We start from the raw sequence: 144,179 nt of genomic DNA on the forward strand, positions 1-144,179 counted from the left end.
AGAAAATAAGGAAAGCTTTCACTCATTATGTTTACATTCCAATGTGCAGAAAGCTAATTCCACTGTTGGGAAGAAGAGTTATTGGCATAAAATCTCAAAACTTATTAAATTCTGACATAGAATTGATGGAAGGATGTTCCCTTTAGTGGGGAAGACTAGGACCAGGTGGCACACAGCTTCAGAACATCCATTTAGAACAGAGATGAGGAGGAATTTCTTTAGCCAGAGGGTAGTGAATCTGTAAAATTCATTGCCACAGACAGCCAAGTCACTAGATATACTAAAAATAGAGGTTGATAAGAGTTGACTCGATGGGCTGAATGGCCTAATTCTGTTCTTGTGTCTTATAGTATGTCTTATGATTATCCATATGTTAACTGTTGTATACTAAATAAGGTAGAGGAGGTTGAGTATGTTTTATGATTAACTCTTCATGGTGCACATATTTAACAGTTCTCCACCATCACCTTATAGCAGGGCATGTTCCAACTCAGGCCAATATCAGGAAGGCAATAAAGCTCCGTAATCAACAGGCACAAAACCCTGATGCCTTCCCTTTTGTTGTGGGGGATTTCAACCAGGCCAGCTTGAAGAAGTCTCTGAACGACTACAGTCGACCACTGTTACATCACCATCAAGAGTGATTACTGTGCTGTCTGATCACCTGGCTGTACTTCTACTCCCAGTAAATAGGCAGAGACTAAAGACTGCAGCACCATGGTGAGGATCAAGAAGGTATGACCAAGGGAGGAGGAGAAGTGCTTATAACACTACTTTGTGTCAGTGGACTGGACAATATTCAGATTCAAGGATGAATCCCTGAATGAATAGGCTACAGCTGTCACCGACTTCATCAAGACCTGGGTGGATAAATGTGCGCTTCAAGAACATACCCAAACCAAAAGCCATGGATGAACCAGGAGATTCATAGCCTGAGGACTGTATCAGTGCCATTCGTGACTGGTGATCTAGAACTGTACAAGAAATCCAGGGACAACCCAAGTAAGGCTTTTTTTTAAAAAGTTGGAAAAAAAACAATTCCTATTACAGTTAGAGTGGAATTCGGCGCATGTCACCTCTGGCAGAGTTTGCAGGCCATTACTTCCTACAAGGTGAAACTCAATATTATATGAATGGCTGTGATGCTTCATTCCCAGATCAACTCAAAGCTTTCTATGCAGGCTTTGAAAGGGAGAATAAAACCACACCTGTCTGAACCCCTGCAATGTTTGGTGAACTTGAGATCTGTCTCAGAGGCCAACATCGGAACAACTTTCAAGAGGACACACACTTGGAAGGTGTCAGCTCCTGATTGCGTACCTGATGGGGGTCTGTAAATCTGTGCCAACCATCTGGCAGAGTTGTTGGACATCTTCAATCTCTCACTGCTGCAGTCAGAGGTTACCATCTGCTTCGAAAGGGTGACAATACCAGTGCCAAGAGCACGGTGAACTGCCTCAACAACTATCACACAGTTGCACTCACATCTACTGTGATCAAGTGTTTTGCAAGTTGGTCATGGCGAGAATCAACAACTGCCTAAGGACCTACACCTATTGCAATTCTATCACGAGGTCTACAGTAGGTACTATCTCACTGGCTCTCCACTCAGCCTTGGAACACCTGGACAATAGTAATTCCTATGTCAGGCTACTATTTATTGATTGCATTCAACACAATCATACATTCAGTTCTAATCAACAAGCTCCAAAACCTGAGCCTCTGTACCTCGCTCTGCAAATGGATCCCCGACTTCCTCACTAGATCAGAATTGACATCTACTCTTCACTGATAATCACACCTCAAAGGTGTGTGCTTAGCCCACTGCTCTATTATCTACACCCACATCTAGGGTGATAGCCTCCCCAGCATCTAGAACACCTTCAAAATATGATGCCTCAAAAAGGCAGCATCCATAAGGATCCCCATCACCCAGGACATGCCCTCTTCTCATTGCTAACATTGAGGTGGTACAGGAGCCTAAAGGTACATATGCAATGTTTCAGGAACAGCTTCTACCTCACCACCATCAGACTTCTTAACGGGCAATGAACACCACCTCACTTTTTTCTGCCTTTTTGCACCAATATATATTTATTGTAGTTTATTAATTTTTATTACGTATGGCAATGAACTGCTACCACAAATTTCACGATATATGCCAAAGATATTAAACCCGATTCTGATTATTAGGGCATTTTGGGGGTTAGCACATATAGCAAATAATTTCAGCCAGAGATCAGAAGTTAAATACTTACCATGTCCAAAAACTAGAGGAAACTGGATATTTAATTACAGGGACATTCAGAATCAATAATTTGAAATCGGTTTCAACAGCCAAGCTTGATAAAAGTTTAAAAAAAACTTCTGCAATGGAATGAATGCAAAGGTTTACCAGACTGATTCTTGGATTAACAGGTTGTTGCACAAATACCAAGCAAACTAAGTTTCACTTAAGAATTAGAGCAATCTTATTCAAATTTACATAATTCTTACAGGGCAGTTGCAGAGTTAATGCTTCCCCGGTAGCTGTGTTTAGAATCATAATCCTCTCTTAAAACAAGGGGCCAGCATTCCTACAATTGCTAGGACCGCTTTGAAGATCAGCATGTTTCTCTTCCATCAGAGATATTTATCAGCACAGGTCCCTTAACATCCACAAATATCTCTTCTCCCACCCCCCCCCCCCAACCTTCTGTTCAACAATCTTTTTAACCACTTAGCCACCCTCAGGCTGGAGATAGAACAAGGATTGCTAGGATGGGGAACAGCTGTTTCTCTTAGGCCGTAAGAATGAAACCCCTGCCACCACCCAGCACTCCTACATATGAAACACCAGTAGCCTTATACAGTACTGTTTACTTTTTGTAAATATACCATATTGTTACTGTAATTTGTGGTTATATTACTTGGTTACTATTGTGTATTTAGTCCAGAGGAACATTGTATTGTTTAGTGGCATACATGTGTGCAGTTGAAAAACAAACTGAAATTGACTAGAACTTTTAAAAAGCCTCCCATCAGATAACAAATCTTTGGAAGTAGACCAGACAGCAGAGACTGAACTTGGAAGTCCATTCAAGGGAAATAACAGTTTTAAAGATACAATGGAATTGAAGGTTCAGGGTCAGTGCGCCGCAGGAATTTCAATCAAGAGTCACCATGCTGGATCTTGTGACAGTATCCATCATTAAGAATCCTCACTATCCAGGACATACCCCCTTAATATTAACAGGAACCTGAAGTCCCATATTCAATGCTTTAGGAACAGCTTCTTCCCCTCTACCATCAGATTTCTGAACAACCCATGAACCCACGAACACTACTCTTCTGCACTATTTGTTCTTTTTGGTCTTGCACAACTGTCACAGAAGAAATTTCATCTTGAGTGATAATAAACCAGATTCAGATCCTACGCAGCAAAACTACCTGTGCTTATTTTTTGGCATTTCGTAATGAAATGCCATCAAATTTGTTATAAGGGCTATTTTGACATAATTAACTGTTGTTTCTTTTTGAATAAATTGATAGCATTAACAGGCAACATCCAAAGATCTTCTCTATCAGATATGCCACCTTCTCACAGCTATCATCAGGCAAGAGTTACAGAAGGCACACATCTCACATTACTGGATTAAGACAGCTACTTCCCTTCCACCACCTTGAAGCAACCAGCACAAAGTCCATTTATGCAATGGACTCTTGTTTACTTGTAAAATGTGTTTTCCTTGTTAATTATATGCCTGTGAATATAACAATCTTAATGTTAGCCATCATGTGTATTAGCCACCTTTTCAGACATTTAGTCACACCAGTGTCCATGAATGTCACTGGAGGCAATACAGAATTTTAATCCACTGAAAACAAGCAATATTCATATTAGCGATGAAAGCTGCCAGGAACAAGGTGATACTTATCCAGAGCCACACTGCTGAGCAACCCACTTATTTAACCCCAGCCTATTCACAGGACAATTTACAGTGACTGACTAATCTACTAATCAGCAAGTCTTTGGAGGAAATGCACATGGGTCAAAGAAAGAACATACAAACTTTAGGACATCAGGATACATTCTAATTGCTCTGCCACCATATCTGTCAAACTGTTTCAGTGTATGATCAACACAAACCTATTTCCATAAATTTAGCAACCTATTTAAATTGAAAAATGGCATTGGAGTAGTATTTTCAATTAGACCTGAATGGGGCAAATTGAATTTGCAACTTGTATATTCAAATTTGTTTTCTGGGGACAATACAAATGTCACTGACATGTTAATTGCACACTGCCGCAGACACACCCTTCTAAAAATAATTCTGGAACACAAGTGAAACAGATTAAATTCCTACTATTGCAATTTTAAAATACTGTATTGAGGCACAGTATAAATTGAATAATAACCAGAAACTGAGGGATCCTTTCCAGTTACTGAAAATCCCCCAAATTACGCACCTTATATCTAAAATCTGTTGTTAAAATTCTGGTATTTTTGGGATGTTAAACTCAATGCAAACAAATTTAACTTCGTTATGTTTTAAAACCAGTCTAGTTCTAAAAGACAGTTTGCTTAGGAAGAAAAACAACCTTAAATCAGAGGAAGCCCACTAAAATAGCAAAGAAACAGGATCATGAATAGAAGTGGGTCAAGTAGGTCTGTGGAGCATCATGGGCAATTGCCACCCAAGGATGCCAACTTATTTCTGTGATTTACTTCAAGAATCCAAGGCAAACACAAATGAGTGAATTTACATTCAGTCCAAGATAAACAACTCAACAGTAAAATAAATTTTATTATTGCAACATTAGCTTCAAAACTAAGTATGCAGTTAAATTCATGGCAAGCAATTTATTTGCTATAATCATAACATGCAAATAAAGATACAGTACAGTGAAATTATCTAACCAACCACTGAACCTTAAGATTCTCCCAAGGCTGTAATGCCAGATGGGGGCAGAATTTCACCAATACACCTTCACAGATGAAAGAAAATAAAACCCCAGAACATCAAAGCGCCAAGATAAAAAGCACACATTTATTCTTCATCAGATGAGTCTCTTTCAAATGTATACATCATGAAGAAAGCATCTGGTCTTTTTGGGACAAGGGGATGCCCAGGCCTCACAATCTCAAAGCCAAGAAAGCTAAATGTGCGAAGTAGTGGAGCTGAAATTTAAAAAACATGTCAATGAGAAGAATGCTTAAGTGGATTTGTTACAACACTAAAACAAAACATGAATTCTAATTGCCCAAATTAAACAATGCTTCATTCAATAGCTTAATAGTTAAAACATCCAGAATTTGTATGCACTAAATTCATAAAAGTAAAATTCCTCAGACATAGTAGCTCTGCAACAGCTATTGCCATTAGGTCTGCCTGGACACTGAAGCATCAACTCTAAACACAACATTCAGCATCAGGTTCAGTATCACTAACGTGAAATGTTTTGTGGCAGCAATATAATACGCAACCACAAATTACAAAAATGTTCATGGGTTGATTGTCTATTCAGAAATCTGACGACAAGGAGATGCCCTCCTGAATCGTTGAGTGCGTGTCTTCAGGCTCCAGCACGTTCTTGATGGAAACAAGAGGGCATGCAATGTGATAAGGGTCTTTAATGCTGGATGATGCAGCATCTTTTGAAGGTGTCCTTGATGCTGGGGATGGAGCTGGCTAATTTTTTTTTACAACTTTAAAATCAGTAGACCAGTTAACTGGGCTTGTATCCTCAAGGCATCAATTATTAAGCTTTGATCTCTGCTCTCTGGTATGCTAGACTAAATGCATGATAGAAGTTTGGCAATAAAACAAAACGCTGCTCTCAGGTAGTCTGTTTCTCATTAAAGACCCCCCTCAGAACTCAGGAAAAAAGATATTGTTCTTTTCCTTGTTTTGACAAAGGGTCTTAGACAAATATATTAACTGCTTTTCTCTCTACAGATGCCATCTGACCCATTCAGCAGTTTCTGTTTAGATTTCCAGACTCCGCTTTTACCAGTGGGTCTTCAAGTCATCTGGGTTAATATCTGTGCTCTGAATTAATAGTTTAACACCCAATTCTGTACCCATGCCTCGTGGTGTTAAATACCTGTAATACTAAGTTTTAAAACAGATTACCTATTTTATCCAATGAAAGTTTGTCTCTTCAGTTATACACTTTACCAATCTTATGAGTTGGGAAAGTTTATGTAGCTCCACAGTAAAGACAGATAAGTGTACAATTTGTTTTTAGTTTAAAACAGATTTCCCAGAGCCCCGAAGCAGAACTGAAATATTAACACTGATACTGAAGAATCAGAGTGGGACCACTATCAAATGAAAATTCTTCACTGTTTTCATTTAGAACCTTCAGTTAAAATCTGCAAAACTATGGCAAAACATTGTTTGTTCACTTAGAGCCACAAACACTCATGTTAAATACAAAGATGGAGAAAATGTAATCTCCCTCTTCTTCTCTCTCCCCCCCCCCCCCCCATTAACTACCTCTAATGCTCATTTTATCCACCAAAATTAAAGGCATCTACCCTCAATTATCACTTCAAGATACTGGTAAGAGTGAGGCAGACTACCTACATATTGTACTGGATTCCAAAATAGAATTTCAAATTCTGAAGCTTAGATGTCAACTTCAGCTCCAAGTTCAATCAGGCAGACTTCATTGTTGAAAAGGGAGCAATAGCCAACTGCAAGCTCCATCAGAAAAAGATGCACTTCACACACTGAAGTGTTTAATACACCAATAATTTATTTCTCATTGCCATTCTTGCTTCTCCCACTAAAACAAGCTGTTTCTACACAGACACATTGGCCTCAAGATCAACTGTGAACTCTTGAAGTTCAGCACACTTCAATACTTTATGCAGTTGGCACTGTAAACTCCCAAATTAGTAATTGATCTGTGTACCAAAATATTTAACAAGTCTCTTATTAAACCTAATGCTGCATCAAAATAATTGGGTAGAACAAATTGTCTTTTAAGATTCTTTGTGAAAACTGACAACCTAAAAAGCTCTCTCCACAAGTGGCTGCATCAGCTGAATACCTGTAGTATTATTTTTATTTCACAATTCCATGGACTGCAGTGCTTCGATATTCATTAATCAGGAATTCAATCTGACTACTGATCTCTTAAAACAAATAAAAAACCCCTATCACAAAATCAGAATAATCCACCACTTAAAAGGGTCAGTTACAAAAGGGCAGTACTAACGCTACATTGAATATATTGTAATTTTACCTCGATCATCCCTGTTCTTGTTGAAGCAAATGAAGACATGTTCAACATGAAGATGTTCCTCTGCAAATTCAAGCAGGATGGTAAAGCTGAAAGTAGTAATGGATTAAAGTTAGGAAATATTGCTAGACTTTTTGTACAAAAAGACCTTCGCAAAAGCATTGCAAACACAAGAATATCTGCAGATGCTGAAAATCTAAAGCAACACACACAAAATGCTAGAGGAACTCTGGTCATGCAGCATTTATGGAAAGAGTAAACAGTAAATACTTGTTTATCAGCTGCTCAAGCTGTCAAGTTATAGCAGTAATTGACAAATTCAACATAAACTATCACAATGGCCCTGTTAGACTATAGAGAGAAAGCACAATCCAGTAGCTGTGTTGCGTGTACTACAAAAACTTCAAGCATCAACTGAACCTTATGAATAATCAAATTCACGAACCGTGTTCCAAAACATACCTTTCTTTGCTTCCTTCAGGCAATGCCCCACCTGGGAGTTCAATGTACAGATTGTTGTTGTTTAGTATTGCTCTCCAGTGAACAACTCTTGCATCAGTAAGCTTGGACTGGAAATGGAGAATTTTAGTCCTGCTGCTTGCACTCAAATCTTCTGTTACACTCAGCCGGTTGTCCTGGAGTTAGAAAGTATTCATGATGCAATTTCCAGGCGAACATTTCATTGAATACCATGTTAAATGCCAATTGAGAATGTTACTGAACACTCAATTAGACACCAAATTAGTGATAAAATTTCAATTGTATTTTATTTCCCCTAAAAATCTTAACCTATTGATATGCAAAAGACTGCCCGTGATGTCTGTACTGGACTTCTGAGATCCCAGCTCTGAATCCGGTTGGCTCCTTGCACTTTCCATCCCTGCCAAGTTGAGCACCGAGCTAGCAACTCAGCCTTGTTAAAAACAGAAGAAATGCTGAACAACAAAGTTGCTGCCCGAAGGAACGACAATTGATATGCAAGTATAATGCTATTACAGCTCAGTGCCTGTTCAAAGCTCAATTCCAGCGTCCTCTAAGGAATTTGTATGTCTTCCCAGTAAACCCATGGATTTCTGCCATGTACTCTAGCTTCCTCCCACACTCCAAAGACATACTAGTCAGTTAATTGGTCATTGTAAATTGTCCTGTGATTAGGCAACAGTTAAACTGGTGGCTCACTGGGGGATGGGATTCATTGGGCCTCTAGGGCCTGCTCTACACTATCTTTAAATAAAACTTTTTTTTCAAGAATTGTGCACCTTTACTCTCTTCTGCACTGAACTCTATTTGCCAATATTCTGCCCAGTGCTTAGCTACAAAATTAAAAATGAAGGTCAATCATTATTAAAAAAATAATGAAAACTCCACAGGATTTCCATCATTTTACAAAGTGCACCAGCTCCCTTCCAAATTTAATAAGTTACCTCAATGAAGTTCAATACTTACTGAATACAATACATTAGCTGCAAGATTGTGATCCCTCTGAGCAGTCCCTCGCCCACCTGGGATCTTCAAGGGTGGGTGAGGGACATCAGGAACACCACAGAGGCCCCGGACCAGGGTTACGACAAGAAGTGGAGGACAGCCTGGAACTGGAAAGACAGCATTTAATACCTGATGTCAAATGGACACAAATTAAGTCATCTAAATTCCAAAATGACAATATCCAATACCAATTCAAATTCAAGCTAAAACCAATCCAAGGATTTTGCCACTTCCCCTTTCACTTCCTTGCTATCCCAAGACTAGTTTAATCAAGGGCCAGTTTGGTGTGACACTTAATATTCAGCTGAATTTATGCCAAACACAGGGAATAAATCAACCAAAGTCAATTCATTACATACTTAGTGCAAATTTAAATCCATTTGCCTCTTCAATCACAACAGGGTGTTCTCTAAAATCCTTCCTTCTCTCCAAAATGCAACAGGTATTAACTCAACAGTTTGGGTCCTTTGTTTGCATTCAAATGCTACGTTTGGGGACTGACCTCATCTAGGATTGTGTAGAGAGACCAATGTGCATTTTGGAACAGGTTTGGGAGGATGGTGTAGGCAGAAAGGTCTATTTGGTATTCCCACCCACCCTCTAGCAGTGAGTGGGCAGGCAGGCTGTTATTTCCTACTGTATTCCCAGTCTAACACACCCACACACCACGTCACATCGGTAGATGCAGCCTTGAGGGGCTTTCTAAAGCTCACCCCCTCTATGAATTTGTTTGTGGAATTGGAGGGTGGAGGCAGGAGGACGAGGGGAGAAAGGTGCAAATGGAATGCTGCAAGAAGACAAAGGAAGAATGGAGGAATAATACTCCCCCTACCCCGCTATGCAACGCAAGAGCAGTCGCCATTTTATGACAGCCTCCCGTACTCGGGAGGTTTCAGTTATAATTAATGACAGTCGATTTTATCCTTTCAACACGATGTTTAACCGACACGGGGAATTAACGTGCAGAAAGGCTTTTTAAACCGAAGGCAAACATTTGGGGTGTTTCTAGACAGCGTGAAGCCGAAGCCCCCCCCCCCCCCCACCCGCACGAACCCGAACGCCTACCTTTCGGTAAAAGTATTACTACTACACGTCACGGAGGGCATTTTGTTTCCTTCTTTTTCTCTAGCAAAACAGTGACTATTCAAAATGCGCTGGAGGGAGATCTTGACCATCCGGCCTTAGGTTCCTCCACGAGACACCAGCTGAAAGGCGGGTGCGGGTGTCGGCGACGCTGCTCGGAGAGCGGAGCAGGCCGGACACCTCACACACGGTCGGCAGCGGCCTCTCTGTGACGCAGCCGCCCGCCGGGCGGGCTATTTATAGGCGGCCCCCGCGCCGCCTCCTGGGAGGTTGGCCTCGCGCGCCCCTCCCGCTCCTCGTGCCCCCCCCCCCAGCAACCGCCGCCGCCCCCCCGCCCACATTCGGAGAAAAGCCGATTGTTTAAAATATGATAAACAACCGCGGATCCAACGCAGGAGGCAATGGCCGGCTCGCGAAGCATTCTGGGAAGTGCCGCTTCACGGGTTGTTTTTTTATTTTTAAAAATATTTTTTTTGGGGGAAAAAAAAAGAGGCCCCTAAATTATGTTTTCGGACGGGGCAGGCGGCCTCAGGGGGAGTGGGGAATCTTTCAGCGGGTGTGGGGCGGCCTCCGTTCGCGGAAGAGGAGGACACGCGCCTCCGTGGGGTCTTTAATGGGAGGCGAGCGAGGATTGGCGAGAAGGGCCGATCGGCCGCCGAGGTACGGGGTGGGAAGGACGGTTTTTTTTTTCGCCGCCCTTCAAGGGACCCGCGTTGGCGTAGCGCCGGACTCTTCCCATGGCGGCACAGTGTGCCTTTGGGCCAACGGGAGTGGGCTGCTCAATCACAAACAGCGTTTATTATCACTGGCCCAGCCTGGTTTCTTACACGTGTGCTTCAAAAGATCGAGTGACAGGTGTTTCTGTTTAAGTTCCAAAGTTTCATATGACTATTAAGGAAAGACTATCAACCAGAAAATCTGTATGTGCATCTGAGATGGTTGCTATTATTTTAGCCTTGGACTGGATCTAAGAAGGGCACCCGGACTAGGTACTTCTGTGCTCTAATTCGTTCTCGGTTTTGATGTCTATTAAAACAAGTATTTCAGATTGTAGGGTGGCTACAATTGGTTGCCTCTCTACCAAAGGCTTTCCTTCCCTCCAATAGCCTGCAGGTCACAATGCAATACATAATAGAAAAAACTATGAATTACAATAAGTACACACACATATATTTAATAGTTAAATTAGTAATGTAAAAACAAATAAAAAGTAATGAGGTAATGTTCAAGGGTTCAGTCTGAAGATGGCAGAAGTAGTTAGTTGTTCATGAATCATTGAGTGTGTGCCTTCAAGCTTCTGTATCTCCTTCCTGACAGTAGCAATAAGAGGGCACGTCCTGGGTGATGGGGGTCCTTAATGGTGGATGCCACCTTTTTGAGGCATTACTCCATGAAGATGTCCTGGGTACTATGGAAGCTGGTGCCCATGATGGAACCAAGGTGTAACACCTGCTTAGACCTCCCCCAACCCCGATCAGGATCACGTGAAGCCATGGGAGCAGGTGGTGGATGGTCGTATGAGCAGCTGGTGCACATCACAAGTCCTGGTTATGTGACCATTGATGCCAGGCAGACAATCTCTGAAGAGTATTGGTATTGGCTGAGGTCACCCATCATGTAAAAGACCCTGCCCAGAAGAAGACAATGGCAAACCACTCCTGTAGAAAAATTTGCCAGGAGCAGTCATGGTCACCCATGTCAAACAACATGGCATATGATGAAGACTTCAAATTGTAGGCCAGACATTCTGTTGGACTACCTATGTTGAGGCTGCAGTGTCCATTTTTAATGTGTTCCTGCCCATGTTGGGGTTGAAGAAAACGAGGTGACAGGCCGTTTAGCCAAGCAATCACTAAGAAATAAGGATGTTAATATAGTGGTGCCTTTGCATAATTGGGAAGTGAAAGCCATAATTAAAAGATCTATTCAATCATTGTGGCAACAAAGTTGAGATAAGGAAAAGAAGGTATAGCATTTAAATAAAATTCAGAGGATGGTGGGAACTCAGCTGGGAGATGTGCATAAAAAGAGGGAATGTGTTATGCTTTGACGTTTATGTATTGGACATACTTGGTTGAATAATTCCTTGTTCAGAATTAATATGCATGATACAGCATTTGTAGGGAGTGCATTTGTCAAACAGTGCAGCATATATTGTTTGAAGGTAGATACTATCTGGTAGGGTATCACTGCCATTGTAATGTATATACAGTACTGTACAAGTCTTTGACATATATAGAATTAGGGTGCCTAAGACCTTTGCATAGTACTGTAGTAATTTTATGTATTGCACTGTTCTGCTGCCACAAAAAAAATTTCATAACATGTGAGTGATGATAAATGTGATTCTGATATGGGTCTCTATTGTGGACTGAGAGAGGGAAGGGGTCAGGGAGAGGGGAATCATAGTTGGGAAAAGCAGAAGCGAGAGGGAAAGGAGCAGGAAGCAGCGGAGAGATATTCTGTAATGGTCAATAAACTGATTATTTGGAATCAAATGACCTTGGCTGGTGTATGGGGGCTGGGTGTGGCTGCATACTCGCCATTCCTGGCCCCTGGCACTCTTTCTCTGCCACCCACAGCGCTTCACCCTCACCATTCCCAATATCTTTTGATCCCACTAGACTTACAAACTTGCTGTCCATTCCACATTGACAATACAGTATTGAGCAAAGATCTTAGGCATCCTAGCTATATATATGTGCCTAAGATCTTTGCACAGTACTATAAAAGACATGAAAATGTGTTATTTACTGCAGGAATATACATTACAAACAATAGTTTTTATAAGCCAAGGTAGCGTGACACTATTACAGCTCTGAACATTGGAATTCAGAGTTCAATTCTGGCGCCGTCTTTAGGGAGTTTGTACATTCTCCTCGTGACCGTGTGGGTTTTCTCCGGGTGCTTGGGCTTCCACCTACCGTTCATGGAGGTACTGGTTTGTAGATTAATTGGTCATAGTAAATTGTCCAGTGATTAGGTTAAAGTAGATGGATTACTGGACACTGCGGCTCATTGGGCTGGAAGGGACTGTTCTATACCATACCATGTCTCCAAATAAAAATAAAATAAGCTTAAATTAGCATAAATTAAACATAAATTGTACAACAAAATAAACATAATGGCAAGGCGATAGGAAAAAAAGAAAATACTCTGAGGCAGTGTTAGGGTTTTCAAAGTTGGTTTAAGAAACTGGTGTAAGTGGGCAAAAAGCTGTTCTGAACCTTAAGGTGTAGGTCTTCAGGCTCCCTGACAGCAACATCAAGTAGAGGACATTCAAAAGCACAGCTCAAGTAAATTTCCTGCCCACACCATTTATCAGAAGCATGCCCTTAAAATGTGTGTGCAGTTGGATCCAATTCTTTTTTTCTATTTTAATTCAGACTATTTTCTCAATGATGTTTATATCAATTTCTTCTTGATACCTTTGAAACAGTGGATAAATTAGCACAACATTGTGGGCTAAAGGACCTGAACTGCTCTGTAATGTTCTATGTTCTCTGTTAACGTCAGAGGTCAGGTCTGTAACCAGGTCACTGGAGTTGTGATACAGCTGCACTTCTAGCTGTGCCAATGTTTCTTCATTTGTGTTACACAATGAGTATTAGTCATTTGTCACTTCTGCAAAAGCTGTAATGAGTTAGTTTGATGGAATACTCCCACAAGAGTACAAAATGCTGGATCTTGGTGAGTGTGGAAGTTTAGAGAAGAAAAAAGCATGATTTTGGTACCTCATTAAAATCAATTCTCACTGCTGTCTATAAAGAATTTGTACATTCTCCCTGTGATTGCATGGGTTTAAAAGTTCAAAGTAAATTTATTGTCGAAGTACATTAAGTCACCATATACAACCCAGAGAATAATTTTCTAACAGTTATACTCAGTAAATCCAAGAATCATTACAGAATCAATGAACAACCGCACCCAAGAGCAGACAAGCCACCAGTGTGCAAAAGGTGACAAACTGTGCAAATACAAAACAAAATAATAATAATAAATAAATAAACATCGAGAACATGAGATGAAGAGTTAGAAACAGAAAATTCTTGAAAGTGATTCCATAAATAATGGGAACAGCTCAGTGATGGGGCAAGTGATGTTGAATAAATTATCTCCACTGGTTGGGGGATAATATACTGTACATGTGACAAGTAAAGTTAATCTGATCTGATCTAATGTGTGACCTTGTCAAAAGTCCACTGAGGCTACATGAACTGCTCTCTCCTCATTTTGTTATTTCATCACAACTTGAATCATTGGTCTGGTAGGATCTCCTAATAACACCATGCTGATGATCTTTGATTAAGCATTGTACTTCCAAGTGTAGGTTCCCTCAGGAATTAACCTGCCATTATCATTAGGGTTCACAGGTCTGCAGTTACCAGGATACAGCCCAACCCATCACAGGCAAAATCCTCCTCACCATTGAGCACATTTACACGGATCACTGCCACTAGAAAGCAGCGTCCATCATGGTGGAACACTACCATCCAGGCCATACCCTCTCCTTGCTATTACAATCGAGCAGGAGATACAGGAGCCTTAGGTCCCACACCACCAGGTTCAGGAAAAACTACTACCCTACAACCATCAGGCCTTGAACTGGCATTAATAACTTCACTCACCACAACACTGAGATTCCACAACCTATGGGCTCACTTTCAAGGACTCTACACTTAATCTTACCAATATTACTTAGTTGCTTATTTACTTTTCTCACCTACTCAGTTTGTCTTCTTCAGGACATTGGGTGTTTGAAACAAGAATTGGTCTGAGAGAAAGCAGAAGACCACAGAAACACAGTGAGGAAAGGGATATGAAAAAAAAACAAAAGGAGTTTAAAAATCATCATAGGAGCACAAGGAAGTGATTGGCAAGTTGAGTTCAATGCCAGGAAAGGAGCTGGTTAATAAGTTGCTAGTTGCTAGTGAGTACTTTTAATTTTAAATTCAATTGATTTCTGCTAAATGAGTTAATCTAATAAACTGTAATGTGGCATGGGATGCCAGATATGTGGAATGTGTTTCCTGTGTCCTAGACAGCCACAAGTGTTGTCACCTGGAGGAAATGGTTCTCTGGCTTTAGATGTTCAAGCCTCAGTTGAAATCACTTGGAATACTGTGAGCAGTTTTGGGCCCCATATCTAAAAATGGATGCACTGGTATTAGAGAGGATCCAGAGGACACTCATGAGAATGTAATTGTTAATGTATGAAAAGCATTTGATAGTACTGGGCCTCTACTCAGTAGAGTTTAGAAGAATGAGGGAGATCACAATAAGCCCAGATAGATCAGATGTGGAGAGGATGTTTACAGTAGTGGAAGAATTTTGGATCAGAGGGCAAACCTCAGAATACAAGGGCATCCCTTGAGAACAGAGATGAGAAAGAATTTCTTTAGTCAGAGGGTGGTGAATCAGTGGAATTTATTGCCACAGACATCTGTGGAAATATACTCATTGGGAATACGAGAGGTGATTGATAAGTTCATGGCCTAAGGTAGAAGGAGATGAGTTACTAACTTCAAACTTTCTGCATAATCACTCAAAGATTTGAACTGTATGTGCATGTAACGAGGTATAACTCATCCCCTTCTACCTTAGTCCACAAACTTATCAATCACCCATGCTGTGGATATTTTCTGGAAGTCCAAGATCCATATGCTCCACCACCGCTGGACTATGTGTGTAAATGTAGGAGGTGACTATGTTGAAAAATAAATGTGCTAGGTTTTCTAAAATTGACGCCTTCTACCTTAGGCCACAAACTTATCAATTACCCCTCATAGTTAAAACAGAGATTGATAGATTCTTGATTAGTGAGGGTGTCAAAAGTTATGGGGAGAAGTCAGCTGAATGGGGTTGAAAGGGATAATAAGTAAGCCATGATGGAATAGCAGAGTGGAGTCAAAGGATTAAGTGGCCTAATTAGTCTCCTATGCCTTATGGTCACTGATCAGTCTATGAGCCTGCTGCTTCAGGGTTAGCCCTTCTCAGGGGGCTGACTGAGAGGAGCTGGGTGAAGGCCACACAGATATAAAGTACAGAGAAGTACAATTAAGGAAATCAGCTCAAAAGTTCAGTGGAGCAATGGAAAATGGAATTTAATCCAGGCATGTGCATTCTGGGAGGTTAAATTCTCATGGGACATCTAAAGAAAATGGCAAGGATGTAAGTTCAAAAGATGTGCAGAGAGTTCTTAAGGTGCAAGTGGTGAAAAGGTAGAAAGGGTAGGGTTATGGTGCTTTCTTAATGTACTGCTTCTTGAAGGTGTCCTTAGTTGGTCAAATATTAATGGGGAAACAGTGACTGGAAGTATAACATACCATTTAGTCTATCAAGAAGGTTGGTGACTAGATTTTTTTTTAGATAGTTAAACTCGGCAGTGCAAGGAGTATTAGTGAGGAAGCATTTTTGTCAAAGTGATTGTCATTCAGTTCCTTTAGCATTGGTTAAAGTTAAAGGTAATATAGGTTTCAAAGTGAAGTGAGATAAACTATATTAGACTCAGGCTTGGCATAACAAAAGTGGGTTGGAAATAGTTACCTGAAGCCGAAACAATCTCTAAGCAGAGGAGGGCATACAAGAAAGATTCAAAGGCAACAGACACAAAATACTGGAGGAACTCAGCAGGCCAGGCAGCATCTATGAAAAAGAGTAAACAGACATTTCAAGCTGAGACCCTTCATCAGGAACGTGCAGAGAAAATAAAACAAATCATGCCAACAATAAAAGTAAGCAAATAGCATTCTGAACTAAAGTCCACAAAGGGAATTCATCCCCGGATCCTTAGCTCAGTGGGTTCTGTTGCTTTGATATGCTCCGGAGCCCGGACCACGCTGCGTTGATTCGGCCTGTACCTGACCTTCCCAATTTGGCCCAGCGCATAAATCGATCACCTGAACCAGATAAAATATGTTTATCTGTTAAAAGTGGTAACTCCAAGTGCTCGTTTTCCAATTCTCTCTACCAATGGGATGTGTGCAAGAGGATTGGAAGGTGACCGGTGTTTTATCATTGTTAAAAATACCCTTTACACCACTGGTATTTAGGGCACCAATGAAGATCCTTCATCTCTGTCTGTCCTTGGCCATTCAGAAGTAGAATTGCTGTTTCCATAACAGTTTGATTTTGCCAGTCAGGAGTTTTAGCCCTGAGCTGAACCCCTGAACCTAGAGGACCAATGGACCACTCTTAGTCTGCCCTCTACCTTTCGATCTGTTTGGCATAGATGACCCTACAAGGAGCCAAAGCATAAAGCCCTAACTCCAGCCAACATAGCTCTCCAGGTTATTGAGGCACGCAATCCTCCAAACCCATCAATAAGGTTGTAATCCTTTTGGAGGATTGTTTAAAAGGAAGGAATGAATTCAAGTATGTAACTAAAGACCATTTAGCTTAACTGTGATGAGTATATTATTATAGTCCACTGTAAATGATAATGTAAATCTTCATTTAGAAAGTAATGGTTAAATTAAGGAGAGTTAGCATGGATTTGTTAAGGGAATGACATGTCTGAATAATGGTTGAATTTTTGGAAGGAGGAAAGTTGATGATGGCAGTATATTTAATCTAATCCACATAGATTTTAACAAAAATCTCCAATGTTTGTGGCATCTGGGAGAGTAGCAGATTGGATACAAAATTCACACAGTTGGAGAGTGGGCATTTTTTGAGAACCAGCTATTCCTTGGTTTGCAGGACCCAGTTCTTGCTTTTTATAGAAGATATTTATCATTTAGGTTCTAGACTCATCTATCCTGTCTGTGCCCCTCATAATACAAAAACTGTCCTTGTGGTTTACAGTGAGGTGTAACACATTTGGCCACAGGAATATAAATTGTCTGGGTCTGATTGTAAAAGTACAAATGCAGCTTAACTCAGACAAGAATGATGTAATCATCTGGAGAGATAATAGGATGGGGGAGTAGATAATAAGCAAGATACAAGATTCAAGTGTATTTATCACATGTACATCAAGCACTGCATGTAGCTGTGGCCACAGTACAGAAAAGACGTTTGTGCTATGCATTCTGTTTTACACTAGAGAAACAGCTTGGTGACTTTGCCAAATAATACTCTTAATCAATCTGCAGGAGTGGCCCTCAATTTCAGTTGCCCATCACTTTAAATCTCTATTTGACCTCCTACATTGCTCCAATGAAACCCAATGCATGTTTGAAGAACAGCAACTCACCCTTCACATTTCAGCTACACACAGTGCAGGAGCTCAGTATTGAATTCAACAACTTCAGATAACCAGCATTTCCTATTTGTGTCAGAACTAGCCAGTTTGACGTAATCTCATCTAAGTGCACCATTAACTCTCCCACAGGTGTTTTAGTATCAACTCTGATTTCAGATTTCCAGCAAATGTCATGTTCTGCAGTCAGTATGGATTGGCAACATCTCCTCCACAATCACCATCAGCGCAGATGCACCACAAAGCTGTGTACTTAGTCCCCTCTGCTCTGCTGGATTTATACCTATGACTGTGATGCTAAGTACAGCTCCAATGCCATATTCAAGTTTGCTGATGACACCAAGGTTGTTGGCCAAATCAAAGGTGGTGGCAAATCGACACGTAGAAGGGAAAATGAAAATCTGGTTGAGTGATGACACAACAACCTCTCACTCGACATCAGCAAAACAAAAGAGCTAATGATTGATGACTGGAGGAAGAAATCTGGAGTCCATAAGCCAGTGCTCATTAGGGAATCAGAGGTGGAGAGGGTCAGTAACTTCAAATTCCTGGGCATTGTCATATCAGAGGATCTGTCCTGGGACCAACATGTAAATGCCATTTCAAAGAAAGCGCAACAGTATCTTTCTTAGACATTTTCACACATTTGGCATGTTAGCTAAAACTCTGATAAACTTCTATAGATGCACAGTGGAGAATATCCTGACTAGTTGCATCACAGTCTGGTATGGAAACACCAGTACCCAAGAACAGAAAAGCCTATAAAAAGAGGTGCATGTAGCTCAGTCCATCACAGGAAAAGCCCTCCCTACCACTGAGCACTTCTATAAAGAATGCTACCACCAGAAACCAGCATCCATCATCAAAGACCCCCTCCATCCAGGCCATGCTCTCTTCTCACTACTACCATTGGGAAGGAGGTACAGGAGCCCATTGCCCTACAATCATCAGACTCCTGGAACAGTGTGGATAACATCACTCACCACAACTCTGAAATGATTATCGACACAACCAACAGACTCACTTTCAAGGATTCTGTAGTTCATATTCTCAGTTTTATTTGCTTTCTTATTATTTATTATTATTAACACTTGTTTCCTTTTACATGTGTACAATTCATCAGTCTTTGTGTGTAGTTTTTCAATGATTCTACACTCCTTCGTTCTACTGCGTTTGTCTGCAAAAAATGAATCTCAGGATAGTATTTGGTGATAATGAAATTTATTTTGTACTTTGTACATTGGACCTTGCACAGTTCCACAAATATAGTTTTTTTTTAAATCGACCTCTTTTATCTCCCTACCACTCCGGACTGTTTAGCTATGATAAGCTAGATACCACCAAAAGGAAAACAGAAGTGACAGAGCAAAACTTTGTCTCTGCCCTAACACAGAAGTGCCTTTCTTCTCTCCACCATTTGCCCCTTTCTCCAAACTTAAGTGCATTTGTTTTCTCATTTTTCTAGTTCTGATGATGCATAACTGATTTAAGACTTAACTCTGTTTCTCACTCCTCAGGTATTTAGAGATTCAAAGAACATTTATTATCAAAGTATGTATACAGAATACAACTCAGAGATTTGTCTTTCCGCAGCCAGCCACAAAATGAAGAAACACCATGGAACCTGCCTAAGAAAATATCAAACACCAAACACATGGAAAAAAACAAATTGCACAAACAGTAAGAAGCGAGTGAACAACAACACATAGAATATCAAACATCAAAACAGTAGTACAGTATTCTGCTTAGATCAGTTCAACGCCACGCTGCTGGCCAATGCAGACCATACGGCCTTTCTTTGTTGAAGCAGCCCAATCCGCATCAATCACCCCGATCAAACTGCTCAAAAACAGCAAAAGAAAGTAACCAGAATCCAGGAACACATGCAACATGAGCGGCAAAGTGCCCCAAAACGAGCCCAAAGCCTCACTGATCATTCATGACAACATGGATCCCAAAACTCCTGTACTTTCCTCCAACAGCAGCTAGTCAGAGGGAGAGGAAGACCAGTCAACACAGGCAGATGGCACTAAATACCCATCCATCCTCCACTTTCATCCTCAGCAACTTCAACCTTGCTCAGCACCTCAATCAGAGAGAAGCAACGGAGTCAATCGTGACCTGATATGCCAAGCTAATCCACCTTTTCCTGTTTCTTACTTAAGAATTCCAGCTTTTTCTGTTTCTTATTTACTCCAGAACTCATGTTCACAGTATGAAACAGGTTAGTTAGTTAGTTACTGCCTGTTATGCCAGTGGTGTTTAGGACAGCAATGAAGGTCCTCCATCTCTGTCTACCCTTGGCCATCTTCTCTATTGTGCCCCAGGTGTGGTTCAGGGTCCTCATATCTGCCTGTATAGTATGGCGCCAATTTGGCTTTGGTCTCCTGCATTTCCTCCACCTTTCAGAGGTCCAATGAAGTTCTGTCTTGATGGTGGTTGGCCTCTGTTATCATGTGCTCTGTCCATCTCCAAAATTTCCTCATGATGATTGTGGCCATGTCCTCTTGGTGACACTGAAGGGGTAGGGCATGTTTGGAGATCTTTTTTGGTCAGAATATATGGAGGCTCATGATATAGATTGATGACAGCTTGGCAAGGCCGTTCTCTGTCATGTGCCAGCATTCTGACCCGTACAAGAGTGTGGACAGAACCCAGCTCTGGTACAGCTTCACCTTAGTGTGGACGCTGTCATTAGTTGGAACACAGCATTGGATCGCAGTCATGTTCACTTGTCTCCCTTTCAGTCTGGTTCTCATCAGCCTACTGTTGATTGGTTTCAACCCCAGCAAGCACTTCTCAATGCCGTTCTTCAAAGTGATAGCTACACCATCATGATGCTGACCATCTTCCCTTCCTGAGTATAAAACTGTTTCACCAGATGCTGCCTTTAGTCTGCCAGACCCAATCCATCTGCTGTCACTGATCACACATTTCTGCAGTTATTGGTGCTAGCTTACCAGTGTTGTACATGGTTTGTACATTCCAAAAACCAATTTTGGTCTTGATCTTGCTGGTGTTCAGGGCTTTTTCCATCGTACCAGTTGCATCCTTTCAGTTTTCACTACTGTCAGTCATGAACATCCCAGGTGGAGACTCAGGAATACCGTTGCACACAGAGGATTCTTCATTGCTGTTTCCATAACAGTTTTTTTTTTGACCTGTCAGGGTTGTTAGCCCTGAACTGAACCTCCAAACCTGGAGGACAGGTGGATCACTCTTAGTCTGGTCTCTACCCTTTGACCTGTTTGGCACGGGTCAAAGCACCCAAGAGTCAAAGCACAAGACTCTGACTCCAGCCAACATAGCTCTCTAGGTCATTGAGGCATGCAAGCCTCAACAACAAGATTGTTGTTGTGGTCCTCTTGGAGACTGAACCAGGTTCAGCAACAGTTATTGCCCTGTAACCATCAGGCTGCTGAATCAGCGAGGGTCACTTCATTCATCTCGATGTTGCATTGGTCACTGAACATAACCTGTGGACTCATTTTCAAGGACTCTACAGCTCATATTCTCAGTATTAGCCATTCATTCATGTATTTATGTATTTATTATTACTATTTACTCTTTTCTGTTTGCACAGTTTATCTTCCTTTGCACATCAGTTGCTTGTCAGTCGTTGTGTGTAGTTTTCCATTGATTCTATTATATTTCGTTCTATGAATGCCTACAAGAATCTCCAAGTAATATAGACATACTTTGATAATTACTTTAAAGTTTGAACATTATTTTAGAATTCTAGTTCTGCAGTCTCTTATGCTTCAACTGGAATGAAACTTTTATAATGGAGCAGCAACAGAGGAGATTTCTGACTGGAAAATTTTGTGAGAAAAGACAAGTTAAGCTAATTTTTTTTTTGAAGTTTGAACAGAGGAGACTTCATTAAAATGAAATAAATTATGTGGAAGTTAAGTAGAATAAATAAGGATCTATTCCCCAGGGCAGAGAAGGGATGAGTGGGACTAAAATCCACACAGTATAGGGTGATAAATTGGTAAATTAGTTTATTATTATCATGTGTACTGCCATACGTCAACAAATTGTTGTGTACTTCATTCTTAGAGGTATTGCGTTGAGGGAGTGCAAGCAAAATAATAACAGAATGCAGAATTAAGTGTTACAGTTACAGAGAAAATACAAAGCAGGTAGACAAGAAGATGGAAAGTTCAAAGTAAGTTTACTATCAAAGTACTTCTAGAATCAAATAGAACTTTATTGTCATTGTTCAAGACAAGGATTACGGTGCTACTCCAGTCCATACAAAGCAGATATTTACAATGCATGCGGTAAGGCTTAATTTTTTTTAAAATCCCATATTTACATGCAAAATGCGACTTTGATAATCCATAACACTCAAAGGCTGTTGGCCAGCCGGGGTGTAGCATTATTCAGCTGCCCAACAGCTCTGGGGAAGAAGCTGCTTTACGATCTTGTGTATGTTACCATATACAATGCTGAGATGCATTTTCTTGTGGGTATTCATAATAGACACAAAGAATAAAAGAAATAAAGCAATAAATATTGAGAATATGATATGAGGAGTCCATAGGTTGTGGGAACAGTTCAATGTGAGGGTGAGTGAAGTTATACCCTCTGATTGAGGGGTAATAAATGTTCCTGAACCTGGTGGTGTGGTTTCTGAGGCTCCTGTAACACAATTTTCCTTTAGTATTAGGATAAGGTGGTCTTCTTGAAGAAGGTGAGAAACCTCAGGTTACAGCAGAGAGTGGGTTAAAAATACCTGCAAAAACTCCCATCAGCTGATCTGCACGGACAGCCAGGGAACTTTCCAGGCTGGGTGCTTTTTGTGGGTTCGCTCCCAGGAAGACTGATCTTGCATCCACCGTGGTTCAGATGCATTGGAGGCTGTTGGGATGGTGGTAATCCCCCATGTTAAAAACGTGCATAGAATGTATTAAGCTCATCAGGAGGGATGTGCTGTTGCCACTGATGCTGCCTGACTTTGCCTTGTTAGAACATGAAAACCCTGCCACAACCGATGTTTGGTCTGGAACTCGATTTTGGACTGGTACTGTCTCTAAGCATCCTTGACAGCTTTACAGAGGTTGTATCTTGATTTCTTGCTAACGTTGAGGTCACCTGATTTGAACACCGCAGTCCTAGACTTCAGTAAGGACTAGATCTCCCGGTTCAGCCATAGTTTCCAGTGTGGGAAAATCTGCATTGTCCTTTTTGGGACACAGTATCAAATAACTGTTCAATTGTTAGATGGAACATCAAAACATACAGTGAAATGTGTCCTTTTGTGTCAAAAACTAACGCAGTTGAAAGAGGTGCTGGAGCAAGTGTCACAATGCTTCCCATTCCATTCTATCATTTTAACTTACTAACCTTAACCTGTACGTCCTTAGAATGTGGGAGGAAACCGGAGCACCTGGAGGAGACCCACACAGTCAAGGGGAGAATGTACGAACTCCTTACATATGGAATGAACTATAATTGCTGACACTGTAAAGCAGTGAGCCAGCCATTACACTACTGCGCCACCTGATAATCAATTTGAAGCAATAGTCAGTCAGCAATGATCAATAACAAACAATAATCAGTTTGAAATCAAAAGGGCAGCTTATAGCGCTATATATGAGCACAGGCTACTGGTCTGCCGTAGGGCTGTGGTGTACAGTGGTACTGTTTGCAAACTGTCATAACTATGAGACTTTTAATTTTATTTATTTAATTTTTATTTTTAGAGACACAGCATGGAACAGGCTCTTCCAGCCCCATGAGCCGCACCATCTAGCTCCCACCTACTTAACCATGGCCTGATCACAAGACAATTTACAATGACCATTTGGCCTACTAACCAGTACGCCTTTGGATTGTGGGAGGAAAACACAGCACCCAGAGGGAGCACATATGCTTCACAGGAAGGATGTACAAACTTTTTACAGATAGCATCAAAATTTAAATCCGAACTCCGATGCCCTGAGCTGTAATAGTTTCGCACTAATCGCTAGTCTACCATGTTGTCTTCAAATGCATTATATGCATCAAAGTTAAACAAAGGGGTTATGTTAACACTGTCTATATCAAACCAAATGTCAACAGTTTAAACTAAGTTTATTTTGCATCATTGTGATATAGGCCAAGGAAGCTACCACATTTAATACAGTCAGGGGCATATATGCTTCATTTATCAACAACTGGGATGTTTGTGTACTCAGAGAGTCAGTCCTCACAACACTAATCCTGGGTGTCTGAATTCTCTGTCCTCAGAAGCTTTTAGACCATTCACGCCCTAGCAAAAATACCTACATATTCAGAAGTGTCCTGTCAATTATAGTGTGCTCCCATCATAACTATGTAATTCAATGATGCCATTTGTCAGACAATTGTTATAAGCAATTGCCTAATATGCAGAGTTCCTTCTTCATTTGTATGTGTTGCTCTTGAAATAAGCAATGCCATTGTAGCTATTGAATTTATATTGAATCGCCTGCTGTTACCTTTGTTCCTAAGAGTAGAAATACTTGACATAACTTGAATTTAAGAACAGAAAACTTAAGTAATTTGAAACTCCACTGGTATCTACAGGAGGCTCTGCCTCAGTGAGGTAACATGCATCATCAAAGATCCTCACCACCCAAGCTATGCCATCTTTTCACAGCTAGGAGGTAGAGAAGTGCACATCACTAGGTTCAAGAACAGCTAATTTCCTTCAACCATTTGGTTCTTGAATAAATTAGAAGAATACCCTAATTATTGGCGATTGTCCATTGTATCTGATGATAACAGGAAACCTGTGCAGGAGAGTTTTTAAAGTGGAAAAACTATTGTACTGGTGCAGTTTCACTCTCTCAATCTTGGAAGTCCAGGACCAGTGATACAAGTAGTCAACACAATTGGGGTCTTCCTTAGTTGTAGTGGTTGACCATAACTTCTATGCCATGTCATGCCTTTTGCTCTCCACAGAGTGTTGCAGAACTGCCTTTCTGGCTGTGGATCTCACTGTAGGTCTCATCTTCCCGGTTCACCAGAACTGGCTTCACATACTAGGACAGGCATGTCCCTGTCTCTCCAGGTATGCGGCCCTCCAGCTACCCTCACCTAGTTTAGCCCGGAGGCCGAAGCAGTGTACTGGGGTGTGGCCCCTGCCACATGCAAACAGCTACTTGGAGCCATAAGTCTCAGAGCTGAGTGTCTGGTGGGGTCCAAAGCTAGATACGACAAGCCCCTTCACCAGAAGTTCTACCCTCCCTGGAGACCCCATACACCTCTAATTACTACAGTTTAGCAACACTGTAACCATTTTGATCACTTTGCTATAAAATGCACTTCTTGTTCTAATTGTGTACTTTCTTCTACAAATTTTTGTTTTACAAATAAACTCTTCTTGCTGGGTACAGGTATCGATTTTAACTGATATTTCGGTAACAAACTCTGCCATCTTCATCAGGGAAGTTTATTCGTCATGTACACCGGGAAAGCACTAGATCCTTTCTCAACTGTGTTTTTATTTATTATGTAATTCAATATTGCTGCTTATATGATGCTCTGTGCCCGTGATGCTGCTGCAATATGTTTTTCATTGAACCTGTTTATACATGTACTTCTGCATATAACAATAAACACAAATTGGACCATAGTAAACAAAAAAAATTTAATTTTATTGAAAACTTGTAACACTGTATAGTAACAAATTTGTTGTTTAAAACATATCAAAGACGTTATCAAAAATTTGCTGTCAGATTTTTATTTCAAATCACAGATAAAAATTGTAATCTTTTATGATATAACCGTCTTCAAGTACAACCTCTTCTCATGATTCCTTCCATGTAACAAAACCAGGAATCACAACAGTTTTCTTAAAGAATTTTATAATACTTTGCTTCAGCCTAGGGATACGTTTATCACATTAGGCCCAGAAGAGGTGGAAAAAAAACTTGGACCTATAATGAGTAATATCTATTTATAGCACATTAGCATTTAGTCGTCTTTATTGTGAATGGCTTCAAGAGATGATGGAATTAGAGGTCTTGCTGCCAATAATACACACTTCAGTTCCAGGCTAGTTCAATCCCACTGCTCAATCGTAGTGTTGCTTTCATTGGTGTCTGAGCTCTTCATCATTATCACACACGATTGGTTGATATTTTGATTCCACTGGAGCTGACACCTGTTGGCTCCCATCAAGCCTAGACTGAGGCAGAGAAGACGCGAGGGGCAGCCTAAGAGCTCAGCACGGCTTAAAGTCAGGACTTTCCTTCTCCAGACAGAATGTGAGTCTCCTTTGGTAACGTATTTATCTGGTTTTCCTGTATTCATTTAACAATTAATAGGCTTATTACTCATTAAATTTTACCGCCCCTGGAGTCCATTACTACTTCTGGAAGAATTGCTATAAGGAACTGAAACCTGCAGATCCAGCAAATTATTGCTGACTTTAAAACAATATTGTTAAAGCAAGTAAAGAAAATGAATAAATTCTTGTGCCTCGGTGGGTTTCGGTATTTGAGTGTGTGGAGAAATTGAGAACTGTAGGTAACATAACCTTATTCTTTGGCAAGAGCAGTATGATTATCTTACTAAATTTAAATTGTGACTGTTTCTCTATAACCCAGTGACATTGGCTCTAAATATGTTTTTTTCCTCAATACTTGAATGTTACCTTAGTTGAATGTATAATAAAGCAGACAGCCAGTCAGGTTTGTGAGTGAAATCTAAATCACTCAGCTCAAAGCCTCAGGTCATTATAAGTGTAAATGAGTTGGTCTCAATATAGAGATGTATAGATTATATAGGTCAATGTCAGCCACAGTCCGCCAAATGCCCTTTTAAACCTAACTGATTGTATTACAGTAATTTTTGTGGGATCCTTAATATTCTCCTCCCCACACTCTCAGATAAAATAAAACAAAAATGCTTGAAAGAGTCAACAACTCAGACAGCACCTGTGGACAGAAAACCCAAGTGAATGTTTCAGGTCTTTCCTGTTTACTTCCAGAATGTATCATTGCGATGCCAAGATAACCAAAAGACCCCTGTATTTCCCCATTGAGACAAACATTTTTACTGCTGGTCAGACTTGAGCCTATTACTTCTCTTTCCCTTTGACCTCATTTCTTCCTTTCTCCCTGGCTCCGTAGCCCTTTTTCCTATCTATCCAGATGTCTGTTCTTGTCCCCTTTGACTGTGTCTGCACGTGGATACTTGCTCAAACCTAAATCTATACCTACTCTACACCTTTATGATTTCCCAACCGTTCTATAGCCCATTGGTGCTTCAGGCTTCACACACGGTCATCAACATCTCTCGCAGTGTTCCTCTGAAGGCCTGCAAAGTACTCAGCAGAACCTCCTCTCTAACCAAACCCCATCCCATATTTCTACTGGAAGTCTGCCTTTCGGTGGCTGATCTTGGTAAATTTGGTTCTGTCCATGCACCCCACCTACCACTGAATCTGCCACCAAATGGATCTTTGCTCCTTCCATGTAATGTGTTCTCTTATGGAATGCTCTTTCATTTAGCTGTGTACATGAGTATGGTTGAATGATGATTAAACTTATTTAAAAGTGGTTGTTTTAGGAACAGCTTCTATCCCTCCACCATCAGATTTCTGAACAGGCAATGAACCAATCCATGATCACTATCTCACTACTTTTGGTCTCTTTTTGCGGTACTTAGTTAATTAATCTCTGTAAATTGTTGAAATTGTGGACTGATTTTTGGTGCAGTTGGGTGGTTTGAGTATTTCAGAAACTGCTGAACTCCTGGGATTTTCACACACAACAGTCTCTAGAGTTTACAGAGAGTGGTGTAAGAAACAAAAAACATCCAGGGAGTGACAGTCCTGTGGGCAAAAAGGTCTTGTTAATGAGAGAGGTCAGAGGAAAATGGACAGACTGGTTCAAGCTGACAGGAGGGTGCTAGTAACATAAAAAAACACACATTACAACAGCAGTGTGCAGAAGAGCATCTCTGAACGCACAACACATTGAACCTTGAAGTGGATGGGCTACAGCAGCAGAAGACCACGGACATACACTCAATGGCCACTTATTGGGTGCAGGAGGTAGTTAATTGCAGCCACTGAGTGTATGTCAGTGATACTGAACATGATTCTGATTCTGATTATGGGTAACAAAAATCTTGCTGAATTCTCCTCTCCCACCAATAATGTGATGGTGGTGTGAGCTAATCACCAAATCTCACCTTCAGTTGAGTCTATTCTTTAAGTGGCTCGACATCTCCCATCTCTATCTTTGAAGAGGAAATAGAGGCAGTTAATATAGTTGATGTAATTTTTCTAGATTTTCAAAAGGCCTTTGATAGGGCATCACATTATAGATTAGTAAATATGATTAATGAATGTGGACCCATACGAGGATTACCACCTTGTCGTGATGGAGAGGCTTGTGAGTTCCTGAGATCCCAAGAGCACTGCTGCCTGGGGTTTAGCCGTCTGGTGCTAAGCTTCTGGTAGGGCCACCCATGGCACTTAGGTCAAGGGGGGAGGTTCCAGACAAAGAGTGATCCAGCCTAGACCTCAGAAGATGATGACAACATCACACCGGCAGAGAAGGTGGAGGAAGGTTGCAGCACTGAAGAATCCCAAGTCGCCTTGCATTCCATGCCTCTGGACCCTGACCCCGATCCGTCAAAGACCATGTGGTGGCTGCCCGTGCATCAGCCTCCCCATGTTAAATAAAGTTACACACAGGCATTCCCCTTGCTCCCTCAAGCCCTTTGGAGAACATCATACTCGACTCAAGTGATTACAAGAAGAAGAAGGATCCAGTAGAATAGCTTACTAGTGCTGAAGAATTGGAACCTAACTGTAGCAAAAAGTAGGTTTCTACATAGAGGAATAATGGAACCACCGTCATTCACACTTTAACAGGAACATCATTTTGAGTGTTTTGTCTGGCTGTAGTGAAGGAACTGCAAGGGATCAGACCGCAAGACCCTACAGAGAACAGTAAAATCCACTGAGAGGATCACCAGGGTCTCCCTTCTCCTACTTGTGGCATTTATCAGGAGCATTGTATACAAAGGGCCCGAAGCACTGTTGAGGATCCCTAGCACTCATCCCACAATCTCTTTGACCACTACCATCAGGAAGGAGGTACAAGAGCATTAGGACCAGGACTGCCAGACTGGATAACACCTTCTTCCCTCAGGCTGTGAGACTAATGATTACCCTGCCCCCACCGAGGTCTTGTCACTGGGACAGCGAGTTGTTTCCCATTTGCAGGTGCTGCACACTTCACATGCATTTTGAATCATATTGTATTAATTTATTTGCGGTACTGTTTGGTATTCTGTGCTGTGTGTGATACATGTTTTGTGGGTGCACCGTGGTTTGGGTGAGTGTTGTTTTGTTTGGTTGTATGTATGTACAGTCAGATGAGAATAAGCTTGAACTTGAACTTGGTTCAACCACGTACACTTGGAAATAGGGCAACATCTGGATCCTTCAGTAGTTTCCCTGAGGTTTCCCAGCATCTTGGTGGTAAACACTGAGACTTGTGCCAGCTTCATGATTGAAGACTCTGTGGTAATTTCCAAATTGTTAAGGGAAGGGGAAGTAAGGCGGAAGAAGACATTAACAGGGTCGAGGAAATAGATAGATAGATAGATAGATAGATAGATAGATAGATAGATAGATAGATACTTTATTCATCCCCAAGGGGAAATTCAACATTTTTTCAGTGTCCCATACACTTATTGTAGCAAAACTAATTACATACAGTATTTAACTCAGTATAAATATGATATGCATCTAAAATCACCCTCCCAAAAAGCATTAATAAATAGCTTTTAAAAAGTTCTTAAATAGTTTACTAAAGTGCATTGAGTGGTAACTTAAGCTCAGTCCTAACCCCGGCACTTTAACATGTCTTGCCCCTGGTGGTTGAATTGTAGAGCCAAATGGCGTTGAGGAGTAATGATCTCTTCATCCTGTCTGAGGAGTATTGCATTGACAGCAACCTGCCGCTGAAGCTGCTTCTCTGTCTCTGGATGGTGCAGTGCAGAGGATGTTCTGGGTCTGTATAACATCTGCACTCACACCACTCAATGTAAGATATTTCTTCTTATTAGGAAAATAAATGAAATCCAAAGAGCAGAAGTTACTCAGAAAGCAGAACTCAGGGTGGCACAGTAGTCTAATGTTAATGCATCACTTTGCAGCATCAGCAGTCACTGATCTGGGAACATCTCCCAACGTTGTCTGTAAGGAGGTTGTAAGTTCTCCGCTTTCCTCCAGGTGCTCCACATGGTTAGTCAGCAGTGGGCGTGCTATGTTGAGACAGGAATTGTGGCAACACTTGTGGCTGCCCAGCACAGACCTCGCTGATTTGATTTGATGCAAATGATGCTTTTCACAGAATGTTTCAATGTACGTGTGACAATATAGCTAATCTTTAAGCGTTATATTTAAAATTGTAAAGTAACAGGATAAATTATTAATTCTATTTTGTTAAAAACCATAAGCCAAGCTCAATTTTGATGAATGGTCAATGACCTGAAATATTATATTTGATTCCCTTTCCTGGATGCTAAAAGCCATGTAGGCTACATCAAAACCACTTCCCAACCTGATAATTATTTCCAGTATTTTCTGTTTTTACTTCAGATTTCCAGCATATACACTCAGTGGGCTCTCTACCTCATGTACCTAATAAAGCAGCCAATGAGAGTAGGCTCACAGTCTTCTGCTGCTGTCACCCACCCACTTCAAGTTCAACACGTTGTGCATTCGGAGATGCTCTTCTGCACACCACTGTTGTAATGTGTGATTATCTGAGTTGCTGACCTGTCAGCTTGAACCAATCTGCCCACACTCCTCTGACCTCTCTCATTAACAAGGCATTTTTGCTGACATAACTGCTGCTCAAAGGATTTTTTTTTTTGTTTATTGAACCACTCTCTGTAAACTAGAGACTGCGGTGTGTGAAAATCCCGGAAGGTCAGCAGACTTTGAGGTGCTCAAACCAACAATCATTCCAGGGTCAGTCATTTAGATCACATTTCTTCCCCATTCTCCATTCCCTGAGCAGTGTGGCTTGGAGGACTAGAATGAACTGTTCTGCACTGTATCTCTAAATAAATAAATACATGCACAATTGAAATTACAGCAGACTTGAACCTGAGCTTTAATAATTCACTGTGCAGTACAAGTTGTAAAATAAAATTTGCATATGTTTTCCTTTAGATGAATAACTGAGTTTTACTTTAAGAGTTCCTTAAATTCACATTTGAATAGATGGAATATTCAAATTATGCTTCAGGAGATAATAATAACCAGTGACACATTATTTGAACGTTGCTTTTTAAAGCTCCTGAACAATTAGCAGCAATAAAAGCAAGAAAATTAGTTTTAGTCCCTAAATAATTCCTCAATAAATATAAGGCACTGGGAATATTGGCAAGAGTCACAGGGCAGTTGTGTGCAAAATGAGGAAGATTATATTTCAAGATTCTCAGTTATAATTCTTCAGAATTTGAAAGTATAATTTACTGGGGCAGGTTAAAGCTGCCCAACCCATCACTGACACCAGCCTAGCCACCATCAAGGACACATATACAGAATGGCTAGTAACTTCATGGAGGGTCTCTCCCACCCCTCATGGACTGTTTGTCCCACTCCCATAAGGCTTCGTAACATCCACGCCAGGACCACCGGACTCAAAAGCAGTTACTTACCCCAAGCAGTGAGGCTGATCAGCACCTGCACCCACTAACCCACCAACCCACCCCTCCACACCCCCAACCACCACTACTTTATTATTTCCTGTCAGAATCACCTCATGCAGACACTCCTGTGCTTAGAGTCACTTTATGGACATACAATCACAGCATGTATATAAGCTAATCATGTATTTATAATTACTTTGGGTTTTTTTTCTTGTGTTCTTTATGCTCATTGTGTTTCTTATGTGCATTAGATCTGGAGTAACAATCATTTATTTCTCCTTTGCACTTGTGTACTGAAGAAAGATAATAAATAATCTTGAATCTTGGTACAATACTGTGGATCTGCAAGTTTGTGGTTACTTAGATGAGATTTTAAATCATATCTATTTAGTTAGATATTGAGATACAACCATTTTTAAATGATGTTATCCACTGACCCTTTTAGTTTTCAAGTAAAATATCATGTCATTTATATCCCTGCTATGTCAATGAGCCTGGATTACCCTCCTCCATAAAAACAGTGGGTTGTATTTCAGCCATGCAATCTTGAGAGTCATGCTTTGAACCACTTCCCAGAAGTGAGATCATAGACTACGTAAAACAAAGTTACTTTCTTTACAACATAACTTAACTGGAATGATCGTAAATACAAGAGGTTCTGCTGTTGCTGGGAATCCAAAGCCACACACATAAAATGCTGGAGGAACTCAGCAGGTCAGGCAGCACCTACGGAAGGGAATAAAGAGTCGATATTTTAGACCAAGAAACCCTTGCCCTGAGACATCGACTGTTTATTCCTTTCCACAGATGCTGCCTGACCTGCTGAGGTCCTCCAGCACTTTGTGTGTGTTCCAACTGGCATGACTTGCTTTCTCTGACTTCAGGGAGCAATGTTTTACTGCATAAATGGTGAGGTAACAGTCATAGGTCAAAGTACAAAGTTCAAAGAAAATTTATTTTCAAAGTTCATACTGTGTATGTCACCATGTACAGGTTCATTTTCCTGTGGGCATATTCAGCAAATCTATAGAATAGTAACTATAACAGGATCAATGAAAGATCAACTAGAGTGCAGAAAACAACAAACTGCAAATGCACATATAAATAGCAATAAACAACGAGAATAGGAGATAACGCGATAAAGAATTCTTAAGGGGGAGATCAGTGAGGCGGAAACATTTCAACAATGGGGTGAGTGAGTGCAGTTATTCCCATTTATTCAAGAACCTGATGGTTGAGGGGTAGTAACTGTCCTTGAGCCTCGTGGTGCAAATTCTGAGGATCTAGTACCTTCTATCTGGGTACGGCAGAGAGATGACCTGGGTGGTGGGGATCTCTGATGATGGATGCTGCTTTCCTACAACAGTGTTTCATGTAGATGTGCTCAGTGGTGGGGAGGTCTTTACCCCTGATGTACTGGGCTGAATCCATTACTTCTTGTAGGATTTTCCATTCAAGGGTGTTGGTGTTTCCATACCAGGCTGTGATGCAACCAGTCAATACCCACTCCACTACACATCTGTAAAGTTTGTCAGAGTTTTAGATGTTATGCCCAATTTCTGCAGACTCCTAAGGAAGTAGAGGCGCTGCTGTGCTTTCTTCGCAATTGCACTTACATGCTGGGTCCAAGACAGGTCCTCTGAAATAGATAGGAAGATAAAGTGGGGTAAAAAAAAAACAGAAAATAAACAGGATCAATGCTAATGAACTAGTTTGTCAACCTACTTAAATTTCCTCTCCTAAAGCAACAACATGCCTTTAGATATTTAGCTGAAACAGAACTTATCTCCACTGCCTCCTCACCAATCCTAACCTTGCCATCAAACCCACAGATAGGGTGGGGCTGTAGTGGTCTGGCAGACCGACCACTGCCTTGCTGAGGCCCAGGGACAATTGGCAGACACCTCCTCTGACTTACCCCTCGAACAGGTTCCCACTAAGGAGCACCAGGCCATTGTCAACCACACCTTATTAACTCTAGGGATCTCCCATCCACTCCCACAAACCTCACCCCGCAGCTCCCATTTCTACCTCCTACCCAAAATCCACAAACCCGCCTGTCCAGGTAGACCCATTGTTTCTGCTTGTTCCTGCATCACTGAACTCACATCTGCAGACCTCAACTCAGTTTTATCTGCCCCCACCCCCCAGTTCAGTCCCTTCCTACCTACATCCATGATCTTTTCCAATGATTTCAAGTTCCCTTGTCCCAAGCATCTTATTTTCACCATGGATGTCTAGTACCTATGCACCTCCATCACCCACTAGGAAGGCCTCAAAGCTTTCCATTTCTTTCTGAAAATCATAAGACCATAAGACATAGGAGCAGAATAAGGCCATTTGGCCCTTCAAGTCTGTTCTGCCATTTAATCATGGCTGATCCTATTTTCCCTTCTTCAACCGCCCCCCTCCACTCCCCAGCCTTCTCTCCATAACCTTTGATGCCAAGTCCAATCAGGAACCTATCAAACTGCCTCAGGTACACCCAACAACCTGGCCTCCACAGCTGCCTGTGGTCTAAATTCCACAAATTCACCACCAGCTGACAGCTCCGCATTTCTGTGCATTTCTCTGCATCTCTAATGTAAATGGACGCCCCTCTATCCTGAGGCTGCGTCCTCTTGACCATGATTCCCCCACCATGGGAAACATCCTTTCCACATCTACTCTGTCTAGGCCTTTCAAAATTCGAAAGGGTTCAATGAGATGCCTCCTCATCCTTGTAAATTCCAGCGGGTACAGACCCAGGGGTACAAAATGTTCCTCATTTGTGAACTCTTTCATTCCTGGAATCATCCTTGTGAGCACCAGACCCAACCAGTTGCTCTCCACCATCACTCTCCCCCATCTGGTGGAACTTGTCCTCACTCTCAATGATTTCTCCTTTAGTTCCTCCAGCTCCTCCTCCTTCCTTTGAACAAAAGGTGTAGCCAAGGTGTGGTGAACTACATATACCTGTCTGGACACCCCCCCCCCCCCGCCCCCGCTGACTGCTCCTGTGGCTCCTCCTACAGACCCCGGTATAAAGGCGATTGAGGCCACAGACCCTTCCTCAGTCTCCAGGATGTTGTGTGGTGGTCACTTGCTGCTTGTGCTTTCTTCCAGCCAATAAAAGCCTACCTTAACCCACATCTCAGGGGCACTTGCATGGGTCCCAACTATGCCTGCTTTTTTTGTCGGCTATGTGGAACAGTCTATGTTGCAAGCCTACTTTGGTGCCACTCCCCCACTTTTCCTGTGCTACATCGACGACTGCATTGGTGCTGCTTCCTGCACCCATGCGGAGCTTGTCGACTTCAACAGCTTTCCCTCCAACTTTCACCCTGCCCTCATACTTACCTGGTCCATTTCCAACACCTCCCACCCCTTTCTCAATGTCTCTGTCTCCATCTCCGGAGAACCCACTGATTCTCACAGCTACCTGGACTATACCTCTTCCCACCCTGTTACTTGTAAAAATACCATCTCCTTGTCTCAATTCCTCCGTCTGCACAGCATCTGTTCTCAGGATGAGACTTTTCATTCCAGAATGAAAGAGATGTCCTCCGTTTTCAAAGAAAGGGGCTTCCCTCCCTCCACCACCAACACTGCACTCAACCACATCTCTTCCATTTTGTGCATGTCTGCCCTCACCCAATCCTCCTACTAGCCTATCAGGGATAGGGTTCCTCTTGTCCTCACCTACCACCCCACCAGGGATAGGGTTCCTCTGGTCCTTACCTGCCACCCCACCAGGGATAGGGTTCCTCTGGTCCTCACCTACCACTCCACCAGGGATAGGGTTCCTCTTGTCCTCACCTACCACCCCACCAGCCGCTACGTCCAGCAGATAATTCTCCGAAGCTTTCGCCATCTACTGCGGGATTCCACCGCCAAGCACATCTTTCTCTCCACCTCCGCACCCCCCCCCCCAGCTTCTGCCTTCCACAGAGATCGCTCCCTATGTGACTCCTCTGTCCATTCGTCCCCCCCCCCACTTACCCTAACACTTAACATTTATCCTAACACTTATCCTTGCAAGTGGAACAAGTGCTACACCTGCCCCTACACCTCCTCCCTCACGACCGTTCAGGGCCCCAAACAGGTGAGGTGACACTTCACCTGCGAGTCTGTTTGGGTCATCTACTGCATCCAATGCTCCCGGTGTGGCCTCCCATATGTCGGTGAGAACTAGCACGGATTGGGAGACCACTCCACTGAGCACCTCGGCTCCGTCTGCCAGAAAAAAAATGGGATCGCCTAGTGGCCACCCATTTTAATTCTATTTCCCACTCCCATTCTGACATGTCAGTCCATGGCCTCCAGGTTGGAAAAGCAACTCCTTATATTCCATCTGGGTAGCTTCCAACATGATGGCATTGATTTCTCAAACTTCCTCTCACATTCCCCATTCCCTTTTCCCTCTCTCACCTCATCTCCGTACCTCCCCATCACCTCCCTCTGGTGCTCTCGCCTTTTTCTTTCTTACATTAGATACCCGCTTTTCTAGCCCTGTATCTCTTTCACAAGTCAACTTCCCAGCTCTCTACTTCACCCCTTCCCCCCCCCACTTCCAGTTTCACCTATTACCTTGTGTTTCATCTTCCTCACCCCCCACCTTCCAACTCTGACCTCCCACCATTTTTCTCCAGCCCTGGTGAAGGGTCTCAGTCTGAAATGTCAACTGTACTCTTTTCCATAAATGCTGCCCAGTCTGCTGAGCTCCTCCAGCATTTTCTGTGTGTTGCATAAATTTATACAGTATATGTAAAAAGCCAAAATCCTACATTGCATCAGGAATAAGAGAATATCAGTTATTATATGATATATCAGTAATTGAACACACAACTCCCTGATTTACAGTCTAACTATGCTGCTTCTAAGTTAGGCTTTGCTTATTTGCCATCCGTGAATACTTGCATTCCCAAAGTATTTGAAACCAGAATGTGCGCTCACTGCCAAGCACTGGATGTTTTTTTGTTCTTTTTGCACTATTCTCTGCAAATTCTAGAGACTGTTGTGCACAAAAATCCCAGAAAATCAGCAATTTCCGAGAGATTCAAACAACTCCGTCTGGTACCAACAATCATTCTACGGTCAAAGTCACTTAGATCACATTTCTTCCCCAATATGATGTTTGGTCTGAACGACAACTGAACCTCTTGACCATGTCTGCATGCTTTTATGCATTGAGTTGCTGCCACATGATTGGCTGATTAGATATTTGCATTAATGAGCAGGTGTACCAGTGTACCTAATACAGTGGCCACTAAGTGTTATCCTCATAAGTTAGTGTTCTTCATAATAGTCTGTCATGACAGGCCCTTTGGCCCATCTAGTCCATACCAAACTATTATGTTGCCTAGTGCCATCAACCTGCATTTGGACCATAGCCCTCCAAGACCCCTCCTATCCATGTACTTATCCAAATTTCTCTTAAACCTGGAAATCAAACCCACGTCCACCACTTCCACTTGCAGCTCATTCCACACTCTCACCACCCTCTGAGTGAAGAATTTTCCCCTCAGGTTCTCTTTAAACTGTTCAGCTTTAACCTATGACCTGTGGTTCTAGTCTCACCCAATGTCAGTGGAAAATGCCTGCCTGCATTTACTCGGTCTATACCCCTCATAGTGTTGTATCCTTATAATCTTCAGAAACCACTTTCAGCTCAGTCAACGTGAGTTGCACTTGTAAACACTTGAGAAGTTCTAAAGCGAAAAATCCACTTGCTTGGGCTTTTCTCTTTTTTTAAAATCAAGATACTGTGTGGAATAGGCCTTTCCGTCCCTTCGATCCGCACTGCCCAGCAATCCCAGATTTAACCCTAACCTAATTACAGGGCAACTTACAATGACCAGTACATAAAAAGATAGAAACCCTACAGCACAATACAGGCCCTTCAGCCCACAGTGCTGTGCCGAACATGTACTTACTTTAGAAATTACCTAGGGTCACCCATAGCCCTCTATTTTTCTAAGCTCCATATACCTATCCAGGAGTCTCTTAAAAGACCCAATTGTATCCACCTCCACCACTGTTGTCGGCAGCCCATTCCCCACACTCACCACTATCTGTGTAAAAAAAACTTACCCCCGACATCTCCTCTGTACCTACTCCCCAGCACCTTAAAACTGCACCCTCTTGTGTTAGCCATTTCAGCCCTGGGAAAAAGCCTCTGACTACCCACATGAACAATGCCTCTCAACATCTTATACACATCTTTGGACTGTGGGAGGAAACCGGCACACCCAGAGGAAGCCCACACGATCACAGGGACGACATACAAACTCCTGACAGGCAGCGACGGAGATTGAACCCAGGTCGCTGGGACGGTAAAGTGTTGTGCTGACCACAATGTGCTGCCCCTCTCATTCACATTGGAGGACAAACGGTGACTTGATGGAGGTGTATCGGATAAAGAGGCAAAGATAAAGTTAATCGCTAATACCAAATGTCATCATTTTAAGGTGAGCAGGGATAGTTTAGGGGAGATGTCAGAGGTAGGTTTTTTAATATACACAAGTAAGTGCCTGGAACACTGCCAGGGTTGCTTGTAGAAGCTGATGCAATAAGGATATCCAAGGTACTCTGAGATAGACACATAAATGAAAGAAAAATGGTGGCTTATAGGCTGTGTACGGTGAAGTAGTGTTGCCACCTCACCTGGCCCTCAGTGTCAGTAAGACAAAAGAGCTGATTGTGGACGTCAGGAAGGGTAAGACAAAGGAACACATACCAATCCTCATAGAGGGATCAGAAGTGGAGAGAGTGAGCAGCTTCAAGTTCCTGGCTGTCAAGATCTGAGGATCTAGCCTGGTCCCAACATAGCGATGCAACTTTAAAGAAGGCAAAATAGTGAATACACTTCATTAGGAGTTTGAAGAGATTTGGCATGTCAACATATACACACAAAAACTTCTATAAATGTACCGTGGAGAGCATTCTGACAGGCTGCAACACTGTCTGGTATGGGGGGGCTACTGCACAGGACCAAAAGAAGCTGCAGCGGGTTGTAAATTTAGTCGGCTCCATCTTGGGTACTAACCTACAAAGTACCCAGGACATCTTCAGGGAGCAGTGTCTCAGAAAGACAGCATCCATTATTAAGGACCTCCAGCACCCAGGGCATGTCCTTTTCTCACTGTTACCATCAGGGAGGAGGTACAGAAGCCTGAAGGCACACACTCAGCGATTCAGGAGCAGCTTCTTCCCCTCTGCCATCCGATTCTTAAATGGACATTGAACTCTTGAACACTACCTCACTTTTTAAATAGATATTATTTCTGTGTTTTGCAAGATTTTTAATCTATTCTATATACATACACTGTAATTGATTTACTTATTTATCTTTTTTCCCCTCTTCTATATTATGTATTCCATTGAACTGCTGCTGCTGCTGCTGAGTTAACAAATTTCATGATACATGCCGCTGACAATAAACCCGATTCTGATTCTGTAGGAGGAAAGGATCAGATGGATTTCCAAAACCTTGATTCACATCCTTACTGTAATGGGGTGATTGGAATTGAATGCGATGCTCCAGCTTGCTGCATCTTTTATTGCAACTGCAATTTGATCTCTGGTGATGCAGCTGATCTCCTATTGCCATCCTCGCAAGCTGTCAGAAAGCCACTGCAATGCCTTTTGCTTACTTTTATTTTGGACAGTTTGTTTTGTTTCTCTCTCTGCACATCAGGTGTCCATCAATCTATATGGGTTCTTCTAGATTTCTTGTTTTGTAGCTGCCTGTAAGGAAACAAATGTCAAGGTTGTACGTTGTATATATACCTCAGTAATAATTTACTTTAAGCTTTGAACTTCGAAAACTTTGTGGGAGTGCAGCAGATTGGAAAGGTGACAAGGGTGTGAATTGGATCTGCTGCTGCGGATTTTTGGTTTCTTTGTTGAAGTGAGCAATCAGTGAAAGAGCACATGGGTGTAATTGGCAGACGTGGGCTCGTTGGGCGACAGGAGCCTGTTACCCTGATGTATCTCCAAAATGAACTAGAATTATAATAACCGCAACCTCTTCACTTCTCAAATGCATTAAAACAATGGATCACTTCCAGTAAACCCTTTCAGAGCTACCGATACAATCAATCAAGTTATCCAACACGTTCTCTCAGATTCTGCCTTCTATTTATTCTTGGAAATTAAAGAGATAAGCATCATTAGCTTTACTAGCCACGTGAGCATCTAAACATAGAATGAAATGTGTCATTTGTGTTAGTGACCAACACAGTCCGAGGATGTGCTGTCACAGTCTCGCTTCCTACGCCGACATAGCATGCCCACAACGTACTATCCATACGCCTTTGGAATGTGGGAGGAAACCCACGTGGTCACAGCGAGAATGTACAAACTCCTTACAAATGGCGGAGGGAATTGAACCCCAGTGTCCAGCACTGTAAAGCCTTAGGCTAACCACGACTCTGTTATTGACAATTACTTGGTGTAAAAATGAATCTCACAAATCACATCAGGAAATTTGCTGCTGATGATCGCTAGAAATTTTTGATGCATCCCTCTCAGACACACATCTGATCCCTGCACTGATTACCTAGCACTCAACATTTACTGAAAAGCATTCACTGTTGGAAAACACTTCTAATAGCAATGGCTGCCAGGGCTGGTGGTGGAGGTAGATACATCAGGGACATACAAGAGACTCTTAGATAGGAACATGGATGATAGAAAAATGAAGGTTTATGTGGAGGGAATGGTTAGATTAATCTTGGAGTGGGTTAAATGTTAGCTTAACATTGTGGGCCAAAGAACCTGTGCCACTAAACCTTGATTACACTTACTTCAGGGCTCACACTGCGCATTCTTCTTCTGACAGGTAGACCAAAACTACAGAGGATGTCTAATGAGGCTCTAACCCAACACTTGTGTTGCAATACTTTCTTTTTCCAATCCATGCCCTTTGCTATGTAGACAAGCCATTGCTTTCCAAATTACTCACTTCATAAACTTGTTTGACAAGATCCCTCAGAATATCAGTAAACAGCATTCAATAGCCTATCAGAATTTAAGCTTAATTGGTTCCCTTGTGCAGGACCTCACATGTTCATACTCAACTCACCTGTTTCTATGCCATTGTTAAGTCTCATATCTCTGCAACTCACACTTCTCTGCAGAATTCCCACCCTCAGGTCTACACACCTCTTGATATGAAGCAAGGTTTCATAGCATGAGGGGTTGGAAACCTCTGGTATAGGCCAACCAGGGTGAAGAATGAGTTCTAGGTGACAGACATCTCCAAGTCAATTTTATCCAATAGTGAGAGAGAGAGAAAAAAAACAAACATCAATCAATATGGGAACAAAAACACCTCAGTATTATGATGAATACTATCCAAAACATATAGATTTAGTCAATTGGTAAATTGGTTTATTATTGTCACATACATCAAGTTACAGTTTAAAACAGTTATTACATACCTCCTGTACCTAATAAAATAGCCACTGAGTGTATGTTCATGGTCTTCTGCTGCTGTAGCCCATCCACTTCAAGTTTCAACATGTTGTGCATTCAGAGATGTTCTTCTGCACATCACTGTTGTAATGTGTGGTTATTTGAGTTACTGTCATCTTCCCTATCATCTTGAGTTAGCCTGGCCATTCTCCTCAGACCCCTCTCATTAACAAGGCACTTTCACCCATAGAACTACAAATGAACTTCTTGACCATGCTTTTATACATTGAGTTGCTGCCACAGGATTGGCTGATTAGATATTTGCATTAATGAGCAGGTGTGCAGGTGTATCCAATAATGAGGCCACACAGAGAGAGAGAGAGAGAGAGAGAGAGATTGATTGATTATAGGTGAAATATTTAAGAGGAACTTGAAGAGAGCTTCTGCACTCAGAGAGTTGTGAGAATGTGAAAGGAGATCAGGGGAAGTGCTACATGTGGGTTTGAGTTTGACTTTTAAGAAGTTTGGGTGGGAGGGGTATGGAGGGCTATGGTCCAGATGTAAGTTGATGGGATCAAGCAGAATAATAGTTCGGCATGGACTAAGTGGGCTGAAGGGCCTGTTGGCGTGCTATGGTGGGCATACTATGTTGGCGCCAGAAGCTTCACGATATTTGCGGGCTGCCCCCCAGCACAGTCCTTGCTGGTTTGATTCACTGTATTGTTTGATGTGCATGTGGCAAATAAAACTAATCTTAAATCATGCCACTGAGACCCCCTTGCCTATTCTGCCTATGATAGTCCTAAAAACAGTACCACGTTTGTAAATGTGATATCGAGGCAACATTTCAACCCAAAAATTGACAGTTCCTTTGCATTCCCAGATGCCACTCAACCCATTGAGTTCCTCCAGCTGATTGAGTGTTGCATCACATTTGTTAAAATCCATTTTCTTTCATAAAACCACATTGAAATTACCCAAACACATTGAGGTATAATTATGGAGCCCTTAATGATGGATTCCAACAATGTACTAGAAAATATGATGATAAAGGCCATTAGCCACAATACTTCCATTCACTCTTTTCTTATTCAGCAACGTCATAGTTCAGAATCGGGTTTATTATCATTGCCATAGGGAAGATTGGGGGACCACTTGGTCAAACTCCTTCACTCCATCTGCAAAAAAAAAACAGGATTTCCTAGTGACCAACCATTTGAATTCAAATCCACATTTCCATTCTGACCTGTGGGCTATTGCCTCCTCTACTGCCACGATAAAGCCACTCTCAGGTTGGAGGAACAACCATTCATATTCCATTTAGGTAGCCTCCAACTGAATGGCATAAACATCAATTTCTCTAACTCCTGGTAATATATACACCTACCCCTTCCCTCCTCTTCAATTCCACACTCCAGCTTCTTCCCTTCTCCTCCCCTGGTGCCTCTCTTATCCTTTCTTCCATGGTCCACTCTCAGATTCCTTCTTCTCCAGCCCTTTTTCAACCTATCATCTCCCAGCTTCTTACTTCCTCCCCCACCCACCTGGACCACCTATCACCTGCTAAATTGCCCTCCATTTGAAACATCAACCGTTTATTCATTTCCACAGAGGCTGCCCGACCAGCTGAGTTCCTCCAGCATTTTGTGTGTGTTGCTCTGACTTCCAGCATCTGCAGAATCTCTTGTGTCATAAAGTTTTGTGGCAGCAGTACAGTGCGCAACATAAAAACTGCTAGAAGCTACAGCAAATAAATAAACGAATTGTGCAGAAGTGGAGTAGTGAGGGTAGTCTTTATGGACTCGTGGACGGTTCAGAAATTGCCATTTTTAATCAGCTAAGACTAAATTCCGTGAGTTCACCAAAGCTGCCATTATCTCTGCCGTCACGCCTTTTAGAACCGTGCGTTGCAAGCTGTCAGATTAGGCCGCACGGTGGCGCCACGGTTAGTGTAACATTATTACAGCACCAGCGACCCAGGTTTGATTCCCACCGCTGCCCATAAGCAGCCTGTACATTCTCCCCACAAACACATGGGTTTCCTCCAGGTGCTCTGGTCCAAAGACGCGTGGATCTATAGGTTAATGATCACAAGAGTGTAACGGGGGGGGGGGGGGGGAGGGGTTGGGCTTATTGGGCCTGTTACAATGCTGTATCTCCAAATAAAATAATTTTTTTAATTGTCTAGTTTTAGTCCCCCTATTTGTCTGTAATTCCTCTTTAATGATAGTATTTACTTTATGCTCCTCATCATTATTAGTCCCTTCATTCTGAACAGGCTAACCGCTATTGACATCAATGGATCTGGGGTTGAGAGGGTGAACAGCTTTAAGTTCCTTGGCACCCACATCACCGAAGACCTCACGTGGCCTGTACACACCAGCTGTGTGGTGAAAAAGGCACAACAGCACCTCTTTCACCTCAGATGGTTGAAGAAGTTTGGTATGGGTCCCCAAATCCTGAGAACCTTCTACAGGGGCACAATTGAGAGCATCCTGACTAGCTGCATCACTGCCTGGTATGGGAACTGTACTTCCCTCAATTGCAGGACTCTATAGAGAGTGGTGCAGTCAGCCCAGCGCACCTGTAGTTGTGAACTTCCCACGATTCAGGACATTTACAAAGACAGGTGTGTAAAAAGGGCCCGAAAGATCTTTGGAGACCCGAGTCACCCCAACCACAAACTATTCCAGCTGCTACCATCCTGGAAAAGGTAATAGGCATCCGTTAGTCTCATGAGACCATGGATTTGCACCTTGGAAGGTTTCCAGGGCGCAGGCCTGGGCAGGGTTGTATGGGAGACCAGCAGTTGCCCAAGATGCAAGCCTTCCCTCTCCACTTCACTGATGTTGTCCAAGGGAAGGGCACTAGGACCCATGCAGCTTGGCACCAGTGTCGTCGCAGAGCAATGTGTTGTTAAGTGCCTTGCTCAAGGACACAACATGCTGCCTCAGCTGAGGCCTGAACCAGAAACCTTTGATGTATTTCTATGTTATATTGTCTGTCTTGTACATACTATTTATTATAAATCACCATAAACTGCACATTGCACATTTGAACGGAGACATAATGCAAAGGTTTTTACCCCTCATGTATATGAAGGTGTAAGAAATAAAGTCAATTCAATTCATTCAAAGTCACGTTTATTTTTGAATTTATTTGTGTGCATAAGTGTAAGAAAAGCTTGATGGGATGAATATTGATTTCTCCTTCTGGTAACTTTTTTCCCTCCCCATTCCCTCTTCTTCTATTAACCACTCTGGGATCTTACCTCTTCTCCTCATCTGTGTATCTGTTCCCTCGAGTGCCCCTCCTCCTTCCCTTTCTCCATTGGTCCAGTCTCCTGTCCTATCAGACTCCTTCCTCTCCAGCCCTTTATCTTTCCCACCCACCTGGCTTCACTTTTATTGATTGATTGAGATACAGTGTGGAATAGGCCTTTCCAGCCCTTCGAGCCTCACCATCCAGCAACCCCCTGATTTAATCGTAGCCTAAACATGGGACAGTTTACAATAATTAATCAACCTACCACATGGTACATCCTTGGAATGTGGGAGGAAACCGGAGCACCCGGAGGAAACCCATGCGGCGATAGTGAGGACATACAAACTCCTTACAGGCAGCGGCAGGAATTGAACCCTGGTCACCTGTACAGTAAAGCATTGTGCTAACCACTACACTACCATGGCACCCTTCCAACTAACTTCCTTCCCCTCCCCTCACCTTTATATTCCAGTGTCTTCCCCCTTCCTTTCCATTCCTGATGAAGTGTCTCATCCTGGAATGTCGACTGTTTATTCCTCTCCATAGATGCTGCCTGACCTGCTGAGTTCCTCTAGTGTTTTGTGTGTGTTACTCTGGATTTCCAGCATCTGCCAAGTCCCTTGTGTTTATAAATTATACATAATTTTTTTCAAAAAAGATAACAAAATTAGAACAAAAGTCCAAAGTCCACGTTAATGCAAAGTGACCAAGAGGTTCTAGTGTTGCAAAACTGGAGTGATCAGGGTTGTGCGGGCTAGTTCAAGACAGATCTGAATGGTTGAAGGGAAATAGCGGTTCTTGAACCTACTTACATGGGACTTCAGGGTTTTAAGGCTGAGAGAAGATGGCATGGCCTGGATGCTGAGAGTCTTTGATGATAGATGTTGCCTTCTTGAGAAATGTGGATGCTGCTGATGGTCGGGAGTGATGACAATCTACAACTCTCTGCAGTTTATCACTCTCCTGTGCATCTGATCATGATGGACCCCTTACCTTAGAAAGGATGTGGGGAAATTAGAGAGGATTCAAAGGAGGTTCACAGAAGTAATTCCAGGATTGAATGGCTTGTCATATGAAGAACGTTTGATGGTTCTGGACCTGTAGTCACTGGAATTCAGAAGAATAAGGGGGATCTCATTGAAACCTATTGAGTCTAGAAAGGCTATGGTGGGGCAGTCTAAGACCAGAAGACACGGCCTCTGAGCAGAAGGGCATCCTTTTAAAACAGCGATGAGGAGGAATTTCTTCAGCAGGGAGTAGTGAATCAGTGGAATTCATTGCCACAGGCAGCTGTGGAGGTCAAGTCCACATATAATTAAGGCAAAGATTGATGGATTCTTGATTGGTCAGAGCATGAAGGTATATGGGGGAAGGCAGGAGATTGGGGCTGAGAGGGAAAATGGATCAGCCATGATAAAATGGTGGAGCACATGAACCAATTCTACTCCTGTGGTCTTGTGATGCGGCCATTCGGGATATTCTGTATTCTGATAAAGTGTTTCACTTTGTGCTACCTCAATATACTTATATTTGGAATAATCTACACGAATGGCATATGAAACAAAATTTTTTACTGTATCTCGATACATGTCAACTTCAGCCATTACTGTCTGGTTTGGGTACAGCGTCCTCTCACAATGTACAAAAAAATGACAGCAAGCAATGAGGACATCAGAAAAGGTCATTGACTGCAGTCTAGCATTGCTACAGGGCTTATATTGTCCAGGACAAAGAAAAAGGCAGTAAAAATCACTGTGGACACTACCCGATCTGTAAACTGTCATTTCCAAAAGCTCCCTTCTGAAAAGCTCTGTAGAGTTATTAAAACAAAACTACAAGCCATCTTTAAAGTTTCTTACCACAGCCAGTTAACCTGATCAACCATTCTAGTTAACTACAACACCCCCCTCTACTCATTGCCCTCGTCACCACACTGCACTGTAAACACTTTAAACCACAGTTTATAATGCAGCTTACATTGTAAATACATGCTGCTATTTATGTAATCATCCACATTTTATTCCGTATCAAAAATTTAACCTCTAAGTTTAATTCTCTACTGTCTGAAGTTATTGGATTTTTTTTTTGTTGCATGTCATGCCAGCGCACCACAGCAGATTCCTAATACACGTAAATGTACAGGGTGAGTTAAGCTGATGCTTGATTTTTGATGTGACAATAATAAATTGGTTACCAATTACTTCAGAATCAGGTTTATTGTCACTAGCATACCGTACATCATTAAATTTGTTGTTTTGTGGCAACAGTATATTGCAATTCATAACAATAAAATAATCTATAAATTACAAATAAGAAGTATATTACAAAAAGAGCGGGGAAAAAGTAGTGAGATAGTTCATAGGTTCATTGTCCATTCATATATCTGATGGCAGAGGGGAAGAAGCTGTCCCTGGATCATTGAGTGTGTATCTTCAGGCTCCTGGACCTCTTCCTGGTTGGTAGCAGTGAGAAGGGGACATGTCCTGGGTGATGGGGACTCTTTATGACAGATGCAGCCCTTTTTGAGGCTGGCTCAGTCTGCACCTTTCCGATCTGTGCAGTTGTCCCACCGTACCATGCAACCTGCAAAACAAAATCTCAAGCCATAAATACAAAGCAGTCCAAAACCTCCCTAGGTTAAAATAAACTTTGTTAACTATCAGGAGCTGCACCTTTAGCCCTGTACCTTGAAGGTAGATGAATTATAATAATAAAAATTTAGCTTGCTGCGTCACCTTGGCAGTCCGGATGTAGGACTCTTCCTCTGTGGCTTTATCCCGAATTCTCAATGATTCCCATGGAAGAGGAACCCATTATTTGAAATTTAGGACATACATGCTTTGGGATATTGGGAATTAAAGAGCTTTCATTTAAAAGCTACATTTAGCATTAGTATGGTGATGGCATTTATCATTTTGATATATAACCTCCTGCCATATTAAGTATATAATGTCTGGATGGTTGTTACAGCCGGGGGTGGTAATGGGGACAAGCTCCCACTGCCTATTAAATGTTATCAAATATCTGATATCCAAGTCCAGCTCTTGGCCTTCATATGTGGCTTAGCGACTAAGCCCGGCAGAACTGTTTCTACTAGAAGAAGAGGCAAAGGTTACTGGCATCTTAAAACCAGTCACTTTGGGCAAAAGGGGCTCTTCAGCCATGGTTAGCAGCTCATCTGGGAGAAGGCAAACTCTCTCAAATCTCCAGTGCCTTATAGTTATACCCATTCATGGGAAAAATCCAGAGCTGGAGTCTCTAAGGCAGTCCTCCGTTGAGTTCAATACTGACTACAATTTCCGTGACCATGCTGGTACCAAAACGTATTAGCCTCTGCCATTCCTTTTGGTTGCATGGAGAGGGGCTCTTGCCACACAGGCAACAGCTTGCTCTCCATATTGTACTGCCCTGGCTTGTGTATCTAGACAGCTAGGATGCAATATCATGGTCAACTCTGACCAACAGAGACCCTGATCCTCACTAATATCTGGATTTCATTATATAAAGTGCCATATAGTGAATATATTTTCTTGACATACACTCAGTGACCACTTCATTAGGTGCAGCTGCACACCTGCGCATTAATGCAAACATCAAATCAGCCAATCATGCAACCCAATGCATGAAAGCATGCAGACATGGTCAAGAGGTTCCGTCGTTGTTCTGATCAAACATCAGAATGGGGAGAAATGTAACCTAAATGACCCAGTACCATCAGGAAGGAGGTACAGGAGCATCAGGACTAAGAGTGCCAGACTGGGAAACAGATTCTTCCCCCAGACTAATGATACCTAGCCACTACTGAGGTCTCATCACTAGGACAGCAAGCAGTTTGCTGTGCACTTTGAATTATATTTTATTAACTTATTTACGGTGAGATATTGGTTTATGTGCTGTGTATAATATATGTTTGTGGGCGCACTGTGGTCTGGAGGAACTTTGTTTTGTTTGGTTGTACACATATGACGATAAACTTGAACTTGAGTCAATGCTAAAATATAATAGATAGTTCGGTTGAAAAATATGTGTCTGGAAAAAACGCACAGAAGCCAAAGATAAGAATAATAATTACTGAGCACTACAGTTTGTTGGAAGACCAGGGCGCGCAGAGTACATCTCTTTATGAAAGCTATGATCCTCCTAAGGTGTGTACACACACATCTATTGCTACTATTCTGAATGCTAAGTGATTCTGTTGAAAACAAACGGAATGTTCCTCTGTCATTCGCACTCATTCTTGATTTGCATTTTGTTATAAAACTCCAAGAAATAATCCTCACCACTTCAAATGTGAAGCACCACGTGATCTGGCTGTTCAAAGGATTCAAACACTTCAAAGGTAAGTTTAACGTCAGAGAAATGTATACAATGTACATCCTGAAGTGCTTTTTCTTCACAAACATCCACACAAACGGAGGAGTGCCCCAAAGAATGAACGGAATGTTAGAACCCCAAAGAACCCCCAGTTCCCCCCTCCCGCACATAAACAGCAGCAAGCAGCGATCCACCCCATCAGCAAAAAAAAATCAGTACCCCCCCCCCCCCACCATTGAGCTCTCAGGCATGCAGTAAGCATCAATAAAGACAGAGTTGCAGCACCCCAAAGACTACTCGTTCACCCGGTAATATGACATACCACACTCTCTCTCTCAAGAGGGAAAAAGAGGTGTCTCAGTTTCACAGCGAGATGGGAGGCATAACAAACAACTCGCTGATTTACAAACAAGTTAGGAAAGAAACTAAGAAATCTCTTGTCTTTTTTTTTCAAAGATCTGACATGGAACAAGACATCTCTAAATCAGTTGAGGAAGATCTTGCAGAAGCCATTCAAGAAATAACGTCACAAGAAGAAGCACTGCTAAATTCAGGTGTACTAAAGTCAAAACACTGTACAGTCACATGTAACCACTAACTTGTACAGTCACATTTTACAGCCCGTTTTTCTGACCCGGATGTATTTTAGGAAAGTTGGCCATATAATAATTTGTTTGTAACATTGACAGGAAGAGAATGTACTGACCTAGCTTCAGCTGTTTAAGTGATGGTAGCACTACGAGGGGTGATTGACAAGTTTGTGGCCTAAGGTAGAAGGAGTCAATTTTAGAAAACCTAGCACATTTATTTTTCAGCCTCCCCTAGTGTTGCCACCATGTCCTCGTGGACCTCCTTGGGTGATAAGCCCTTGAAACCGAGGTAGCGGATGACTGCACGAAGGCCAATGTTGTCCATTTTCTCAGACAGTGCTTACTTGCAATTTTCAATTATCTGAAACAGAAATGCCACAAAAGTTATTAACTTCAAACTTTCTGCATAATCACTCAAAGAGTTGAACTGAGCGTGCATGTAACGAGAGCTGTATAACTCATCTCTTTCTACCTTAGGCCACGAACTTATCAATCCCCTGCTGTGGAGACTTTCTGGAGGTCCAAGATCTGTATGCTCCACGACAGCTGGACTAAGTGTGTAAATGTAGGAGGGGACTATGTTGAAAATAAATATGCTAGGTTTTCTAAAATTGACTCCTTCTACCCTAGGCTTATCAATTACCCCTCGTATATTCAATGTCAGAGCATTGAGATACAGCACAGAACAGACCCTTACGGCCCTTCAAGCCACGCTGCACAGCAAGCCCTGATTTAATCCGAGCCTAATCACAGGACAATTTACATTGACCAATTAACCTACGAACTGTTACATCTTTGGACCGTAGGAGGAAGTGGGAGCACCATGCAGTCACAGGGAGAACGTATAAACTCCTTAAAGCAGTAATGGGAATTGAACCTGGAACACCTGAACTGCAAATTATTGTGCTAACCACTGCACTACCACTATGTTACTATGCCGCCTGTTTAGACTATAGGCCATAAGACATAAAAGTAAATTTAGGCCTCAGCCTTTGAGTCTGCTCCATTATTTGTCATGGCTGAATGATTTTCTCTCTCATCTCCATTCTCCTGTCTTCCTCCTGTAACCTCTGACACGCTGACTAATCAATAACCTATCAATCTCTGCTTTAAATGTACCCAATGACTTGGCCTCCAGAGTGGCAATGAATTCTACAGATTCACCACCCTCTAACTAAAGAAATTCCTCCTCATCTCCTCATCTCCTCCTCATCTCATCCTTCTGTACTGAGACTGTGCCCTCCAGTCCTAGACTTCCCCCACCATCGGAACCATCTTGTCCACATCCACTCTATTCGGGCCTTTCACTATTCAGCAGGCTTCAATGATCGGGGGGTGGGGGCAAGGGTAAAAGGGTGCCACACCTCACCCATGGGTGACCTGCAAGCTAGCGCAGGGAAGGAGCACCTTACACCTCCTTTGGCAGACATATCTCCACCCTGCCTCCCAATAGTAGTGATACATAGAGTAATTAACAAAGAACATGGAGAGGGCCATTCGGTCCACAATGTTGTGCTGAACTAACAAAACTAGCAATGCCTAATTAAACTAATCGTTTCTGCCTGCACATGGTCCGTACCCTCCATTCCCGCCTTTTCATCTGCCTACCTAGCATCCTCCTAAAGCACTTTGGTTAAAGTTCCTTTAGGCATTTTCAATTCTAAGAATTGGTATTGGAAAATATGACAAAACTATGACAATGGGAAGTATTGGCATTGCTATTAATTGGGATTGGTCGTGGTAGGGCGGCACAATAACATAGTGGTTAGCACAACACTTCACAGTACCAGTGATCAGGGTTCATTTCCCACTGCTGTCTGTAAGGAGTTTGTACGTTCTCCCAGCGAACACGTAGGTTTCCTACAGGTGCTCCAGTTTCCTCCCACAGTCCAAATTCTTGCGGGTTGGTAGGTTAATTGATCACTGTAAATTGTCCCTTGATTAGGCCAGGGTTAAATCAGGGGATTGTTGGCGTGGATTGAAGGGCCAGAGAGCCTATACCCCGCTGTATCTCAGTAAATAAATCATTGTCACGTGTACCGAACAGTGAAAAGCTTGTCTTGCACACTGTTCATACCAATCAGATCATTACTTGGTGCATTGAGGTAGAACAAGGTGAACCAGTAACAGTGCAGAATAAAGTGTAACAGCTGTCGAAAAAAGTGCAGTGCAGATAAGCAATAAAGTGCAAGGTCACAATGAGGTAGATAGTGAGGCTAAGAATTCATCTTATCGTACCAGAGGCCCATCCAGGGGTCTGATAACCGTGGGATAGAAGCTGTCCTTTTTCTGGTGGTAAAAGCTTCAGGGTTATAGACAGGGCGTGTGTGTAGATGGAAGAACTTCAATACACAATAGATCTTTTTTCAGATTCTGCCCATCGAATTATTTCTTCTTTCCATTTTTTCCACAATGTTAGAACATAAAAGAGTAGAGCACAGGACAGGCCCTTCAGCCCCTTCAAGTTAAACTAACCCCATGATCTCTATTCGTCCATTGTCTGCCTGCTCATGTGTATACCTAAATGCCTGTTGAGCATTGCTGTCATACCTGCCAGTTAGCATTTCATTATCTTCTTCTCACATTAGTGTCCCTCCCGTTCCTCTTTTCCACACCCAGACTCATTGTTGTCATTGTACAAAACCAACAAGTGCAGAAAGTTGCAAACTCACCCAGCTCCATCATGGGCAGCAGCCTCCCCAGCATCATACATCTTCAATATGCAATGCATCAAAAAAGGTGCTATCGATTACTAGGACCCCCATTACCCAGGACATGCTCTCTTCTCATCGTGACCATCAAGGAGGAGATATGGAAGTCTAATGACACATTCAACATTTCAGGGACAGCTTCTTCCCCTCCATCGTCAGATTTCTGAACAGACAATGAACCCATGTACACTACCTTACACGTTTTTTGCTTTCTTTTTGAACGACTTAATTAATTTATATGTATTTCTTATTGTAACTTACAGTTTTCAATTATGTATTGCAATCTATCGTTGCCACTAAACAACATATTTCATGATATACTGGATGCCAGTGATATTAATTCTGATTCTGACAAGTGAAGTGATTAGAATGAAGTGTAATTTCACATAGGAAGGTCTCAGTACAGAATTTCCTGAGGTATTTAACAGCTCATTCTTTCATTACAGATGATCCTAGTTTGAAGACAAGTAAAAAGATCAGTGAAAAGTTAGATGTAAGTGACCTTTCATGGATTTTAGAATATTGCTTGGTGTACTGAGATAACACCGCTAGGCATTTGGGTGTAATGGTTATAGGGAACTCCATCATGGGCACTAACCTCCCCAGCATCGAGGACACCTACAAAGGGTGATGCTTCAAAAAAGTGGCAACAGTCATTAATGACCCCCAACAGCTAGGACATGCCCTCTTCTCATTGCTACCATCAAGAAGGAGGTACAGGAGCCTGACGACACACGTTCAATGTTTTAGGAACAGTTTCTTCCCCTCCACCATCAGATTTTCTTGCTCTCTTTTTGTGTATTTATATATATATATCTCAATGCCCTTCCCCTAACTACTCCCCTGCTGATCCCCTATCACTGACCCTCTCTAGTTACCCCTGGCCCCAACACCAATCTGAACAACCCACGACCACATAGCGGTTAGTGCAATAGTATTATAACTTGGAGCATTAAAGTTCTGAGTTCATTTCCAGCGTTCTCTATAAGAAGGTTTGTACATTCTTTCTGTGACTGCATCAGTTTCCTCCCACAGGCCAAAGACATACCAATTGGAAGGTTATTTATTCATTGTAAATTGTTCTATGATTAGGCTAAGATTACATAGGTGGATTGCTGGGCTTGTTGGATCAGAAGGACCTGTTCTGTGCTGTGTCTCTAAACACAATACATGGAACCTCCTCTCAACCCCCCAACACCAATTCTCAGCAACAACACAGAAGGCACTGGAGAAAGCGTTCCCGGTCGGTGACTCACGTACTGCGGACTTTGAGCTGCCTGAAGCCAGTTGTGAAGGCGCCTCTTGTGTTATTATGTGTGTAATGAACTGCAGTTCCCAGTGGGCAGTGCAGGCAGTTCACCCCGGGGCTGGAAGTGACGTCGGTGAGCTGGTCACACATGCTCAGGTCGAGCTGAAACCGTGAGCGGGTCTCATGAGATCGTGTGGAGCTAGAGCCATTGCAAGAGAGTCCTGTAAATAAATATGTGTTCTTGTTTTTATTTACTCTGTTTGCCTTTATTAAGAACAAACCTAACACCTCTTGGTGTCCCAGTGTCAATGCATCTATGGAAATAAATAAACAGTTAGCATTTCAGACCCGGCCCAAAATGTTAATTACTGTATGTACTCCTCTCCATAGTTGCTGCCTGACCTGCTGAGTTCCTCCAGCACTTTGTGTGTGTTGTTCTATATGCCGCTACATTTACAGAGCACTCACCACCACAGATATGGTGTGGAGTTTGGGGATCTAACTTGTGCAGATGTGGGCAGAAAACTGTATATCCAAAAAAACTGGTGTGAACCTGTTGCCAGAGAAATCCTAGGTCTGGCTCATGTGAAGAGTCCTGTCTTGTGAGATCCCACACAGTCTGATCTGCCCTGGGTTAAACTGGAACTGCATTACAAATATGTATGAAAGTACCAGCACAGTGCAATTCAACTTCCGTGTCCTTGTGATATTGTGCGTTCATTGTCATTGAGACTCGCGAAGTTGCAGATGCCAGAATCTGGAGCAACAAACAATCCACTTGAGGAACACAGTGGATTGGGCAGCATAAGTAGGAGCAGAATCAGGCCATTCGGCCCATCGAGTCTGATCTACTATTCCATCGGCTGATCTATTATCCCTCTCCATCCCAAATGTACAAACTGGAAGATTAGCTTTTCTACCATCAGGACCATATATCGAGAAAGATGTCAGAAAAGTCCCAGTAATATCATAAAGGATTCTTACCACCCTGCTCATGGACTGTTTGTCCCACTCCCATCAGGAAGGAGGCTATGTACCTTCCTCAGCAGGTCCACCAGACTCAAAGGCAGTTACTTTCACCCTGCTTTGAGGCTGATCAATACCTCCACCCCTTCACACCCCAACCACCACTGCTTTCCCATTCCCTGTCAGTCACCTTATGTGCAGACACTCTCGTGCCTAGCATCACTTTATGGACATAAAATCAATCTACGTATATAAGCTATCATATGTATTAATATTTATTGTTATTGTGTTCTTTATCTTATCATCTTTTTTTCTGTGTTGTATCAGATCTGGAGTAACAATTATTTTGTTCTCCTCTACATTTGTGTACTGGAAATGACATTAAACAATCTTAAAAATTCAGAATGTGAAGCCAAATCATATGGCTCCACTTCTCTGTAACAAATTGAATACATCAGAGGAAACCTGCCCACCTGTTTTAGAATGCAAAACAGTACAGGCCCTTCATCCCACAATGTGCCAACCTTTTAACCTACTCCACGATCAATCTAACCCTTTCCTCCCACATGGCCCTCCATTTCTCCATCATCCGTGCGCCAATCTAAGAGCCTTTTAAATGTCTCTAATGTATCTGCCTCCGCCGCCACCCAGCAGTGCATTCCAGGCACTTACCATTCTCTGTGCAAAAAAAAAACCTACCACGCACAGCTCCCCTAAAGTTAATAAACAGTGCCACCCTGGGAAAAAAGGAACTGGCTGTCTATCTATGTCTCTCATACTTTCATGGAACTCTATCAAGTCACCTCTCGTTCTCCTTGATCTGCTCTCCTGCGTGTGAAGTAGGAGGGAAACAATTCGGTTTTAAGCCAAACTCCACTCAGCGGAACACAGGAGTCTGGATGTAGCATCCGAGCTCCAGCAGCTTTATCAGGCAGCGTTTATATATACAATTGAATCTGAGACAGAAACAGCAAAGTTCCTTAAGTACTTCATAGAGCAACTTATGATGATTAAGTCACAAATTCATAAGATATTAGGAATATATGAAGCTAGACTTACATGTAAAATTATACATGACATGAATGAAAGAAGTTTTAAAGTATACAAGAAGATTAATATCATATAAGCATTCTTTTAATTACAAAGGACAGTCAAATACCATACTGATATTCTAGAATAAACATTTACATAATCATCTTCATGATTATTATTTCATATAGTCATAAAGCAAAACAGCCTGGAAACAAGCCCTTCAGCCCATCTTTTCCATTTTAGCTAGTCCCACACCGACCCTATCCGCATACTTCACTAGATCACTTTTCCACGTTGCCAAAATGCCTGCCACGACCACTCTCTGGCCCTATGGCACTACAATATAGTGAAATTATTATATAAATGATAGAATTATTGCTCGCAGTAAGAATTCTTACCCACATTTATTTTGCCTCTTTAAAAAGATTCTCCTTTATGAAAGATGAGTTGAACACTAATTCAGGTGGTTCTGAGACTTTTGAATTCTTGGCGTGGAATAGGCCCTTTGAGACGTGCCACCCAGCAACCCACTGATTTAACCCTTGCCTCATCACGGGGCAATTTCCTGTGCATGTCCTGATGAAGGGTCTTGGCCCAAAACATTGTCTGTTTACTTTCCTCCGTAGGTGCTGCCTGAATTGCTGAGTTCCTCCAGAGTATTGCATGCGTGTTTCCTCCGCACTCACCCATTCAGAGGTGTTGTGATTGTACATGCCTCTACCACTTCCCCAATAGGTCATTCCACATAACCAACCGACTGTGTGAAAACCTTGCCCCCTCAGAACCCTTTTAAAACTTTCTAAATCGTCTTTTTAAATCAAGATCAATAACTGTAGCTCGGCATCCTGGGATCTGCTTCCTTCATCAGCTCACCAGCCTCACCAGTATAAGAGCAACATGCAACTTTTACTTCCAAAATCACCATACTTGAAATATCACATTACTTTTAGTAACCACTGTGTCTTATGGTTATGGTTCACACCAAGACAGCAGATGGTGTGTTTGCTAATTGCCAGCTGCTGTTGGAGGAAAGCCCTTTGACTCGAGTGATTCCTCTCTCTCTTTCTCTTTCTCTTTCTCTCTCTCTCCCCTCTCCCTCTCTCTCTTTCTCTCTCTCTCTCTCTCCCTCTCTCTCTCTCTCTCTCTCCCCTCTCTCTCTCTCTCTCTCTCTCTCTCTCTCTCGATGGAGAGTGAGAGCCTGGCGGTCTTTGAAATGGTGGGGGGGGGGAGGCTTGGAGAAACGACGTGGAAGATCATAACATCGGAATAGTGAGTTCCTGGGAGAGAGGGGGCTACTGAAGTGCTGGTTAGTGGGATGCAGTTTTGAAGGACCCTGGATCAAGGACTCTTTGCCTACATGGTTGGGTGGAGGGGGTTGGTGCTTCTTGCAGGCCTGGGTGGAGGGCAGGGGGTTGATCTTTTACTGCTGCTTGTACGAGGGAAGGGGGAGCTTCAGGGATTTGATGTTTCCATCATTCATTCTATGGGGTCTCCTGTTTCGTGGTCATCTGTGAAGAGTATGAATTTCAGGTTGCATAGTGTATCCATTCTCTGATATTAAATGGGCCTTTGAAAGCTTTGATAAGAAGTTCTGCTGAGGTGGTGTAATTCACTTTTGTACCTTTTTCAGGACACAGAGAAGGAGAAAGATGAATTACAAATTGAGGAGATAAAGGCAGAAATACCTAAACACTCCAGGGATAGACAAAAAACACGGCAGAAGCCGAGTTCTGAAGCAACAAGGGAGGAACTACCCAGCAGCAAGAAGACTGAGGAAGGTAACATTAGACAGGCCTCACAATTAAATATAGGAGTGAAAAAATACTGAATAAAAATTGTTGTGTTACAATAAATTATAAATTGAAAATACTCGAAACATCCTGAATGGTGCAAATTTATATCAATTTTAACAACTAATAGGAGGAGGGTCCAAGTAGGAGACTGGCACAGTAGCATAGTGATTAGCACGATGCTTTACAGCGCCAACAATCACCATTTGGGATTCAATTCCTGCTGCTGCCTGTAAGGTGATTTTACATTTTCCCCATTACCGTGTGGATTTCCTCCCACAATCCAAGATGTACATGTAACTCTCGGTTCGGCTAGTGGCTCAGTCTAGAGGAAGACAGCCCTCGGCCTGGGCAAACTTAAGAAATCTCCTTTGGGTGGATGCTGCGCGATGCGTCCCCTGTTACAAATCAGCACCACGAAATAACAAACAGTACACAATATGCGATTAAATGATTGAGTTTTATCATTCTTAATTTGACAATATGGTTAGTAAAGAAACAAAAATAAAAGGGCCCATTCCCATGAAACAGTATAATGCACAAATGTTGGAGCTCACGGTTCCGTCCACTTGTTTACCGTCAACCTCCTCCGAGCATAGCCACCCCTCAGACCCTCACTCCAAGTCCACTCCATCCAGCGGTCTACCAACTCTCTCCCCAGCAAAAGACAGCAAAATCCCTGCTCCCAGACCCAAAGGAAGAACAACATGCCTCTCATTGGATAGCTCCACATTCCAAAGCCCCGTTATCTCTGCCCATAACCCAAACATTGCTGCTACAGAGAAACCATTACAGTGAAAACTTACTGCAGCTTACATACAGTTTAGTGAGATATGGGCATTCTATGTGGGTGCCAAAAATGTGGCGACATTTGCCAGCTGTCCCCAACATATGCTCGGAATGTGTATGTCATTGACGCAAAGCAATGCAGTTCACTGTATTTTTGATGTACATGTGACAAATAAAACTAATCTTCATTTTTTAAAAAAAGCAGATCCATGTGATTGTTAAACCCATGGGCCTGCTAATTTGCATACATAAAGTTACCAAGTTTAGGGTCTAGGCACTAATTAGACAACTTTTATTGAAAATTATCCTTGTCAGCTGAGGACAAGTGCCAAAACTTTCAAATGACACAAACAAATGCGACCGGAACTGAGCGAGCTGGGATTGATGGGCAGGGGTGTCCTGGTTTAGTAAGTGGATTCCCAGAAAACAGATTATTGCCGGGTATCATTGCAACTCTGGAATATCTTGTCACCAAGTTCCCAACCCCCCTCACTCAATTCCATTTCAGGGCCCTAACACGTGGGAATGGCAGCACACAGTTCCATCCTCTAAATGCTAAGAAGACAAGATCAGGTACGAGAGGGAAGGAAAATAGTTTAAAAACAAAAGTGGTTGGTTTCTGAAATGGAAGTCACTGGGAAATCTCCTCACTGGTGCTTGTGTATTGTGATGCACATGTCAGTGGAGCGTTCTCCTCCAAAGTTGGAGAAGCTGGACTTGATAAAGAAAGGCTAAAGGAAAGTTATTTCTCAGCAGACAAAGAACTGAGGTGAATTGGAATTGGTTTACTATTGTCACTTGCAGCAGCAAGGTACAGTGAAAAACTAATCTTGTGTACTATTCATTCCTATCAAATCATTGCAGAGCGCATTGAGATCATGATCATAATTATGTTTCATGTTGTGTATAGTAGGTGATCATGATCGATGACTCTGGTTGTGCTTGGCAACTCCTTCTACGAAAGTGGTTTGCCATTGCCTTCTTCTGGGCAGTGTCTACACAGATAAGTGATCCCAGCCATTATCAATACCCTTCAGAGATTGTCTGCAAGAACCTATGATATACACCAGCTGCTCATATGACCGTCCACCACCTGCTCCCATGGATTCATATGACCCTGATCAGGGGGCTAAGCAGGTGATACACCTCGCTCAAGGGTGACCTGCAGGCTCCTGGAGGGAAGGTGCGCCTTACACCTCCTTTGGTAGAGATGTATCTCCACTCCACCACCCAATGTTGAGGTAGAACAACGTAAATCAATAAAAGAGTGCAGAATAAAGTGTAACAGCTGCAGGGAAAGTGTCATGTAGATAGAGGAGAAGGTGCAAGATCATAAAGAGGTAGATTATGAGGTCAAGAGTCCATCTTATCTTACTAGGGAACTATTCAATAGTCCTATAATAGCAGGCTAGAAACTGTCCTTGTGAATGGTGGTATATGCTTTCAAGCTTTTGTATCTCTGCCTAATGGGAGGGGAGAGAAAAGCAAATGTCTGGGGTGGCTGGGATCTCTGATAATGCTGGCTGCTTTACTGAGGGAGGTGAGAACTATGGACAGAGACCATGGAGGTGAGAGTCATTTCTGTGTTGTGCTGAACTGTATCCAAAACTTCTTGAAGTTTCTTGAGGTCACGGTGATGCACCATCAATAACTCTCGGAGACGGGAGACAAAAGATAGGCTTTTATTGGCTGCAAACGTGACCACAACATCTTGGAGACTGAGGGAGGAGCAGTGCCCCTTTATACAGGGGTCTGTGGGAGGAGCCACAGGAGCAGTCAGCAGAGGGGCGTGTCCAGACAGGTATACACATAGTTTACCACACACAGGCAGAGATTCACTCGAAAATGGTGATTATACATCCATCTAGAGCAGGGGTTCCCAACCTGGGGGCCCGTGGACCCCTTGCTTGATGGTATTGGTCCATGGCATAAAAAAAGTTTGGGAGCCCCCGATCTAGAGGTTATCATGCATCCAGACAGAATGTTTTAATAAAATTTGGTGAAGATCTATGGGGAAAAATTTCTTTAGCTTCCTGAGGAAGCAGAGGCGCTGAGTGCTCTGAGTAAGATTGTCTCTATAGGCCAAAAGGTCATGAGAGGCACAGGTAGGGTGAATGCACTCAAGACTATTTTGCCCTAGGGTTGGAGAATCAGGAACTAGTTGGCATTGGTGTATTTCACCCTCAAGCAGCAAAACAAGAACACCCACCTTTCTCAAAAACTAAGGTGTGCATAAATTAGCCACCACACTTCCTGCAGTGCAACATTGAACAGCTGGCAATAGTTTCTCATTGGCTTGTCTGCCCTGTTGTGTGCAGATTTTCACTGATTCTATGGTGTTTCTTTGTATTTACTATGGATACCCACATGAAAATGAACCTCAGGGCCATATATATGGTGACATACACATAATTTGATAATAAACTTACTTTGAACTTCGACATTTTGGAAGGTCATACAAGTCACAATAGAATGCAACTCCTTCCTTTAGTTTCAGAGGTGACGACAACGAGCAGCACTGTTGTTACTTGGGGCAGATAGGAACACAGAGCAGAGAATATTAACGCAGTGTGGAGAGAATTGTGACCGTTTTATCACCACCTGAGGTAGAGGCACCAACGCACAGAATCGTGAAAGCCTTCAAGGGGTTGTAGACATCAGTAGCACTAGCCTCGCCACCATCAAGGCGATGCTTCAAGAAGGTGACATTAAGAACCCTCACCATCCGGGACACACCCTCTTCTCATTCCTACCATCAGAAAGGAAGTACAGGAGCCTGAAGAAACACACAATGTTTTAGGAACAGCCTCTTCCCCTCTGACAACACATTTCTGAACAATGAACCCACGAACACTACCTCACTTTTCCTCTTTGCACTATTTATCTTTCATAATTGTAACATTTCGTATTTTTTCTGTCTCACGCTGCACTGCTGCCAGAAAACAACAGATTTCAGGGCATACAGTATGTCAGTGATAATAAACCTGGTTCTGATTCAGATTCTGACATCAGATAGAACCGACTCGAAAGACTAAGTGGCCAATTCCTGCTGCTGATTTTGTACCCCTACCTGCACGTGAGGTTGTGTCGTGTATAATGCAGCTCAACAGGAAAGAATGCTGCTGTTAAATTAAGTAATTTAATTAATGATCTTTGATTGAAGCTCAGTGTGAAAGTACAACTACTGGATATTACCTGTTTTTTTAAAATTATTGAGTCGTAGGACACCACAACACAGAAACAGGCCCTTTGGCCCATCTAGTCCATACTGAACTATTATGCAGCCTTGTGCCGTCAACTTGCACCCTGACTATAGCTCTCCATCCATGTACCATTTCAAACTTCACCTAAGCATTGAAATTAAACCCACAGTCATTTCATTCCACATCACACTCACACCATCCTCTAAGTGAAGACGTTCCCCTTCAGGTTCCCCTTCAACATTTCAACTTTCACCCTTAACCCATGACCTCTAGCTCTAGTCTTACCCAGCCTGCGGGCTAAGGCCAGCTTGCATTAATCTTATCTATGCCCCTCATAAATCTGAATACCTCTACCAAATCTCCCTTCAATCTTCTACGTTCTAGGGAATAAAGTCCTGACCTATTCAATCTTTCCCTATAACTCAAGTCCTCAAGTCCTGGCAATATCCTTGTTAACTTTCTATGCACTCTTTCAATCTTATTGAAATCTTTCCTGTAGGTAGGTGACCATAGCTGCATACAATTCTCCAAAGTTGGCCTTACCAATATCTTATACAAGTTCAACACTACACTCCAACTCCTGTGCTCAGTACTTTGGTTTATGAAGGGCAATGTGCCAAAAGCTCTCTTTACAATCCTATCTACCGGCATGGCTACTCTCAAGGAATTATGGTGTGCATTCCTTCTGTTAAACTGCCCTCCTCAGCAGCGCCCTCCCATACAAAGTGTAAGTCCTGGTCGGTCCTCCCGAAGTACAACACCTCTCACTTGTCTGCTTTAAATTCCATCCGTCATTTTTATCAAATCAAATTACTTAAATTTTGGTGACAAGCCCAACAATTCTGATGCCTTCTCCATTTTCTGAATATATTATAGATAAAAGCATATCAATTAAGCACTTGTTATAAATTTTGCAGTCAATGAGTGACCAACTACTTCCCTGTCATCTTTTGATATTTGAATTTTATCTCCTTCAATAAGCAAAGCCTCTGACCTTAATGATAATTGATGAACTGCACTAGCAGCCCTAAAGCAAGTTCAAAGTTATAAACTGAACACTCACATGCCACAGTTATTAGCTGAAGCAGAAAACAATCAGACCAGTCTTCACATCACAGAGCTCATCTGGCATTAATAAATGATTGAAATGTCCCTTTTGGCAGTTCTGGCATGATTTGAATTTGTCAGTTATATTCAGTCCTCTAAACACTGCCTGGCCAGAGGCAAAGGAGTGAGATTTAAGGATTTAATTGAGTTTCTCTCATTGACAGTAGTAGCTAAAAATATTCTGGCAATACTCAGTAGTAATTCCCATTCCCTTTCTGACATCTCAATCCATGGCCTTCCATCGACGAGTCAGCTATCAGAGTGGAGGACGAACACCTCATATTCCATCTGGGCAGCCTCCAACCTAATGGCAATTTCTCTCCCCCCCCCACCCTTTTTTCTGTTCTCATTTTAGCCCTCTCCCTTTTTTCACTTTCTCCATTCCCCATTCTTGTTCACCTCTCATCCCTTCTCTTCTCCTCACCTGCCTATCACCTCCCTCTGGTTCCCCTCCTCCTTCTCTTTATCCCATAGTCCACTCTCCTCTCCTATCAGATACTTTCTTACCACCCATCACCTGCCAGCTTTTAACTTCCTTCCCCCACCCACCCATCTTCCCCCTCACCTGCTCTCGCCTATCAGCTGCCAGCTTGTTACCTTTCCCTTCCCCTCCCCTTCTCCCCTGTTCCTTCCCAGTCCTGGGATACACAGGTTCAATCCTGACTTTGGGTGATATCTGTAAGAAGCTGGCATGTTCTCCTTGTGGATTTTCCCTGGGATCTCTGAGTTCTCCCCACATCACAAAGGCATTTGGGTTAGTAGGGTTATTTCGACACTGCAAGAGTGAGAAAAGGCGAGTTAATGGGAATTTTGGATGAATAAAATGGAATGAATTTATACTCAATGGCCACTTTACTAGGTAGACCTGTACACCTGCTCGTTAATGCAAATATCTAATCAGTCAATCATGTGGCAGCAACTCAATGTGTAAAATCATGCAGACATGGTTATTCAGACCAAACATCTGAATAAGGAAGAAATGTGATTTAAGTGCCTTTGACTGTGCTATTGCTGCCAGACGGGGTGGTTTGAGTATCTTAGAAACTGCTGATCTCCTGGGATTTTCATGCACAAAAGTCTCTAGAGTTTACAGGGTGTGGTGCAAAAAAAAACAAAAAACATCCAGTGAATGGCAGTTCTGAGGGTGAAAATGCCTCGTTAATGAGAGAGGTCAGAGGAGAATAGCCAGATGGGTTCAAGCTGACAGGAAGGCGACAGTAACTCAACAATCACGCGTTACAGCAGTGGGGTACAGAAGACAACACATCAAACCCTGAAGTGGATGGGCTACAGCAGCAGAAGATGATAAACGTTCACTCAGTGGCCACTTGATTAGGTAGAAGAGGTAGGTAATAAAGTGGCCACTGAGGACAATTAAGGGTTTGACAATGGGGTTGGGAATTCAGTGGGCGATGGTTCTGCCGCCATGGTGTATGACCATCCACGTGAAAGAAAGTAATAAGAAAAAAGTGGAAAAATAAAACATTATTTTGTAAATAAAATATTTTTCCGTGTTTCCTTTGCCAGTGAAATTGAAAAAAGTGGCTGTTGAAAAAATTCAGGCAAAGTACGTTGGTGAGGAGGACCCTTGGACACAGATCACCTTGAATAGGTGCATCATTGCTGCCGCCGCTATTGTGGTTATCAGCATGGGCATCCAAATGATTGTTGGTAAGTGCCATCGCTGGGTGGTACCTCTGGAATCCAAACAAAGAGTTAAGTAATGGATGGAAAGGGAGTTCAGAAATAATCCTCGTCCCATTCCAGGGAGGATGTGGGGAATTTGGAGAGGGTGCAGAAGAGGTTTACCGAGATGCTGCCTGGATTAGAGAGTGTGAGCTGTAAGGAGCTGTACACAATCCTGAGTTGATTCCTCTGGAGGCTGAGGTAAGATCTGAAAGAAGATGATGAGAGGCAGTGGATAGGGGAAGACTGTTAGTCTTTTACACAGGTTATAAATGTCAAGTACTGGAGGGCGTGCATTCAGGTGAGAGTGGGAAAGTGCCTAGGAGGTGTATAAGGGATCTTTTTACCCAGAGACTGCTGGGTGCCTGGGGATAGTGATAAAAGCAGAAGCAACTGTGTTGTTTAAGAGGCAGTTGAATAGACACATAACTATCTGTGCACGATGGCATAACTCAACTATGGTGCTAGAAACCAGGGTTCAATTCCCGCCACTGTCTGTAAGGAGATTGTATGTTCTCGCCGTGACTGTGTGGGTTTCCTCCGGGTGCTCTGGTTTCCTCCCACATTCCAAAGAGGTAGCAGTTAGAAGGTTAATTGGTCATACGGGTGTAATTGAGTGGTGTGGGCTCATTGGGCCAGAAAGCCTTGCTATCGCACTGAATCTCTAAATAAAAATAAAACAATATGCAAGGAATAGAGGTTTATGTGCAAACAGAAGAGAATTGTGGTTGGGTTGAGTTGTTCTCTGATTTTGGCAATTTATTTGCAAACATTTCATTACCATGCAAGGAGACATCGTCAGTACGCTGTTGATTGCGGTGTGTTCTCTGAATGCTTGGCCTTTATATACTTTTCAATCACCTGATTGGACGTCATTTCTGAATCTCATTTGTGATGTGGGGAGGAAATCTTGTTGCTGATTGGCTGGGTAGCAAACGTCCTATGTTGTGGTCTGGAACTTGGCCCCACATTGGTTCATAATTACTTTTCCACAAACCATTCTGTAAAGACCTCAATCATATTTATCAATGCAAGCAAAATTCCAGGTGACATGAAGTTCACCACACAGCCAATGGGTGACAAGATTTCCTCCCTACATCACAATCGAGTTTCCAAAATAACATCCATCAGCAGATTAAAAAGTATGTAATGGCCAAGCATTTGGAGGACACAGCACCATCAACAGTGCTTTGATGACGTCTTCTCCCATGATGATGAAATATTTATAAATAAATTGCCAAGATTGGAGAACAACTCAACCCAACCGCAATTCTCTTCTAGAAGAGAGTTATTTAAATTTGGTATCATGTTCAGTACAGGCATTGTGGGCCGAAAGGCCCTGTACTGTTCTACGTTCGTAGTAATTTTTAATCTATGTGACGAGTGAGGAAAGGACTAACTCCTGCATGATTGACATCCATTGTTACCAAATGTTTTGTTAGATGAAGTGTAGTCGATGATTGGAATGGGCCAGATATTCTCAGGCAGAGAACGTCACCAGAAAGAATGACACTTGACAATTGTTTTTTGCCCACTGGGCTCTGCATCAGTTGCACTGGTATGTCTGAAGTTATGTATAACCTAGACCAGATCATGGTGGGAATTATTACCAGATGGGTTTTTATGCCAGTCCTGCGCATACATCACTGACACTAACATTCCAGTCCAGTTTTATTTAACTCAATTTGGTACTGGAGCTGTTTTATTATTATCACACAGAACATAGAACACTACAGCACATTACAGGCCCTTCAGCCTGTGATGACATTTTAGCCTACTCTCACATTAATCTACCCCTTCCCTCCTATACAGTCCTCCATTTTTCTATCATCCGTTAAGAGTTTCTTAAATGTCCCTAATGTATCTGCCTCTACCACCACCTCTGGGATGGCATTCCATGCACTCACCACTCTCTGTCTAAAAAAACTTAACTCTCACATCCCCTTATACTTTCCTACAATCGCATTAAAATTAAGCCCCCTTGTATTAGTCATTTCCACCCCGGGATAAAGTGTCTGGCTATCCACAAGATCAATGATTCTTATCATCTTGGAGACTCTATCAAGACTCTGCTCATTTTCCCACTCCAAAGCAAAAAAGCTCCAGTTCGTTCAGCCTCTCCTCATAAGGCACGCTCTCTAATCCAGGCAGTATCCTGCCTAATCTCCTCTACACTCTCTCTAAAGCTTCCACATCCTTCTTATAATGAGGTGACCAGAACCGAACACAATACTCGGTGTGGTCTAACCGGGGTTTTATACAGCTGCAACATTACTTCACGGCTCTCGCACTCGGTCCTCTGACAAATGAAGGCCAACGTGTCATACGTCTTCTTAACCACCCTATCAACTTGCAAAGCCACTGTGAGGGATCTATGGACATGGACCCCAAGGTCCCTCTGTTCCTCCATACTGCCAAGAATCCTGACATTAACCTTGTATTTTGCCTTCAGGTTTGACCTTCACAGGTTTCTGGGTTGAACGCCATCTGCCACATCCCAGCCCAGCTCTGCATACCATGACTGTCCTATTGTAACCTATATATACTATATTATCCACAACACCCACAACCTTCGTGTCATCTGCGAACTTACTAACCCACTTCCTCATCCGAATCATTTAGAAACATCACAAGTGTGGACAGAGCTTGACACAACTAGATGGTGTCTACAGTTTTTGCCTCATGTAGGTGATCTGTTTGCAGGTATTTTTGACGTAGATGAAGCTTCAATATTGGTGTACACTGACAACAGCTTCCTTGATGATGAAGAATTAAAATTGGTAAGAATAACTCTACACTTTTACTAAGAAAATAAAAGTTTATGTCTTAAGTTTTAAAAACTCATTTGCAGATATCAGCAATGAACTGTTAAGATTTTAATTACTTATGGTCATACTATCATAGAACACTACAGCACAGAAGCAGGTCTTTCAGCCTGTCTAGTTTGTGCTGAAATATTATGCTGTTTAGTCACATCGAACTGCACCAGATCATAGCCCTCCGTACCCCTGTCATCCACATGCCTGTCCAAATTTCTCTTAACTATTGCAATCAAGACCGTATTCAGCTACCAGCTCCTTCCACCCTCACACCACCTTCTGAGTAAAAAGGTCATAATGTATTGGCATACGCCGCAAGCTGATTTCTAGCAGAAAATCCTCAACGTGTAATAAACTTTGTTTAAATGTGATTTCTTAGTAAATACCTTTGAGCCTATAACAGACACAGTCCGGATGGGCCAAAAAGCCTATTTCAGTGCTGTGTTGCTCTGTGATTCTCGAAAACAATTCAAGCAATCAGGCTACTAATTAGAATTAAATTTTATTTAATTGATTAAGTAAGGCACAGGAGACTCAGGACTCACACCACCAGATTCAGGAACTGTTATTACCCCTCAGCTATCAGGCTCTTGAACCAAAGGAGGTAACTTCACTTGCCCCATCACTGAACTATTCCCACAACCTATGTGCTCACTTTCAAATACTCTTCATCTCATGTTCTTGGTATTTCAAAGTTCAAAGCCCGAAGTACATTTATTATCAAAGTACGTATACATCATACAACCTTGAGATTCATCTTAATTTATTGTTTGTTTGTTTGTTTGTTTATTTATTTATCTATCCTCTTTTTGTATTTGGACAGTTTGTTGTCTTTTGCACACTGGTTGTTTGTCCGTCCTGTTGGGTGCAGTCTTTCATTGGCTCTATTGTGGACATTGGATTTACTGAGTGTACCCATAAGAAAATGAATCTCAGGGTTGATATGGTGACGTCTATGTACTTTGATAATAAATTTACTTTGAACATTGATTAAGGTTTCATTGAACCACGAACACATTACTTAAATAGAATGTACAGACTGCTGATTCATATTTCTGGACAAAGCGTGACACATGCAACCACCTTTTCCACCTACTCAAAAGCAAAAACACTGGCTTCATCTTGAAAACCCTCGAAAGTAAAAACAAATGTACAATTCCACCTAGAATATAACTTGTTCATTTTTTAGAAGAATGAGGAAGGATCTCATTGAAATCTACTGAATATTGAAAGGCCTTATTCGAATATTGAATACTGGATGTGGAGAGGAGTCCAGGACCAGAGGGCACAGCCTCAGAATAGAGGGACATCCATTTAGAATGGAGATAAGGATGAATTTCTTCAGACTGAGGGTGGAAAATCTGTTGAAATCATTGCCACAGACAGCTGTGAAGGCCAAGTCATTGAGTATATTTAAAGTGCAGCTTGATAGGTTCTTCATCTAGTTTAAAATCTGTATTTGGAAAAATGCTTGAAGCTATCATTAAAGAAGAAATAGTGAGGCAATTGGAAAGAATTGGAACCATCAGGCAGACGCACCATGAGTTCAACAAAGGCAGGTCCTGTTCGACACACTTACTGCACTTCTTTGAGGATACAACCATCGCAGTGGAAAGAGGGGCATAGATGGACATTATTTACTTGGATTTCCAGAAGGCATTCGATAAGGTGCCACATAAAGGATTTATCCATAAGATAAGGATGCATAGAGTTGGGGGTGATGTATTAGCATGGATAGAGGATTGGTTAACTAATAGAAAGCAGAGAGTTGGGATACAAGAGTGTTTCTCTGGTTGGTAATCAGTGGTGAGCGGTATGCCACAGGGATCGGTGCTGGGCCTGTAACTGTTCACGATATACATTAACGATCTGGAAGAGGGGACCGAGTGTAGTGTATCTAAGTTTGCTGATGATACTAAATTGAATGGAAAAGCAAATTGTGCAGAGGATACAGAGAGTTTGCAGAGAGATATAGATAGGTTAAGAGAGTGGGCAAGGGTCTGGCAGAGGGAGCACAATGTTGGTAAATACAAGGTCATCCACTTTGGAAGGAAAAATGTGTGTGTGGCATCCGTCGGTCTCGAGAGACCATGATCTGCGCCTGGAGTTTTCAGGGCGCAGGACTGGGCAGGGTTGTATGTGAGACTGGCAGTTGCCCAAGCTGCAGGCCTTCCCCTCTCCACGCCACCGATGTTGTCCAAGGGAAGGGCAGTAGGACCCATGCAGCTTGGCACCGGTGTCGTCACAGAGCAATGTGCTGTTAAGTGCCTTGCTCAAGGACACAAACACGCTGCCTCAGCTGAGGCTCGAACCAGTGACCTTCAGGTTACTAGTCTGATGCCTTGCCCACTAGGCCACGCGCCAACAGAAGGAAAAATGAAAGAGCAGATTATTATTTAAATGGTAAAAAGCTGCAGCATGCTGCTGTGCAGAGGGATTTGGGAGTGCTTGTGCCTGAATCACAAAAGGTCGGTTTGCAGGTTCAGCCGGCTGTCAAGAAGGCAAATGGGATGTTGGCCTTCATTGCTAGAGGGATTTAATTTAAGAGCAGGGAGGATATGCTGCAACTGTACAGGGTACTGGTGAGGCCGCATCTGGAGTACTGTGTGCAGTCCTGGTCTCCTTACTTGAAAAAGGATAATAGCTTTGGAGGTGGTGCTGAGGAGGTTCACCAGATTGATTCCAGAGATGACGGGGTTAGACTAAGAGGAGAGATTGGGACTATACTCACTGGAATTCAGAAGAATGAGAGGAGATCTTATGGAAACATATACAATTATAAAAGGGGGAGATAAGATAGAGGCAGGAAAGTTGTTTCCACTGATAGGTGAGACTAGAACTAGGGGACATAGCCTCATGATTCAGGGGAGTAGATTTGGGAGGAACTGCTTTTCCCAGAGAGTAGTGAATTTGTGGAATTCTCTGCCCAATGAAGCAGGAGGCTACATCAATAAATATATTTAAGACAAGGTTGGATAGATTTTTGCATAGAAGGGGAATTAAGAGTTATGGGGAAAGGGCAGATAGGTGGAGATGAATCCACGGCCAGATCAGCCATGATCTTATTGAATGGCGGAGCAGGCTTGACCGTCAAGATGGCCAACTCCTGCGCCTCTTTCTTATGTTCTTATGCTCTTGATTAGTCAGGGTGTCAAAGTTTGCGCAGAGAAGGCAAGAGAATGTGGTTGAGAGGGATAATAAATCAGCCATGATAGAACAGCAGAGCAGACTCGATGGTTCGAATGGCCTAATTTTGCTCCTGTGTCTTATGGTCTTTTGGCCTTATTTCCTTCACATTAAGTTTCTGGTTCTAGAATCAAATAAGATGATACTGTAAATTCAGTTGCATAATGGTGATTATTTTCCTTCCATACACTGCATCTTGCTTAAGTTATCTAAAGTGAAGTATGCCAAGGAGCTATGACCATGTTTTTATTTTCATTAGGCAGAAAGGACTGTACTCAAGGATCAGGGACTGACTTCAGACACTGAAGAATCTGTGAGTGAACTCAGGGAGTTTCCTCCTCAGACTCCTGACAGGCCTGAGTTGAAGAAGGCACACGGCACCCAGAAGGGAAAGACAGGAGGCTGCAGAACTGAAATGGACAATAAAAAGCAGATCTCTCCCCACGCTAAAGAGATCAGAAGTGTTAAAAGTGGTTATAAGCCAAGAGAAAAAGACTCAGAAGCCAGGTACAGTAAGGACAGAAAAGATCACAAGATTGAGGCTGTAAAGAAGGAGGAAAAGGAAGACAAACACGGGGCCCACCTTGAGCAGCACTTCAAAGACAGGGACATCAAGAAGCTCTCCAAGGCCAAAGAGGGATGCGATAAAGGGAGTAAGCTTAATCAGCACCACTTTCCAAGACGACACGAGAAAAATGTTAAACAAAAAACATCTAGCAAACACCAAGGCCATTATGTAGACTTTGAAAAGCACAAGTACTTCTTCAAGCAGAATGGCAACAAAAAGCAGGATTACAGAATTCATAAAGAATATAATAAGTACAGGATTGGCAAGCATGGTAAACATTATGGAATTGAAAAACTTTTTAAGAAGAGTGGTATGGGAAAACATTTTGGTAAAAATAAAATAAAGTAGAAAGTATGAATAGTTCAGTTCAGGCCAAGCTATATACAGTACAATCATTTTGTGTAGAAATATTCCCTTCATAGAGTAAAAATTCTAAGCAGAAATATATTAGTGAAGTTTAACATTTCTAAGTGAAGTACATTGCTGCTGCACCAAATAACACTCTCCTTGTAAAGAATAACGCTGGATTGTGAAGTTAAATTGTTTTTAATAAAATACAGTCACAAAGGTGTTTTAGTCATTTAGCGATAGAGCCGTTCGGGAATTAGTAACTGCAGCTGATCTCCACTCTGGAACAAGGACTGAAGAAGGGTGGGAAACAAATGGTTTAAATTCCTGTAGCCGAAACTACATCTATAGTATCATAAATTATTCTACAGGTATGTGTTTTTGTGCTCTCATATTTTAATAGCGGATTAAACAAAGTGTATATTCTGAGTAATGCCCCATTTCTCTTCCTTTTAGTGCACTTCTCTCATAGAATTAAGATTACAGGGTAACATTGTATTGTAGCATTGGACAGCCAATGGATAGGAATAACTGGGTGCTGCGTGGTTCTGATAAGTGCACATTTACATTGCAGGGATACAGGCGATAAATATGTGAATGATTTTATTTAGAGATAGTGTGGAATAGGCTCTTATGGCCCAACAAGCCCAGCAACCTACCTATTTAAACCTAGCCTAATTACAGGACAATTTACAATGTCCTATTATCCTACTAAATGGTACATCTTTGGAAGGTGGGAGGAAACCCATATAGTTCAAGGGGAGGAACGGACTCCTTCCAGACGGCGTCAGACTTGAACTCCAAACTCCGAAGCACCCTGAGCTCCAGTGGTGTTGCACCAACCAGTACACCACCGTGCCAAATAGTCCACTTCCACTGGAGACTGCTGCACTAAGCATGGAGGTGTGCAGGAGCAAGAGAGTGATCTTTCAAGTTGAGAATGATGTTCTGCAAAAGGGTTGTCTATTAATGGCTCCTCATGTGGCTGTAGAGGCCCATCTACGATCCAGATACTCTGGGCCAGTGCAGACAAGACTAAGTGGTGGCTGCGGTCAGTGGCTAAGTCTTTTGCTTGTCTACTGTCTCCTTTCACAGCTGCTGCTTGTTCTCTTTGGTACAGCAGAGGTCACTCTCAAATAATGCAGCTCCCCCTTCAATAGATTTCCTCCAGGTTTATCTATCGAGTGCAATGTCTTCCCAGTTTCTAGAAGTAATATGGAATTTCTTCAGGCTGATTTGAGTGTTATCTTTGAAGCATTTCCTTTGCCCACCAGGGACTCACTGACCTTCCTTCAACTTTATCAGGTTCTTCCTGCACCTGATAAGAGGCCACTGAGTGTACGTTCATGGTCACTGTGGATGTAGCTGACTCGGTTCCAGGTTTGATAGGCCGTGTGTTTAGAGATGTTCTTTTGTACACCGCTCTTGTAGCACATTTGAGTTACCGTCACCTTCCGGTCAGCGTGAATCAGCCTGGCCATTTTGCTCTGACCTCTCTCACGTACAAGGCATTTTCGCCCACAGAACTGATGCTCAGTAGATGTCTTTAGCTTCTCACACCATTCTCTGTAAACTCTAGAGACTGATATGAATGAAAATCCCAGGAGATCAGCAGTTTCTGAGATCCTCAAACCACCCCGTCTGGCACCAACAATCTGTCAAAGCCATTTCGATCACATTTCCTCCCCATTCTGATATTTGGTTTAAGCAACAATTGAACTTCTTGGCCATGTCTGCATGCTTTTATGCATTGAGTTGCTGCCACATGATTAGCTGATTAGATAACTGCATTAACGATCAAGTATACAGCTGTACCTAATAAAGTAGCCATTGAGTGTATGTGGGAATCAAGACATTCACTTCGGTAATGGTGTTCGTGAACGTGAACAAACTAGATTGTTTTAAAAATGTATCTGGTTCAACAAAATTCTCCAAGGGAAGGGAAGGGAAGTTCCCACCCTTACCGGGTCTACCACAATAGACAATAGGTGCCAGAGTAGGCCATTCAGCCCTTCAAGCCAGCACCGCCATTCAATGTGATCATGGCTGATCATCCACAATCAGTACCCCATTCCTGCCTTCTCCCCATATCCCTGTCATTATGTATAGCATACAGCTCTGTATTTGTCCACGTGGAGTGGAGAGTGAGGTTGTAAATCTGGCACTAGCGGAGGATATTGGGGATCATGAGAGTGGCGTGCTGTGGGAGGGGTGTGGGACAGGTGGCAGAGAACGAATGCCTGGAGTGGGGGTGGTGTGAGTGCAGACACATCCAGCCGAGACACCGGACAAGGCCATTTGATTCCAAACAATCGGTTTATTGATCATTACAGAATGTCTCTCTGGTGCTTCCCACTCCCTCCACTCCCCCTTCCCCTTTTCCCAACCATGATTCCCCTCTCCCTGCCCCTTTCCCACTATCAGTCCACAATAGACCCAAATCAGAATCAGGTTTATCATCACTCACATATGTCATGAAATTTGTTTTATTTTGCAGCACATAAAATTGCTAGAGTACTGTGCCAAAGTCTTAGGCACCCTAGCTATAGTATATATATGTGCCTAAGACTTCTGCACAGCATTGTAAATGCAGCTGAAATGTCACCGTTGTCCACACATCCCAGAAACAAGTGAAAAGGTTGTCACTTCGTGCTCTTGAAGGATTATATAATGTTATTTCTCTTTTCATTGCTTTCTGTAGGTTCAGTATGAGACAGAAATTACTGACTGAGAAAAGCTACACTCCAAAACAACACATTTAAAGCAGAGATTGATAGGTTCTTGATTAGTCAAGGTGTTAAAGGTAACAGGCAGAGGGCACGAGAATGGGGTTGAGAGTTTTAATAAATCAGTCATGATGGAATGACTGGGCTGAATGGCCTAATTCTGCTCCTATGTCTTATGGTTTTATTCAAAAACAAAGATATTTATTGGAAGCATCATCATCATCATCATCATCATCATCATCATCACTATCACCATCACCATCAATACCATTATCATCATCACCACCATCATCATCATTATCATGTGCCGTATCATATGACGCGAGCGATCATGGTCTTTCACCATGATTGTTCTTGGCAAATTTTTCTACAGAAGTGGTTTGCCATTGCCTTCACTTAGAGGCAGTGTCTTTACAAGACAAGTGATCCCAGTCATTATCAATACTCTTCGGAGATCGTCTGCCTGGTGTCAGTGGTCGCATAGCCAGGACTTGTGATATGCACTAGTCGCTTATACGACCACCCACCACCTGCTCTCATGGCTCCACATGATCGGGGGAGGGGTGTTAAGCAGGTGCTACACCTTGCCCTGCAGTCTAGCGGAGGGAAGAAGCACCTTACACCACTTTTGGTGGAGGCGCATCTCCACCTGGCCACACGATGGGTTGCATTACATGAGGAGGATCGCAACTGTGCCGTAGAGAATGAGTAGCAGCTGGGAAAGGAGAGACGGAACATCTGCCATGCTTTTTGGAAAAGTATGTTTAAAAAAGGCAAAACAAAAAAGAAAGGAAAAAAATACACATAAAATGGTGAAGAGAACAAGGAAGAAAAGAGAATTATGCTGCTGAGTAAGCTCTCCTGACAAATCTTAAATGCCCTTCAGAGAGAATAACTAAGAAAATACCAAGTTTGTGGGTCATGACATTTACCAACAAAGACTTTACTTAACATCATTGGTGTATATCATGTGGCCTCTCAGTTGCACCTGACCCTCAAGGTATTTTGTCCCAGTTTCCCTTGGAATCACTATTTGGTTATGTGATAAGAGGTCTCATTGGCCAGTCTGACCTCTTCTCCTAAGACACAAAGTCTTTCCAAATAGCAACAGATCTTTCATGAAATACAAGAGAAAAAGATAGATTGCAATTCAGTGTGGAGTTTGAGATCATCGACCCAGGATATTAAGGAGCTGAGGGCAATAAGAGTGCATCAGTACAGCAACACACGAGAAGCTGGTGGAACTCAACAGCACGGTCAGTGTTCTCCACATCAGAGCTCAGCAATGGACATCAGTAATCTGGACTCTGGGTCCAAATGGGTGGTCTCAAACCAAATCATCAACTGTTCATTTCCCTTCTTTTGGGACCGTGGAAGTGTAGCGGTTAGCACAACGCCATTACAACTCGAGGCATTCTGGAGTTCAGAGTTCAATTCCGGCGCCATCTGTAAGGAGTTTGTATGTTCTGCCCGTGAATCACATGGGTTTTGTGCTCCAGTTTCCTCCCACAGTCCGGAGAAATACAGGTTAGTAGATCAATTGGTCATTGTAAATTGTCCTGTGATTAGGCAAGGGTTAAATTGGCGGGTTGCTGGGCGGTACAGTTCATTGGTCTGGAAGGGCCTGTTCTGTGCTGTATCTCTAAATAAATAAAAACATAAATAAATGGTCCTGACCCACTGAGTTCCTCCAGTATTTTTGTGTTGTTGCTCCAGATTCCCAACATGTGCATAACCTCTTATGGGCCCAAAGCAGAAAATAGGTTTCTCTTTCCATAGATCCTCCTCAGTTATTGCCAACTTTTTCTCTTTAATATCTGACTCTGAACATCTGCAGAATTCATCTTTTGGAAACACGGCAGGGCTGGTCAGTACACTCTTTGTCAAAGCATTTCCAGAGTTCCACAGGTGGGAATTTGGGAGCAAAAATTCAGCTCTCTTGCCAAGATAATATTCGAATGTTGTTTATGTCTCAGTGACATTGGCTGGAGCTTCAGAAATAGCTCAGTGAGTGGCGGACAAGTCAAAGAGTGATTAATAAAAGTCAAAAAGTCAAAAGCTGAGTTTATTGTCTTGTGCACAAGTATATGTACACACAGGTGCAATGAAAAACTTACTTGCAGCAGCATTACAGGCACAGAGCATCAAAAGCAGCATTCGCAAGGAAAACAAACAAATTATATGCATTTTTACAAGAAAGAACACAATTAGAACTAAAAATGTGAGGTCAATTTTAGTGCAAAATTATCAAAGTTCAAAGTAAATCTATTATTAAAATACATATATGCCACCATATGTAACCCTGAGAATCATTTTCTTGTGGGCGTACACAGTAAATCCAAGGAACAGAATAGAATATTAATAAATAAGGAATAAATGAAGAGTTCTTGAGAGTGAGTCCATAGGCTGGAGAAACATTTCAGTGATGGGGCAGGTGAAGTTAACCACTTTGGTTCAGGAGTCTGATGGTTGATGGGGGTAATAACTTTTCCTGAACCTGGTCCTGAGGCTCCTGTACCTTCTTTCTGATGGCAGAAGTGAGAAAAGAGGATTTCTCTAGGTTTTGGGGGTCTTTGATGATGGAGGCGACTTTCCTGCGACAATGCTCTGTGTAGATGTGCTCAGTGATGGGGTGGGTAGAAGTGGTCATAGTGTTACTAAGCTGTAGTGATTAGGGCTGCACTGGTTGGTTCAAGAACTGAATGGTTGAAGGGAAGTAGCTGATCTTGAACATGGTAGTGTAGGACCTCATGCTTCTGCACCTCCTGCCCGACAGTAGCTATGAGAAGGTGGCATGGCCTGGACAGTGGGGATGTTTGATGATGGATGTGGCTTCCTTGAGGAAGTACCTCCGATGGATACTACTGACGGCGAGGAGGGATGTGACCATGATGTATTTTAAAACAAGGTTGTAAAAATACATATTTTCTCTAACCTCAATCTAATTTTCCCAAGAATAGACAATGGCTCTGCAGATGTTGGTGAATTGGAAAGAACTTTGTTTTTCTGCTATTCTGGCTTCTGGGATAGACTGTAGAGGTAATTATGGAAATTGGTGGGGAAGTGGGTGGTGGTTGCAACACCCCCCCAGGCAAAAATGATCCTTCCAGTTCACCATGATAGTGTCTGCAGAAAAGCCAACAATGTGTGTTTCCAGGGAAAAGTCAGGAATGAAGTTTCAATATGTTCATTCCCTAATGAACTCAAATCAGTGAACTCAATGGAGCTCTATTAGTTTCCAAAAGTATGCCATAATCTTCCATGTAAAACTATGATTTCAAAGTTCAAAGTTCAAGGTAAAGTTATGATCAAAGTACATATGTCACCATGTACTAAGCTGAAGATTCATTTTCTTGCGGGCATTCACAGTAAATGCAAGAAACACAATAGAATCAATGAACGACCACACCCAACAGGACTGACAAACAACCAGTGTGCAAAAGACAACAAGCCATGGTAGTGTAGCGGTTAGTGCGATGCTATTACGGCTAGGGGCGTTCCAGAGTTCAGAGTTCAATTCCAGCGCCATTGTGTAAGGAATCTCTGTATGCCCTCCCCTTGGAATGTGTGGGTTTTCCCCAAGTATTCTGGTTCCCTCCCACAATCCAAAGAAGTACTAGGTAGGCTAATTAGTCATTGTAAATTGTCCCGTGGTTATGTGAGGGCTAAATCAGGTTTGATGGGGTTTTCTGGGGCAGTATGGCTTGAAGGAGGCCCCACTCCGTGCTGTATCATTAAAATAAAAAATAAAAATAGACTGAGTAAATACTAAAAGAGAGAAAAAAAAGAACAATTATGATAAATTAATAAGCAATAAAGATCAAGAACCCTTGAAGGTGAGTCCATAGATTTTGGGAACAGTTCAGCGTTGAAAGGAGTGAAGTTATCCCCTCTGGTGTAACAGCCTGATGGGTAATAATTGTTCCTGAACCTGGTGGAGTGGGTCCTGAGGTTCCTATACCTGAACCTGTAAGTAATTGTTAATGCTCTGCTGGGTAAGCTGTTTAGTTTTAATTAGTAGTTTCTCAGTGCAGACCTAATGATTCCTTAATCTTATGTCAACCTTAGTATAAACCCAGTTAATTCAGCCGAGAGCAGAGCTGAAGATGTAAGATGTAAACGTTCAGGCTCTGTCATAATAAAGCATAGAACATAGAACAAGGAGGCCCAGTACAGGCCATTTGGCCCACAATGTGTTGACCTTTTAACCTACTCTAAGATCAATGTGACTCTTTCCTCCCACGTAACCCATTTTTCTATTAGCCAAGAGTCTCTGAAATGTCCCTATTGTATCTACCTCTACCACCCAGCCTGATAATACATTGCATACACTTACCACCCCGCATGTAAAAATACCACCTCTGACTTCACCCCTATACTTTCTTCTAATCACTTTAAAATTATGCCCCCTTGTATTAGCCATTTCCGCTTTGGGAAAAGAGTCTTTGGCTGTCCACTTGATCTATGCCCCTTATCTTATTCACCTCTATCCAGTTACTTCTCATCTTCTCTTGCTTCAAAGAGAAAAGCCCCAGCTTGTTCAACCTATCCTCATAAGAAATGCACTCTAATCTAGGCAGCATTCCAGTGAATCTCCTCTGCATCCTCTCTGAAGCCTCCACACCCCGCCTAAAATGAGGTGACCAGAACTAAACTCAATAGTCCAAGTGTGGTCTAACCAGGGTTTTACACAACTGCAACATTACCTCAAGACTCTTGAACTCATTCCAGCAAGTACTGACAGCCAGCACACCAAACACCCTATCATCTTTGAGGGATCCACGGGGAAGGGCGATGCGCTATGCTTTGGGAAACAGTTGCAGAGGTGGGGGAGGTGGCAGGGCAAACAAAGCCACTGTCTCTCAGCTCCAATGACCCGGGTTCAATTCTGATACCCCTACCACTGTCCACGGTGTGGAGTTCCCACGTTTTCCCTGTGACTGTGTGAGTTTCCCCCGCGTGCTTCAGTTTCCTCCCACAGTGTGGCTGGCACGTTACTTGGCTAATGTGAATTGCCCGAAGTGTGTGGGTAAGTGACAGGTTGCCTGGCAGACTGGTATGGAAACGCCAATGCTCTTGAAAAGAAAAGCCTACAAAAAATAATCGATCACAGATAAGTCCTCCCCATCATTGAGCATATCGACAAGGAGCGTCGTCACATGAAAGCAGCATCCATCATCAAGGACTCCCATCTCCAGGCTATGCTCTCTTCTTGCTGTTGCCATCAGGAAGGAGGTTCAGGAGATTCAGCAAGTTCAGGAATAATTACTCTTCAGCCATCAAGCTCCTGATCCAGAGAGGATAACTTACAGTAACTCTGAACTGATTCCACAACCTATGGACTCACTTTCAAGGACTCTACAACTCATATTCTCAATATTTATTTTCTGTCCCTGTACTCGCAAGAGTTTAGAAGAATTGCACCATCTCGGATCGCAAGACCCTGCAGCGGATAGTGAGGTCAGCTGAGAAGATCATCGGGGTCTCTCTTCCTGCCATCGCGGACAAATACACTACACTACACTACACTTCCGCAAAGGAAACAGCATTATGAGGGACCCCATGCACCCCTCGTACAATCACTTCTCCCTCCTGTTGTCTGGGAAAAGGCTCCGAAGCATTCGGGTTCTCACGACCAGACTATGTAACAGTTTCTTCCTCCAAGCTGTCAGACTCCTCAATACCCGAAGCCTGGACTGACACCTTGCCCTATTGTCCTCTTTATTATTTACTGTAATGCTTGCACTGTTTTTGTGCACTTTATGCAGTCCAGTGCAGGTCTGTAGTCCAGTGTAGCTTTCTCTGTGTTGTTTTATTACGTAGTTCAGTCTAGTTTTTGTACTGTGTCATGTAACACCATGGTCCTGAAAAACATTGTCTCATTTTTACTGTGCACTGTACCAGCAGTTATGGTCGAAATGACAGTAAAAGTTGACTTGACTTGACTTGACTTGACTTGAATGAGGGAGGATCTCATTAAAGCCTATCGGATATTGAAAGGCCTAGATAGAGTGGATGTGGAGGGGGCCTAAGCACAGCCTCAGAATAGAGGGGTGTCTATTTAGAACAGAGATGAGGAGCAATTTCTTTAGCATGAGTTTGGTGAATCTGTGAAATTCCTTGCCACAGATGGCAAGTCATTGAGTATATTTAAAGCGGAGTTTGAAGGGTTCTTAGTTATTCAGAGGTTATTCAGAGGTTAGTCAAAGGTTACAGGAAGAAAGCAGGAGACTGGGGTTGAGAGCAATAATGAATCAGCCATGATGGAATGGACTGACTGCTCCAATGTCTTATGGTCTTATTATTATTTTACATGCTTTCTTGTTGTATTTGCATTTTGGGCATTTTTTTCTGTCTTTGTAGCTATTCATTGATTCTATTATATTTCTTCGCACTCACTGTGAATCTCCACAAGAAAATGAATCTCACAGATGCAGGTGACATATACATACCTTGATAAGAAGTTCACTTTGAACGTTAAGTGGTAGAATCTGGGAGGAGTTGATGGGTACAGATGGACAACAAAATAGGTTAGGGTTGGATTGAAGGAAGTGGGAGTTTGATGGACAGCACCGACTCGATAAATCAAAGATCTGTTGCCAGCTGCATCTTCTCTATGACTTTGTGACGGGGAGTAACAAAGGCTCTTTGCAATTGTGTACAGCACTCCCAACAGTGACCACTACTGCATGCCAGAGTTAGAAAGAAATAATAAGAATTTATCAGAAAGTTACATCGATAATCATGAGGTTTTTAGTCCAGATATAGACCAAAATCATCATTTAGATAAAGAGTTTTAATTGAGGAGTCTGTGGAGGTTCCCAGAATAGTTTGAAAGGACATCATATCTGGAGCCAACCAGAGAGGTAGATTATATTAGCCCTGGTATAAAAATAGAATTGTAATTAATGACCTCATAGTGAAGACTGTCTTTAGCAGCAGCAATTATAATGTGATTGAATTTTACACTCATTATGGAGAGAGAAGGTTAAACAAGGACAATTGCTACACAAGAGCATGAAGACAGTCATGGCTAAAGCAAACTGGAAAATTGGGTAAAGGTGCAGTGACAGAGATTAAAAAAGAATTAGAAGACCATAAAAATGCTCCATCATTCCATCACGGCTGACTTATTATCCCTCTCAACCTCATTCTCCTACCATCTCCCCATAATCTTTGATGCCCTGACTAATCAAGAATCTATCAACCTCAATTTTAAGTATATCCAATGACTTGACCTCCCTGCCCATCTCTGGCAATGGATACTATGGATTCATCATTCTCTGGCTAAAAGGAATTCCTCCTCTGCTCTGTTCTAAATTCTGATCTGAGGTTGTGCCCTCTGGTCCTAGACTCTCCCACTAATTGAAACATCTTCTCCATGTCCACTCCATCTAGGCCCATCAATATTTGGTAGTTTTCCATGCTACCTCTCACTTTCTTCTGAACTCCATTAAGCACAGGCCCGGAGACATCAAACACTCCTCATATGTTAACCATTTCATTCCTGGGATCATTCTTGAAATTCGAGACTCTCTGACGGTGGTGTAATACCCTGACCCTCCTGAACTTCTGGCATTGTGAAAAGGGGCTTGGGAGACCCTAAAGATTAACTTACAGGTTGTGTCAGTAGGTAAGAAAGGCAAATGCAATGTTGGCATTTATTTTGAAAGAACTAGATTACAAAAGAAAGTATGTACTGCAGAGTGGTGGAGTGGAGATAGGAGGCGTAAGGCTCTCCTTGCCTTCACTAGCCTGTAGGTCACCCTTGGGTGAGGTGTAGCACCTGCTAAGCCCCCGATCAGGGTCACGTGAAGCCATGGGAGATGGTGCATGGTTGCGTGAGTAGCTGGTGCATATCACAAATCCTGGCTATGCAACCACTAATGCCAGGCAAACAATCTTTGATGAGTATTGATACCGGTCGAGGTCACCCGATTTGTAGACACTACCCAAAAGGAAACATTGGCAAACTACTTCTATAGAAAAATTTGCCAAGAGCAATCATGGTCACAGATCGTGATTACCCACTTCATATGACACGGCATATGATGATGTAATGCTGAGACTTTATAAAGCACTGGTCAGATCACATTTGGAGTGTCATGAGCAGTTTTGGGCCCCATATCTAAGAAATATATAGCTTGTACTCACTGGAGTTTAGAAGAATGAGGAGAGATTTCATTGAAACCAACTGAAAATTGATAGTGGGAGAGTCTAGGAGCAGAAGTATGGCCTCAGAATAGAAGGACATCCCTTTAGAACAGAGATGAGGAGAAATTCCTTTCAGAGGGTGGTCAATCTGTGTAATTCATTGCCACCAGTAGCTGTGGAGGGCCAGTCATTGGGTATATTTGAAGAGGAGGTTGGTAGGTTCTTGATTAGTCAGGGGGTCAAAAGTTACTGGGAGAAGGCAGGAGAAAAGAGTTGAGAAGGAAAGTGAATCAGCCATGATGGAATGGTGGAGCAGACTCTACTGCTCCAAATGACCTAATTCTGCTTCTGGGTGTAATAGTTCTATGGTCTTTCCCAACATAGTTGTCATCAATATGCTTTATGGAGGAACTCAGTCACAATCACATGAATCTAATTGATCTGAGTGTTGTGATTGCTAAATTATCCAGATTAGGATTATTTCCGTTTGGATCAATCCCAAAGTGATCCAACACCAATCACAACTTCAACGGTTGTGTGAGTGACTGAATTGAAAAGACAGTGATGCATTTTTCAGACTTATCATAAGATTCCTTCCATACATATTCACATCAAATATTCGCTCTGCTGTAACATATAGAACATGGTGGAACATAGAACGATGTTTTTCCAACTTTTAACCTACTCCTCGATCAATCTAATCCTTCCTTCCTGCATAGCACTCCTCTCATCCATGTGCCTATCTAAGAGTCTCTTAAATTTCCTTAATGTATCTGCCTCTGTCACCAGCCCTGACAGTACTGTCCAAGCACTTGCCCCTCCCATTCCGTATAAAAAGCCTGCCTCTGACATTGCTCCTATACTTCCCTTCAAATTCTCTTGTATTAACCATTTCTGGCCTGTAAAAAAGTCTGTTCACTCTTTCTGTGCCTCCTATCATCTTATACACTTCTATCAAATCACCACACATCCCTCCTTCGCTCCAAAGAGAAAAGCCCTAGCCTCCTCCACCTATCTTCATATAAGACATGCCTCTAGTCCAGGCAAGTCTCCTCTGCACCCTTTCTAAAGCTTCCACATCCTTCCTATAATGAGGTGACCAGAGCTCTACACAATACTCCATGTAGTCTAATCAGAGCTTTAAAGAGCTGCAGCTCTTGAACTCAATCTCCTGACTTCTGAAGATCATCACACCATTCACTTCCTTAACCACCTTATCAGCTTGCACAGCAACTTTGAGGGGCTATGGACGTGGACCCCACAATCCCTCTGTTCATCCACACCACCAAGAACCCTGACATTAATCCTATATTCTGCATCCAAGTTTGACCTTTTAAAGTAAATCCCTCCACACTTTTTTGGGTTTATCTCCATCTGCCACTTCTCAGGCCAGCGCTGCACTCTGTCAATTTCTCTTTGCAACCCATAACAACCTTCCACACCGTCCACAACACCACCGACCTTCCTGTTGCAACCCACAACAACCCTCCACACTGTCCACATCTCCACCAATCTTTGTGTCATCTGCAAACTTACTAACCCATCCTTCACTTCCTCATCTAAGTCATTTATAGAAATCACAAAGGGATGGGATCCCAGAGCAGATCCCTGTGGAGCAGCATTGGTCTTTGACTTCCAGGTAGAATAAACGCAAGAGATTCAGCAGATGCTGGAAATCCAGAGCAACACACACAAAACGTTGGAGGAATTCAGCAGGTCAGGCAGCATATGCGGAGGAGAATAAAGCATCAACGTTTGGGCCAAGACCTTTTATCAGAACTGGAAAGTAAGGGGAAAGAAGCTAAAATAATAAAGTGGGGGAGGGAACTAGATATGCTAGATGGTAAATAGGTGAAGCCAGGTGAGGGACTAGGTAGGTGGGTGGGGGAGGGAGATGAATTGAAAAGCTGGGAAGTAATAGGTAGAACATGTAAAAGGCTAAAGAAGGAATCTGACAGGAGAGGAGATTCGACGGTGGGAGAAAGGGAAGGAGTAGATGAGGAGAAGAGAAAAGAGAGGAGCCAGAACGGGGAATGGAAAAAGAGAAGGGGGGAAGGGGGAGAAACCTCAGGAAGTTAACACTGAACGTCTTCTGCTGGCTTGTATAATGTTAATTTTGGTCATCTTAAACGAAGCATATTGATTATTTATTGCAGTTGGAGTGGCAAGGTAGCATAGTGGTTAGCTCGTCGCTTGTCATCACCAAACCTTACGGATGGGGGTTGCATTCCCACCGCTGCCAGTAAGCTGTTTGTGTGTTCCGTGACCGTGTGCTCCGGCTTCCTCCCACATTCCAAAGGCGCATGAGCGAGGGTGAGGGAGTCATGGGCGTGTATGTTACGTGTCAATACTCGAGAGCTGCCCAGCACGAGCCTCGCTGATTTGATTTGACGCAGACGATGCATTTCACTGCGTGTTTAGATGTGTATGTGACAAATAAAGCCAATCCCTTAACGGTCCTAGATATAGTCACTGTGACATTTCAAAGACTCCAAAAGACAGTGAGATTTACATAAGTAAAGTTTTATTATTAATTATTAATGTATAATAATGAAAAATACAAAACATATAATAAAAGCCAACAAGAGTCTTTCCAGTTTCATTGGCAGAAGATAATATTATTTTCCATGGAATGCTTACGGAATGTTTCCCTGTCTTTAACTGTTATGTTTTCCTCTTTGGAGCAGCGCCTTGGTCTGCAGTAGCCACTGGCCCTGAGATGATCACCATAAGACCATTATACCTTCAGGCATGGGAGCAGAATTAGGCCATTACTGGAAAGCATCAAAGAGTAACACTTCTCCCAACAGTCGGTGAGCTCTCAGTGCTTTCTGCTTCCCACTGTGGTTTGGACAATACCACATGCTTGATTTCTAGTTTTCCACCTTAATTCCATTTCAGAGATACTACAGAATAGCAAATCACCGATTCAAAAGCATTCCGTAATTGACAACTCATTAGAGGAGGATACAGGGACCAGTTAAGAGCGTAAAACTAATAGGTGTGAATACTCAATTTAGAATAAGTTGTCCAAGAACTTTCATTTATAAGCCATTAAATTATGGAAAGGTTACATGATATACAGGCATATTAACTGTATGCGTATGTGTGCGTGCGTGTTAGCCCGTAGCCGATTTCTAGTCTGTATTTTCAGTTGTAGCATCATCATATTTAGGTTCAATGTGTTGACTTACTCTTTCAGGGGATGCCTGCAAGGCTGCACCAAATTAAGCCTCTTTTCCAAGCGATTGAGCTCAGTCTAACGTTACTTATTGAGCAATGTTCTCCCGAGACTTCCGCGGGTTTCCAATATGATCATCTTTAAGTATTCTGTTAAGATGTGATTTAGACACACACAACTATACGCAGGCATGAAAACAGACACATTTACACACACACACACACACACACACACACACACACACACACACACGCACAAGCACAAACACAAATATGTACACATGCAAATGCACACACTCACATTCACACTCAATAAACACACACACACACACATGCTGTCACAGATACAGTAAGCAGACATGCAAATGCACTTTGCACGCAATGCACACTCAGGTATACTGTACACACACACACAAACCACTAGCAAGCTTCCTTTGGAATTGAGATTTTCTGCTATATGTGACTAACAACTGCATGTCAGCAAATGGGAATAAACAGATTGGTCTGAGGACCCATTGTGAAATTTAGATCATCACTTGTTAGATTTGGGGTCTCACAGAAATTTAAAATTTCCTCTGGCTTGTTACATTTAACAAATCATTATAGCCTACTTTCTACAGAGAATTTTGATCTAAATTTAGAAAAAACTAAATTAAATGAGAGGCAGCAATCTTAACTTCAAAATTCATGTCAACAATTTTCATTGAGAGTTTATGAAATATTTGAGCTTTACGTTTCTGATCTATTTGAAAACAGACCAAAACTCGACAGTTGCAGAATATGGCCATGCTAACATATGATGTACTGTAAGATCATACGCAGCTTGGCTGAGTAAAATGTCACCATAAATGTTCTTAATATAGATATACACTGGCTTTTCCTGATAATATTTGACTCATGAGACAGCCGCATTGCCTGGGTCATCTGCACTTACATTCCTCTGCCACCATGTTCTTGTACACGGTGATCATGCTGCTTTGGTCACTGACGACAGCCAGGAGCAGTTCAGAGTACTCCACCGGAACACAACACGGCTCTCGTTTTGTCGGAAGCCCTTGCTCCTGCATCTTAATGAGCAAGACAACATGATTAGATACATTCCCCGTCAAGGGAATACTGCAGGACCCAACACAATTGTGTATATTGTACAATTTGGGCACCAAAATCCAATCGTAGGACAAACGCTCAAAGTCGATGCTGAGTTCCTCTAGTTTGCAGATGGACCGGTTGGTTGCACTCCTGTTCTGTCTGAAAATTTTTTGCCTCTTGTCCCAGAAGGTCTTCACTGTCTGCAATGTCTTCAGCAACAAGAAAGTATAATAGGTCTTTTGCCTTCGATTTATCTTCTTTGAGCCATCCTGAGGCGAGATATTAACTTGAGGGAACTCGGGAAGTGGAAAGGGATAGTTGCACTCATTCAGCAGATGAATCAGCTTCTTTAGAACCTTCTCCTTCTGGAAAACGGGGATCTCCAGGACTTTATTAATGGTGCTCTTCAGTTTGGTGAGGAACAGGTGTTGTATCTTTTCCTCAGTTTCCCCAACATTTCCATGTTCGATGATTTGCTCCAAGAAGTTCTCAGCATTCTCTGGCAACAAAAACACCAAAGGCTCCTCAGACTGAACCAGCAGCTCCAGGACGTAGGCATTAGAAATATTCAATGAGTGGTGGGGAAGGCTTTCAATAGTTTCTTTATCAAGGTGGAGCACAGATCTGGAATTCTGGTCAGTGGAGTAATCTAACACTACATTCAAAAACCGATTGAGTTGTCGTAAGAACTCTCGCGGAGACCCTTGACTTGAGGATGCCGAGTGAAACGGTAAGTCCAATGTTTCCAAATGATCATCCTCTGCTCTCTTAACCATTCTGGAAGCTTCTCTGAAAATAGAATTGACTGGATTAGGCTTCACGTACTCAAAAACATACCTCTATAAAGCCCACTTCAAAGTTCATAGCAAATTTATTATCATAGTACATATTTGTCGCTTTGAGATTCTTTTTCTTGGGGGCATCCACAGTAGAACAAAGAAGTACGATAGAACAAAGAAAACACACACACACAAACGCAGTGACAAACAACCATTGTGCAAGTACAAAGATAAATAAAATATATATACAAACAATATTGAGAACTCTTGATATCCTTGGCATTCCAAATGAACAAAGCATCCACTATGACAACCCTTTCTGCTTATTCCATAGAGTCATAGAGCATTGAAACAGTCACTTCAGCCCATCTGGTCCCTACTGACTATGTTCCCCAAACAGCTGGCCCCATCTGCCCTCATTTGGCCTATAACCCACTCTATAACCTCATTTGGCCTATAGCCCTATAACTCTGCTGTCCATGTAATTACCTGGATGAATTTTAAATGTGCCCACCTCAGCTACTCTTTCTGGCAGCTCACTCCAAATACGCACAACCCTTTCCATGAGAAGCTGCCCCTGATGTCCCTTTAAATCTCTCACCTCTGATCTTAAAACTATCCCTGCAACACATATAAAGTGCTGGAGGAACTCAGCAGGCCAGGCAGTATCTATGGAAAAGAGTAAACAGTTAATGTTTAGGGCTGAGACCATTCATCAGGTAACCTATGATTAAACCTATCCCTTCCCATTTTTAGAACCACCTCCCTGGGGGAGAAAAGGTTCTGCACTTTCATCACTCTCATGATCTCATCAGGTCACCCCTCAATCTTCCAATTTCCAAGGAATGAAGTTGGAGTTTACCCAACCTCTCATTGTATTGCACTGATCTACTGCTGCAAAACAATAAATTTCACGACATATGTCAGTGATAATAATAATAACCTACATGTGCAGAGACATTATGGATAGATACAGTACTGTGCAAAGGCCTTAGGCGTGTATATATAACTAGGGTCAACATGGAGCAGAGAGCTTTGGTAAACCTGGCAGGAGCAAAGGCTGTTGGGAGTGGCGAGGGTGGAGTTCTATGGGAAGGATGTGGGACAGATGGCAGAGAAGGAGTGCCGGGGGGTGGGGGGGAGCACCGCGGGTGCAGACACACCCAACCCTGAGAAACCAGGCAAGGTCGCTTGATTCCAAACAATCGGTTTAATGATTTCTCTGAATGTCTCTCTGGTGCTTCCCATTCCCTTCCTTCTCCCTTCCCCTTTTCCCAACCATGATTCCCCTCTCCTTGCCCCCTTCCCACTCTCAGTCCACAATAGAGACCCAGATCAGAATCAGGTTTATCATCACTCACATATGACAAGAAATGTGTTTTTTTTTGGAGGCAGCAATACATGTAATCCATAAAATTACAAGAGTATTGTGCAAAGGTCTTAGGCACCTGGGCTACAGTATATATATGTGTGCCCAAGACTTTTGCACGGTACTCTAGATGGACAGACAGTCAGACAGATAGATGATGGATACAGTAGATCGATAGATAGTTAGGTAGAGCAAAAAGGGAATAACAAGATAGAGCTCATAGATTCAGGGACCTTTCAGAAATCTGGAGGTTAATGTTTTAAAATATTGAATATGGATCTCAAGCTCCTGTACCTCCTTCCCAATGGCAGTTATGAGAAGAAGACATGTCCCGGATGGTAAGGGTCTTTAACGATAGATCCCACCTTCTGACAACTTGCTTGACGGGGGGGAGGTTCATGCCTGTGATGGAGCTGGCGGAATCTACAACCCTCAGAAGCTTCTCACAAACCTGTTCACACAGCTATGCAGAGGGAATCTCAAATTAAGGTATAACTAAAATAATATAATGAGCCGAAGAAGCTGTTCCTGGATCATTGAGTGTGGGTCTTCAGGCTCCTCTTCCTCCTCCCCGATAGTAGTAAAGAGAAGAGGGCGATGAGGGTCCATAATGACGGATGCCACATTTGCAGTGCTCATGGCCAAGGGGTTTAAAAAAGCACATAGAGACACAAGATCTCAGCCCATACTTACTCACTGATGGGGGGCAGTATCTGTGTTTCCCTGGAGGAGGTGCAGGATGACTCCATGGGATTGTCCTTCGGCTCTCTGACGAGGAAAAACAAGGCTGGTGTCATCCGCGTGAATCGCTTCTCATCAAAGCCAAACAGCAACTGTTGCAACTCTTCCTTCACCACTGGAACATCTGTTCAACTCATTAAATGAAATAGTCAGATCCTTTACCCCAGGGCAGAAACATCTAACACCTGATTACATGAATTTAAAGTCCTAGTGCAGGACACACCTGCAGGTTGAGTCGGTGGTGAGGAAGGCAAATGCACTGTCGGCATTCATGTTGAGAGGATATAAAAGCAAGGATGGAACGCTGAGGCTTTATAAGGCAGTGGTCAGACCCACTCTTGGAGTATTGGGCCCCTTAGCTATGAAAGAAAGTGCTGGCATTGGAGAAGGTCCAGAGGATGTTCACGAGAATGTCTGGAAATTAAAGGGTTAATGTGTGCGGAGCGTTTGATGATTCTGGGCCTGTACTCACAAGAGATTAAACATATGAGGAGGGATCTCATTGTAACCATTTGAAAACTGAAAGGCTTAGATAAAGTGGATGTGGAGAGGATGTTTCCTATCATTGGGGAGCCTTGGACCAGAAGATACAGCCTCAAAATTGAAGGACGTCCCTTTAGAACAGAGATGAGGTGGATTTTTTTTATAGCCAGAGGGTGTTGAATCTGTGGAATTCATTGCCATAGATGGCTGTGAAGGCCAAGTCCTTGTCTGTACTTAAAGTACAGTTTATCAGGTTCCTGATTCTTAAGGGTGTCAAAGATTACGGGGAGAAGGCAGGAGAATGGGGTTGAGAGGGATAATAAATCAGCCATGATGGAATGGTGAAGCAGATTTGGTAGGTTGGATGGTCTAATTCTGCTCCCATGACTTATGGCCATTGAATCAGTTTACATGCTTTAACACCTGGCTGGTGACATCATGGTATGGTATAGCAAATCAAAGTTCAAAATGGATTTCAAAATTCAAAGTAAATTTGCTATTAAAGTATGTACTGTTTATGTCACCATTTACTATCCTGAGATTCATTTTCTTGCAGGCATTCACAGTAGAACAAAGAAACACAACAGAATCAATGAAAAACTCCACACGAACAAAGATAAGTAAGCAATCAATGTGCAACAGAAGACAAGTGAGCAAATATTAAAAAATACATAATAGTGATAAATAAATAGTTCAATTGGTAACTGTAACATTGTATGATGCAGGCAATCCTAGTCTTTCCATGACCATGATTGTCCTTGGTAATTTTTTCTACAGCAGTGGTTTGCCATTGCCTTCTTCTGGGCAGTGTCCTTACAAGACGGGTGATCCCAGAGATTGTCTGCCTGGTGTCAGTAGTCACATAATCAGGACTTGTGATGTGCACCAGCTGCTCATACGACCATCCACCACCTGCTCCCACCAGGGCTTCACGTGACCCTGATCGGGGGGCTAAGCAGGTGCTACACCTTGTCCAAGGGTGACCTGCAGGCTTGCGGAGGGAAGGAGTGCCTCACACCTCCTTTGGTAGGGACGTATCTCCACCCCACCACACAAAATAACTAGCAAATAAATAATATTGAGAATTTGTGTCTGTAGGTTGTGAATCTGTTCAGTGTTAAGGCGAGTGAAGTTACCCATGCTAGTTTAGGAGCCTGGTGGTTGAAGGGTAATAACTGTTTCTGAACCTGCTGATGTGCAAATCGAATGTACAGGAACATAAGAAGCTACAGGGGGTATTGGATTCAGGTAAATACATCACAGGCACATCTCCACACTATTGATTGTACCTACATGAGATGCTACCTCAAGAAGGCAACATCTGCCACCAAAGATCCCCACCATCCAGGCATTGCCGTGCCTCACGGCTACCATCAGGCAGGAGGTACAGAAGCCTAAAATCCAACAGTACCTGGTTCAAGAACAGCTACTGTACTTCCCTTCATCCATATGGTTCTTGACCCAGCTGGCACAACCCCAATCCATCATTAGGGACCCCCAACACCCAGGACATGCTCTCTTCTCACTGCTGCCCTAGAGAGGAAGGAATAAGGCCTCAGGACTCGCACCACCAGGTTCAGGAACAGTAAATACCCCTCAACCATCAGTCTCTTGAACCAAAGGGGATAGCTTCACTTGCACCATCATAGAAATTTTCCCACACCTAATGGACTCATTTTCAAGGACTCGTCATCTCATGTTCTTGATATTTATTGCTATTTATTTATTATTATTATTACATTTTTGCATTTCAGCAGTTTGTTGTTGTCTACACTCTGGTTGAACGCCCTAGTTGACAGTCGTTCATTGATTCTGTTATGGTTACTATTCTATAGGTTTGTTGAGTATGCCCACAGGAAAATGAACCTCAGGGTTGTATATGGTGACATATACAGTAAGCACATTGATAATAAAATTTAGCTTGAACTTTGAACCTAATCTTTGGAGCTTAGCAATGCCCTTTTCCCAGTGTGGTAATGGCTGATGGGAAAGGACATTCTTGTAAAGTGAGTGGAGCTAGGATTTTTTACACAACCTGACAGGAAGACAACAGTTTAATGTATCAAAGTATGTAAATGTTATCATGCACTACCTTGAGATTCATTTTCTTGCAGGCATTTCCATGGAATTTTTTTTGGAAAAACTATCCCTGAACAGGACTGACAAATACTAATGAGCAATAATTAAGTGCCTGGAATGCTCTGCTGGGGGTGGTGATAGATGCAGGTACTTTAGGGATGTTTAATGGGCTCTTCCGCACGTGCATGACAGAAAAATGGAGGGCTGTGTAGGCGGGAAGAGTTAGGTTGATCGTGGAGTAGGTTTAAGGCTCGGTATAGCATTGTGCACTGAAGGACCAGCACTGTGCTGGAATGTTCTATGTTTAAAGTTCAAAGTTCAAAATAAATCTTATTGTCAAAGTACATATATGTCACCATATACAACCCTGTGATTCATTTTCTTGCAGGCATTTAAAATAAATAAAATAGTAGCCATAACAGAATCAATGACAGATCGCCCAACTAGTCCGTCCAACCAGAGTGCAGAAGACAACAAACTAAGCAAATGCAAAGAGAAGAAATAATTATAATAATAAATAAGCAATAAATATCGAGAATATGAGATGAAGAGGCCTTGAAAGTGAGTCCATAGTTCGTGGGAACAGTTCAGTGATGGGGCAAGTGAAGTTATCCCAACTGATTCAAGAGCCTGATGGTTGCTGATGATTTTCTGTGTTTTAATGGTATGACCACTTTGATCACTGTGCACTAAAGTGGGTGTTTTTATTTGTTCTAATTGTGCTTTTTGTTTAAAAAATAGTTTTTATTTATATTTAATGTATGTTTTCCTTGTGAAAGCAACATCCCTGATTCTGTGTGCTGGCGATTTTGCTGCACACAAGTTTTCATTGGACCTGTGCCTATATGCACATGACAATAAACTTGACTTTGACCCTGAGTTAAGGGAACATGACCTTTGGTTCCCTGTCGGAAACTGGGGGACTACTTCATTGAGCTCCTCCACTCCACTGACCAAAAATGGAACTTCCCGCTGGCCATACATTTCAATTCCCGTTCCTATTCCTGTTACGACATGTCAGTCGATGGCCTCTTCTTGTGCCACGATGATGCCACCCTCAGGATAGAGGAGCAATACCTTATCTTCCATCTTGGTAGCCTCTAACCTGATGTTGATTTCTCCTTATGGTAAAAAAAAATTATCTCCCCCTCCTTTCTTCTATTCCCCACCCTGGCCTCTTACATCTTCTCACCTGCCTCTCACTTTCCCCTGGAACCCTCCTCCTTCCCTTTCTCCTAATGGACCACTGTCCTCTCCTATCAGATTCCTTCCTCTCCAGCCCTTTACCTTTCCCACCCACCTGGCGTCACCTGTCACCTTCTACCTATCCTCCTTCCCCTCTCCCCACTTTTTTATTTTGGCGTCTTCCCCCTTCCTTTCCAGCCCTGAGGAGTCTCAGCATGGAAAGTCAACAGTTTATTCATTTCTATAGATGCTGTGTGTCACACTGAGTCCGTCCAGCATTTTGTCTGTGTGGCCTTGGCTTCCTCCTCTGAGACATTAGAACTTGCTGAGGACCAAAAACTGATTTCTACTGCCCTCCACTGGTTAACTCCTGCCAATGCAAAGAATCCTGCTGAAGACAAAAATAAACCGCCAAGACATCTCCCAGCAGTTCGGGCAGCAAGTGTCGACAGAGAAATTAACGAAGAAGGACAGGTTTTAAAATGCAGAGTAGGGGTTGAGGGGAGAGGTCAAAAGGGTAGATCCGATAGAAGATCCATGATAAGATGGAAGCAGGGCGGAGTGAATCAGGAAAGAGATGATGGTTCGGCAGTGGTGATAGAATGAGGAACCACGGCCCAGTCCACCACAGGCTGGCCACTTCCCTCTGTGTGCCCCACCTTCACGGCGTGTTGCTTCAGAATCAGAACTAGAATCAAGTGTATTATTACTGAAATATATAGTGAAACTTGTTTTGCATCGGCACTACAGTGCAATACATAGAATAAATTGGTAGTGCAAAAAGAGAGCAAAACGGTGTTCAGTGTATTTAATATTTCAATAATAATTGAGTAATATTCTCAACATATTGCTTGATTAAGCATTTCTTGATTTTTTTACATAATTCATTATTGGTTATATGTAAGAAGTAAATTACTGTAAGTATAAATATTTTTTAATTAAATAAGCATTGCAAAAAGAGAGAAAAAAAGTCAGATCATTGGTTCAATGTCCATTCAGAAATCTGATGGCAGAGGGGAAAAATCTGTTCCTGAATCACTGAGAGTGTGTCTTCATGCTCCTGTACTTCGTGTCTGATGGCAGAGGGGAAGAATCTGTTCCTGAATCACTGAGAGTGTGTTTTCATGCTCCTGTACTTCCTGCCTGATGGCAGCAATGAGAAGAGGGCGATGGGGGTCCTTAATGATGGATGCCGCCTATTTCAGGCATCACTCCTTGAAGATGTCCTGTTTGCTGAGGAGACTAGTGCCCATGGTAGAGCTGACTGAGTTTAAAACTTTCTGCAGCTTACTTTGATCCTAGCCCAGTCGCCCCCCTCATACCAGATGGTGACGCAGCCAATTAGAATGATCTGCAATGATCTGTAGAAACTTGCAAGTGTTACACAAGAATCCATGGACCATTCAGAAATCCGATGTTGGAGGGGAAGAAGCTGTTCCTAAGACATTGAGTGTGGATCTTTGGGCTCCTGTACCTCCTCCCTGATGGTAGCAACGAGAAGAGGGCATGTCCTGGTCCTTAATGATGGATTCCACCTTCTTAAGGGGCAAAAGATTAGGGGTAACACGAGGGGGAACTTCTTTACTCAGGGAGTGGTAGCTGTGTGGAATGAGCTTCCAGTAGAAGTGGTAGAGGCAGGTTCAATTTTGTTATTTAAAAAAAAACTGGATAGGTATATGGACAGGAAAGGAATGGAGGGTTATGGGCTGAGTGCAGGTCGGTGGGACTAGGTTCGGCACGGACTAGAAGGGCCGAGATGGCCTGTTTCCGTGCTGTAATTGTAATATGGCTATATGGTTAAGGCATCACCTTTTGAAGGTGTCCTCTGCGGTGGGGAGGCTAGTACCTGTAATGGTGCAACAGCATCTCTCTCTTTTTTACCTTCTGGGAGAAGATACAGGAGCTTGCAAGCCTGGATATCCCAACTTAGGAAAAGCTTCTTCCCCACAGCTTTCATACACCCTTCCCATAAGCCAGCTGAAAACCAATACTTCAGGAAAGCTGACCACATCGTCAAGGATAACTGCCACCAGGGTTCCCAACCTGGGGCTCACGGACCCCTCGGTTAATGGTAGTGGTGCATGGCATTAAAAAGGTTGGGGACCCCTGATTGCCTCCCTGGCCATTCCCTTTTCCCTCTGCTGCAGATCCACAACCTCTCCAGCCAACAACACTGATAATCCCGATGAAGGATCTCTCCATGCTGATGACGGGTCCAAAGGAACGAGGAAAGTTGATAGAGTTTGGCACCAGCAGCATCGCAGGAGTACGGCAGTCAGCCGCCTTCGGGACTCCGACTCCCGATTTTTCCTCGGAGTTTTCTCCCAAAGCCTTTCCCGTGAGCTGGTGTAGCCGCAAGGCAGCGGAGGCTTGTAATCGGAGTTTTCCCTCACCTAGATGAGCTATCATCTGTGGTTAACGAGCCCCATCTGCCCGGAGCAACTGGTTTTAAGGTGTCAGTGGCCCTCCTTTGCCCCTTCTGTCAGTGAGAACAGCTCCACTGGGCATAAGGACTATGCCATACATGAAGGCCAGGAGATGGACTTGGTTGTCAGAGGCTGTTTGAGACACACACCATGAAGATCATTTGTTTAGCAGTGGGAGCTCGTCCCCACTACCACCCTTTAGCTACAAACTACCTTTGGATCTCCATATCAACCCTGCCCTGGAGAGACCAGCTTCGCTTTATAGTGCCGGACAAGCACGGGAAGCAGCAGTTACCGGTTACAAGTCATAATGCTCGATTGGCGTAGAGAATGGCGCCAGGGGTCGCTTCTGCCGGTGGGAGAGACCATCGTGTTTCACTGGACAGCTACTGCCCCCCTCAAGCTGGGCAGCCCCCAGCCAATAAGGTGCCATCCCGCCACAGTCAGTCTTCCTCATTGGGTGCATGGGGACAATGGATTATTCCACGAAGAGCTGACTGTAACTACCACACTAGACAAGAAAGAAAACAAATCGAACAAGACAACACCCCTCAAGTGGGGATGTCGAAATGTTCGCACAATGATGACTGGACTTGACCAAAACCTCAAGGGTAACAAGAATGCACGAAAAACAGCGGTCATTAACAATAAGCTACTAAGGCTCAAGGTAGATATAGCTACCCTACAAGAAACACGTTTGGTGGATTCAGGTGCACTGAAGGAAAGGGACTACACATTTTTCTGGCAGGGAAAGAACCGAGACAAGCCCCGCTAGCATGGAGTGGGTTTTGCCGTTAGGAACTCCTTGTTGCAAATGGTGGAGCCACCAGAAAATGGATCAGAATGACTTACGACTCTCCGCCTACACATCAGTCATGGCCCAGTATCTCTCGTCAGTGTGTATGCCCCTGCCTTGAACTCCACCTCTGAGGCAAAAGACATGTTCTACAACAAATTAGAAACCATTGTCAGGAATATTCCCAGTGATGAGCAACCCATTCTCCTTGGTGACTTCAACGCCAGAGTGGGACCTGATAATGATTCCTGGCTGTCTTCTCTTGGCCACTTTGGAGTTGGCAAAATAAATGACAATGGACAATGTCTCCTGGAATTCAGCTCCTATCATGGCTTGAGTGTAACAAACTCCTACTTTCAGACAAAGTCGCAGTACCAGGTCTCATGGCGATATCCACGGTCTAAACACTGGCACCAACTAGACATGATCATCACCAGGCGCTCTTTCATCATCTCTGTACTAATCACCTGTTCGTATCACAGTGCAGACTGCGATTCGAATCATGCTTTGGTATGCTGCAAGATCAAACTACGTCCGAGGAAAATCCATCACTCAAAACAAACTGGAAAACCTCGCATCACCACAACAGAGATGAAACAGTCAGAAAAGGTTGCCCAGTTTGCCAAATCAGTACAGGGTGCTATGACTACCTCCTCACGAGGAGATACTGCAACAGAACGATGGTCATACCTTCGCGACACCATCCATGAATCAGCACTATCTATCTTTGGAAGAAAGACCACAAAGAGCAGTGACTGGTTTGAGGCGAAGTCCAACCTCATGACTCCTGTCATCGAAGCCAAGCGTGCAGCTCTCACAGAGTACAAGCACGCACCATCTGAGCAAACACTCCAGGCACTTCGAGCTGCTAGAAGCAAAGTGCAACAGACTGCAAGGCAGAGTGAAAATGAGTACTGGCTCCAGCTCAGTGAGGACGTTCAGACAGCAGCTGTGACGGGCAACATCAGATCGATGTATGGTGGTATCAAGTAGGCCCTTGGCCCATCGCAGAGCAAGACAGTAAGGTCATCCAGTGGTGAAATAATCACCGACAAAAGCAAGCAGATGGAACACTGGGTAGAACACTACTCTGAGCTGTACTCGAGGGAAAATGTTGTTAGCTCAGCCATTGATGCCATCATGGATGAACTCGACTCCAAACCAACCATTGAGGACCTCAGCAAGGCAATCGACAGTCTGGCCCCAGGGAAAGCTCCTGGCAGTGATGGGATTCCTCCAGCAAGAGCTCACTCCTCCAACCTTTACACGAGGTCCTCCGTCAGCGCTGGAAGGAAGGAGCCGAACCACAGGATATGCACAATTCCAAAATCTTCACTTTGTACAAGAACAAGGGTGATAGGAGCGACTGCAACAACTACAGGGGTATCTCCCTCCTGAGTATTGTTGGTGAAGTCCTTGCTCGTGTAGCTCTGGCACATCTACAAACTCTGGCAGAACAGGTCTACCCTGAGTCTCCATGCGGTTTTTGCACAAAAACTGTCGACCTGATTTTCTCACTCCATCAAGTGCAGGGAACAACAGAAACCCCTCTACGTTGCTTTCATTGACTTGACCAAGGCATTTGACCTTGTCAGCAGGGATGGGCTCTTTCAGATTCTCCTCAAGATCAGCTGTCCCCTGAAACTCCAAAGTATCATCAAGTTATTCCACGATGACATGAGGGCTGCTGTTCAGAATGATGGCAGCTCATCAGAGCCCCTCGCTATTCGTAGTGGAGTCAAACAAGGATGCGTGTTGGCCCCAACGTTATTCAGCATCTTCTTCTCTCTGCTACTGAAGCACACATTTGGGACGTCGACAGAAGGCACCTAGATGCTCACCAGGTCTGACGGGTGGCTGTTCAACCCTGCGCGCCTGAGAGCAAGAACAAAGAAGGGAAAGATCTTAATCCATGACATGCTCTTTGCCGACGACGCTGCTATAACCTCGCACACCATACAGCAACTACAAACTCTCATGGTCTGCTTCTCCAAGGCATGCAAGGACTTCGGGTTTACCATCAGCCTGAAGAAAGCAAGTGTCCTTGCCCAGAACGTAGAGGAGACACCAGTCACTACCATGAACAATTACGATCTAGAAGTGGTCCAAGAGTTCACATACTTGGGGTCGACCATTAGCGACACTCTCTCCCTCGATGCTGAAACCAATAGTCGTATCGGCAAGGCAACATCTATCCTTGCTCGACTCTCCTCACGGGTCTGGAAGAATCCGAAACTCGCTACAAAGTCCAAGACTGCCTTGTACAATGCATGCATTATCAGCACCCTCCTGTATGGTAGCAAGACTTGGACCATCTACTCCAAGCAGGAGAGGAAACTCAATAGTTTTCACCCAGGCATCCTCAGCATCACCTGGAGAGACAAAGTCTCAAACTCTGAGGTCCTCTCCCGTGCTGGACTTCCCACAACGTTCACGCTTTTAAGACAACACAGACTGCATTGGTTGGGCCATGTCCATTTTACGAAGGATGGTAGACTGCCAAAGGACATCCTCTGAGGAGAACTAGCAACAGGCAAGAGGAACATTGGTAGACCCCAGCTTCACTTCAAGGACCTCTGCAAGTGCGACATGAAAGCCTTAAAAATCAACACGGAGTGCTGGGAGGATACAGCAGATGACCACAACCAATGGCAAGGTACTCTTCAGCAACACCTAGAGCAAGGCGAAGGAGTGATCCTGAGTCAGTTTGAGGAGCGGAGAGGTAAACGGAGAGCACAGCGGACAACAATTCCACAACATACAGCAACTATGACAGAGCCTGCTGTTCCAGGATCGGTCTCAATAGCCACAGTCGACGCTGCTCAACAAACCAGTGACTACCAGAGGCGTGGTATCCATGGTCGACCACGACCGACGGAGGCCACAGACACACTCACATGTTGTCTGACCTGCTGAGTTCCTTCAGCATTTTGAGTGCGTTGCTCAAGATTTCCAGCATCTGCAGAAAATCCTGTGTTTAATATTTATCATCTGTTTACAATGATTATATCACTCAAATTGTCTTCTTTCCCTTTCTCCATCAATTTCTAAGTATCTTTTGATGAATTAAAATGATCCCAAATGTTTTTGAGAAAATTATAAACACTGTCTTTAATCGAATACCACATTTCTGTGCATGTTTTAATACCAAGGGAACGAGTATTTGTTACAAACTTGAATTATTATTTAAATTTAAATTATCCTGTTGTGTGAATGTACTCCCAGTACAATTATAGCACTCATTTAAAAAAAAAGACATTTTAGTGTTTGTCAGATTTTGAGCTAGACTGTCACCTAGTGCCATACATACTTAATAAGAGCAAAAGACCATAAGACATAGGAGCAGATTTAGCCATACAGCCCACAGACGTCGTGGCTGAAAACCCCATTTTCCTGCCTTCTCCCTGAAACCTTTATTTACCCTGATTTATCAAGAATCTATCAACCTCCACCCTAAATATACCTTATCACTTGGCCTGCACAGCCTTCTGTGGCAATGAATTCCACAGATTCACCACCATTTGGCTAAAGAAATTTTCCTCATCTCTGTTGTAAATGGATGTCCCTCTATTCTGATGCAATGTTTCAATGAGATTCCCCTTCATTCTTCTGAACTCCAGTGAGTACAGGTGCAAATGCTCCTCATACGTTAACCCTTTCATTCCAGGGATCATTCCACCTTATAAAGACTGAGCATTACATCCTTGCTTTTATATCCTAGTCCTCTTGAAATGAATGCTAACATTGCATTTGCCCTCTGTATCACCAGCTCAGTCTGCAAGTTAATCTTTAGTGAATCCTACAGAAGGACCCAAGTCCCTTTGCACCTCTGATTTTTGAATTTTCTCCCGTTATGTCTATGTTTTTGTTCTTTCTATGAAAGTGCATGGCCATGCACATCCCTACACTATATTCCATCTGCCACTGCTTTGCCCAGTCTCCCAAACTGTCTAAATCCTTCTGCAGACATGCTGCTTTCTCAACACTATCTGCCACTCCACCTATCTCCATCTTATCTGCAAACCTGGCCACAAATCCATCGATTTGTTCATCCAAATCATTGACATATAACATGAAAAGAATCGGTCACAACACTGAAGCCTGCGGAACACCACTAGACACCGGCAGCCAACCGAGAAAGGTCCCCTTTATTACCACTCTTTGCCTCCTGCCAGACAGTTAATCTTCTGTCCATGCTAGTATCTTAACTGTAATACCATGGGCTCTTGTTTAGCACCCTCTTGTGCGGCACCTTGTCAAAGGCCCGCTGAAAATCCAAGTACGCAACATCCACTGACTCTCCTTTGTATATCCTGTCTGTTATTTCCTCAAGTTTGTCTGGCATGTTTTCCTCGTAAGGAAACCATACTGATTTTGGCCTATTTTGTCATGTATCCCCAAGTACCCCAAAATAATGGACAACATCTTTCCAACCACTGAAGGCAAGTTAAATGGCCTAAAATTTCCTTTCTTCTTCTTTCCTCCCTTCTGAAAGTGTGTAATTTTCCATTCTAGAATCTACTGATTCTTGAAAGATCATTATTAAAGCTTCCACAATCTCTTCAGCTAGCTCTTTCAGAACTCTGGGGTGTAGTCCATCTGGTCCAGGTGACTGATCCACCTTCAGACTTCTCAACTTTTCCTTAGTGATAGCAACCACACTCACTTCTGCCCACAGACACTCTCGAACATCTAGCATACCACTAGCGTCTGCAACAGTGAAGATACTTTAGTTTGTCCGCCATTTCTTTGTTCCCCCATTACTATCTTACCAGTGACAATTTCCAGTGGTTTGATATCCAGTCTTGTCTCTCTTTTACTCTTTATATATCTGAAAAAACTTCTTGTTTTATATGATTGGCTGGCTGATCTTTGTATTTCATCTTTTCTCTCATTTATGGCTTCTCTTAAATTGTCTTCCACTGGTTTTTAAAAGCTTCCCTCTAATCCCATTCATTTTTGTTCTATTATATGCCCTCTTATTTGCTTCTATGTTGGCTTTGACTTCCTTTGTCAACCATGGTTGCATCATCCTGCCTTTAAATTATGACTTCTTCTTTGGAATGTATCTATTCTGTGCCTTCTGAATTGCTCCCAGAAACTCCAGCCATTGCTGTTCACCATCATCTGTGCTAGTGTTCCCTTTCAATCAACTTTGCCCAGATTCTCTCTCATACCTTTGTAATTCCCTTTACTCCACTGTAATACTGATTCAATGAATGTAATATTCAAAGAGGAAATTAATTAGATTTTGTTGTACTGCAGACCATGGTCTCTCATGGGGACCTTGCTTGCTTGGTAGGTGGAAAGTAATGATGCTTTTTTGCTGAATTAAGTGGGGAGAAGGAGGGTCAATGCTTGCTGCTGCCTGCAGATGAGAGGGGAAAGTAGGGGGAATTTGGGGTTCTGATGATTTTTAACTCATTCTGTGGGGAACTCTTCTGTTTTTTTGTGGATGTCTATAAAGAACAAGAATTTCAGGTTGTATATTGTATACATTCTCTGATATTCAATGGAACTATTAAACTATTGAATAACAAGTTCCAAAGGTTTTGATGTACACATTCACCTTCTGTATCCAAGCATTTGGATTACTTAGCTTCAATCCCAAATCTGTGTGGAACACCTGATCTGATTCACAATTGCACCTTCTCTCATGGGAAGGTCATAGAACCCTAGAGCACAGAGGCATCCCTGAGGGATGAAATGTCTGCCATGGTTAGAAGACGAGCAGATACTCAGTGATTCAGGAACAGCTTCTTCTCCACTTCCCTCAGATTTCTGAATGGACAATGAACCCATGAATACTAACTCACTACATTTTTTGCATAACTTATTTAAGTTTTATATATATATTTACTGTAATTTAGTGTTAATTATTCTTTATTGCAATGTACTGCTGCCACACAACAACAAATTTCACAGCATGTGCCAGTGATATTAAACCTGATTCTGATTCTGAAGCAGGTAAGTTCAAGTTTACTGTCATCTGACTGTACATACTGTATGTACGACCAAATGAGACAATGTTCCTCCGGACCATGCAGCACCCACAAAACATATATCACACGCATCACATGAAACAAAATATTACCATAAATAGGTTAATAAAATATAATTCAGAAGGCATGTAGTGCACAGCACAGGTAGACAGTAAACAGTTAGTTCCCCGTCCCAGAGACGAGACCCCGGGTGTTCATTATTCTCACAGCTGAGGGGAAGGAGTTGTTCTCCAGTTTGGCCATCCCAGTGGAGGATTGGAGGAACACCCCTCACTCCTTAGTGGAGGAATGTGTGAATATGAAATCATTCACTGTTACAATAACCGGATTACCTTCGGGTCTTTAGCAGGATAATGCCAGCGTTCAATTATTGGACCATCGAGTCATAGAGCACTAGGCATAGAAACAGGCCATTCCTCCTATCTAGTCAATGCTGAACTATTAATCTGCCTAGTCCCATTGATCTGCACCATAGCCCCCCTCCCATCCATGTATCTACCCAAACTTCTCTTAAGTGTTGACATTGAACCTGCATCCGCCACTTGTGCTGGTGGCTGGGCATTTGTCTTTAAGAACTTGTCCATTCCATCCCCTCTCCTGCCACTGATTGTAAGGAGTTTGTACGTTCTCCCCGTGATCATCTGGATTTCCTCCGGGTGCTCCAGTTTTCACCCACAGTACAAAGACAGGCCAGTCAGTAGGTTAACTGGTCATTGGAAATTGTCCCATGATTAGGGTTAAATCGGGAGTGGTGGGTGGTTGACTCAAAGGGCTAGAAGGAGCTGTCCCATGCTGTATCTCGATAAATAAACCTTTATCCCCTCTTCTGTCGACCCAGAGACAGTAATTCTATATTTCAATCAATCGTTGGTCACCCTTGTGCTAGGAAGAGAATACTTTTAACTATTTGTCTATGAGATGCATCATATCACACTACGTCCTCCTTGTCGAACCCAGTGCAACTTATTGCAGGAATCTCTAAAGCTGGATCAGTTCAAAGTAATTTTATTATCAAACTACGTATATGTCAGCATGTACAACCCTGAGATTCATTCACTAGAAATACAATCGAATCAGTGAAAAACTCCACACAAAGACTGGCAGTGAGCAAAAGAAGATAAACTGTCCAAATACAAATAATAATAATAATAATAAATAAGCAAATAAATACTGAGAACATGAGTTGTAGAGTCCTTGAAAGTGAGTCCAGAGGTTGTGGGATTAGTTTAGTGTCGAGCCGAGTGAAGTTCTTCACGTTGGTTCGGGAGCCTGAGGGTAATAACTCTTCCTCAACTTGGTGGTGAGAGACCTAAGGCTCTTGAACTTCTCGATGGCAGCAGCAAGAAGGAAGCGAGGCCTGGATGGTGGGTGACCCTGACGATGATTGCCATGTTCCAAGATTGTGTCAGGAATACTGAAAGGGATTTTAGTGAATTCTGCTCACAGTTTACGAAAGGCCTCTGCCCATTTTACTGATTCCTGTTGTAAAATGCATGGGTATTGACAAGGAAAATGTGCTGTGATCGAGCATAGAATGTAGTCCTATAACAGTGGGATAGAACCTGTCCTTGAGCCTGGTGGTACGAGCTTTCAGGCTTTTGTATCTTCTGCCCGATGAGAGGGGGAGAAGAGAGAATGCCTGGGGTGGGTGGGGTTTTGATTATGTTGGCTGCTTTAGCAAGGCAGTGAGAGGTGGGGACACAGCAGGAACTGGTTTTCATGATGTGCTGAGCTATGTCCACAAGTCTCTGCAGTTTCTTGTGGTCAGGGGCAGAGCAGTTGCCGTACTGAGATAGGATGTTTTCTATGGAGCATCTGTGAAAATTGCTAAGGGTCCATGTGGATGTGCCAAATTTCTTTTGTCCCCTAACAAGGTGGAGGCGAATTACAGCCCCATAACTCTGGCAAGCTCGTGTAACAGATCGGACTGCACATCTGTTGTTTTGTCTGTGGAAGTTATTTCAAAGTATGATACATGAGGCTTTCACATAACTGAGCGCTAGCAAGCGATAAGTGTCACATCAAAGACAATCGCACGCCAAGTGAATCACATTCAAAAATTAGTTCAGTTTGTTTTCTATTAATAGCCAGTACAGAATTTACGGCCTATCTCCACAGCTGCTGATAACACTATTAAGCTTAAAGGTTCAAATGTGACTACAGTCCTGGCCAGAACTAAGAGCTGGGATCTCCCGGATTCAAACATCGATGGTGTGCAATGAAGTTAAACAGTAAGATGAGAACCTAATTTTACCTTTCAGGAGTCAGAAGCCACTTTGGTTCCTAGAACAGCAGAGTACAGCCCCTTCGGCCCACAATGCTGTGTCAACTTTTTAACCTGCCCCAAGGTCAATCTAACCCAGAGGTTTCCAGTTTGATGTCCACGGACCCCTTGCTTACCGGCATTGGCCTAGGGCATAAAAAAGTTGGAAACCCCTGATCTAATCCTTCCTTCCCACATAACCTTCTGTTTTTCTATCCGAAAGTCTTTCAAATATCTCTAATATATTTGTTTCTACAGCCACGTTCCCTGCAAGTTCCACTCTCTGTGTAAAAACCCTAGAGCTCTGTGCCGAAGTTGTAGGCACATATGTATAGCTAGGGTGCCTAAGACTTTTTGCACGTCACTGTAGTAATTTTACATATGGCACTGTACTGCTGCCACAAAAACAAACAGATTTCATGACATGTGAGTGATGATAAATGTGTTTGTGATTATGGGTCTCTGTTGTGGACTGAGAGTTGGAAAGGGGCCGGGAAAGGGGAATCATGGTTGGAAAAGGGGGGAAGGGAGGGAACAGGAAGCACCCAAGAGACATTCTGTAATGATCAACAAACCAATTGGTTGGGATTAAATGACCTTACTTGGTGTCTCAGGGCTGGGTGTGTCTGTACCCACACCATCCCCTGCCCCAGCATCCCTCCTTCGCCATTCCCAACATCCTTTGTTCTTGCCATATTTACAGACTCATTCTCCGCTCCAAGTTTACAAATCAAGTACGGAGCACAAGTGTTAGGCACCCTCGCTATATACAAGTGCCTAAAACTTTTACACAGTACTGTTCTCTGACATCCCCCCTCACACATTCCTCCAATCACCTTAAAATTATTATCCATTCCCTGGTTCAACAAAGACTAACGGTTAAGTTAGATCTGGATAGGATAGGGTGTGAATTATTGAATGAACTGGAGGTCAAGGATAAGAAGTCAGACAAAGGGAATTAATTGATTCCTCAGTCAATCAAGGCATCCTGCTAGGACAACAGATCGGCAGTACCTGTGTTGGAACGCAATCAGAAAGTCCACTGAGACTCAAAACAAATACCGATGTAACATTCACGGTCAAAGTTGAGTTTATTGCTCAAGTACACGTATACACAGTTGCAATGAACTTTCAGCATTGCAGGCACATGGTACCATATAGACATTATGCACAGTAAAATATAACTTAAATGTAAATTATACAAAATATGTTCTCAGGAAAGTAGATAATCATTCTACAATCAGAAAGATTACCTATGATTTTTTTTTACTGATTCTGTAAAATTTATAGAGCATTAAACATATTAATGAATAAGCAACACACACACAAAATGCTGGAGGAACGCAGCAGGTCAAGCAGTATCTATGGAAATGAATAAACAGTCAACGTTTCGGGCCGAGACCCCTCATCAGGACTGGAAAGGAAGGGGGAAGATGCCAGAATAAAAAAGTAGGGAGAGGGGTGGATGGGAAAGGTAAAGAGCTGGAGAAGAAGGAGTCTGATAGGAGAGGAGAGTGATCATGGGAGAAAGGGGAGGAGGTGAAGAGATAAGAGGCCAGAGTGGGAAATAGAAGAAGAGGGGAGGGGGAGGGAAAAAATTATCGGAAGGAGAAATTGATATTAATGCCATCAGGCTGGAGGCTACGCAGACGGAACATGAAGTGTTACTCCTGAGGGTGGCATTGTCATGACGTGATCAATTATTACTGAATAAGTAGGAAATAACTCACCATTTGAATGGTGTCTGATCTTCAGGGATACATCAATGCACATCTGCCCCTCTTCACATCTTCCAGTGCCTCCTCTAACTCTCAGAATGACATACTTTGTATCCTCGTGGAAGCAAACCATCTGAACAAGAAAATTCAACATTATCGATCAATTTTTAAAAAGTCAAAAATGGCGCCACAGTAGCGTCAAGGGCTAGCATGACCCTATTACAGCTGGGGGCACTGGAGTTTGGAGTTCAATTCTGGTGTAAGGATTTTATACAGTCCTCATTGTGTGCATGTGAGTTTCCTCCCACATTCCAGACGTACTGGTTAGTGGATTAATCGGTCATTATAATTGTCCCGTGATTAACTAGGGTTAAATAGGTGGGTTACTGGGTATTGTGTCTTACTGGGCCAGAAGGGTCTATTAGGCACTCCAAATAATGAAAAATAAAATAAAAAATAATGATAATGAGATGACAAGTATGCAAAATGTGGGTCTCTCACTCTGTTGAACGTTAAAGAAGATATGAAATGCCTGGTTTATTTCTGCGTGGAGCTTCATCTCTCCAGTTTAGTATATTAAAGCCTGTGGGATTTGAGACTTCATTAGCCCTGCAACAAAAGCCACTTCAAATTCGAATCAAGTGCAGATGAACCAAATGAGATTTTAAAATAAATCCATGAGCATGGACTACATTCCAAACACAGGCTGGATAGAAGCCAAAAATAAACCTACCGCAGCCGTACTCGAATGGTGCAGTGTCTGGGGAGCTGATGCTAGTGACACTACATATTCATTTCCCAGAACAAGACTGAGAATATAAAAACCCAAGAAAGATCAGTAATAATATGTTCAATCAAAATCACTTTTACCTTTGTTTAAGAAAGGCTCAGAATAAACATCATTAAGCTCAAAGTAAGTTTAATATCAAAGTATGTGTACCTGTATCCTGTACCTAGCACTGCCACTCTCTGGATTAGTTTTTGCTTCTCGCATCATCCTCAGTAAACTCTAGCGACTGTTGTGCATGGAAAATTTCAGGAGATCAGCCACTTCTGAGATACTCAATCCACCCCATCTGACACCAACAATGACTCCTTAGTCAAAATCACTTAGATCACCCTTCTTCTTCATTCTGATGTTTGGTCTGAACAACTACCTCTTGATCATGTCTTAGTGCTTTTAAACATTGAGCTGACACTTGATTGGCTGATTAGATGATTGCATTAACAAGGAAGTGGTCACTGAGCATATGTCATCATATACTACTACCCTTGAGGGCATTCACAAAGAAATAAAATAGAATCAATGAAAAACTACACACAAACAAAAAGTGTGTAAAAGAAGACAAAATGTGCAAATACAAAAAAAGTATTAAATAATATTGAGAACATGAGTTGTAGAGTTCTTGAAAATGAATCCATAGGTTGTGGAATCAGCTCAGAGTTGAGGTGAGCAAAGTTATCCACGCTGGTTCTAGAGCCTGATGGGTGAAGGGTAACAACTGTTCCTGAACCTATTGGTATGGAACCTAAGGCTCCTCTACTTCTGAACATTAAAGTTAATTTTGATATCAAAAATGAACATATACAAATTACATTTAAGAGTTTTACCATAAAATGAACTGGCATCTTATTTTGATTGTAAGATTATAGTATTTTAAATATATCACATATTTTTTGAGTAGTTAATTTAAAAATATCATCACCTGATATTCTTCCAAATGAATTTCACTGAATCTGAATCCTTGTTCATCTTCGAAGAGAAAGCCTTGGTTTCGGCCAAGGTAAAACACTAGCAGACACATCTCTGATTCCTCTATCAGCTGAAGCAGATCCCTATCCAATGCCATCTTGAACTGGAGCTGGAGACTGGATCCTTTCCAGCTTACTGTTTAGAAAAAGAAACAAGGGTTACATTTGGATCAAGGATCAACTTGACTCGCCATATACATTGACATTACAAGCATTGGGAATTTGCTGCGACACGCTTGGGCAGGACGCGACACGTAACAGAAAACAGCAATGTTCAACAATTATAAAGAATTAAATAAAAATAAATTTCAAATTGAAGTACAAATGTGGAATAAAAGGTGCAGAAACACATAAATCCCACCATGTAAATCCTACAATGTAAACAGCTTTATAAAGAGTGGTTTAAAATGTTTACAGTACGGCACCATGATGGAGGTAATAGAGGATGGGGGGGGGGCTCAATAGAATGATTGATCAGATTAACTGCTGGGGGGAAGAAACTTTTTAGGTGGTAGAAAGTTTTTGTCTTAATATCCCTACAGAACTTTTTAGAAGGGAGCTTTTGGAAAAGGGAGTTTACAGGGTAGGTAGTGCCCGCAAAGTTTTTTCCTGCCCACCTCTCTGTCCCAGACACATACAAGTCCTGCAGTACCCATCCCATGCCGTATCTCAATAAATAAATAAATAGATAAATTGATAGACAGACAGACAGACAGATAAATAAATAACATGTTAGAGTTGCAGCAAACATGCAATACAGACAGACAATAAGGTGCAAAGAGTAGAGTGATTAGAACAGAAGAATTGTTCAGCTTGCCACGAGTTACTCACTCAGGAACCATCTTGCTTCAACAGGAAGAGGAACAAAGATTATTCACAGAGCTCATCAAAATTACATCACCATTCAATAAGATCTTGTAGCTCCAATCTTGTCCTAATCACCACTTCCCTGCTCTCTCCTAGTACCCCAGTGGCATCCATGTAGCTCAAATGCAGTACTGTGCTAAAGTCTCAGGCACATGTACATAGCTCGGGTGCCTTAGACTTTTGCAAAGTACTTTATTTGACAGCGTGGAGCAGGGAGCAAGTTTGGCAGAAGCTAAGAATGTTGGAAATGGCGAGGGTGAAGTGCCGCGGGAGGGGTGTGGGACGGGGGTGGTGAATGTACAGACACACCCAGCTCTGAGACACCAGGCAAGGTCATTTGATTCCAAACAATTGGTTTATTGATCATTACAGAATGTCTCTCTGGTCCTTCCGCTCCCTCCCCTCTCTCTTCCCCATTTCCCAACCATGATTCTTTCAATAATCCACCATCATGATAATTAATGACTCCAGTACCACACCTCTCTGGGAGAGAGAATTGCAAAGAAACACAATCTTTCTGTGCTGTAGTGCTCTATGACTCGATGGTCCAATAATTGAACGCTGGCATTATCCTGCTAAAGACCCGAAGGTAATCCGGTTATTGTAACAGTGAATGATTTCATATTCACACATTCCTCCACTAAGGAGTGAGGAGTGTTCTTCCAATCCTCCACTGGGACGGCCAAACTGGAGAACAACTTCATCCCCCCAGCTGTGAGAATAATGAACACCCGGGGTCTCGACTCTGGGACGGGGAACTAACTGTTTACTGTCTACCTGTGCTGTGCACTACATGCCTTCTGAATTATATTTTATTAACCTATTTATGGTAATATTTTGTTTCATGTGATGCGTGTGATATATGTTTTGTGGGTGCTGCGTGGTCCGGAGGAACATTGTCTCATTTGGTCGTACATACAGTATGTACAGTCAGATGACAGTAAACTTGAACTTACCTGCTTCAGAATCAGAATCAGGTTTAATATCACTGGCACATTCTGTGAAATTTATTTTTATGTGGCAGCTTTACATAGCAATATTTAATAAAAATGGTAACTTACAGTAAGAATGTATATTTTTTAAAAGTAAACTTAAAGAAGTAGTGCAGAAAGAGGAAAACATAGTGAGGTAGTTAGTGTTCATGGATTCAATATCAATGTCCATTCAGCAATATGAGGGCAGAGGAGAAGAAGCAGTTCCTGAATCGTTGAGTGTGTGCCCATCTTAAAACCATGGGAAGACATTTCATCTCTCAGGGTTGTTCCTGTGCTGTAGTGTTTTATGATTCTTCTACGAGAGAAGGTGTAACATAAATCATATCAAATTGCTCCACATAGATTAGGGATTCAAGATAAAATAATCCAAATCCTTGGATACAGAAAGTGAATTTATACATCCAAACATTTGGAGTTCGTTATTCATTTCCCCTTTGAATGTTACATTTCCTCTTTCTATCAGCATTGCAGTGGAGTAAAGGGAATTTTGGAGGGCTGAGAGAGGAGCTGGCCAAAGTTGATTGGAAAGGGATACCAGCAGGGATGAGGGCAGAACAGAAACAAATGGAGTTTCTGGAAGCAATTCAGAAGCTACAGAATAAATACATTGCAAAGAAGAAAAGGTTTTCTAAAGAAATGAGAGATGATGAGGTAACCGTGCCTGCAAAGGGAAACCAAAGACAGCATGAACACAGAAGTGGGCATATAATATGGCAAAAATTAATAGGCAGGTAGAGGACTGGGAAGCTTTTAAAAACCAGCAGAAGGTAACTAAAGAAGCCATGGAGAGAAAAGATGAAGCATGAAGGTAAACTGCCCAATAATACAAAAGAGGATACAAGAAACTTTTTCAGAAATGTAAAGGGTAAAGGAGAGACGAGAGTGAATATTGGACTGCCGGAAAATAACACTGGAGAGGTAGCAATGGGAGACCAGAAAAATGGTGGGCAAATTAAATATGCATTTTGTGCCAGTCTTCACTGTGGCAGACACTAGCAGAACGGCAGAAGTGAAAGTGTCAGGGGCAGAAGTGAGTCTCACTACTACTACTAGGGAGAAAGTGCTTATGAAACTGAAAGTTCTGAAGGTGAAGAAGTCACCTGGACCAGATTACACTCCAGGATTCGGAAAGAGAGAGATGAAGAGATTGTGGAGGCACTAGTAATGATCTTTCAGCAATTGCTAGATTTTGGAATGGATCCAGAGGACTGGAAAATTGCAAATATCACTTTACTCTTTAAGAAGGGAGGGAAGCAGAAGAAAGGAAATAATAGGCCAGTTAGCCTAACTTCAGAGGTTGGGAAGATGTTGGGAGTCTGTTATTAAGGATGAGATCTTGGGGTACTTGGAGGCACATGACAAAAGAAGCCATAGTCAACATGGTTTCCATTGGGGAAATCTTGCCTGACAAACCCGTTGGAATTCTTTGAGGAAATAATAAGCGGGATTGGCAACGGAGAGTCTGTGGACGTTGTTTACATGGTCTTTCAGAAGGCCTTTGACAAGGTGCCGCACATGAGGGTGCTTAACAAGGTAAAGCCCCATGGTATTACAGGGCAGATACTAGCATCGATAGAAGATCAGCTGATTGGCAGGACACGTAGAGTGGGAATAAAGTGAGCCTTTCTGGTTGGCTGCCAGTGACTAGTAGTGACCCATGGCGGACTATGTTGGAACCATTTCTTTTCACATTATATGTCAATGATTTTGGTGAAGGAAGTGATGGCTTTGTGGCCAAGTATGTGGACAAAACAAAGGTATCGACAGATGGAGGGGTAAGTAGTGCTGAGGAAGCAAGGTGACTGCAGAAGAACATCGACAGATTGAGAGAGTGGGTAAATAAGTGGCAGGTGGAATATAGTGCAGCAAAGTACATAGTCACAGGAATAAAGGTGTGGAATATTTTATACATGGGGAGAAAATTTAGCAATCAGAAGTGCACAGGGACTTGAGAGTCCTTGTGCAGGGTTCCCTAAAGGTTAACTTGCAAATTGAGTCGGTGGTGAGGAAGGCAAATGCAATGTTAGCATTCATTTTGAGAGGACCAGAATATAAAACAAGGCTTTGTAAGTAATGAATGATCCCAGGAACAAAAGGGTCAAAATATGAGGAGCACTTGATGGCTCTGGGCCTGGAGTTTAGAAGAATGACGAGGAATCTCAGGGAAACCAATCGAATGTTGAAAAGCCTGGATAGAGTGGCTGTGGAGAGGCCGTTTCCTAAAGTAAGGAAATCTAGGACCAGAGGGCACAGCCTCAAAACAGAGGGATGTCCATTTGGAGCAGAGGTGAGGAAACACGCCTTTATCCAGAGATTAATGGATCTGCGGAATTCATAGCCACCGGTAGCTGCAGAGGCCTCGTCGTTTGAGGTGTATTTAAAGTGGAGGTTGTTAAGTTCCTGTTTAGTCAGGGGGTCAAATGCTACTGGGAGAAGGCAGGAGAATGGGATTGAAAGGGATAATATATCTGCCATGATGGAATGGTGGAGCAGACTCGATGGGCTGAATGACCTAATTCTGCTCCTGTCCTGTGTGTATTCACTAGGTGGCAGTCTAACCCAAAATCTGACAAACACTAAAATCTCTCTTTTTATAAATCAGCCCTATGAGTATCCTGGGAATGCATTCGCACAATAAGACAATTTAAATTTAAATAATAATTCAAGTTTGTAACAAATGCTCATTCCTTTGGTATTAAAACATGCACAGAAATGTGGTATTCGATTAAAGACCATTCATAATGTTGTCAAAAACATTTGGGATCATTTTAATTCAGCAAAAGATACTTAGAAATTGATGGAGAAAGAGAAAGAAGACAATGCAAGTAATATATTCATTGTAAACAGATGATAAATATTAGACACAGGAGTTTCTGCAGATGCTGGAAATCTTGAGCAACGCACACAAAATGCTGAAGGAACTCAGCAGGTCAGACGACATCTATAGAGGGAAATAAATAGTTGATGTTTCAGACTGAGAACTTTCATCGGGATTATCAGTGTTGTTGGCTGGAGAGGTTGTGGATCTGCAGCAGAGGGAAAAGGGAATGGCCAGGGAGGCAATCAGGGGTCCCCAACCTTTTTAATGCCATGCACCACTACCATTAACCAAGGGGTCCGTGAACCCCAGGTTGGGAACCCTGGTGGCAGGTATGTTTGGCGATGTGGTAGAGCACTGGTTTTCATCTACAAGAGCTTGTCGTACAGGACCGTAGCCAATGTAACTGAGCGGGAGTTGAGAACAGAAAAGAAGGAAGAAATAATAAAAGGGCAGGTGGCCTGCGTTCCTCAGGAGGCTGAAGAAATGTGGCATGTCTCTGTCGACTCTGCAATTTTTATCAACGTGCTATTGAAAATATTCTGTCTGGCTTGTGGGAAGGGCGAATGAAAGAAGTGATGGGTTCAGGGATCTGCTACCTGGGGTGGGGAGAACCTGTTCCTAAGTCGAGGCGATCAGGCTTGCAAGCTCCTGAATCTTCTCCCAGAAGGTAAAAAAAGAGCTAAGGGAATGGTCAGGGTGGTAGGGCATCTCTGATGATACCGTTGCAACCTTACAGGCACTAACCGCCCCACTGATGTGGACATCTTCAGTAGGAGGTGGTGTCCATCATTAGGACCCTCAGCACCCAGGACGTGCCCTCTTCTCATTGCTACCATCGGAGGAGGTACAGGAGCCTGAAGATCCACACTCAATGTTTTAGGAACAGCTTCTTCCCCTCCAACATTGGGTTACTGAATGGTCCATGCATCCCTACTTTTCACTCGCAAATATCACCAGGTGTACCATGGGGAGCATTCTAACTGGCTGCATCACCGTCTGGTATGGGGGTAGGGTGAGGTCGGGGTCACGGGACGGGATCAAATCAACCTGCAGAAACTTGTAAACTCAGTCAACTCCATCATGGGCACCAACCTCCACAACATCCAGGGCATCTTCAAGGGGCGATGCCTCAAAAAGGCCACGTCCATCATTAAGGATCCCCATCACCCAGGCCATGCCCTCTTTTCATTGCTACCATCAGGCAGGAAGTACAGGAGAGTGAAAGTACTCACTTAGTGATTCAGGAACAGCTTCTTCCCCTCTGCCATCAGACTTCTGAATGGACATTGAACCCATGAACACTACCTCACTACTTCTTTTCTCTTTTTTCACTACTTGTTAATTTTACTTTTCCAATATATATTCTTCTTACCGTTTTTATTCATGTGTGTTGCAATGTACTGCTGCCACAAAGACAACACATTTCACAATGTATGCTGGTGATATTAAACCTGATTCTGATGTTTTGTAACTCCAGAAATTAATCAAAAGAAAAACACTGGAGCTCGCAATAACGTGTCTACTTCATTTTACTCTCCTGTTTCTTTTTCTTTTTATATTTTTATTGAGATGCTGTGTGGAACAGGGTCTTCTGGCCCTTTGAGCCTCACTGCCCAGCAACCCACCAATTTAAAGCTAGCCTAATCAGGGGGCAATTTACAACGGACAATTAACCTGCCAACCAGACTGTGAGAGGAAACTGGAGCACCCAGAGGAAACTCATAGGGAGAACGTGCAAACTTGTTACATAGAGTGCTGGGAATTGGACCTGGGCCGCTGGTATGGTAAGGCGTTAGGCTAGCCACTACACTGCCATGCTGCCTCTAAGTGATGTACACATATATGACGTGGCGGCGTAACGACGTATGCAATTCACGTAGTTTTACATATAACCCATAGGAATTATGTAAACAAACAAAGAATGCTTTATCAAACAGCAAACACGCAGAAATCTGCAGATGCTGGAAATTCAAACAGCAACATACACAAAATGCTGGTGGAACACGGCAGGCCAGGCAGCATCTAAAGGGAGAAGCGATGTCCGCATTTCGGGCCGAGACCCTTCGTCAGGACAAAATCAGATTTAATCAGACAAATCAGATTTGATTTGGTTTTTTTTTACTGTTTACTGCTCTTCAGAATAATTGTTTTGATATTTAAATATATTCCATTTTATTAATTTTGAAAACATCTTTGCCTCAGAGATAAAAACACAAAATGCTGGCAGAACTCAGCAGGCCAGACAGCATCTATGGGAGGAGGTAGTGACGACGTTTTGGGCCGAAACCCTTCATCCTTTTCTTCAGAGAACTGTTTTTACATGTGCCTGAGACTTCTACGTTGATAATTTTCATGTGGGAGAAACCCGGTATCAGTGAGAGACAACTGCAGCCTAACACATTATAGTTAACAGCTTGCTAGGGACGGACATCTCACACTTCACCCCTGTAATATCTCTACCCACAAACTGCTGGAGGATCAAACTGCTCATGGACAGACGACGAAAGGTACCTGGGAACCCAATGAATCTCTGGGACCACATCGGTAATCCATCTGATGCAAGGACAGATGAACAGACTCAGTAAAAGAGCATTTATTTCAAATCAGGTTTAGAAATAGAACAAAGTATTAAGAGAGAAATAAGAAAGAGCAAATTAGGAAATTAATTCAATTTGAGAGATCTCCTTCAACAAATTGCGATCTGAAAGAGTGGGACTTGACATCTTTAGTTACTTAGGTTCAAGAACAAGTACTTCCCTTCAACCATGCTATCAGATTTCTGAATCCAAAACACTACCTCGCTATTTTTGTTCTTTTATTACATCACTTTTTATATCAATGCTGTACTGTGCAAAGCTCTTTTGCACGCATGTTGTAAATTGTCCCGTGTTTAGGCTAGGATTAAATCGTTGGCTGCTAGGCAATGCAGCTCAAGGGACTAGAATGACTGGTTATCGCTCAATAGATAGCTTAATAAATAAACAGATAGATAAGTATCACACCATAGATTTTCTTCCTTCTATGTTCACCACTTCAAAAAGCAGTCTGTGTAGAAGTGTGTGCAGGTAATCCTGATCTGGACTCTAAGATTACTAATGAACATGAGCACAATTTATACTTTACAATTATCAACTATATATTGGACAGTAAAAGGTCAATATGGCTCCTCGTAAACCTTTTCCATCCTTGCTTCATTGCACCCTGTCACCATATCTTCCTTTCCACTAAATGATTTTTTTATTTTTATTTATTGGGATAGAATAGGCCCTTCTGGCCCTTCGAGCCACACCGCCCAGCCTTGTCACGGGACAATTTACAATGTCCAATTAACCCATCAACTGGTACGTCTTTTGACCATGTAAGGCACCTCAGAGGAAACCCACACGGTCATGGGGAGAATGTATAAACTTACAGGCAGTGGTGGGAATCGAACCCGGGCTTCCTGTCCTGTAAAGTGTTGTGCTAACCACTATGCTACCGTGCGCCTCAGTAAACAGCCAGCAATGTGAAAGAGCCTTTTAGTAAATCACGTAACCACCCAATCCTTTTACAGATTCACGCTGTGGTTAGTATTTCTCTGACAGACCAGACTTCTTAAACATTCAGTATGTAGAACATAGAACACCACAGAGATTGCTGGGTCTACAATGTGTGTCGACCCTTTAACCTACTCTAAAATCAATCTAACTCGTAGCTCCTACATAGCCCTCCATTTTTTGATTGTCCACGTGCCTACCTAAGAGTCTCTTAAATGCCCCCAATGTAACCTGAATTGAATTGACTTTATTTCTTACATCCTTCACATACATGAGGAGTAAAAATCTTTATGTTATGTCTCAGTCTAAATGTGCAATTGTAGTCATTTATAATAATTTATAATAAATAGAACAGTCAATGTTACAAAGAATACACTCAAATCAGCATGAGTTAATGAGTCTGATGGCCTGATGGAAGAAGCTGTCCCAGAGCCTGTTGGTCCTGGCCTTTATCCTGCAGTGCCATTTCCTGGATGGTAGCAGCTGGAATAGATTGTGGTTGGGGTGACTCGGGTCCCCAATGATCCTTCGGGCTCTTTTTACACACCTGTCCTTGAATCATGGGAAGTTCACAACTACAGGTGCACTGGGCTGTCCTCACCACTCTCTGCAGAGTCCTGCGACTGAGGGAGGTACAGTTTCCGTACCAGGCAGTGATGCAGCCAATCAGGATGCTCTCAGTTGCACCCCTGTAGAAAGTTCTTAGGTCTCGGGAGCCCATATCAAATCTCCTCAACTGCCTGAGGTGAAAGAGGTGCTGTTGTGCCTTTTTCACCACACAGCTGGTGTGTACAGACCACGTGAGGTCCTCGGTGATGTGGATGTTGAGGAACTTAAAGCTGTTCACCCTAATGTCAATAGGGGTCAGCCCATTTCCTGTAGTCCACAACCAGGAATGTTTTTGCGACATTGAGGGAGAGGTTGTTTTCTTGACACCACTGTGTCAGAGAGATGACTTCTTCCCTGTAGGCCTCCTTGTTATTGCTTGAGATAAGGCCATTCAATATAGTGTCGTTGGCAAATTTAATTAGCAGATTGGAGCTGTGGGTGGCAACACAGTCATGGGGATAAAGGAGGGGACAGTACACAGCCCTGAGGGGCTCCTGAATTGAGGGTCAGAGCGGTGGCGTGAGGGAGCCCATTCTTACCACCTGCAGGTGATCTGACAGGAAGTCCAGGATCCAAATGCACAAGACAGGGTGAAGGCCGAGGTCTCTGAGCTTCCTGTCGAGCCTGGTGGGAATTATGGTGTTGAATGCTGAACTGTAGTTCAAGAACAGCATTCTCACACAAGCATCTTTCTTCTCCAGATGTGTAAGGACGGTGTGTAGAGCTCTGGCTATTGCATCATCTGTCGATCAGTTGTGTCAATAGGTGAATTGTAGGGGGTCCAGTGTGGGTGGCAGCAAGCTGCAGATGTAATCCTTGACCAGCCTCTCAAAGCATTTGCTTATTATTGAGGTGAGTGCGACAGGACACCAGTTGTTCAAACATGTTACCTTGGTCTTTTTTGGTACAGGGACAATGGAGGATAATTTGAAGCAGGAGGGCACGCTACACTGGGAGAGGGAGAGATTAAAAATGTCTGTAAACATACTTTCCAGTTGTGCCGTGCACATCCTGAGTACTCGCCCTGGGATGCCGTCCTGTCCCACTGCCTCCAGCACAACCCTGGCACAGTGTTGCACACAGCCACCACTCTCTGTAAAGAACTAATCTCTGACATCCCCCACCAGACCTAAAATGATACTCCCTTACTTTAGCCAATTCCATCCTGGGAAAAAATCTCTGACTGTCCACCCGATCAATGCATCTTATCCTTTTATTTATTTATTGAGAAACATGTCAGAATCAGCCCTTCTGTCCCTCCGAACCACACTGCTCAGCAACCTACCTAACCCCAGCCTAATCACGCGATGATTTACAATGACCAATTAACCTACCAACCAGTATGTCTTTGCACTGTGAGAGGAAACTAGAGCATGGGGAGAGCGTACAAACTCCTTACTGGCAGTGGCGGGAATTGAACCTGGGGCCTGGAATCCACTGCTGGGGGTGATAATAGAGGCTGATGGATTAGGGACATTTACGAGGCTCTTGGGTGAAAGAAAAATGGAGGGTTATGTGTTGTGTAGGAGGGAAGAGTTAGATTGATCACAAAGTTGGTTAAATGGGTCGGCACAACATTGTGGGCCGAAGGGCCTGTACTGTGCTGTAGAGTTCTATGTCCTGTGTAAGTGGAGAGCTCGCTAACATTTTTTCAATACATCACTTGGCTCTAATGACAGCAATTATTGTTGCGTCTTTTTTACAAAGAAAGAGACATTCAGGAGTATGGGAATAAACAATAATGATGAGATTCAAAACACACAGAGGACAAATATAACTCTTAGACATGGCAAGCATGTAGCCAATACTACTGTACAACCAAAACATCACTCCTTTTATTCCTCAACAGAAAATGTGTTCAAACTGTACACATAATGGGTAGATTTTGTGGATGACTGCCAAGTCTGGTAAAGGGAACCAGAAACTTAAAAATTATCACACTCCTTCTTCTTCAGTCCTTTACTGTTTGCACCTATCTCCTCCCAGTTTCTTACTTCACACCCCACCCCTTGCCTGGTCTCACCTATCACTCACCATCTTGTACTCCATAAGAGACCATAAGATAGGAGCAAATTAGGCCATTCAGCCCATTGAGCCTGCTCTGCCATTCCATCATAGCTGATCCTGGATCCCACTCAACCCCATACACCTTGTCAGTGTGACCTTTGGGTTTGGGACACATACATATATCAATTGTCAGTCTTCACTGAGAATGTATTGTAGATTTAATTTGGAGTTCAGCTCTGAACAATGGGTTCCAGAAAGCTGTGAACCCCAATCCGGACAATGTGATTAAAATTCATTTTGGATGTCTGTGGTGTGAATGCCAATCAGGAAGTGTGAAGTTTGAATGTAGTTTCAAAGAAAGCATTGACTATACGTTGTAAATATGGAGCTGTCCTTTGATGTTTGGCACATAAAATATCGAGCCCCACGTTGGGCCAGCAAGACCTTTCAACCAAAAGTGTTTCCTGTGGTACCTTGTTTCATCGAAGACAGAAGCTGCTTCATATCTACCAGTAATTTTCTCCAGTTGCTTCATTCACGCAACAACATTTGGTGTCAAGAGTGGGATGTCTCAGTCACCCATTGTGTGGCCGGCGATCTTAGCAGTCTAAGTGGGTGAGTATTTTTAAAAATCAGCACTCACGCTTGGATCTGTTCAGGTCAGTGGTTCACAGGAACACAAGGTATCACGAACACCAGGAGCTGAACTGCTAGATATAAATGTGGTGTTTGTGCGTGTGCATGTGTGTTAATGTAAGAGAGGAAACCTTGCGTGTTAATTTGGTGAGACGGACCCACCAGTCAAGGAGAGTGGCTACCAATGAGTGCTGGACCTCAAGAGAGAGAATTTGTAGAATGTCTAAGGGATGGCTTTTTAAAACAAATTGGTGTTGAGCCCACTAGAGGATTGACTGTGCGGGATTAGGTGTTGTGCAATGATCTGGAGGTGATAGGAGAGCTTAAGGTTGAGGAACCCTTAGGGAACAGTGATCACAATATGATCAAGTTCACTTTGAAATTTGAGAAGGAGAAACTGAATTCCAATGTGTCAATAATTCAGTGGAATAAAGGAAATTACAATGGCATGAGAGGGGAACTGGCCAAGTTTGACTTGAAAGAGACACTGGCAGGAAGTGTCTAGTGTCTAGTAAAACCTGTCTAGCAGGTTTTCCCAATCCACTTTCATGCTAAAACCCCCAATGATTATCATGACATTGCCCTTCTGACACGCCTTTTCTAACTCCTGCTGTAATTTGTAATCCACATCCTAGCTGCTGTTTACAACTGTACAGGCAGGGCATCAAAGGTTATGGCGAGAAGGCAGGTGTGTTGTTGCGTGAATGAAGTCATCAGAGAAAATTTTTCTACCTATGTCATTGGTACCAACGTGTACCAAGACTTCTGGCTGTTCACCCTCTCCCTTCAGAATACTGTGCACCCGATCCGAGACATCCCGTACCCTGGCACCCGGGAGGCAACACACCATGCAGGTACCTCTGTCAGGCTGACAGAACCTCCTGTCTATTCCCCTCACTATGGAATCCCCTATGACTACCACATTCCTCATCTTCTTCTCTCCCTTCTGCACCACGGAACCAGGCCCAGTGCCAGAGACCCGATCGCCGTGGTCGTCCTCTGTCAGGTCATCCCCTTCAACAACATCCAAAACAAGATGATGATTACTGAGGGGATGGCCATAGGGCTGCTCTCTACTATCTGAGCTCTTCCCTTCCCTTCCCTGACTGTCACTTATCTAACTCCTGCAGCCTCGGGGTGACTAACTCCCTGTAGCTCCTCTCTATCTCCTGCTCACTCTCCCTAATAAGCTGTAGGTCATCAAGCTGCATTTGCAGATCATTTACACGGTCTCTCAGAAGCTGCATCTCGGTGTACCTGGTGCAGATGCGGCTATCTGGGACACTTGAAGATTCCCAGGATTCCCACCTCCGACACCCAGAGCAAAATACTAACCCTACAGACGTGCTCTCTATTCCTCCAAAAAAAAAATTGCAAGGGAAAAAATGAAGTCCACTTGCCCACTTACCTCGCCAAAGCCCGAATGAGCCAAAGCCCTACCACTCTGCCTCGGAGCACTCCATCGATGACCGCACTGCCAGGCAGTGTCTCCCTTTAATGCCTGAATCTTCCCAGCTCTCCAATTTGTGACTGGTGCTCTGGTTACAGCTGAGATCCCGCGAAGTTTTCCGCCTTTAAACTTCACTCCCGGACCTGTGCGCCAGCTCCTCTCTCAAAGCTCTCCAACTCACGATTGGTGCGCCAGCTAGAGCGCCGGAACACCAACGAAAACGTATTTCTAAAGTCTGTTGTTCAAGTTGCTGGAGCAACATCTCTGCTTCGCATTTAGTAGGTAGTGATTAGGAATGATAGGGTAGAAGTAGAGGCACACAAAATAATTGGGGGGGAGATTCCAAGGCAGAGCATTTTTGTTGTCCTGTTTGAGTAGATCTTCCTTTAGGTTGGCCTTTCCTGATACAAACTTATTTTTGTCCAAGAGGGACTGTCAGATTGGTTTTTGGGTTTAGGACATATACATTTAGCAACTGACTTTGGCTACCAGTCCTCCCATCTGAAAATGTGCATTTAATTTGGAGCGCATCTCTGAACAATGGGTTCCAAAAAGCTGTGAACCCCAGTCTAAACAATGCTGAATAAAATTCATTTGGATGTGAATCGGAAGGTGTGAAGGTTGTATGTAGTTTCAAAGAAAACATTGTCCGTACATTGTAAATATGGAGTTGCCCTTTGATCAGAAAATCTGCAGATGCTGGAAATCCAAGCAACACACACAAAAAATGCTGGAGGAACTCAGCAGGCCAGGTAGCATCCATGGAAAACATACAGTTGATGTCTTGGGCTGAAACCTTGACTGTACTTTTTCCATCGATGCTGTCTGGCCTGCTGAGTTCCTCCAGCGTTTTGTGTGTTTTGTCCTTTGATATTTGGCACATCAAATATCGAGCCCCACGTTGGGCCAGCCTGACCTTTCAACCAAAGGTGTCTCCAGATGATGCCTGTGGCACTTTGTTTGGTCAAATAAAGAAGCTGCTTCGTATCTACCAGTAACTTTCCCTAATGACTTCGTTCACGCAACCTGCCTTTTCGCCATAACCTTTGATGCCCTGACCAATCAGGAAAATATCAATTTTCACTTTAAATATACCCACGGTTTTGGCCTCCACCGTAATCTGTGGCAGAGCATTACACAGATTCACTACTCTCTGGCTAAAAAAAATGACTGCCTCCTGGCCGTCAGCCAGTCCTCTATCCATACTAGTATCTTTCCTGAAGTGCCATGGGATTTTCTCTTGTTAAGTAGTCTCATATGTGACATCTTATCAAATGCCTTCCCAAAATCCAAGTAAATGACATCCACTGCCTCTCCTTTGTCCACCCTGCTTGTTACTTCCTCGAAGTACTCTAACAGATATGTCAGGCAAGATTTCCCTTTACAGAAACCATGCTGACTGACTTATTTTATCATTAGTTTCCAAGTACCCCGAAACCTCGTTCTTAACAATGGATTCCAACACTTACCCAACCACTGTGGTCAGACTGACTAGCCTATAATTTCCAATCTTTTGCCTTCCTCCCTTCTTAAAGAGTGGAGTGACATTTGCAATCTTCCAGTCCTCCGGGACCATGCCAGAATCAAGTGATTCTTGTAGGATCATAACCAATGCATCTGCTATCTCATGGGCAACCTCTTTCAGAACTCCGGGATGTAGTCCAACTGGTTCAGGTGACTCATCCACCTTAAGACCTTCCAGTTTGCCTAGCACATTTTCCTCTGCAATAGCAATGGCACTCATTCCTGCTCCCTGACACTCACAGACCTCTGGCACACTGCTAGTGTCTTCCACAGTGAAGACAGATGCAAAGTATTTATTAAGTTTATCTGCCAGTTCTTTGTCCTCCATTACTACCTCATCAGCAACATTTTCCAGTGGTTCAATATCAAGTCTCACCTTCATTTTACTCTGCACATAACTGAAAAAACTTTTAGTATCCTTCTTTATATTATTGACTATTTTGCCCTTATATTTCATCTTTTCCCTTCCTATGGTTTTTTTAGTTCCTTTTTTGTTGGATTTTTAAAATTTCCAAATAATCCAATTTCCCACTTACTTTTGCTAACTTATATCCCCTTTCCTTGACTTTTATGGAGTCCTTAACTTACCTTGTCAGCCATGGTTGCCTACTCCTGCCATTTGAGAACTTCTTCTGTGGGGTGCGTCTATCCTGTGAACTATTCCCAAAATCCAGCCACCTCTGCTCTGCTTCCCCTCCTTCTTGCACTCACCCCCCACCCACCATCTTATCCTGGTTTCTTCCTCCTTCCGTTCCAGTCCTGATGAAGGATCTCAGTCCAAAATATTGAATGGCCAGTCCCTATATACACTAAGGGTGGCGGACATATAGAATGAGCTACCAGTGGAACTGGTTAACAACATTTAGTTTTAGAGAGATATGGGCCAAATACAGACAAAGGCGAACACCTTCACCAGCATGGATGTGTTGGGCCAAAGGGCCTGTTTTCTGCTCTGTACTGCTCCATGTCTCCCAGCCGATAACTTGACGTCTGCAGACGTAATGGATAATTGGTTGTTCTTTGTGAAACATCCTCCAAGACGACCACAACATTGTCGTTGGGTTTGGAAGCTTGCGTGCCTCGGTGATCCGGAAAGCTATGTTGGCTGGAGTCTGAGCTTTGGTAGGGTCACCCATGCCAAACAGGTCGAAGGGTAGGGGCCAGACTAAGAGTGGTCCACCGGTCCTCTAGGTTCTGGGGTTCAGCTCAGTTCTAACAACCCTGACTGGTAAAAAAAATTGTTATGCAAACAACAATGAGGAATTCATCTACATCTGAGTGTGACGGTATTCCTGAGTCTCCACCCGGGATCTGCATGACGGACAGTACTGAAAACCGAGAGGAAGCTACTGACATGATGAAGGAAGCCCTGAACACTGCCAGGGATGGAGGACCTTCATTGCTGCCCTAAACACCGACGGGGTAATGGGCAATAAGTGAGAAAAATGTGAAACGTGTACTATTTCAGTTTAAATCCTGTGGGTACTGTGGAGCTCACTGTCAGACATGTTGTGGCTCTGTTACTGTGGTGCCCCTTCGCCCAACAACCATACATTATAATTTCATAATTATAAAATTATAATCTTTATAATACACTTTATAATTCACTACTCAATGCCTCGTTGTCTTGCTACCATCAGGAAGGAGGTGCAGAAGTCAAAAGACACACACTCAACGATTCAGGAACAGCTTCGTCCCCTCTGCCATCCAATTTCTGAATGGACATTGAGTCCATGAACACTACTTCAGTACTTTTTATTTCAATTTTTTGCACTACTTATTTAATTTACCTAATATACATACACATTTATATACTGTCATTCACCTGTTTTTCTTTTATTATGTATTGCATTGTACTGCTGCCGCAAAGACAACAAATTTTGTGATATATGCCAGTGATAGTAAACCTGATTCCAATTCTGATTCAATCCTCCCTTCATCAGGATATGGGTGACTGGAAGACTCACTTGTGGACTTTATGCTGCAGCTGAGATACGCAGTATAAAATATTTTTTAACAAAGTTCAGCTCGGTTTTGGAGTAAGGTAGACCTTTAACATTTACCATTGAAGTTATGGAGTCAGAGTCATAGAGCAGTATAGCATGGGTACAGCCCTTCAACCTCACAAGTCTACTCGGCTAGTCACAATTTCCTGAATTTGCCCTATACCCTTCTAAGACCCACCTCTCCTCAAGTGCTTCTTAAATGTTACTTTTGTACCTGTCCCAATTATTTCCTCTGGTGTAAACACGAGAAAATCTGCAGATGCTGGAATCCAAAGCACCTCACACAAAAAGCTGAAGGAACTCAGCAGACCAGGCAGCATCTATGCAAAAGAGTCAACAGTGGACTTTTTTGGCCAAACCCCCACATCAGGACCTCACCAGTCCTGATGAAAGGCCTTGGACCGAAATGTTAACTGTTTATTCTTTTCTCTCGATGCTGCCTGGTCTGCTCATTTCTTCTGGTACCTCGTTTCCTGCACTGACCATCTTCTGGGTGAACCAATTGCTCCTCAAGTCCCTTTTAAATGTTTCCCATCACACCCTAAAACTGTGCTGCTGAGTTTGGGACTCCATTACCCCATGGAAAAGATCTTCCGCCTTATCTATGTCTCTCCATGTTTCTACAAGGTCATCTCTGATTTTCCTACATTCCGAGAAATAAAAACCCAAGCTGGGCCAACCTGTCCCTATAACTCAGGTCCTCCAGATTTAGAAGTCACTTCTGCACCCTGCAGTTTAACCACAAGTGAGCAAAATGACACATTGTACTCCAAGTGTCCAAAATAAGTATATTATCAAAAAATGTATATGTCACCATATACAGCACTGTGGAAAAGTCTTATATATATATAAGCCTAGGGCGTCTAAGACTTATGCACAGTACTGTAGTAATTTTATGTATTGCACTGTTCTGCTGCCGTAAAAAAACAAATTTCATGACATATGTGAGTGATGATAAACCTGATTCTGATATGGGTCTCTGTTGTGGTCTGAGAGTGGGAAGGGGGAAGGGAGAGGGGAATCATGGTTGGGGAAAGAGGGAAGGGAGTGGGGAGGGAGCGGGAAGCTCCAGAGCGACTTTCTGTAATAATCAATAAAGCAATCATTTGGATTCTAACGACCTTGCCTGTGTCAACCCCAACGCTGCCACCCCTTCTCTGCCACATGTCCCACACTTCTCCTGCGCCATCCCACTATCGCAATTCCCAACATCGTTTGCCCCCACCAGATTTACAAACTCGCTCTCCGCTCAACGTTGACAAATACAGTGCTCTGCAAACATCTTAGACATCCTAATTACAGATACGTGCCAAAGATTTTTGAAAAGTACTGTACCACTCTGAGATTCATTTTCTCACTGGTATTTACAGTAGAACAAAGGAATACAATAGAATCAATGAAAAACTACACTCAAACAAAGACTGACCAATAACCAATGGGCAAAAGAAATCAAATTGTTCAAATAAAAAATATGTAATGCTGTGAACGTGAGCTGTAGTCCTTAAAAGTGAGTCCATAGAATGTGCAATCAGTTCAGAGTTAAGATGAGTGAAGTTATCCACACTGGTTCAGGAGCCTGAACGTTGTTCCTGAACCTGGTGATGGTGTGAAATTACCAGTGACTTGGAGCTCTGACATAATCCAGACATCACAAGGAAAAGGTTTTTCTTTTTAAAAAAATTAGCTTGGGACACTTCAAGCATCAGGTAATCTTCATCCTATCTTTCCTAATTAGATACCCGTTAAAATGGCAGTCACGGCTCACTGATACCAGATATGATCTATACACTTTTGCCAGCTTCAAACAGTTGACTTTGCTGTCTATATACAGTACTGTGCAAAGATCTTGGGCACTTATATACAGGATATAGCTGAGGGGCCAAACACTTTTGCATAGTACTGTATTTGTCAATGAGGAGCAGAGAACGAGTTTGAAAATCCGGCTGGAGGAAAGGATGTTGGGAATGGTGAGGGTGGAGTGCCACGGGAGGGGTGTGGGAGAGGTGGCAGAGAAAGAGTGACAGCAGTGGGGTTTACGCAGGTGCAGGCACACCCAGTCCTGAGACACCAGGCAAAGTCATTTGATTCCAAACACTCAGTTTATTGATCATTACAGAATGTCTCTCTGCTGCTTCCCACTCCCTACCCTCTCCCTCCCTCTTCTCCCAACCATAATTCCCCTCTCCCTGTCCCCTTCCCACTCTCAGTCCACAGTAGAGACCCAGATCAGAATCATGTTTAGCTCCGTCATTGGTAATTCCATGCCATCACCAGGTTCAGGAACGTTCAGGCTCCTGACCAGTGTGGATAACTTCACTCACCCCAGCATGGAACTGATTCAGCACATCAGGCTCCTGAACCAGTGTGGATAACTTCACTCACCTCAGGTCTGAGCTGATTCAGCACATCAGGCTCCTGAACCAGTGTGGATAACTTCACTCACCCCAACACTGAACTGATTCAGCACATCAGGCTCCTGAACCAGTGTGGATAACTTCACTCACCCCAACACTGAACTGATTCAGCACATCAGGCTCCTGAACCAGTGTGGATAACTTCACTCACCCCAACACTGAACTGATTCAGCACATCAGGCTCCTGAACCAGTGTGGATAACTTCACTCACCCCAACACTGAACTGATTCCACACATCAGGCTCCTGAACCAGTGTGGATAACTTCACTCACCCCAACACTGAACTGATTCCACACATCAGGCTCCTGAACCAGTGTGGATAACTTCACTCACCTCAGGTCTGAACTGATTCAGCACATCAGGCTCCTGAACCAGTGTGGATAACTTCACTCACTTCAACTAGTGAACTGATTCCACATCCTATGGACTAATTTTCAATGACTCTACAACTCACGTTCATAGTATGAAATGTGTTTTTTTTTTGTGGCAGCAGTATAAAGCAATGTGTAAAGTAAGTACAATACTGTGAAAAGTCTCGGGCACCTCGCTATATATATGTGTCTAGGACTTCTGTGCAGTGCTGTATGTAGTGACGTATGTACTTTGATTATGTACTTACTTTGAACTTTACTATATTTACTTTAAACCCTTGTCATTTTGCTCACTCTGTTTTAGGGGAGACGTGGTTAGATGGGAAATAGTACAGAATCGATGACTGGAGGGTTCTGAGGTTTGTCAGGCTCAGTCTTTATCCCTTGGACCAGCGGGAAATCCGTGCTGAACTTGTAGAGGTGTTTAAAACTTTGAGAGACATGGATAAGTGCAAGTAGGTACACAAAAGCAGTAGAATAAATAATGGGAGGCACCAAGTGGAAGATTAGTGGACACTTCAAACTGCCTGCCTGTCGTGTTCTGGGGAACAGCCCCTCTCATTCCACTTTTCTTTAGATTTAAATGCAATAAATACAACACCATGTCAGTAAGGGATTTAACTGTGGAGTGTGTAATGTATCTATAGCCTAACATCAAACATCTGTCCACATTCCTTTTACCGATTAGTTAATCAAATAGGTATTTCTCTCCGTTAGTTATCTTCCACATTTCATATTTTCCCACAGCAAGATGGAGGCCACTCAGCCCTTCGTGCCTATGTGGGCTCTCATGGACATAGAACATAGAACAGTTCAGCCCACAGTGTTGAGTCGAACCAGCTAGAAAGCAAACAAAAAACACCTGAATACTAATCCCTCCTACCTACACAATGTCCATATCCCTCCAAGATCCTCACATCCACTTGCCTGTCCAAATGCCTCTTAAAAGCCTGTAATGTATTTGCCACTACCCCATAGCTGGCAGTACATTCCAGACATCCATCACTCTCTGAGTAAAGAAATTTACCCCTCACATCCCCTTTGAACCTACCCCCTCTCACCTTCAATGCATTTATTAGGCATTCTACGCTGGGAGAAAGATACTCCCTGTCTACTCTATCTATGCCTCTCACAATCTTAAAAACCTCTGTCAGATCTCTCCTCAGCCTCTGCTGCTCCAAAGAAAGCAACACAAGTTTATTCAGCCTCTCATGATAGCACGTGCCCTCTAAACCAGGAAGCATCCTAGCAAACCTCTTTTGATCCTCGACATCCTGCCTATAGTGAGGTGATCAGAACTGTTTGCCATGCTCCTCATGTGGCCTAACCAGAGTTTTAAAGAAGTTACAATATGACCTCTTGAGTTTTGAAATCTCATCTTTTCTTCCATAACCCATTTGCTTTTGAGGGCTCGTCAACTCCTTTCTGGTTCTCCTGCCTGCGATTCACGTTCAGCATCATTGATAATGATTAATTAACAGAGCAACCAGCACTTTCTGCGGGATGTCAGAGGGAAGTGGGGCTCCTGGAGGGAACCCACACTCTTACGGAAAGAATGTGCAAACTTCATACAGGCCACATTGAAAGTCAGAATTAATCCCAGATTGCCACTCCTGTGAGACACCTGCTGTTCCCGTGTTACCCAGTGATGCAACGCTTTCTCACTGAATCCCACAGCAACATCTCTATGTTGGAACAAAGTGGTATTTGATCAAGTTCAAGTTCAGTGCAACATAAAACATGTCCATTTTATCCCTTCCTAACTATTTTTTGTGCATTAATGAAGAATATTTCATATGCCTGGATAGGGTGAACATGAAGAGAATGCTTCCAGTGGTGGGAGAGTCTAGGACAGGTCTACAGACCCCTTGCTTAATGGTATTAGTCCATGGCATAAAAAAGATCCACAATGCCTGATCTAGGACCAGAGAGCATAGCCTCAGAATATGGAGGGATGCTTCTTTAGAACAGAGATGGGGACAGATTTCTTTAGCCAGAGGGTGGTGAATGTAGGGAATTCATTGCCGGGTCATTAAAGTTGATAGCATAGAGGCCATTCATTAAAGTTAATAGGCTCCTGACCTGTAGAAGTATCAAAGGTTATGGGGAGAAGGCAAGAGAATGGGGTTGAGAGGGATAACAGATCAGCCTTGATCAAACTTGATGGGCCAAATGGCCTAATTCTGGTTCTATGTGTTATTCTATATGATTGTATTTCATACATAATATTAGAATTTATTGTCGATTTATCGGTGCCGTCAATAATTGTAAAGCAACAAGAGAATAAACTGTGGAAAACTGTTCACCTTTACAGTGAAAGTGATTCTCTTTTCTTACCTTCAGAAAGATGCAGCACCATCAACTTCACTGTTTCTGTGCCGGCCTTTATGTGAAATGCCAGATTTCTAAGAAGGAGCAAAGCACTATGCTTTTGCTTTGCAGCAGAACAGATCCCAAACTTGGTCACGTGTCTGTCACTGTACAGGACCACGTCTTCAATGAAACCGCGTTCATATCCCGTCGTGGCACCGATCACCTCAAGAGAATCAGCCTTTTGTTCATCACTTTGCAACCTGCACACAGGTTCTTTAAAAACACTCGGATGCTTTTGTCTCCAGCTTCTATCCAGCTCTTGATGCCTGCTTGCATTGGTGACATCTGTAGTGGAGAGCACGCTGAATGAAATTTTGTTGTCCTTACTCAATGGTTGTAACAGTCTTGTCCCCTTACCTGTTCCAACAAGTGACTTTGTCTCACAGACAGACTCACCATTAGTAGAGCAGTTTCCTTGTTCTTTTGCTGAATGAAGGTCAGGAAAATCACTCGACTGGCTGCCGGTTGGCTCTTCCACATTTTCCTGCACCTCCCTGATGTTTTGTTCCACAGGCAGTGCGCTAATTAGCAAAAAGAAAAACTGAGAGACAGTAAAAGTTGATACAGCTTCCATGATTAATCTGGTTTTGCCGAGGACTGGAAGAATGCAGTGCAAGTGTTGGCTTTGTCTTTGCGAAGATAAGCCTTGTAGATTGTGTGTTGCATGAAAACTGGTGAAGGAGTGTTTAGCAGATATTTATAAAACAAAAGCAGACCTTGTGTTTTCTTTCATGGATATCACACAATGGCAAATCTGCCAAAAAGCTCAGATCAACATTCTTTTCTATACTGCAACACTAGTGGCACTGAAACCTTGAAATGGAGCGATGAGAGAGCTAAGTGGTGACCACATTTTACTTAATTTCTTTTTGATATTTCAAGAACAAACCAAGTCCCAGTAACTTTCATGCCAAGTCCTTACTATAAATATCCTTACAATATTCATATGTGTGTTCAACAATACAAATAGCTTTTCTCATACTTTATGATCAGAATATTTGCTGTTTTGGTTCCTTAAGGTTGTTACAGCTGGGGGTGGCAGTAGGGATAAGCTCCCACTATGTATTAAATGCTCCCAATGGCATGTGCCTGCACCTCATATAGCCTCTGACAACCAAGTCCAGCTCCTGGCCTTCACATGTGGCCCAGTGGAATCATTTCTACTGACAGGACAAGGGGCAAAGGCAGGTTACTGGCGCCTTAAAAGCAGTCGCTTTGGGCATCAGCCACGGTTGGCACCTCATGTAGGAGAAGGAAAACTCTGATCTCAAACCTCTGCTGCCTTGCAGCTATACCCACTCATGGGGAAGTCTTTGGGAATAAATGCCAAGGGAAAAATCCAGAACTGGAGTCCCTAAGGCAGTCCTACATTGAGTTTAACACTGACTGACAACTCCAGTGATGCTGCTGGTTCCAAACTGTATCGGCCTCTGCCGTTCCTTTGGGTTCATCAGATATGTGGAGAGGGGGAGCTTGCTAAAATGGCTGACTTTCCATTTTATACTGCCCAGGCTTGCATAACTAGACAGCCAGGACGCAATGTCCATGGTCGACCCTGACCACAGAGGCCTCTCAGACTTGCTGTTTTAATAATGTTGTTCTGGTACACTGGGGTGTACGGGGATTCCAGGGAGGGGTAGCACCTCCGGTGAAGGGGCTTGTTGTGTCCATTCTGGGGCAGATCTCTCACTTCTGGTCCCCACTGGACAGTCAGCTCTCACTGTGGCTGCAAGCAGCAGTTTGCCACACCCCCGGTACACCACTTCAACAGGTGGGCTGAGCCAGGTGAGGGTAGCCGACGGGTCTCAAAGCCCAGTGAGATGGAGACATGCCCATGCTAGCATGTGAAGTCAGTTCCGGCAGACCAGGCGGATGAGATCCAACGGCCGGGAAGTTGGTTATGTAATGCTTTGTGGAGAGCGAAGGGCATAACGAGGCACAGAAGACATCATAGTCATCCACTGTAACCAAGGGGGATCCTAGTGTGATGACTATACGTACCACTGGACCTAGACTCCTGAGGTCCAGAGAGAGTGGAACTGCCCCAGTGCCAAGGCCTTCCAACTTTAAAATCTCTCCCGCACAGGTTCCTGTCATTTCTGGGTATGGCGGACGGCCAACAATTCTAGCACACTGTTAAAGGCAAGACCCTTAACAGTATTGAGGGGACTTGCGGTTGAAGTACGTGGCTCGCTAAAAGTGTCTGTACAGGTCCAAAGTTCAAAGTAAATTTATTATCGAAGTACAGATATAGTATATCACAATATACTACCTTCAGATTCATTTTCTTGAAGGCATTCACCGTAGAACAAAGAAATGGAATAGAATCAATGAAAAACTACACACGAATAATATTAAACCACCAATATGCAAAAGTAGACAAGTGGTGCGAATATAAGTAAATAAATAAACAAATTAATCAATACAAATAATAAATACATACACACATATATGCTGAGAGCATGAGTTGTAGAACGGGTTGATGGAGTGATAAAGAAAGTATGTGATATACTTGCCGTTACTGCTCAGTGAAATGAGTTCAATTGTCAGGAGGTTATGTTGTAGTTTTATAAAACTCCAATTAAGCTGCATCTGGAGTATTGTATTTAGTTTTGTTCCCCCTTTGGTAGGAAGGATCTCGAGGCTTTGGAGAGGCTGCTTAAATAGGCACATGAAGGTACAATGGATGGAAGGAAATATGTAGTCACAAGGGATTAATGTAGACTATGAGACCATAAGACATAGGAGCAGAATTAGGCCATTTGGTCCATCAAGTCTGCTCTGTCATTCAATCATGGCTTATCCTTTTCTCCCCTCCCCAGCCCCACTCCCTGGCCTTCTCCCCAACCCTTAATGCCATGTGCAATCAAGGACCTAACAATCTTAGCCTTAAATACACCCAACGACCTGGCCTCCTCAGCTGCCTGTTCTAACAAATTCCACAAATTCACCACCCTTTGACTAAAGAAATTTCTCCGCATCTCTCTTTTAAATGATGCCCCTCTATCCTGAGGCTGTGCCCTCTTGTCCTAGACCCCCCCCCATCCTTTCCACATTCGAAAGGTTTCAATTAGATACCCCCTCATCCTTCTGAATTCCAGCAAGTACAGACCCAGAACCATCAAACGTTCCTCATATGATAACCCTTTCATTCACAGAATCATCCTTGTGAACCTCCTCTGGACCCTCTCCAATGCCAGCACATCCTTTCTAAGATGAGGGGCCCAAAACTGCTCACAATAACTCAAGGTGAGGCCTCACCAGTGCCTTATAAAGCCTCAGCATCACATCCCTGCTCTTGTATTCTAGACCTCTTGAAATGAATGCTAACAGTGCATTTGCCTTCCTCAGCACAACTCAAACTGCAAGTTGACCTTTAGGGCGTTCTGCACAAGGACTCCCAACTCCCAAAGCATCACAATTTTTAAAATTTTCTCCCTATTTAAAAATAGGCTGCACATTTATTTCTGCTACCAAAGTGTATGACCATGCATTTTTCAACATTGTATTTCGTTTGCTACTTTCTTGTCCATTCTCCTGATCTGTCTGTCCTTCTGCAGCCTACCCGTTTCCTCAACACTACCTGCTGCTCCACCAATCTTCATATCTGCAAACTTGGCACCAATGCTATCTATTCCATCATCTAAATCATTTATATGCAATATAAAAAGAAGTGGTTCCAACACTGACCTCTGTGGAACACCACTAGTCACAAGCAGCCAACCAGAAAAGGATCCTTTTATTCCCACTCACTGCCTCCTACCAATTAGCCAATGCTCTAACTACATTAGTAACTTTCCTGTACCATGGGCTCTTAACTTGGTAAGCAGCCTCATGTATGGTACCTTGTCAAAGGTCTTCTGAAAGTCCAAATATACAACATCTACTACATCCCCTTTATCCATCCTACTTGTAATCTCCTCAAAGAATTCCAACAGGTTCATCAGGCAAGATTTTCCCTTAAGGAAACCACGCTGATTTTGTCCTATCTTGTCCTGTGTCACCAAGTACTCCATAGTCTCATCCTTAACAATTGACCCAACATCTTCCCAACCACTGAGGTCAGGCTAACTGGTCTGTAATTTCCTTTCTGCTGCATTCCTCCCTTCTTAAAGGGTGGAGTAACATTTGCAATTTTCCAGTCCTCTGGCACCATGCTAGAGACTAAAGATTTTTGAAAGATCATTATTCATGCCTCCACAATCTCTACCGTTACCTCTTTCAGAACCCTGGAATGCAGTCCTCTGGTTAGGTGATTTACATCCCTTTAGGTCTTTCAGCTTTTTGAGCACTTTCTCCCTTGTAATAGTAACTGCACCCACTTCTCTTCCCTCACCCTCTTCAACATCTGGCACACTTGCTAGTGCCTTCCCCAGTGAAGACTGATGCAAAATATTTATTTAGTTCTTCAGCCATCTCTTTGTCCTCCGTTATTATTTCTCTTCTCTCATTTTCTACCAGTCCTTTATGCACTCTCATCTCCCTTTTATTTTTTACATACTTGAAAAAGCTTTTACTGTCCACTTTGATATTGTTTGCTATCCTGCTTTCATTTTTCATCTTTTTCCTCTTAATGATTCTTTTAATTGCTCCCTGTAGGTTGTTAAAAGCTTCCCAATCCTCTGTCTTCCCACTAATTTTTGCTTTGTTGTATGCTTTCTCTTTTGCTTTTACATTAGCTTTGACTTCCCTTGTCAGTCACGGTTGTACTATTTTGCCATTTGAATATTTTTTTGTTTTTGGAATACATCTACCCTGCACCTTCCTTATTTTTCTCAGAAACACATGCCATTGCTGCTCTGCTGTCATCTCTGCCAACATCTCCTTCCAATTTACTTTGGCCAATTCCCCTCTCATACCACTGTAATTTCCTTTACTCCGCTGAAATACTGCTACGTCAGACTTTACTTTCTCCCTATCAAGTTTCAAGTTGAACTCAATCATATTGTGATCACTGTCTCCTATGGGTTCTTTTTTCTTAAACTCTCTAATCACCTCTGGTTCATTACATAACACCCAATCCAGTATAGCTGATCCCCTAGTAGGCTCAATGACAAATTGCTGTAAAAAGCTATCCTGTAGGCATTCAACAAACTCACTCTCTTGAGATCCATTACCAAACTGATTTTCCTAATTGACCGGCCGTTGAAATTTCCCATGAGAATCATAACATCGCCCTTTAGACACACCTTTTCTATTTCCCACTGTAATCTGTAGTCTACATCCAGCTGCTGTTGGGAGGCCTGTATATAACTACCATCAGGGTCCTTCTACCCTTGCATTTTCTCAACTCAGCCCACGAGGCTTCAACATCTTCCAATGATAGGTCACATCTTTCTACTGATTTGATGCTATTCTTTACCAGCAGAGCCACACCTCCTCCACTGCCTACCTTCCTATCCCTCTGATATAATATGTAACCTTGGAAGTTCAGCTCCCAACTACAATCATGTAAGGGGTGATTGATAAGTTCGTGGCCTAAGGTAGAAAGAGTCAATATTAGAAAACCTAGCACATTTATTTTTCAACATAGTTCCCTCTTACATTTACACACTTACTCCAGCAGTCGTGGAGCATACGGAACTTCGATCTCCAGGAAGTGTCCACAGATGGGTGATTGATAAGTTTGTGGCCTAATGTAGAAGGAGATGAGTTATACAGCTCTCGTTACAGGCACATGCAGGTCAGCTCTTTGAGTGATTATGCAGAAAGTTTGACGTTAATAACTCATAATCACTCAAAGAGTTGAACTGCATGTGCATGTAACAAGAGCTGTATAACTCATCTCCTTCTACCTTAGGCCATGAACTTATCAGTCACCCCTCGTATTTCAGTCACAATACAGTGACGGCCACAACATCATACCTGACAATCTGTAATAGTGCAACAAGATTATCCATCTTATTTCTTATACTCTGTGCATTGAGATATAAGACTTTGAGTACTGTATTTGCCACCCTTTTTGATTCTGCATCCCTGATGCACTGATACTCACCCTGCTGGCTGCAATTTTATTCTCTCATCTGCCTACCCTTCTTGACAGTCTAACTCACATTATCCTTGCTTTTTCACCATCCGTCTTATCTTGAGTCCCTTCATTCCAGTTTCCATTCCCCTGGCAAGTTAGTTTAAACCTTCCCCAACAGCTCTAGCAAACCTGCCTGCAAGAATATTGGTTCCCCTCAGGTTTAGGTGCAACTCGTCACTTTTGAACGGGTCAAACCTTCCTCAGAAGAGATCCCAGTGATCCAAGAACCTGAAGAACTTTTTTTCTCTCATGTCCATCACTCTTATACCAGGATTGATTATTTTTTTATTGACAGTCAAATGATTCCATTGATTCGATCAATCAAATATAAAGAGATTGCTATTTCTGACCACTCTCCTGTACTTCTATCTCTAAATACTTCTATCTTCTAGTCCTATCCCTATGAGTAGATTTTGGCAACTTAATGTAACTCTATTACCTGATGAGGACTTTTTAAAATTTATGAAGAATCAAATTACTCTTTTTTTTTAAGAAAACACGCTGGAAGAGACAGCTAGTCTTATTATATGGGATACTTTTAAAGCATATATCCGGGGTCAAATTATTTGTTGTACTGCAAATATCATTTAAAAAGCTAACAAAGAGAGAAACGAACTAGCTAATCAGTTAAAACAACTGGATCATAAATATGCTTCTGTACCTGATCCTGAAAGATATAAAAGACGTATTGAAACCAAAACTAAATATGATCTCCTTTTAACGTATCCAATTGAAAGCCAGCTATTAAAAGATGGAAATCAATTCTATATTCATGGAGATAAAACTGGTAAGCTACTGTCTAATCAATTGAAGCCATTTATAGCCAAGTGGCAAATTAAAGAAATATATAAAATTAATGGGGATATGACAAATGATCACTTTGAGATTGATGCCACTTTTAGGGAATTTTATTCCAAATTGTGTAGTTCTGACTCCATTAATGATAATATTGCAATGAATAATTTTTAGATCAATTAAATATTCCTAATCTTTCTATATATGATCGTAGGCAATGGATCTACCCATTTCCCAGGAGGAAATTTCTCAGGCTATTTGAGAATTGCATTCTAGGAAATCCGAGGACCTGGAGTGTTTTATAAGGCTTTTTCCTCCTTGCTTATACCACACTTATGTTCTACCCTTACAGATTCCTTCAAGGTAGGAAGATTACCAGTCTTTTCATGAAGCTTCCTTTTCGTTCATTCTCAAAACAAATAAAAATCCTGCTGAATGTTCTTCGTATAGACTTACCTCTTTACTCAATTTTGATACTAAAATTTTATCTAAAGTGTTGGCTCATAGACTTGAAACTATTATATCTTCTATGGTTTTGGATGATCAGACAGAATTTATTAGAAATCAATATTCCCATTTTAATATACAGCGTTTGTTATATGTTCTGCATTCTCCATCTAAGGAAATATCAGAATGAGTGATATATTTGGATGCGGAGAGGCCTTTGACAGAGTTGAATGTAATTATTTTTTTATATCCTTAGAAAAATTTAATTTTGGACCTAATTTAATTCATTGGATTAAATTGCTTTATTTATTTCCCTCCGCTCGGGTTTTTACTAATCTTCAGAATTCTAAACCCTTTAAGCTCCAACGTAGAACTAGACAAGGTTGTCCTTTAAGCCCACTGCTTTTTGATTTGACATTAGAACCCTTAGCAATTGCTTTTTGAGAGTCTAAAGAGATTACTGGTATTTTAAGGAGAGTTACTATCCATAAAGTGTCGCTATATGCTGATGACTTATTGCTTTTTACATCTAATGTTACAACCTCTTTACTACTTGTGTTCCGTCTACTGACTAATTTTAGTCAGTTCTCAGGATATAAATTAAATTTACATAAGAGTGAACTGCTTCCTTTAAACAATTTAATACCAACTGATATTAACCTTCCTTTTAAAATTTTAAGAAAACAATTTACGCATTTAGGAGTAACAATTACTAAGAATTATAAAGATCTATTTAAGGAAATTTTTTTTAACTTTAATGAATTATGTTAAAAAAAACTTTCCAGTTGGTCACCTCTCTCTTTATCACTGATCGGCTGAATTAATTCTATTAAAATGAATATCTTACCTAAATTTATATACCTTCTTCAAGCTGTGCTGCTTTTATTCCTAAATCTTTTTTGGACTCTTGGATTCAATTCTTTCTTCCTATATATGGAAGAATAAAAATCCTTGAATAAATAAAGCTCACCTTCAAAAGACCAAACAGAATGGAGCCTTTGCCTTACCCAATTTTAGATTATATTATTGGGGAGTTAATATATGAAATATTACATTCTGGATATATTACACTAACCATGAAAATTGCCCTATACGCGTTTCTTTGGAAGTCAGCTCTGTTATGAAACTTTCCATTATTTCTTTACTTGGATCCTCGCTTCCTTTATCTTTAAATAAACTAACTGACAATGTGGTGGTCAAACATACTTTGAGGATTTGGTTACAGTTTAGAAAACATCTTGGTTTATTGAGATTCTCCCTCTTGAGTCCCATCTTTTCTAATTGTTCTTTTAAACCATCTTTAATTGACCTATCTTTTAAAGAATGCAATAGATTGGGTATAAAACTATTTCAGGATTTGTCTGATGGAGGGAATCTCGCTTCTTTTATGCAACTTACAATGAAATATAACCTTTCCAATACTCATTTTTTTCAATACTTACAGATTAGAGATTTTTTAAGATCCCAACTACATATATTTCCTACAAGTCCAGATAAGAATATAATAGATTCAATTTTTAATTTGAAACCCTTTGACAACAGTTCAATATCTTACAATTATGGTCTGCTGTTGAAAAAGGCCTCTTTAGATAAAATTAAAGGAGACTGAGAAAAGGATTTGCAGATTTTTATGTCTGAGGAGAGCTGGAAGAGTATTTTAAAATTGATTAATTCTTCATCATTATGTGCTCGTCATTCTTTATTACAGTTCAAAGTGGCACATAGAGTTTATATGTCTAAAGACAAGCTCTCTCGTTTCTACACAGATATTACCCCCTACTATGATAGATGCATTAATGGAGCGGTCACACTAATTCATATGTTTTGGACATGTCTGAGCCTTGAAAAATTTTGGAAAGATTTTTAAGCCCAGTCCCTTGACTGCCATGTTTGGTATTGTTGAGGATAGTATTACAAAACTGAAGCCATCTAATTTGCGGGTATTGTTCAAGTTCTGATTCTAAACATGATTTTCTAATGTTATAGGGACCCTTTCTGAGTTATTTTCATAATCTTTGAACTGTTATTAAAGTATGGACCTGAGCCATTATTAATATAATATTATATGGTAAGGTATTTTTTTCTCTTTCTTTTTACTAACCAGCTCATTTTGGTAGTGGGGGTGGATCTTTTCTTAATAAAATACAATTATTTTATTTCACTTCATTTCATAATTCAATCTTTTATTCTACATGATTGATTTGGAATATGGGATATTGTGATCATATTACTGTGATATAAACATAATGTAATTCATATCACTTGTGTCCTTATTAATTTTGTATTTGTATTCATGCATTTATATAATATTAATAAAAATATTGAAAGAGAAGAACCTGAGGACCTGCCCCCTGCACCAGCTTCTCAGCCACACATTAATCAGCCAAATCATCCTGTTTCTATCCTCACTGACTAGAGATAGAGACAGCAATCCAGAAATTAGCACCCTGGAGGTTCTACTTCTCAGATTTCTGTCTAGCTCTCTAAATCCTCTTTCAGGATCTCTTTGCTTTTCCTTCCTACGTCATTGGCGCCAATATGTACCAAAATATTGGGCTGCTCTCCGTCCCCCTCCAAAATGCTGTTAGGAATTTAATTACTAGCTCACTTAGTTCAGTGCAATTTAGGGTCTGTTCCTGCATTCTATCAGCGGTGATGAACTTATGCCATGTGCAAAGATTATGTTGGCATGCAGCATGCAGTGCTGCTCCTCGATTCTTTAAACTGCACCCGTAATAAAAAAGATTATCTTTACTGCCAAATGCAGCAGCAGATGTTTTTTAACAAACCCGAGAGCAGTGAGATGTTTGCACAGGAAATGTCTCATGCCAACTTGACACCAGCTAGGCAGTGGTGAGAGCACATGACGTTGGGTGTTAAGTTTCAAAATCCTCGCAGGCTGGGTTAGTGTAGTAGGAGTAGGCCTACCATTGAAACTGGTGCTGTGTGCACAACTTTCAAAACAACCAGATGCAAGCCTGATATAAAATATTTGTCATCGCTGGTGCGGCCACAGAAGTATGACTGAGATTAATGTGTTGTTGGATTCTGAAGTTGTAATCTCAAGATCTTTTTAGCAGAGGGTCCCAAACTGGGGTATTGGTCCATGGCATGAAAAAGGTTGGGAACCCCTGTGTTAGATGTCAGGAGAGGCACAAACTTGTTGCTTCACAATTGTTTTAAGCACTGATGGAACAAAAGGAAATTGAACACACTGTGGTGGTGGTTGACCAAATGAAGAGAAAGCTAAGATTAAGATCAGGGCCCCAAACAGTATTTCCAGGTGAGGCAAAACTTCACCTCCATATCTGATGGGGTCATCTATCACATCAGGTGCTCCTGATGTTGCATTCTCTACATTGGTGAGACCATCTTAAATTGGAGAGACCTGCCTTCATCGAGCACCTCCGCTCCATCCGCCAAGAGCAAAACTTCTCAGTTTTTAATTCTGATTCCCATTCCTATTCTGACATATTGGTCCGTGGCCTTCTCTTGTGTCAAGGTGAGGCCACCCTGAGGGTGGAGGAGCAACACCCTATATTCCCTCTAGATATCCTCCAACCTGATAGCATGAATATCCATTTCTACTTCCGGAAAAAGAAAATCTCCCTTCCCCTCTCCTCTTCTCTATTCCCCGCCCTTCTCACCTCTTCTTACCTGCCTGTCACTTCTCCCGGTCTCCTCCTCCTTCCCTTTCTCCTATGGTCCACTCTCCTCACCTATCAGATTCCATCCACTCCACCCAGATGGCTTCACCTATCATCTTCTCGCTATCCTCCTTCTCTACCCTCTCCTCAACACTTTATTCCACCATCTTCCCCCTTCCTACCAGTCCCAAAGAAGGGTCTCAGCCCAAAGCATCAACTATGTGTTCACTTCAGTCGATGCTGCCTGAGCTGCTGAGCTCCTCCAGCACTCCGTGTGTGTTCCTCTGGATTTCCAGCTTCTGCAGAGTCCCCTGTGTTTATATTAAAGTGGCACTGTTTAATACCAAAGAGATAAGGAAAATTCCATTCAAATTTCTAGAAAAGAGTCAACTAATCAGAAAGCACACATTGAATACTGCAGTACCAAGTTAACAAATGAAAAACACTTACTCAAATAATGCAGGATGAAGAACTTTTCAGAGCTTTCTAGAATTATACTTTGTATAGCCACTAGAGGCATATTAAACTGATATATGCAGAAATAACTACCTGAAATGCAAGCAGATAATTAATTTTAAACTGCAAAAGAAAATAACAATTAAATAGTGTAATCTAAGAATTAAACAGTTGGATCCAACAGTGTGTTTATTTTCCTTTTCTTAATCTTTTATGAATATACATCAAAGCATATAGTTTCGTGTTCATATTTCTTATGTTATATATGAGGTACAACACAATCACTATTATCACTATGTGCTGTGTTGAATACTGTGGGTTATCAGGGTCTATGCATGTCCGTGATTGCTCTTGGCAATTTTTTCCACATAAATAGAAATCATCTGCTATTGCCTTCTTCTGGGTAGTGCCTTTACAAGACGGGTGACCCCAGCCATTATTAATACTCTTTAGAGATTGTCTGCCTGGCGTCTGTGACCACATAACTAGGGCTAGTTATATGCAGCAGCTGCTCATACGACCATCAACCATCTGCTCCCTTGGCTTCACATGACCCTGATCCAGGGGCTGAGCAGGTGCTACACCTTGCCCAAGGGAGATCTGCAAGCTAGCAGAGGGAAGGAGCACCTTACACCTCCTTTGGTAGAGACATATCTCCACTCTGCCACGATAACAATGCTATTTAGAAATTGTGCTACTTTTCAATTGTCTTTTTAAAAGATTAATACATTTTCGAACAGGTTTTCAAATATGCTTAATTTATTTAAATCTGTCTGTTATGCTGTTATTACTAGCTAGCAATGAATACATGTAAATAAACAACAGGACTCATCCTTAAGTTCATAATTATTGTTACTAATTTATTGATCAGTGATCATCTCTGCTCCAAATTATCATGGCATGTGAGAGAATTTTTTTGGAGATCATTGCCAATTATGGCACAAGCTCTCAAAAAAGTTTGCTACGCCTGTTCTACGATTAAAGATTAAGATTAGCTTTATTTGTCACATGTACATTGAAACACCACATAGTGTTGTATGCGTCATTTTGCGTCAAAACAAATCAGCGAGGATTTGGGCAGCCACAAGTGTTTCAAAGTACATACATTTATTATTAAAGAATGTATAAATTATACAACCTTGAGATTCGTTTGCTTACAGACAGCCACAAAATAAAGAAGCCCAAAAGAACACAATTAAAAAAAGACCAACCCCCAATGCACAAGAGAAAGCAAAAAAAACTACAAATCTTGCAAGCAACAGAAGCAAACAACAACATTCTCAACTAAATTAAGTTGCCCAGAGCAGCCTGGAGCAGGCCCAAAGCCTTGGTATCAGCTCATCATATTAGCGGGTACGGAGCACAGCAGCTGGGCAGCCTTCATGTCCACAGTGCCATGGAGAGAGGAGAGAGTGAGTGAAATCGCCCTCACCTCCAGTCCCAACACCCTGTCTTTCCAGTCTATCTGGGCTGCTGTTAAAATTCTCTGAACGTCACATTAGGACCCAGGCACCACTGCAGCGAAAAGCTCTGGGCTTAGACCATGCCACCCGGCGACTCGCCCAGGGCCCAGGCTTTGCTCCCCAGCCCAAAGCTGCTCACAAACTGTTTAAATCGCCACATTTCCGGTGCCAACATAGCATACCCACAGCTCACTAACCCTAAGTGTATGTCTTTGGAATGTGGGAGAAAACCGGAGCACCCAGAGAAAACCCACGTGGTCACGGGGAGAACATACAAACTCCTTTCAGACAGAAATCAAATCTTAATTGGTGATTACTGGCTCCGTAGAGCGATGTGTTAACCATTACCTCCGGCGCTGTCTTCCAGCATTGTGTTATCAGAATAACATTAAGGGGTCACCGCAGCAGAATGCCCTAAGAACAGAACAAACCCTAGAATCCTAGGGGATTGGTTCTGTACTTCAGGCATTCTGCTATTTGGGAGCACGGGTGTCAGAATCAGAATCAGCTTTATGGTCATTGTGAAGTTTGTTGTTTTGTGGTGGCAGTACAGGGAAATAAATTTTTAAAATACTGTATTTTGCAATAAATAGACAGATAGATAGAGCAAAAGAAAACTTGCAAGATAACGTTCATGGATTTTTAATTTTACTGAGAAACAGCGCGGAATAGGCCTCTTCCGGCCTTGTGAGCCACTCCACCCAGCAATCCCCTAATTTAATCCTAGTCTAATCACAGTGCAGTTTATAATGACCAATTAACCTACCAACCGCTACTGCAGGAGCACCCAAAGGTAACACGCGGTCATGGGGAGAATGTACTAACTCCTTACAGGCAGTGGCGAGAATTGAACCCAGGTCGCCTGCACTGTAAAGTGTGTGTTAACTACCTTGCTACCGTGCTGCTCCTGATGGTGGAGGGGAAGAAGCTGTTCCCCTCACACATGAGAGTGTGGGTCATCAAGCTCCTGTAACTCCTCCCTGACGGCAGAGTTGAGAAGAAGGCTCGTCCCAGGTGGTGAGGCAACTCAAGGGCAAAGAGCATAGACTGAAGCAAAAAGAAACTTCCCTTAAACCCCCCCCCCCCCCCGCACACACACACACACACACTCACACACACACTCACTCACTCACTCACAAACACACACACACACACACACACACACACACACACACACACACACACACACACACACACACACACACACACCTCAGTAGTACATCCCTCGCCACCAGTGATAAATGATTTTGACTTACATATAGGAGCCACAATGAATTACCTTGTGCATGGTGTTGAAATTGTGTGTGGTTGATAGCGAGGAAGGAATATCTGGACCAGAGGAAGTTATGATTGGATTAAATGGCTCTTTATGGAAGTGGCAAGTGGAAGCCACTTTGGGGAAGCGGAGCAATGTATAAGGGGAAGGAAAACGAGACAAAGGATCAGTAGAACATAGAACATTACAGTACAGTACAGGCCCTTTGGCCCACAGTGCTGGTTTGACCTTTTAACCTACTCTAAAATCGATCTAACCCTTCCCTCCCACATAACCATTTTTCTCTCGTTCATATGACTATCTAAGAGTTGCCCTGATGTTTCTACCACTCATACACCCACCACTCTCTGTGCGAAACACTTAATTCTGCCATCCCCCCATACTTTCCTCCACTCACCTTAGAACTATGCCCCCCTCGTATTAGCCATTTCTCTCCTGGGAAAAAGTCTCTGGCTGTCCACTCTATCCATGCCTCTTAACATTTTGCACATCTCTATCAAGTCACCTCTCATCCTCCTTCACTCCGAAGAGAAAAGCCCTAGTTTGCTTGAACTTTCCTCATAAGACATGCTGTCCAATCCAGGCAGCATCCTGGTTAATCTCCTCTGCACCCTCTCTAAAGCTTCCACATCCTTCCTATGATGAGAAGATATTGGGTGCTTCCACGCTGAAATCCAGAAATTGCTGTCAGTGACTTTCTATGCCTTTACAGTCTACAAGGCAACTGCACAAAATCTACAAGAACAAACATTGAATTCATTGCCACAGGAGTGAAGGCCAAGTCTTTACGTATATTTAATGACAGATCCTTGATTGGTCAGGGCATAAAGGGATACGGGGAGAAGGCAGGAGATTGGAGCTGAGAGGTAAATTGGATCAGCCATGATGGAATGGTGGAGCAGACTTGATGAGCCAAATGGTCTAATTCTCCTCCTATAACTTAAGGTCTTATGAATTTACAAGAACTTAAGATATTTATAAATAACTTGTGCATAACATCCTGGGAATTTGGTTCTGCAAAGACAGTT

The 144,179-nt window shown here is 42.6% G+C and overlaps 3 protein-coding genes across 5 annotated transcripts; 1 reads left to right on the top strand and 2 right to left on the bottom strand.

Moving 5' to 3' along the window:
* Nucleotides 1-4,770: 4,770 nt before the first annotated feature.
* On the bottom strand, nucleotides 4,771-10,026 carry oaz1a (ornithine decarboxylase antizyme 1a). The gene is given in 6 exon segments (XM_059991077.1): nucleotides 4,771-5,164; nucleotides 7,240-7,325; nucleotides 7,699-7,871; nucleotides 8,683-8,769; nucleotides 8,771-8,828; nucleotides 9,787-10,026. Coding segments are annotated over 6 exon segments (645 nt in total). The 5' UTR covers nucleotides 9,897-10,026; the 3' UTR covers nucleotides 4,771-5,033.
* Nucleotides 10,027-10,256: 230 nt separating this feature from the next.
* On the top strand, nucleotides 10,257-71,088 carry LOC132405982 (uncharacterized). 3 transcript variants are annotated; one of them, XM_059991076.1, is made up of 8 exons: nucleotides 26,185-26,247; nucleotides 48,597-48,668; nucleotides 49,100-49,197; nucleotides 52,391-52,437; nucleotides 56,822-56,969; nucleotides 63,608-63,751; nucleotides 66,470-66,546; nucleotides 70,031-71,088. In XM_059991076.1, exons 3-8 carry the CDS (start codon nucleotides 49,107-49,109, stop codon nucleotides 70,685-70,687), a joined length of 1,164 nt encoding a protein of 387 aa, XP_059847059.1. In that variant the 5' UTR covers nucleotides 26,185-26,247; nucleotides 48,597-48,668; nucleotides 49,100-49,106; the 3' UTR covers nucleotides 70,688-71,088. The 3 variants fall into 3 exon arrangements, with proteins under 3 accessions (XP_059847057.1, XP_059847058.1, XP_059847059.1); XM_059991074.1 differs by lacking the exons at nucleotides 26,185-26,247; nucleotides 48,597-48,668 and adding an exon at nucleotides 10,257-10,464; XM_059991075.1 differs by lacking the exon at nucleotides 48,597-48,668 and having other exon boundaries at nucleotides 26,132-26,247.
* A 14,423-nt stretch (nucleotides 71,089-85,511) lies between these two features.
* Nucleotides 85,512-107,513, bottom strand: amh (anti-Mullerian hormone). Its single transcript, XM_059992394.1, has 4 exons — nucleotides 107,384-107,513; nucleotides 105,690-105,810; nucleotides 88,678-88,857; nucleotides 85,512-86,625 (listed from the first exon to the last, which is right to left on the bottom strand). Exons 3-4 carry the CDS (start codon nucleotides 88,779-88,781, stop codon nucleotides 85,668-85,670), a joined length of 1,062 nt encoding a protein of 353 aa, XP_059848377.1. The 5' UTR covers nucleotides 88,782-88,857; nucleotides 105,690-105,810; nucleotides 107,384-107,513; the 3' UTR covers nucleotides 85,512-85,667.
* Nucleotides 107,514-144,179: the final 36,666 nt, after the last annotated feature.

The sequence above is a fragment of the Hypanus sabinus genome, chromosome 16 (assembly GCF_030144855.1).
Source record: "Hypanus sabinus isolate sHypSab1 chromosome 16, sHypSab1.hap1, whole genome shotgun sequence".
Classification (NCBI taxonomy): domain Eukaryota; kingdom Metazoa; phylum Chordata; class Chondrichthyes; order Myliobatiformes; family Dasyatidae; genus Hypanus; species Hypanus sabinus.

Coding starts and splice junctions, on each gene's coding strand:
- LOC132405982 (XM_059991074.1), top strand. CDS start 10,418: ATGGGAGGCGAGCGAGGATTGGCGAGAAGGGCCGATCGGCCGCCGAG. Junction 63,752..66,469: donor GGGCATCCAAATGATTGTTG/GTAAGTGCCATC, acceptor ATCTGTTTGCAG/GTATTTTTGACGTAGATGAA. Junction 66,547..70,030: donor ATGATGAAGAATTAAAATTG/GTAAGAATAACT, acceptor TATTTTCATTAG/GCAGAAAGGACTGTACTCAA.
- amh (XM_059992394.1), bottom strand. CDS start 88,781: ATGACACCAGCCTTGTTTTTCCTCGTCAGAGAGCCGAAGGACAATCCC. Junction 86,626..88,677: donor ATACTGCCCCCCATCAGTGA/GTAAGTATGGGC, acceptor TTCTATTTTCAG/AGAAGCTTCCAGAATGGTTA.